This window comes from Saccoglossus kowalevskii, chromosome 20, assembly GCF_978046115.1.
Source record: "Saccoglossus kowalevskii chromosome 20, keSacKowa6.1, whole genome shotgun sequence".
Taxonomy (NCBI): Eukaryota; Metazoa; Hemichordata; class Enteropneusta; family Harrimaniidae; genus Saccoglossus; species Saccoglossus kowalevskii.
Window position 1 is genome coordinate 5,062,925 of NC_140660.1, and position 137,988 is coordinate 5,200,912.

A 137,988-nucleotide genomic window follows, 5' to 3' on the forward strand; every position below is an offset into this window, starting at 1 on the left:
ACTGCATGATGGTTTTCGAAATAGGTGATAAGCAATTTTTAAAAGGTAAAAGAAGTCTTTCCATAAACAGTAAAATTGCAACTAACATTTTTGCAAACTCCACATTGTTTCAAACCGTTATTTTGTTTTTGAAACGGTTGATTGAAATGAACACACGTTATTTACGCAATATCGGACAATGCTGTGTACGCTGCTGGGGAATCCGTTGTGACGTCACAGGAAGCGCTGTCCCAGCTCAGGTGTCGAAGGAACGCCGACGTGCAGCGTCAACGGAAGAAATCCCACACACCAAACATTCGAACGAGGGAAACGAAAGCGAGGGCGCCGCCAGTGTTTGGAGTGTGGGGGAATCCCAATCTCCCAGGCAAAGTTCTATTTCTACGAATATATACTTTTGGTGTTCTAGCCGAAAGGATCTTTGGGGAGAAGAATGGTGGAATTCCTCACCGCATTACGTAATGACAACAACGTGACGTCACATTGATCACGTGCCACCGACCGCGTCCGGTGTGAGAAGGCGACATGACCTTTCAAGAATACTCGGATGAATGGGCTTTATTTCGAATAATTACGTCTCAGTGGTTACTGTGGTGAGTATTTAATAAATAGACAATCTATCGACCTTAGTTGAGAGTCGTGTTTCACAGAACATTGCATGATTTTTAATCGTTTATAAAAATTGCGCATTGGTCTCATTGCTGCGTCAACATGGACGGTCCTCTAAGACTGTCACCATAGCATTATGCTCCAGTCAATGTCAACCCCCACCCTCCCCACCTCGGGGTTTAGTGGGGGATTTGGAAATTATTGTTGTAAAATTTGCGAAATGCCCCACCTTCTGGGGCAAGATGGATAGGCAAATCTCCACCAAAACAAACCCCCACATTTCTCCACCGATCGCCGCTGTCTGCCATGCTTGCTATCAGCAGAGTACTAGCGATGCTAGCGTCGATGACGTAACACGAAACACGGCTATTCCCCCCCCCCCCCCTCCACGGGCACGGTTTGGCGGTAAACCCTGTCTAATGCCCCACATTTGTCCCGCATCGCCCAAAGTGGGAGGGGTTGGGGTTTACATTGACTGGAGCATTACTGTGTTGACAAATATCATGTACGTTTATTATACCATGAGATGAACACAAACACTGCTATGGATCTACAGCTATGTTAAATATATTACAAATATTGAGCTTACAGATACTCCAAGATAGTTAAATGTTTTTGTTAAGCTGACCTCTTTGTTTTCAAAAAATAATAAATGATCATTCAAAAGTCTGTTACTTTTATTAAAGCTAGGGGGAGTCGTCACCTGCATTTTTTTTCTTCTATATTTACAGTTAGTTTGCTTTGTTTTGTGTATTTGTCCAGATTATCTAAAGAGAACTGTAATTTATTTTTAATTTCAGATAGCATGACAATGTCATCTGCATATAACAAACAACTAACTGGTCTTCAAAAAATTCTGGTAAGTCGTTAATAAAAATATTAAATAATGTTGAGACTGGAATTCTTTGGTCAAACACCCGTTAGTTTTAATTGTATAGGTAACATTGCTGTACATATTTTAATAATTTCTTAAATACATCACATGTAGACCATCATGGCAAACATTATCAAAGGCCTTTCTTAGGTCAACAAAACATGCATAAATTCTTTTGTGTTTTTGTTTTGATTTACTTCCTAGTTTGTTTTCAGTTATTTCTAAGTAATCTGTTAGGCCAGACTTTTTTTATTCCTTGTTTCGCGAGTTTTTATAATGCAATTTTTTTGAGGAGGGCAGAAAAAAAATAAAATTAATTTTTTTTTCCATTAGATTCGTGCGATTCTCAAAGAATTGTAAGTGAGATCATCGATTGGAGAGAAGAAATGAAATAAAATGTTATTCCATGTATAACCTTGTTTCTCATCTGGGTGAGACTTCGGTATTTTGATCATGATACTCCCACGAAAATGCAACTTGAATTTGTTATGCGGCGGTGGTAAAAAAATGAAGATAAAAATAATATTTTTTTAGCATTTTTTTGCACTTACAAGTCGGCGGGCGCGAGAAATTACGCTGAAATAAAATTATATTTTTATTTCATTTTCGGCTCCTGTTCATTTGTCAGTTTCGCAAAACAAGGGATAATAAAAGTCTGGCCTTAATCTTTTATTTAGTACACTTGTAAACAACTTGATATAGTAATTTCCCTATAGTTGGAGGGATTGGATTTTAATCTTGATTTATGGATTATTACTATTAAACTTGAACTCCAGGATTTAGGAGAAGTATTTGATAAGTAAACCATATTAATTAAAAAAATTATGTATGGCATCTTTTAAATAGAATTTATCACTTTTGAACTTTTCATTTCACATGAAATGAATTACCAAACAAACAAACTCTAATTGTACACATGTCTACAATAACAAAGTATATTGATATAGTGTTATTTTCTTCTCCATTTTGACATGTTTTTCTGTAAATCCTCAAAGACAGAGCCAAAATACATATACTAAAAATTTACATTTCCTGTGGAAATGGTTACAACATACAGACTCTTTTTTAGCTCCGCTGTCGACTTTGTCGAGCGGAGCTTATCATATGAGTGATTGTCCGTCGTCGTCCGTGTCAATGTTTTACTTTTTCGACTTCTTCTTGAAAACTACAAGCCTGAATGCTTTGATACTTGGTGTATATGTACCTTGGGTAGACCTCTCTCAGATTTGTTCATTTCATGTTGATATCTTCAATTCTCTAATTTTGGTGAATACTTTTGTCATTTTTGGTAAAAAAGTGATATTTTCGACTTCTTGTAAAAAATCACAAGTCCAATTGCTTTGATATTACATATATAGGTACTACATGTGGACCTCTCTCAGATTTGTTCATTTTGTAATGATATCTTTAGTTCTCTAATTTTGGTGAATATTTTTGTCATTTTTGGTAAAAAGTGATATTTTCGACTTCTTGTTAAAAACCGCAAGTCCAATTGCTTTGATATTACATATATAGGTACTACATGTGGACCTTTCTCAGATTTGTTCATTTTGTAATGATATCTTTAATTCTCTAATTTTGGTGAATATTTTTGTCATTTTTGGTAAAAAGTGATATTTTCTTCTTGTTAAAAACCACAATCATTTATGGTGAAAAATGATATTTTTGAATTTTTGTTGAAAACAGCAAGTCCCATTGCATTGATACTATTCATATTATTCATTTTCTAATGATATCTTCTGTTCTATAATTCAAATGTGCATTGCAAACAGCGGAGCTATCTCAGCCGAGAGGCTGCTTGTTTACATTTGGTTTAGATGTATTCATAGCAAGAATTGCTCCATTTAATCATTCACACTGCAAGACTTTTTTGTTGTTGCCATAACAACATTTTTTATGGCTAGAAATTATTGTGACTTTGATGACAAAATATAAGTCATTGACCTCAAAAATGTTCACTGTCTTAGAAGAATTTGGCTTTTCTCAAAATTAAACTGGTATTATATGCAGTGAAAAGGAGTACTGTAGAATACTTTATTTTCAATCAGAATTAATTTTTGCTGAAAATAAAACCAGCAAATACACTGTTCCTATATTTTACATTCAACGCGTCAAAAATCAGTGAAAATAAACTTAATACAAAATATCCAAAAAATCTTTTCAGCTAAAATAAAATATTTGCAATACAATAGAAACTGGTATCACTAGTTACCGTAAAGTATAGGATATCATGCACTGTTGGATGAAATCAAAATTCGTGATGTTTTTTTTATATGATTGCGATATTCTCATGATAATGTCATTTTTGTTGCTTTGAGTTATAGAGATATTATGAGTATATATAATGAACCACCTCCTGGTATGTGTGTGGTACCAGATAAAGACAACATCACTAAGGTATGTACTAATGAACCACCTCCTGGTATGTGTGTGGTGCCGGATAAAGACAACATCACTAAGGTATGTACTAATGAACCACCGCCTGGTATGTGTGTGGTACCGGATAAAGACAACATCACTAAGGTATGTACTTATGAACCACCTCCTGGTATGTGTGTGGTATCAGATAAAGACAACATCACTAAGGTATGTACTAATGAACCACCTCCTGGTATGTGTGTGGTACCGGATAAAGACAACATCACTAAGGTATGTACTAATGAACCACCTCCTGGTATGTATGTGGTACCAGATAAAGACAACATCACTAAGGTATGTACTAATGAACCACCTCCTGCTGTGTGTGTGGTACCAGATAAAGACGACATCACTAAGGTATGTACTAGTGAACCACCTCCTGCTGTGTGTGTGGTACCAGATAAAGACGACATCACTAAGGTATGTACTAGTGAACCACCTCCTGGTATGTGTGTGTGGTACCAGATAATGACGACATCACTAAGGTATGTACAACTAAACCACCTCCTGGTATGTGTGTGGTACCAGATAAAGACAACATTACTAAGGTATGTACTAATGAACCACCTCCTGCTGTGTGTGTGGTACCAGATAAAGACGACATCACTAAGGTATGTACTAGTGAACCACCTCCTGCTGTGTGTGTGGTACCAGATAAAGACGACATCACTAAGGTATGTACTAATGAACCACCTCCTGCTGTGTGTATGGTACCAGATAAAGACGACATCACTAAGGTATGTACTAATGAACCACCTACTGGTATGTGTGTGGTACCAGATAAAGACGACATCACTAAGGTATGTACTAATGAACCACCTCCTGGTATGTGTGTGGTACCAGATAAAGATGACATAACTAAGGTATGTACTAATGAACCACCTCCTGGTATGTGTGTGGTACCGGATAAAGACAACATCACTAAAGTATGCACAACTAAACCACCTCCTGGTATGTGTGTGGTACCAGATAAAGATAACATCACTAAGGTATGTACTACTAAACCACCTCCTGGTATGTGTGTGGTACCGGATAAAGACAACATCACTAAGATATGTACTAATGAACCACCTTCTGGTATGTGTGTGGTACCGGATAAAGACAACATCACTAAAGTATGCACAACTAAACTATCTCCTGGTATGTTAGTGGTACCAGATAAAGATGACATAACTAAGGTATGTACTAATGAACCACCTCCTGGTATGTGTGTGGTACCGGATAAAGACAACATCACTAAAGTATGCACAACTAAACTACCTCCTGGTATGTGAGTGGTACCAGATAAAGATGACATAACTAAGGTATGTACTAATGAACCACCTCCTGGTACGTGTGTGGTACCGGATAAAGATGACATCACTAAAGTATGCACAACTAAACCACCTCCTAGTATGTGTGTGGTACCGGATAAAGATGACATAACTAAGGTATGCACTTCTGATGAACCACCTCCTGGTATGTGTGTGGTACCGGATAAAGATGACATCACTACAGTATGTACTAATAAACCACCTCCTAGTATGTGTGTGGTACCGGATAAAGATGACATAACTAAGGTATGCACTTCTGATGAACCACCTCCTGGTATGTGTGTGGTACCGGATAAAGACAACATCACTAAAGTATGCACAACTAAACCACCTCCTGGTATGTGTGTGGTACCAGATAAAGATAACATCACTAAGGTATGTACTACTAAACCACCTCCTGGTATGTGTGTGGTACCGGATAAAGACAACATCACTAAGATATGTACTAATGAACCACCTTCTGGTATGTGTGTGGTACCGGATAAAGACAACATCACTAAAGTATGCACAACTAAACTATCTCCTGGTATGTTAGTGGTACCAGATAAAGATGACATAACTAAGGTATGTACTAATGAACCACCTCCTGGTATGTGTGTGGTACCGGATAAAGACAACATCACTAAAGTATGCACAAGTAAACTACCTCCTGGTATGTGAGTGGTACCAGATAAAGATGACATAACTAAGGTATGTACTAATGAACCACCTCCTGGTACGTGTGTGGTACCGGATAAAGATGACATCACTAAAGTATGCACAACTAAACCACCTCCTAGTATGTGTGTGGTACCGGATAAAGATGACATAACTAAGGTATGCACTTCTGATGAACCACCTCCTGGTATGTGTGTGGTACCGGATAAAGATGACATCACTACAGTATGTACTAATAAACCACCTCCTGGTATGTGTGTGGTACCGGATAAAGACGAAATCACTAAGGTATGTACTAATGAACCACCTCCTGGTATATGTGTGGTACTGGAAAAAGATCAACTGCGCTCTTTAACTTTCTGTTAATCTGGAGTCTGGGACAAAGAATTGAAAGTCTGTGCCTCTTAGGCTAATGTTAATTTTGAGTCCTAGTACACTTGAAATCAGAATTGATATGTCTATGCCCCTTAGGCTGCTGATATTTCAATGTTTTGTCTTTTTGTCTTGTAGGTTCATGCGTTAATAACTGAACCATTTGAATCTCTATATGAAGGCAGCTTCTTCCATTTTTTAATTCAATTTCTGCAAGACTATTCAATCAGACCAACTCGAGTTATATTAATAACGACAGGAGATGGTTAAGTTTGATTTAATGCAAATCTATATCGTAATGGTAAAGTGTGTCTATATTTGGGTGAGTAATGCTCGTTTATATCTTTATAGTTAACTTTTCACCACCATGTCCCTCATTTCATCACAAATTCACAAAATAGTCCTGTTTATAGTCTGCACTTTACCTCAGAAGATCGGGACAAAAATAGCCAAATTTTTTGATTAAAAACTGAAAATTGACTGAAATTGTGTCTGTTGACTCCAAAATTAAAAATTTTGGTTCATTTCCAGAAATATTTAAGAATATTAAATAAATAGTGCAGAACAATTTTGGTGAGAAAGTCTGGTGGTGAAAAGGTTAAACACAATTTTATAAAGAGTGTAAAAAGTATATCATTACATTTAATTTGCTTACTGGTAACTTAGCTTATTTTTTGAAAATTTAAATTGTGCCCTGGAATGTAAACTAATAGTCTGTGCCTTTTAGGTCACTCTTAATTTGGAGTCTTAGTTGCCCTGGGACAAGAATTGATAGTCTGTGCCCCTTAGGCTAATGTTAATTTTAAGCTTTAGGACACCTGGGACAAGAATTGATAGTCTGTGCCCCTTAGGCTAATGTTAATTTTAAGTTTTAGGACACCTGGGACAACAAGAATTGATAGTCTGTGCCCCTTAGGCTAATGTTAATTTTAAGTTTTAGGACACCTGGGACAAGAATAGATATGTCTATGCCCCTTAGGCTACTGATATTTCATTGTTTTGTATTTTTGTCTTTTAGGTTCATGCGTTGATAACCAGACCATTTGATACTCCATATGAAGGCGGCTTCTTCCATTTTTTTAATGATGACATCACTAAGGTATGTATTACTAAAACACCTCCTGGTAAATGTGTGGTACAGGATAAAGATAACATCACTAAGATATGTACTAAAGAATCGTCTCCTGGTATATGTGTGGTACCGGATAAAGACAACATCACTAAAGTATGCACAACTAAACCTCCTCCTGGTATGTGTGTGGTACCGGATAAAGATAACATCACTAAGATATGTACTAAAGAATCGTCTCCTGGTATATGTGTGGTACCGGATAAAGACAACATCACTAAAGTATGCACAACTAAACCTCCTCCTGGTATGTGTGTGGTACTGGATAAAGACAACATCACTAAGGTATGTACTAATGAACCACCTCCTGGTATGTGTGTGGTACCAGATAAAGATGACATAACTAAGGTATGTACTAATGAACCACCTCCTGGTATGTGTGTGGTACCGGATAAAGACAACATCACTAAAGTATGCACAACTAAACCTCCTCCTGGTATGTGTGTGGTACCAGATAAAGATGACATAACTAAGGTATGCACTACTAAACTACCTCCTGGTATGTGTGTGGTACCGGATAAAGATGACATAACTAAGGTATGTACTACTAAACCACCTCCTGGTATGTGTGTGGTACCAGATAAAGACAACAGCGCTGAAGTATGCACTACTAAACCACCTCCTTGTATGTGTGTGGTACCGGATGAAGATTACATTACTAAGGTATGTACTAATAAACCACCTCCTGGTATGTGTGTGGTACTAGATAAAGATGACATCACTAAGGTGCGCACTACTAAAACACCTCCTGGTATGTGTGTGGTACCGGATAAAGATGACATAACTAACATATGTACTAATAAACCACCTCCTTGTATGTGTGTGGTACCGGGTAAAGATTACATCACTAAGGTATGTACTAATAAACCACCTCCTGCTTTGTGTGTGGTACCAGATAAAGACAACATCACTAAGGTATGTACTAATGAACCACCTCCTGGTATGTGTGTGGTGCCGGATAAAGACAACATCACTAAGGTATGTACTAATGAACCACCGCCTGGTATGTGTGTGGTACCGGATAAAGACAACATCACTAAGGTATGTACTAATGAACCACCTCCTGGTATGTGTGTGGTATCAGATAAAGACAACATCACTAAGGTATGTACTAATGAACCCACCTCCTGGTATGTGTGTGGTACCGGATAAAGACAACATCACTAAGGTATGTACTAATGAACCACCTCCTGGTATGTATGTGGTACCAGATAAAGACAACATCACTAAGGTATGTACTAATGAACCACCTCCTGCTGTGTGTGTGGTACCAGATAAAGACGACATAACTAAGGTATGTACTAGTGAACCACCTCCTGCTGTGTGTGTGGTACCAGATAAAGACGACATCACTAAGGTATGTACTAGTGAACCACCTCCTGCTGTGTGTGTGGTACCAGATAAAGACGACATCACTAAGGTATGTACTAATGAACCACCTCCTGCTGTGTGTATGGTACCAGATAAAGACGACATCACTAAGGTATGTACTAATGAACCACCTACTGGTATGTGTGTGGTACCAGATAAAGACGACATCACTAAGGTATGTACTAATGAACCACCTCCTGGTATGTGTGTGGTATCAGATAAAGACAACATCACTAAGGTATGTACTAATGAACCACCTCCTGGTATGTGTGTGGTACCGGATAAAGACAACATCACTAAGGTATGTACTAATGAACCACCTCCTGGTATGTATGTGGTACCAGATAAAGACAACATCACTAAGGTATGTACTAATGAACCACTTCCTGCTGTGTGTGTGGTACCAGATAAAGACGACATCACTAAGGTATGTACTAGTGAACCACCTCCTGCTGTGTGTGTGGTACCAGATAAAGACGACATCACTAAGGTATGTACTAGTGAACCACCTCCTGGTATGTGTGTGTGGTACCAGATAATGACGACATCACTAAGGTATGTACAACTAAACCACCTCCTGGTATGTGTGTGGTACCAGATAAAGACAACATTACTAAGGTATGTACTAATGAACCACCTCCTGCTGTGTGTGTGGTACCAGATAAAGACGACATCACTAAGGTATGTACTAGTGAACCACCTCCTGCTGTGTGTGTGGTACCAGATAAAGACGACATCACTAAGGTATGTACTAATGAACCACCTCCTGCTTTGTGTATGGTACCAGATAAAGACGACATAACTAAGGTATGCACTACTGATGAACCACCTCCTGGTATGTGTGTGGTACTGGATAAAGACGATATCACTAAGGCATGCACTACTAAACCGCCTCCTGGTATGTTTGTGGTACCGGATAAAGATGACATCACTAAGGTATGTACTAATAAACCACCTCCTAGTATGTGTGTGGTACCGGATAAAGACAACATCACTAAAGTATGCACAACTAAACTACCTCCTGGTATGTGAGTGGTACCAGATAAAGATGACATAACTAAGGTATGTACTAATAAACGGCCTCCTGGTATGTTTCTGGTACCGGATAAATATGACATCACTAAGGTATGTAGTAATGAACCACCTCCTGGTATGTTTGTGGTACCGGATAAAGATGACATCACTAAGGTATGCACTAATGAAGCTGCTCCTGGTATGTTTGTGGTACTAGATAAAGACTGCATCACTAAGGTATGTACTAATAAACCACCTCCTGGTATGTGTGCGGTACCAGATAAAGACGATATCACTAAGGTATGTACTAATAAACCGCCTCCTGGTATGTTTGTGGTACCAGATAAAGATGACATAACTAAGGTATGTACCAATGAATCACCTCCTGGTATGTTTGTGGTACCAGATAAAGATGACATAACTAAGGTATGCACTACTAAACCACCTCCTGGTACGTGTGTGGTACCGGATAAAGATGACATAACTATAGTATGTACTAATAAACCACCTCCTGGTATGTGTGTGGTACCGAATAAAGACGATATCACTAAAGTATGTACTAATAAACCGCCTCCTGGTATGTTTGTGGTACCGGATAAAGATGACATCACTAAGGTATGTAGTAATGAACCACCTCCTGGTATGTGTGTGGTACTAGATAAAGACTGCATCACTAAGGTATGTACTAATGAACCACCTTCTGGTATATGTGTGGTACTGGAAAAATATCAACTGCACTCTTTAGCTTTCTGTTAATCTGGAGTCTTAGTTGCCCTGGGACAAAGAATTGAAAGTCTGTGCCCCTTAGGCTAATGTTAATTTTGAGTCTTAATACACTTGAGATCAGAATTGATATGTCTATGCCCCTTAGGCTGCTGATATTTTAATGTTTTGTCTTTTTGTCTTGTAGGTTCATGCGTTGATAACCGGACCATTTGATACTCCATATGAAGGCGGCTTCTTCCATTTTTTAATCCGATTCTCACCAGACTATTCAATCAGACCAACTCGAGTTATATTAATAACGACAGGAGATGGTTAAGTTCGATTTAATCCAAATCTATATCGTAATGGTAAAGTGTGTGTATATTGGGGTGAGTAATGCTCGTTTATATCTTTATAGTTAACTTATCACCACCATGTCCCTCATTTCATCACAAATTCACAAAATAGTCCTGTTTATAGTCTGCACTTTACCTCAGAAGATTGGGACAAAAATAGCCAAATTTTTTGATTAAAAACTGAAAATTGACTGAAATTGTGTCTGTTGACTCCAAAATTAAAAATTTTGGTTCATTTCCAGAAATATTTAAGAATATTAAATAAATAGTGCAGAACAATTTTGGTGAGAAAGTCTGGTGGTGAAAAGGTTAAACACAATTTTATAAAGAGTGTAAAAAGTATATCATTACATTTAATTTGCTTACTGGTAACTTAGCTTATTTTTTTTAACTTTAAATTGTGCCCTGGAATGTAAACTAATAGTCTGTGCCCCTTAGGTCACTCTTAATTTGGAGTCTTAGTTGCCCTGGGACAAGAATTGATAGTCTGTGCCCCTTAGGCTAATGTTAATTTTAAGCTTTAGGACACCTGGGACAAGAATAGATCAACTGCGCCCTTTAGCTTGCTGTTAATTTTGAGTCCTAGTACACTTGAAATCAGAATTGATATGTCTATGCCCCTTAGGCTGATGTTAATTTTAAGTTTTAGGACACCTGGGACAAGAATAGATCAACTGCGCCCCTTAGCTTGCTGTTAATTTTGAGTCCCAGTACACTTGAGACCAGAATTGATATGTCTATGCCCCTTAGGCTAATGTTAATTTTAAGTTTTAGAACACCTGGGACATAAATTGATAGTATGTGCCCCTTAGGCTAATGTTAATTTTAAGTTTTAGGACACCTGGCACAAGAATAGATCAACTGCGCCCTTTAGCTTGCTGTTAATTTTGAGTCCCAGTACACTTGAGACCAGAATTGATATGTCTATGTCCCTTAGGCTACTGATATTTCATTGTTTTGTATTTTTGTCTTTTAGGTTCATGCGTTGATAACCAGACCATTTGATACTTCATATGAAGGCGGCTTCTTCCATTTTTTAATCCGATTTTCACCAGACTATCCAATCAAACCATCTCGAGTTAATTTATTAACGACGGGAGATGGTAAAGTTCGATTTAATCGAAATCTATATCGTAATGGTAAAATGTGTCTCAGTATATTGGGGTGAGTAATGCTCGTTTGTACCTTTTCAGTAACCTTTTTACCACCAGGTCCCTTTTCTCATCACATATTCACAAAATAGTCCTCTTTATAGTCTTTATTTTCTTCAAATATTGGAACAAAAATAGTCAAATTTTTTGAGTAAAAACTGAAATTTTGTCTATTTTCTCCAAAATTAGGGTTCATTTCCCGAAATATTGGATAATGTAAAAAAAGGTACAGAAAAATTTGGGTGAAAAAGTCTGGTGGTGAAGAGGTTAATGGTCTCATTGCTTGTTTTTATACTTCACGTTATTAGTACTTTATTCCACATTGTTTTTGCTGGGAAAGGATTGACCAGCTTTGTTATTAGTCCAAGAAAAGTGTTCCGCTTGGAATGTGTCTCAACCCCTCATTTAATATGCAAGAATGTAGAAATGTACCAAGAAAATTGTTTTTCTGGAGTAAATTGTAGTGTATTTTACTTATGAATGGTCGAAAAGTGCATGGAGATTTTATGAAAATGTGTGGATATTAACAGAATGATGTCGTTTGGTCACAGTTGCGCAATAAATAATGGACTATTTTGGGCGTAGCTATAAAATGTATCACCGAAGTACTCACATGTGTGCATGATTCCAAGATTTTGTGCTGTGAAGAGACGCCATTGAAAAATAAGTATTGTGTTATTTGTAGTGAGAATGTATTCAAATAGATTGATGTTTATTTTCAAAGTGTAATTATATAATAAAAATTGTTTATGAAAAAATGATGAGTTATTTTGTTAAACCATCACTCGAATTATGTGTTACGAATTTCTGATAGGTTAGGCTTTGTGTTTATGGGCTGTTCTTGCAGTTATCGATAAAAGCGAACGTATTTCGAAAGTTGTGAAATCATGGTACTGTTTTGGCATTATACGACTTGCAGTTCCCTTTTTGATAGATTTTGTGTGACTGGCCGTGGTGTTGGTAAACTTATTGAACTGTAGTATTATGTAAATCTATCCCAGGAAATCTGCAAGCAAATTTTTAAATTGCAATTTTCACGCTGCGTCATAACATGGAATTGTCATCTAAGTATGCACAATTGTTCGTCTCGTTTTCCCCAGCGCATTTAAAAATCCCTTTTGAAGTTGGATGACTTTGTGTGACTGACCATGGTGTTTGTAAACTTTAGTCGAACTGTAGTAGTGTGTAAATCTGCCACAACGTGGAGTTGCCATCGTCTCTTGTTTACCAACTCTTTTAAATTCGTATGTGCATCAATGAGGACTGAAAAGTGATTTCCATTTACTTCATCTGTTATAAATCAACTGTATTAGCTTCCTTCGAACTTCCTATTGCCATCGGAAGTATGTCTACTGCACTCAGCGGTGTAGTGCGTATGGATCTTCTTGTATATATATATTATATGAAACGCACGTTGTTAGTTTACTTGACTTTATTCCAACAATTCAGCTCTACTGAGATGATAAGTTTGTACAGTAAGTTGTAAGGACATGTCACTTATATTTAATACTTTGTATTCCTGTAGTACATTGTCTGTTCCAGCCTGGAGTCCGGCACAAAGTTTATCCAGTGTGTTAATATCTATACAATCATTATTAAATTAGAAACCATATCACAATGAACCAGGGTTTGAACAGGTAAGTAACAATGTACCAGTCATATCACAATGAACCAAGGTTTGAACAGGTAAGTAACAATGTACCAGTCATATCACAATGAACCAAGGTTTGAACAGGTAAGTAACAATGTACCAGTCATATCACAATGAACCAGGGTTTGAACAGGTAAGTAACAATGTACCAGTCATATCACAATGAACCAAGGTTTGAACAGGTAAGTAACAATGTACCAGTCATATCACAATGAACCAGGGTTTGAACAGGTAAGTAACAATGTACCAGTCATATCACAATGAACCAAGGTTTGAACAGGTAAGTAACAATGTACCAGTCATATCACAATGAACCAGGGTTTGAACAGGTAAGTAACAATGTACCAGTCATATCACAATGAACCAGGGTTTGAACAGGTAAGTAACAATGTACCAGTCATAACACAATGAACCAAGGTTTGAACAGGTAAGTAACAATGTACCAGTCATATCACAATGAACCAGGGTTTGAACAGGTAAGTAACAATGTACCAGTCATATCACAATGAACCAAGGTTTGAACAGGTAAGTAACAATGTACCAGTCATATCACAATGAACCTGAGTTTGAACAGGTAAGTATCAATGTACCAGTCATATCACAATGAACCAGGGTTTGAACAGGTAAGTAACAATGTACCAGTCATATCACAATGAACCAAGGTTTGAACAGGTAAGTAACAATGTACCAGTCATATCACAATGAACCAAGGTTTGAACAGATAGGTAACAATGTACCAGTCATAACACAATGAACCAGGGTTTGAACAGGTAAGTAACAATGTACCAGTCATATCACAATGAACCAAGGTTTGAACAGGTAAGTAACAATGTACCAGTCATATCACAATGAACCAGCGTTTGAACAGGTAAGTAACAATGTACCAGTCATATCACAATGAACCAGGGTTTGAACAGGTAAGTAACAATGTACCAGTCATATCACAATGAACCAGGGTTTGAACAGGTAAGTAACAATGTACCAGTCATAACACAATGAACCAAGGTTTGAACAGGTAAGTAACAATGTACCAGTCATATCACAATGAACCAGGGTTTGAACAGGTAAGTAACAATGTACCAGTCATATCACAATGAACCAGAGTTTGAACAGGTAAGTAACAATGTACCAGTCATATCACAATGAACCAGGGTTTGAACAGGTAAGTAACAATGTACCAGTCATACATGTATCACAATGAACCAAGGTTTGAACAGGTAAGTAACAATGTACCAGTCATATCACAATGAACCAGGGTTTGAACAGATAGGTAGCAATGTACCACTCATAACACAATGAACCAGGGTTTGAACAGGTAAGTAACTATGTACCAGTCATATCACAATGAACCAAGGTTTGAACAGGTAAGTAACAATGTACCAGTCATATCACAATGAACCAAGGTTTGAACAGGTAAGTAACAATGTACCAGTCATATCACAATGAACCAGGGTTTGAACAGGTAAGTAACAATGTACCAGTCATATCACAATGAACCAAGGTTTGAACAGGTAAGTAACAATGTACCAGTCATATCACAATGAACCAGGGTTTGAACAGGTAAGTAACAATGTACCAGTCATATCACAATGAACCAAGGTTTGAACAGGTAAGTAACAATGTACCAGTCATATCACAATGAACCAGGGTTTGAACAGGTAAGTAACAATGTACCAGTCATATCACAATGAACCAGGGTTTGAACAGGTAAGTAACAATGTACCAGTCATAACACAATGAACCAAGGTTTGAACAGGTAAGTAACAATGTACCAGTCATATCACAATGAACCAGGGTTTGAACAGGTAAGTAACAATGTACCAGTCATATCACAATGAACCAAGGTTTGAACAGGTAAGTAACAATGTACCAGTCATATCACAATGAACCTGAGTTTGAACAGGTAAGTATCAATGTACCAGTCATATCACAATGAACCAGGGTTTGAACAGGTAAGTAACAATGTACCAGTCATATCACAATGAACCAAGGTTTGAACAGGTAAGTAACAATGTACCAGTCATATCACAATGAACCAAGGTTTGAACAGATAGGTAACAATGTACCAGTCATAACACAATGAACCAGGGTTTGAACAGGTAAGTAACAATGTACCAGTCATATCACAATGAACCAAGGTTTGAACAGGTAAGTAACAATGTACCAGTCATATCACAATGAACCAGGGTTTGAACAGGTAAGTAACAATGTACCAGTCATATCACAATGAACCAGGGTTTGAACAGGTAAGTAACAATGTACCAGTCATATCACAATGAACCAGGGTTTGAACAGGTAAGTAACAATGTACCAGTCATAACACAATGAACCAAGGTTTGAACAGGTAAGTAACAATGTACCAGTCATATCACAATGAACCAGGGTTTGAACAGGTAAGTAACAATGTACCAGTCATATCACAATGAACCAGAGTTTGAACAGGTAAGTAACAATGTACCAGTCATATCACAATGAACCAGGGTTTGAACAGGTAAGTAACAATGTACCAGTCATACATGTATCACAATGAACCAAGGTTTGAACAGGTAAGTAACAATGTACCAGTCATATCACAATGAACCAGGGTTTGAACAGATAGGTAGCAATGTACCACTCATAACACAATGAACCAGGGTTTGAACAGGTAAGTAACTATGTACCAGTCATATCACAATGAACCAAGGTTTGAACAGGTAAGTAACAATGTACCAGTCATATCACAATGAACCAAGGTTTGAACAGGTAAGTAACAATGTACCAGTCATATCACAATGAACCAGGGTTTGAACAGGTAAGTAACAATGTACCAGTCATATCACAATGAACCAGGGTTTGAACAGGTAAGTAACAATGTACCAGTCATAACACAATGAACCAAGGTTTGAACAAGTAAGTAACAATGTACCAGTCATATCACAATGAACCAGGGTTTGAACAGGTAAGTAACAATGTACCAGTCATATCACAATGAACCAAGGTTTGAACAGGTAAGTAACGATGTACCAGTCATATCACAATGAACCAGGGTTTGAACAGGTAAGTAACGATGTACCAGTCATATCACAATGAACCAAGGTTTGAACAGGTAAGTAACAATGTACCAGTCATATCACAATGAACCAAGGTTTGAACAGGTAAGTAACAATGTACCAGTCATATCACAATGAACCAGAGTTTGAACAGGTAAGTAACAATGTACCAGTCATATCACAATGAACCAGGGTTTGAACAGGTAAGTAACAATGTACCAGTCATATCACAATGAACCAAGGTTTGAACAGGTAAGTAACAATGTACCAGTCATATCACAATGAACCAAGGTTTGAACAGATAGGTAACAATGTACCAGTCATAACACAATGAACCAGGGTTTGAACAGGTAAGTAACAATGTACCAGTCATATCACAATGAACCAAGGTTTGAACAGGTAAGTAACAATGTACCAGTCATATCACAATGAACCAAGGTTTGAACAGGTAAGTAACAATGTACCAGTCATATCACAATGAACCAGGGTTTGAACAGGTAAGTAACAATGTACCAGTCATATCACAATGAACCAAGGTTTGAACAGGTAAGTAACAATGTACCAGTCATATCACAATGAACCAGGGTTTGAACAGGTAAGTAACAATGTACCAGTCATATCACAATGAACCAGGGTTTGAACAGGTAAGTAACAATGTACCAGTCATAACACAATGAACCAAGGTTTGAACAGGTAAGTAACAATGTACCAGTCATATCACAATGAACCAGGGTTTGAACAGGTAAGTAACAATGTACCAGTCATATCACAATGAACCAGGGTTTGAACAGGTAAGTAACAATGTACCAGTCATAACACAATGAACCAAGGTTTGAACAGGTAAGTAACAATGTACCAGTCATATTACAATGAACCAGGGTTTGAACAGGTAAGTAACAATGTACCAGTCATAACACAATGAACCAAGGTTTGAACAGGTAAGTAACAATGTACCAGTCATATCACAATGAACCAGGGTTTGAACAGGTAAGTAACAATGTACCAGTCATAACACAATGAACCAAGGTTTGAACAGGTAAGTAACAATGTACCAGTCATATCACAATGAACCAAGGTTTGAACAGGTAAGTAACAATGTACCAGTCATAACACAATGAACCAGAGTTTGAACAGGTAAGTAACAATGTAGCATTTCAATCAAACCTGTTATGTCTATTGATATACATATGTACTTAATGTACATCTTATTTTTTTCCAGGTCAGATTGAAAATGGCTGACTAGTGGCCATTGTGTTCTAAAAAATTTTGTTTCAAAGCTATAACTTTAGCTGTCAATTATATTCAAACTTCACACATACATCATGTGACACATAATAACATTGGTTTCCAGTTTTGATTCAAAATGGCCGACTCGTTTCAGTTTTGTTTACAAGTAAACACATCTAATCATGGTTACCAAGGGATGCTGCACACGGTTGCCAAGGGAAGCTGCACACGGTTGCCAAGGGATGTTTTGTTCCCGGTTGCCAAGGCACAGTCAATGTTTTTTATTACAATTTGCATTTTATTGACAGGAAAGACAAAATGGTGATGCACAATGATATAATGACTGTATACGACATGAGACAATCAGAGTAGTGGTTTGTGATATGTTAGAAAGCACCAGTGATCTTATTCCAGAAGAACTCAGGTAAACAACTCCACAACAATCCATCAATTTAATTGTTTCACTTTCACCAAATTTTATAGGTTTGCAGATAAAGTTTATTTGCATGACACTGAACCGATGATGTAATCCTGGCTTATACCACAGCTGTACTGTATGTCACCTTTTTTGTACCAGGTGTCAGTTCTGGTCATTTAATGCCACTGTTGTCACTGTTTGGTTTCGACAAATTCGCATTCATTAGTGAATGAAATCATGAGTCTAATGTGACAACCACTATGCTACCAGTGATTGGTCTACTATATGTCACTTTGTTGTTATCATGAGTCTGATGTGACAACCACTATGCTATCAGTGATTGGTCTACTATATGTCACTTTGTTGTTATCATGAGTCTGATGTGACAACCACTATGCTATCAGTGATTGGTCTACTGTATGTCACTTTGTTGTTATCATGAGTCTGATGTGACAACCACTATGCTATCAGTGATTGATCTACTGTATGTCACTTTGTTGTTATCATGAGTCTGATGTGACAACCACTATGCTATCAGTGATTGGTCTACTGTATGTCACTTTGTTGTTATCATGAGTCTGATGTGACAACCACTATGCTATCAGTGATTGGTCTACTATATGTCACTTTGTTGTTATTTGTTTCAGAGATGTAATGGAAAAATCATTTCCTGAATTTTATGATTATTATATAGCCACAGTGAATGATAGTGCACATCTCTCATCTCAAGCCATGCAGGTAGGTGATCAGTATGGTACAGAATATACACAACTTTGTACGCTATTTCTTAACATTATTAGTCCCTGTTCAGACAAAGTCTGAAAATGAGGACTTATAATTCGGTCTCCGTTCGTCCGTACGTCTGTCCAGAGTCGTATCTCAGAATCCTTTGGACCGATTTCATTCATTCTTTGCATGTGCCTAGTACTTTATGTGTTACATATGCACATGCAGTGGTTTAGCGATTCGATTCAAAATGGCCGACTGGCAGCCATCTTGTTTTTTTGAAAATGTTGTATTTTGGACATGCTTTGTCAGTTTTCATTCAAATTTGGTACATAGATTATACATGTTAGGATACATGTCCATGACAATTTCTTTCGCAATTGGATCAAAGATGGCCGACTGGTAGGCATCTTGTTTTGTTTTTTATATAAAGTATCTTGGACATGCTTTGTCAGTTTTCATTCAAATTTGGCACATACTTTATACATGTTAGGATACATGTTAGAACAATTTGTTTCACAATTTGATCAAATATGGCCGACTGGCGGCCAACTTGTTTGTTTAAAATTTGATAACTTGGAAATGCTTTCACTTGTGATCTATGTTTTTCTTTGCTATGTCTTAAACCGGAGGGGTCATCACGCAACACATGTTTGAATTTGATGTAAATAAACAATCCGTTGTATACGCCACTTGGGACGCAAGTTTCAAGGACACGCTCGCGACAACCCCTCTGCTTTAATATAACGAGCACACAGAGACTGTGTCATTTTCAATGACTTGTATGTTTAGTCTGTGCTGTCTGTTTATATTTTTAACTCCGCTGTCGACTTTGTCGAGCGGAGCTTATCATATGAGTCGTCCGCCGTTCGTGTCAATGTTTTTCTTTTTCGACTTCTTCTTGAAAACTACAAGCCTGAATGTTTTGATACTTGGTGTATATGTACCTTGGGTAGACCTCTCTCAGATTTGTTCATTTCATGATGATATCTTCAATTCTCTAATTTTGGTGAATATTTTTGTCATTTTTGGTAAAAAGTGATATCTTAGACTTCTTGTTAAAAACCGCAAGTCCAATTGCTTTGATATTACATATATAGGTACTACATGTGGACCTCTCTCAGATTTGTTCATTTTGTAATGATATCTTCAATTCTCTAATTTTGGCGAATATTTTTGTCATTTTTGGTAAAAAGTGATATTTTCAATTTCTTGTTAAAAACCACAATCATTTATTGTGAAAAATGATAGTTTTGAATTCTTGTTGAAAACAGCAAGTCCTATTGCTTTGATACTATACATATTGTTCATTTTCTAATGATATCTTCTGTTCTTTAATTGAAATGTTTAGTGCTAACAGCGGAGCTATCTCAGCCGAGAGGCTGCTTGTTTGGACTTGCTTTTACTTATTATTTATTCGGTAGGCCAACCACTTAGGTCAAATTTGCAAACAAATCTACCAATTTTCCAATCACTTTTCAACTTGGCATGATTTTTTCAACAGATTAGAGCCACCATTTCCGATTACAATATTTTAATAAAATTATGTGAAAATCTACGTCAAAAATTTGGTTTGCTTTCACAAAATGTCATTATTTATCCCCTAACTTTTTGTATGCAATGTTGTCTTTGCATTACGCATTACCTATTTAAGCTGGTCTAAATATTTAATTTCAAGTTAATATACAAAATTTACTCAAGTTTAAAATTTGGGTAAATCTAAGGCCTGCCTTATTTTTCAATGTAAAATTATCTACTGTGACTAGTGATCTATAGTGTCTATTCTCGGGGATGAACATCTGGTTATTTTCATCGCCTGGCAACCATAATGGTGAAAACGAAGACTGAAATCTATGTGAAAACTGTACTTTGGGATTCTCCTGAATAGTGTAAACCCCCCCCCCCCCCCTACATGTGTAACATATTCAACACTACTTCAAAGTTGAGTTTGTGCTGTTTTGTTGACTTTAGCTTTTTTCACTGGCTTTAATTAATCTAATCTAATCCACATTGATGACCAATTCATCTTCCATAATTTTAAAGTTATTTCCTTATTCATATTGATGAGTAATTCATCTTCCATATGTTACCTTATTCATATTGATGAGTAATTCATCTTCCATGATGTTAAAGTTATTTCCTTATTCATTTCAGGATCCTTTTGGTGAGAAGCGAGGACAATTTGAGTATGCTGCATTAAAGCTGAGATTAGATAAAATCAAGAGGCGACTAGATGAAAAATTAGGCGATAAATTATCCGACTTAGACATCGATATATGAGTACATCAGATACAGATACAAATAACGAACAATCAAACAGCTGATTTGCATATTCATGAGTTATATTTTCATTTGCCTTTGGCCAAAAAAGGGTTTTGCTTCTCGTCCTTCGAAAATTGAAATTGAAAAAAACGATGGGGTGATGTAGTTCAGTTTTTTGTATTTTTTTGGTATTTAGATTATTTAATACTATGACAACAGGATTATATGTTCCAACATTTGATATTTAATAAATAATGCTTTCAAAGACTTTTTATTAAAGTTTGACAACACATCCACTGAAACAAAAACAAAAACATTTCCCCATTCTACCATAGGTGGTGCACTTTACTAGTATGCAAATTGACAACAGAAACGTGAGGCTAACCTTTTCATCACAAATTCACAAAATAGTCCTGTTTATAATTTGAACTTTCCTTCAGAGGATTTTTTTGAGTAAAAACTAAAAATTGACTCATGTCTGTGTAACCTCATTTGCATACTCATTATAATAATGTTAATGAGTTCTTTTTATTGTGTTTACTGAGAGGTCTTGTCTTACCTTATATGTACATGAATTTGCATACTCATAATAATGTTAATGAGTTTCTTTTATGGTATTTACTGAGAGGTCTTGTCTTACCTTATATGTACATGAATTTGCATACTCATAGTAATGTTAATGAGTTCCTTTTATGGTATTTACTGAGAGGTCTTGTCTTACCTTATATGTACAGAATTTGCATACTCATTATAATAATGTTAATGAGTTTCTTTTATGGTATTTACTGAGAGGTCTTGTCTTACCTTATATGTACATGAATTTGCATACTCATAATGTTAATGCATTTTGCTCCTTATATGGAAACTTTATTTGCATTAAAGTTATACTTATGGTAATGAGCTACCATATATAGTCTTAGCTTTAGAAAGGAATATCACATGATCGTAGAGCTGGCTGACATGAGTGACCTCGTAGGTTAGTATTTTCCATAAATCGAAGGTGATTGGTTAATACAACCGATGATGTCATGATTATCAACCAGCTCTATGATTAAGTGATATCAGGTGACAACCTTTCAATCACATGACCAAATTCAAGTGAACTATGATTATGAATTATATGTTAATTATGTGCGACATCCGTGCAATTGCAGTTATGGTTGCACTGGTTTTCAAAATCGACAGAAATGTTACTTTTCTTTGCAATATTTTTTTCAAAATAAACTTTCATTATTATGAGTTATTTCACCACCCAAGAGATTGTTGTCATCTAGTGTGAAATTCTCTCAGTGATAAAAACTGACACACAATTTGGTTTTCTCCCTGTACAGTTCAAACACACACTTTCACCACCCAAGAGATCGTTGTCATCTAGTGTGAAATTCTCTCAGTGATAAAGACTGTCACACAATTTGGTTTTCTCTCTGTACAGTTCAATCACACACTTTCACCACCCAAGAGATTGTTGTAATCTAGTGTGAAATTCTCACAGTGATAAAGACTGCCACGCAATTTGGTTTTCTCCCTGTACAGTTCAAATACACAGACTGGTCACGTCTATCATGCATATCTCCATGTTTAGTGTGAACTATCAGCTAGTGATATTTTACGCTAGACGTGAGTATTGTGAATGTTAAGCACGATGGTCATGTGATAAGCATGCGTGTAGATAAGTTTTTGGAGCCATTCTCTGTACCATGCTGTTGCCAGAAATGAATGCTGGGTAATTGATTTGCTACCCAACCTAACACCCAATCAGCAAGAAGCTTGTTTGTTGACAGACTCTTTCAACCAATCAAATCATATCTTATATGAATGCTTCAACTCTTGTTCAGTTCTTGTCAGCCAGTCACTGTATGTACACACACACAACACATAGATGGCCTATAGAAATGAATAGGGTCCATTTGCCTGCCAGTCACTGCGTATGTACATGCATAAAACGTATAGATGGCCTATAGAAATGAATAGGGTCCATTTGCCTGCCAGTCACTGCGTATGTACATGCATAAAACGTATAGATGGCCTGTAGAAATAAATAGGGTGCATTTGCCAGCCAGTCACTGCCTATGTACATGCATAAAACATATAGATAGCCTGTAGAAATGAATAGGGTCCATTTGCCTGCCAGTCACTGCCTATGTACATGCACACAACACATAGATGGCCTATAGAAATGAATAGGGTCCATTTGCCAGCCAGTCACTGCCTATGTACATGCATAAAACATATAGATAGCCTGTAGAAATGAATAGGGTCCATTTGCCTGCCAGTCACTGCCTATGTACATGCACACAACACATAGATGGCCTATAGAAATGAATAGGGTCCATTTGCCTGCCAGTCACTGCGTATGTACATGCATAAAACGTATAGATGGCCTATAGAAATGAATAGGGTCCATTTGCCTGCCAGTCACTGCCTATGTACATGCATAAAACATATAGATAGCCTGTAGAAATGAATAGGGTCCATTTGCCTGCCAGTCACTGCCTATGTACATGCACACAACACATAGATGGCCTATAGAAATGAATAGGGTCCATTTGCCAGCCAGTCACTGCCTATGTACATGCATAAAACATATAGATAGCCTGTAGAAATGAATAGGGTCCATTTGCCTGCCAGTCACTGCCTATGTACATGCACACAACACATAGATGGCCTATAGAAATGAATAGGGTCCATTTGCCTGCCAGTCACTGCGTATGTACATGCATAAAACGTATAGATGGCCTATAGAAATGAATAGGGTCCATTTGCCTGCCAGTCACTGCATATGTACACACACAAAACGTATAGATGGCCTATAGAAATGAATAGGGTCCATTTGCCAGCCAGTCACTGTGTATGTACATGCATAAAACGTATAGATGGCCTATAGAAATGAATAGGGTCCATTTGCCTGCCAGTCACTGCGTATGTACACGTCGCAAAACATATAGATGGCCTGTAGAAATGAATAGGGTCCATTTGCCAGACAGTCACTGTGTATGTACATGCATAAAACATATAGATAGCCTGTAGAAATGAATAGGGTCCATTTGCCTGCCAGTCACTGCCTATGTACATGCACACAACACATAGATGGCCTATAGAAATGAATAGGGTCCATTTGCCTGCCAGTCACTGCGTATGTACATGCATAAAACGTATAGATGGCCTATAGAAATGAATAGGGTCCATTTGCCTGCCAGTCACTGCGTATGTACATGCATAAAACGTATAGATGGCCTGTAGAAATAAATAGGGTGCATTTGCCAGCCAGTCACTGCGTATGTACATGCATAAAACGTATAGATGGCCTATAGAAATGAATAGGGTCCATTTGCCTGCCAGTCACTGCGTATGTACATGCATAAAACGTATAGATGGCCTATAGAAATGAATAGGGTCCATTTGCCTGCCAGTCACTGCGTATGTACATGCATAAAACGTATAGATGGCCTGTAGAAATGAATAGGGTGCATTTGCCAGCCAGTCACTGCGTATGTACATGCATAAAACGTATAGATGGCCTATAGAAATGAATAGGGTCCATTTGCCAGACAGTCACTGTGTATGTACATGCATAAAACGTATAGATAGCCTATAGAAATGAATAGGGTGCATAGTCCAGTTCAGTCAAATCATACTCTTATACACAAATTTTGATCTGTCAACAAACTAGCTGTTCTCTGATTGGTCTGTCTGTTAGATGTTAGGGTTGGGTGACCAATCGGGTACAGTGTATAAGAGCAGGTAACTTTTACCAGCCTTGCAAAAAAGATTATTTCCAAACACCTTCCACTCTGTGTGTGTGTGTGTATAGGGGGGTTTCTGTAGGGCCTTCAACTCTACCCAGGGGGTTGGTAGTACCTGCAACTCTACCCAGGGGGTCGGTAGTACCTGCAACTCTACCCAGGGGGTCGGTAGTACCTGCAACTCTACCCAGGGGGTTGGTAGTACCTACAACTCTACCGCGGGGGTCCGCAGTATCTGCAACTCTGTACTGGGAGGTTTATTACCTGCAACTCTGCATTCAGGGGTCTTCAGAATCTTCAGCTCTGGGAGTGGGATGGCATCCGTCGGCTCTGTAGGGGGGGGCAGCACCTGCAGCTCTGTATGGACGGGATAGTACTTGTAACCACCCGGGTGGGGTGGGGGAGGGTGGGGTTAGTACTTGCAACTCTTTACCTAGGGAGGATCGTTAGTAACTGCAACTCAATACCCAGGGGGATCAGTAATTCCTGAAACTCTGCATTCTGAATAAATTGCAATACGACCTAGATAGTTTGTTCCTTTATTTACTACGAAATCATGCATACAAATTATATAATTTACATATCATTTGCATATTCTTTTTCATTACCAATCAAGACATGCGAACAGTCTGTAATTACTGCACAAAATATCAAATAAAATGTTAGAAAGTGATTTATTGGTGTGACAGAGAACATTATTTGACTGAATGTGGTATACTATTTGTCGTGTTAGTGAGAATGTGTTAGTGACACAATAACTTCACTAATTCTATTCCTGCGTGAAAATATCATGCACAAATTGAGCAAGTCAAAATGAGATAAAAATATTGACTGTTTCTACTTGACTGATTACTGGTGATACACATTGAAAGGGAATAAGCATTGGTGTATGTGTTCAATAAAGTAAATCATTTATCTTGTAATCAATATCATTGGAAATGTATCTCCCAAATCCCATGGCAATACTAGTCTTATTTAATTAAGAGATTAATACAGTACATTTTTACTCATAATTGTGTACGTTGTACCAGTTGTTCCTCAGATTGATTGCATGGTTTTGATGAAAATAACTTGTACATTGTAAGTCGTACGGTGAAGTACTGGTTGTCGAAGAATTGACCTCTGATTGACTGCATGCATGATTTTGACAAAAAAATAACTTGTAAATTGTCAGTCGTAATGGTGTAGTAGCATTTACCTCAGCCATAATAGATTTAATTTCAGTGGACACAAAACAGACCTGAAATTGAACAAATATTTTTTTTCAGGTATTGTCGAAATCACAATATGCGAGAAAACTACTCGTCAATGCATTCCTCAATTAATACTACATGTACTTTATTAATCTCATTGTCCCTCTTAGAATATGATAACATGAATTGTATAAAAGTTCTCAAAAATAATAGTACAGCAACACATCTAAGCAAAATTTGGCAAGAAAACTACTAGCCAATGTGTTCCTCAATTAATACTACATGTACTTTATTAATCTCATTGTCCCTTATAAAATACGATAACATGAATTGTATAAAAGTTCTCCAAAAATAATAGTACAGCAAGAAAACTATTAGCCAATGTGTTCCAAAATAATACTACATGTACTTTATTAGTCTCATTGTCCCTTATAGAATAAAATAACATGAATTTTATAAAAGTTCCCCCCAAATAATAGTACAGTAACATATCGAACGAAATTTGACAAGAAAACTACTAGCCAATGTGCTACTCAATTATTACTGCATGTACTGTATTAATCTCATTGTCCCTTATAGAATACGATAACATGAATTGTATAAAAGCTCTCAAAAAATAATAGCACATATTTCAGAAATAACAAGGTGATTATTAAACACGCCAGATTAATTTGTGTTCATAGCAGGCTGTGAAAATATAATAAACCTAAAATGTAATAAATACACAGAATATTTATGACATTTTTTGTTCACATTGTATCGTGCTCAATAAGCTCAAAACATTATAGGGAACTTGTGTGTTATTATATAAATATGTTCACAGTAAACTTTAGAAAACTTAAATTAAGTGTGAATAACTCCATGTATATATGGTAATGATCTTGTCTGTTCAGTAAAACAACATCACTGTAGATGAGCAGGAAACTGGCTGGATGTAATTATCAACCCACTGGAACGAAAATTATGAAGTGATGAAGTGTGTGCTCTAGGTCTCAATGATCCAAGAATATTTTCAGTCCTGGTACAACCATATAAATCAACAAGAGATAATTTGGCTTCAGTCACATCTTTCACAATGAGTTGATTCAATTCCATAAATCTGAAAACTGGAAATAAATATAAATCAGTGATCAATGGGGTAATTGATTCAATCAGATAAAAATAAAACCTAATGTTCTAATTTAAGACACTATTTACCTTTAATATTTCTTTGATAAATATGGCTTTACAAATTTCTCCACCAGATCTTTCCTACTTATCTTCTTTAATAATGTTTCCAACCATTCTGTGTTGTGATAGCTGATTTTGGTTTCTTCACGCAAACATTGAAACACTGCATATACAGTTTCCTTTTTCTCTAAATCCCCCTTCCGTATCAGCTGATAAACATCACATAGATCTTTCAATGTTTTCAATTCATCTGTAAAAAGTGCAACAAGCCAATATAAGTATGGCAAACTTTGTGTTGATTTTCTCAATCTTGTGATATATGAAATGACTAAATTAAATATACCTTATATAAAATATGAATGATATTTTATTTTTGGCAGACATACTCACTACTGTGGTATTATGATGTAATTTAAAGTTGAAACATGAAAAAGATCTGGAAAGAATGTTTATAACCAAATGTGATTATTAATTTACCTTTTGCTATTTCTTTAGCAATATCAAAGAGTATTTCATTGAATTCCACTTCTTTGGAAACTGCTGGGCTCGTTGACGAAGAGGCGCCTTCAGGTAAACAATCTTCTATAGTGACAATAATAAACAATTCAAGTGAATAGACACATAGACAATGCTAAGCAGTGTTTATTGATATGAAAACATAATAATACTATTGCATTATGAAATAATTTACAAGTGGAGAACAAGTTGTATATATTTAATATACACAATCATTATCGCATAATTCATATTCATATCTTTAACTTCATACTGAACTTAACAAACACACCCTCAATATGATACCAACTACAATCATCAAAGCTAGTGATTAACACGCCTGAAAGGAAAGGAAGACCCATTCGCCACTTGATGCCCTCTCCCAAGAAATAAGTGACCAAATAATAACCAGACCTATAATATTGAATATGTATAGACCATCTACACTTCTCATTTTTCTACCTTATACATACCAAGCCTTGAACACACTATACCATTCACATGTATATCTACTCTATACTATACTGAAGACTGTACCTACCTATCACTGATCACAACATATACTATCAATATACCAGCTGTCAGTTACAATCCATCCACACTGATATATCTATACGATATACTGAAGACACCACACCACACTTTGCATCGAACACATCATACCAACAATGTATTGGTTCAAACAAAACAACTCAATGAGTATGGTGTTGGTGAAAAACATCAGTAGAACAATCAATCATTCTTTGAATTATAAACTATACTAACCGTTTTCAGTATCTGTGAGTTTAGCGGGAGTACAATGATTCGGTGATTCACTTCTGACAGCAGCTGTAACTATTACAAACAATAAACATTTTTAGATGTTAGGATATTGACATATGAGAAAAACAATCATCATCATGATGATTTACTGAACAATGTTCACTACATATATTCATTATTCACATATTCTCTGTATGTGTAAAGCTGACTGATGTTTAACTAATGTATTTAAATATTGAGGTTTTTCTAATTTGAAATACCAGAAATAATGTATTGTGAATTTATTTGGAAAAACTTAAACCAATATATCATAATGTCCAATGTGTGTACCAAGTTTGAATGAAATTCACGCATACATGACCTGGATATAGTATGTGAATATTAGTGAATAATGATTTTGATGAATTTGTTGCATTATTATGGCCATTCACTAAATTGATGCATGTGCATATGCATTCCTGATTAAAACAAAATGGCCACCAGTTGAGCATTTTAAATCAGATCTGAAAAACAAAATGATGCGCATCAAGGTCATAAAATGTTCAATGCATGTACCAAAACCATGAACACTGCAGCCACACAAAGGTATGAATCAAATGACAAATGTGTTTGATTTTGATGAATTCTTCATACAAACATAGTCAGCATTAAATGTCAAATAGTAAAACAAAATGACTGCCATTTGGTATTCTAATCAAGCACCAACTATATGATACCAGCTGTTTGTACAATCCATTCACACTCCTGGTATATCTCAAGTGGTATATTAGGTCTATACTGAAAACTGCACTGTACCTACCTATCACTGATCACACCAACATATGATACCAGCTGTTGGTACAATCCATTCACACTCCTGGTATATCTCAGATGGTATATTAGGTCTATACTGAAAACTGTACTGTACCAACCTATCACTGATCACACCAACTATATGATACCAGCTGTTGATACAATCCATTCACACTCCTGGTATATCTCAGGTGGTATATTAGGTCTATACTGAAAACTGCACTGTACCTACCTATCACTAATCACACCAACATATGATACCAGCTGTTGGTACAATCCATTCACACTCCTGGTATATCTCAGATGGTATATTAGGTCTATACTGAAAACTGCACTGTACCTACCTATCACTAATCACACCAACATATGATACCAGCTGTTGGTACAATCCATTCACACTCCTGGTATATCTCAGATGGTATATTAGGTCTATACTGAAAACTGTACTGTACCTACCTATCACTGATCACACCAACTATATGATACCAGCTGTTGGTACAATAAATTCACACTCCTGGTATATCTCAGGTGGTATATTAGGTCTATACTGAAAACTGCACTGTACCTACCTATCACTGATCACACCAACATATGATACCAGCTGTTGGTACAATCCGTTTACACTCCTGGTATATCTCAGATGGTATATTAGGTCTATACTGAAAACTGTACTGTACCTACCTATCACTGATCACACCAACATATGATACCAGCTGTTGGTACAATCCATTCACACTCCTGGTATATCTCAGGTGGTATATTAGGTCTATACTGAAAACTGTACTGTACCTACCTATCACTGATCACACCAACATATGATACCAGCTCTTGGTACAATCCATTCACACTCCTGGTACATCTCAGGTGGTATATTAGGTCTATATTGAAAACTGTACTGTACCTACCTATCACTGATCACACCAACATATGATACCAGCTGTTGGTACAATCCATTCACACTCCTGGTATATCTCAGATGGTATATTAGGTCTATACTGAAAACTGTACTGTACCTACCTAGCACTGATCACACCAACATATGATATCAGCTCTTGGTACAATCCATTCACACTCCAGGTATATCTCAGGTGGTATATTAGGTCTATACTGAAAACTGTACTGTACCTACCTATCACTGATCACACCAACATATGATACCAGCTCTTGGTACAATCCATTCACACTCCTGGTATATCTCAGGTGGTATATTAGGTCTATACTGAAAACTGTACTGTACCTACCTAGCACTGATCACACCAACATATGATACCAGCTCTTGGTACAATCCATTCACACTCCTGGTATATCTCAGGTGGTATATTAGGTCTATACTGAAAACTGTACTGTACCTACCTATCACTGATCACACCAACATGATATGATACCAGCAGTTGGTACAATCCATTCACACTCCTGGTATATCTCAGGTGATATATTCGGTCTATACTTATCACATCAAATTGTCAGTATACTAAATCTACTATTAAGATATAGCTATACTGTTAAGAAATATGGGCAATGATAAAACAGAGGGTATAGTGGTGTACATGTATATATGTTATACCTATTTCACATTCTGGGAAATGATAAAACAGAGGGTATAGTGGTGTACACGTATATATGTTATACCTATTTCACACTCTGGGCAATGATAAAACAGAGGGTATAGTGGTGTATATACATGTAGTTCAGCTGTGCTTATTAATATACTTGACAGTGGATCTTTAATGCATACCTCCTAATGTTACTCCTGAAACAGCATAACTTGTCTTTCCACTAGCTTGTATTCTGTAATAATATCTCGTATTTGGTTTGAGATGTTTATCCTTAACACTATTGTCTCCAGTATGTGGAACGTCATCCCATTTAGTCTCCTTTGCCATCCAGCGCTGAAGTTTGACTTTTGATGGATGTTGCTTCCTTTGGATAGTCAATTGTGTTGCAGACACTGTCTTGATGGCACAGATAGCAGGTGTATTGTGTGAGTGATCTGCAATATGAATGGTTTATCAAATGTGTGGTTATTACATTTCACAAAACATTTTAAATTTATTCATTTATTTATTTGTTTGGTTATTCACTTATATATTTATTTATTTATATCAGGTCAAGATGCATAGAAAACATGGTAATTTACACTCAATTCTTTACATGGTACTCCACTTGTTACAAAAGATATTGTGTCATCTAATACAGGAATGAATGTCAAAGTCAACTTTCTCCCTTCATAGGTTGGGAAAAATACACATTACTGATTTTTGGATTGTAATCATGTGCATGTTGTACACCAGAAATTCAATTATGTATATAAAATACAAAATAATTATCATCCTTACTCACTAATTGTATTGAATTATGAAATTGTTTGGTGAAAATATTGAATAATATTGGGTGTTTTGGTTTAACATAAACACTATTGAACATTTAATTGCTAACATTTGTTGATTGACAGAACAAACCAGTGTCCAATGTTATAAAATGTTTCAATTACATCACTGTAACTTGTAATGTTAGAAGTTCAATTTACATTCCCACTCTGTGTGAAACATCAATCCCAGAACAAGTTAAACACTTTTAGATAAAACAATAAGAACAAACAAAGCTTCCTAAGTCAGTGAGTGTCTATTGTTTACATGTATAGCCTAATTTAGTAGGCTCACTTGATTGCAGCTAATTTCTCATTATTCATTCATAATATTTGTATGAATTGATTAAGAGATGATTTCACAAATTGGGAATGCACTTTGTCAAGAGTTATGGATATCCCAAGATTTTGGTGTTAATAAAAGAAACATACTTACTAGGATAAGTTGTGTCAAACCAGAATGACAAGTCATGAGGTTTAAATAGATTCCCTTTAGGGCATCGGCGTGGTTCTCTACAACAACACTGATCTTCTTTCGAGGAGCCAAAGACAACACATCCATCATCTTCTCTAGTATTTGACGGATCATGTTTACCACAGTGACACTTTAAACTGTGCTTATATGATAAACCAGGCCTGTATTTCTTGATGATTACGTCTAGGTTATCATCTACAGCTTTTCTGATTGTTGGACCACAGTGTGCCAGATTGGAAACCTCATCATCATCATCGTCATGATCAAATGTCACAGTCAAGACTATGTCAGAACCTTCCTTCTTTATAGTAATGATAGTCGTGGCGTTCCAATAATACTGTGCTGCATGTTTGTATAACACCGGATGATCTGTCCAAACAGATGCACACCTCACCACTAACTGATGGAAAACTGCATTCGGAAGAAAATTATCTGGAAAATGATAATGCAGAGCAGGACTTGTTGTTGTGTTAGGTTTATCTTGAAGAATAGATGTGTTGCTGGTCAGCATACATGGCATTATAAATTTTCGCTTGCCTGGTTGTACTGGTGATGATTCCTTTACTTCACAAATAATATCAAACTCCTTGAATAATTCAATCAAGATACTCTTATCTTCTCGCCTCTCCTTTGTTTCCAACGCTTCATTCAAAAGCTCTTCGCTCAATTTACCATCTTCTTGTAAGACTTTAAGGAAGCATTTTTGTTTTGGGGGAAGATGTTTATCCAATGCGCAGGTGATAACAATCCTGAACAACTCTTCAAACCACTCCGGCTTAATACCAACTTCCTCTTCCAGATGGACCATCTCCCCAATACTGTAGTAAAACTCCAGTGCCTTGTTAAAGTCCTCTTCATTCATGTCAATATCATTTGCTAGCTCAAGGGCCTCTTTGATTGTTTTAATAGGTCTCTTTGTATCAGCAACTGTGGTTTTCAGTTGAAGTTCGAACTCCAACCACTTGCAGTTAACTTTATACTTGAACCAATCCGACTTTAAAATCTTCTGGAGTTTATCTTTAAGCAATGAAATACTGCCACTCTTCCCATCGCCGCCATCTATGGAATAAACCACTTCTGGGACCTTATTGTTGATAGCATAAAGGGCCTCGATTTTCACAGCTATTTTGTGGGTAATTATGTTTGACAAAAAATCATTAATTTCATCCAGACGTGTTACAGCCTCATCCTGTATAAATATAAATGAACATTGAGCAGCAATGAGCCATGGCTACATTCCATTATACACTTTGATACACCCTTGACCCTATACTGCACGAGAGGTGACAGGGAGAATAGGTGATGTGACAACTACAAACACCACTAGCACATCAGGGGGACACAATAGTTGACAGATTATCACAAATTTAGAACTTTTGGGGTATTGAGGCGCAGATAGATCTCCTAACAAATTGCCACAAAAGTCTTTTATATTTGACCCAGAATCATTCATCTTTTTGCCACATCGCTGAACGTCCAAAAAACTTGTCATGACAGATGGCACTAGCATTGAAAGCACTGTCCATCACCTGGGACAACATTGATATGCATTCCCGTTGTTTACTGATATATTAGTGACACTAAAGAAGTTGGCCCTGTCAAACAATACAAATGGCACTGATAGCTCCTCCGGTCACAAATAATAGACCAGCCAATACTACTCAACAACTCAGCAAAAAAATAAAATGACCAAATTTGAGTGTGTCACTTTAATTGAAAATTACAATTCTTAGCATTCTCCTTAGTTAGTTAGTCTCCTTAGTTATTCTCCTAAGAAATATAGTATATGTTGATTTCCCTGTTTTATATATAGTAGATATTCTTGCAGCTAAATCTTTGTATTGTCGCCACTGTGATGGTGCTGATTTTCCTGCAAACCTTTGGTTAATGCTAAGAAACGACACTTGAGACCAATTCTTGGCTGAGAGCAGAAGGGGTGTGAGCCACGGTCAAGCGTCGTCGCCGAAACCTGTTCCGTGATGTGAGTCGCAGATTTGATTCACATCACGGAGAGATTAGCATGGTACTTGATCGAGGCCAGTAAACGCAGGGGTCACCACCCGACCGTCGTTGCGGATACCATTTCCGTGCACAGAGTCGCATGTTTGACTCTATTCACGAAGAATGGCAGCGTGTTAATCGAGTGGTGCCCGCATGCACTGCGATGACAACCCCTAAATTATGAGATGGCCGGGAATGGCGCAGCGACAAGCAAGCCGAGGAATAAGTATAAATATATGTTGTGGCATTAAAGTACATACTGTGATGTTGCTCGTGATATATAAAATGCAAGAGGTGGTCGACACGACTGAAAGTGAAATAGATGATATGAACGCGTCAAGGTAAATGTCTAAAGCGAAATATAGTTCATGTAAATAAATGTAACGAGGTAATAATGAGCGAGTACAAAGTTGGATGGTTGAAGGTAGCACCACGGCATAACACAAGTATGTGGATGTGGCAAACAAGATGCCAGTGTGAGAGTCACGTGAGGTTGAGAATCCACAGGTAGTAGGAGGTGGCGTCTAAGATGAATGTCCGCAGAGGAATCGAGGCACATCTTGTAGCATTGACGAAGGTGTGTCAATATACACTTAATATGCGTCGCTTCGCCATCTTCCTAGAATCTTGATTAACCAATCTGGCATGTTTGCTTCTGCTGCGGTTGTCGCTGCCCCTCGTCTGAAGCTGTGGGTTGTGTACAGGCGTGGATTTTTGATCCCAGCTCTAGTCAACAGGTCACGCAAGTGGGTAGTTAGGTATTGACGTGTAAGCCAACTCCCTGAGTGGAACTGGAAGGCAGGCATTTGGGGTGATGGGGCACAGATACTGCGATACTCGGTGTACGCATGAACGGCACAGACTGAGGTGAATGTAGGCGCAATTTTGATGATGCAGCCATGACGAAAAAGATCTGTTTAGGAGGCACGTAACTGGACGTGTAGCTCGATTGCACATGTTATGTCTTCGATCAATAAAGTACCGGTTTTGTTGAAATGCTGGGGCGACGTTGCAGTAAATTCGCTGACTCTTAGGAATCCAAAGAAGGCAACCGTAAATGCTGACCATAGCATGAGTTTGTCATTTGTGTGGATGAACTGGTGCGTTCGGAGTGATTCTTTCAGGCGTCTTAGAATGTTCATAGTGATAGGGAGTTGTGGTTTCTTGATGTCCCCTAATGACCTTTTGATGCCAAGTTGTGTACGTTGTAACTGTACGTTGTCCAAGATGTTGTCTGGTTGACCTGAGTCAGTGTGTAGATGGATAATGGCCACCAGATAGACCTTAATGGTTTTGTACGTTATGCCAGTCTGAGCTAGGTAGGTGGCGAATCGTATGGTTGTTTGTGGTGTGACTGGGTATGCTAGTAGCCAGTATAGGTCACAGAAGTTGTGGTAGCGGTTTTGGCCAACTTGGTATGTTTGACGGGTTGAGTCTGCGATGCTGCATTGCATGTACAAATGTGCTTGTGCTGCTAGGGCTTGTGTACTTCAATGTGTGGCTGGTAGTTCTGAGATATGATGCGCTCTGGGAGTAGATCGGGTGGAATTGGAGTAGCGGTGTGGTCGGCTGTTGGAACCAGTTGCTTGAAGCGTTGCATCTGTGAACGAGTAAGTGAATCGGCAATAGAATTATTGACGCCATTAATATGGTGATCATAACATGAAAGTTCCCTTTTGCAGCAACGAAGAAGATTACCGGGACAAGGCGCATGATATTTGAACATCGTGTTGATCCTTTCTTCCAGATGTTAACAACGGCTTCATTGTCACAGTGGAACAGTATGCGTTGACCGTGCCAGGAATGCCCCCAAATTGAACAAGCAATGAGAATATGATACATTTCCTTCCATTCAATGGATGTTGGAAAATATGCTGGCCATGGTATGGTAAACCAATGGCCAATGTAGAAGCCACCGCAACCAATAGAAGCTGATGCATCTGTGAAGAATTTGAGCTTTGGAGCGAGTGACCAGTTGGACTCTAAGAATGATGCGGAACCATTCCAGGATGGTAAGAAGTCACACCACCACTGAACATCAAGTCTGAAGTTTTCAGTCAGTGCAACGATGCTGTTGATATTGGTGACAGAGGGACTGCACTCAGACTTTCAAGAAATCACCATATATTTGAATGGTATGGCCATATATTTAGATGGTATGTTCCTATGTTTGACTTCATTCTATTTGCTTGGCTTTGTCTGGCATATTTTGTGCTAGCGTGTAAAAGGTGTAAACGTAAGAGATGGCAGATGGACATCAGCAGGATCAGATTCACACAGATGGACTTGAAAACGCTCTGATATCACTTTGCAATATATAAGTGATAAAAACATCTCGTAACCATAGTGAATATGATTCCATGTCATTTTTTATGACTTTCTCTTTGTCGATGAGAACTGACAGTTAAATATTAGGATTGATATTAAAACGTTGCTGAAATACATCTCCGGAGGTAGTTTGTTACTTGTTAAGGAATAGGGCGTGGAATGACTCTGCCAGAGTAAATGGTGTACAGCTGAAAAAATTCAAGAACCAATTTGAATATGCCATTAGCAATCCAGTTGTTTTTGGGTTGATTGTCACACTGTAGGATAACATCAGTGCTATGCTGAAATAAAGAAATTAAACATGTTATCATTCCTTTCTTGTAGCTCTAAAATGTGCATGAATAAAAATTAAATTATCACAATAGATGAGATATGCATACCAATTATATATTTTAGTGCAAGACATGTAATTTTAAATAGATAACATAATATACCTTATATGCTTCCGTACGTCCAATTCTGCAAGGTTTTCCGGTTTGTTTGTATCGTACATCAGTGAATATGTCAAAACGGAGGAAGATGTGCAACAGGGCCTTCAGATATAAACTGTACAGCTTGTGTGATGATTTGTTTCAGGGGCCTTTCTCTTCAATTTTTGTAGCACTTGAAAAACATTGGCCGAATGGGTATGCTCATTTACGGTACCAATGACTTTGTCTCCACATACCTTAATCGCCTTGCAATTGTAACATGGCCGTTTGACACATTTGTAAGATACATGTATGACCTCGTTAGCAAGAGTCTTTAGCTAGACATAGATACAGTCAAACCTGTGTTAAGGGCCACTTGTATATCACAGCCACCTGTCTCTAGCAGTTGCAGAGGAACAGTCCCTGCATAATTTAAGTATTAAGTACACTGTATATAGCAAACACCTGTTTAATGTTGCCAACAGAATTTAGCAAATTTGAGGGTCAAAATGGCTGCCAGTCAGCCATATTTCATCGAATCATAACGAAAATTGGCATGCATATCATACAAAAAAACACATATTATACATTGTCTGTATGCCAAGTTTGAACGAGATCGGTCAAAGGGTGTCCAAGAAATGGCTCCAGACGGAAACACGGCTGGACGGAATCAAAATTAACAGTCCCCAAATGGTGTCAATAAAACCTTCACTAATGATTGCCATGTCAGTGTCAGTTTTATCTATTGTTTCATCTACTGTTAAGGTATAGATGCAGGTTCTTGGACACTTCTTGGAGTGCAAATGGGGGGTTCCAACCAAGGTAACTAAGACAGCATCGCAGAGATGTCCTTTTAATTTACAGGAATTTTACTAAGATGTTATGTTTGTGTATTTTGATACAGAAAAGATAGGTACTAATGACAACAATAGCAGTGGTGTTTGCCCAATGCATTGCACTTTAGCTGGCAATGATACAGTATAGAGATTTTTGATCTGACTATGATACAAGCTGACATATAGATGTATTCCAACATGTGTGATGTATGTGCCAAATATGAATGAAATCCATAAGCTTTTAGCTCCCTACGACACCCAATATGCTGTGTTACATGATGATTGGTCTGGATGCCTTGGCCTAAACAAGTCATAACATGCAGCGAGTCACAATCTCTATCTTTCAGCGATAGTCTTTCACACTGACTCAGTCACCTGATGGACTAATTAAAACCAAAGACCTGTCAAATTGGCCTCCCTTATTTTAATTCCATGGTTGAACCTGGCCTTTTGTACAACAAAGTGGGCAGCAGACCCTGTGCCGAGTGTGCACACAAAAGTGAACAATGTATACTAAGCATCAATGTTCGCATGCCAAGCAGATAAAAAACAGCTGTTGCCAGCAAGTTGTGGCTCACTTTCCAGATGGGTTCTGGAAAAGAACAGCTTTGAATACTCAAATGTGGACGCAATATGTTTACAGCCAAGATGCATGAAATGAGAATTCTAGCTAACTCGCGTACGTGTTGTGATATACAGCATTATACCATGTTTCTGGCATCAAGGTACCGGAAGTCACACATTTCACATTATACCTCTGAGACCTAGCGTTTAACACCACTGCTTATCATAGCCTGGTCTAATTGTTGTAGCTCACAGGGTCATTCACACACACATTGACTTGCTACTGAACTTTCTGTTGGGCTTGGGTTGAGACAGCATTGCTAAAGGAGCTGCTTCAGGTAGACCCCAATTCACTCCAATTACTTACAATACTGGCGAATCACTCTTTGGAAGCTGCTGTGCTTTAGCACAGAATGGAATGAACCTGAATATTCCACATTTATTACCCATAATCCCTGGAGGGACCAGGTGGAAGCTAGCATTAATTATAATTTTAGGGTAAATAGGCTGGCAGTAATAAGACCAACATTGTCTAACTTTAGATAGACAAATATCTAACTTATAGTATGGAAATTGCAGTGACAAAATATAGCTGCAAGCAGCGATTACCGGCTTTCGATGCTATGCCTGAGTTAGCGCTGAATTGCATTCAAGCAACAGAGTTATGACATTGCACTTCTGTGATATCTAGGGTAATGGAGACATGTACTGTGATCTGTTTACTATATACTGTAGGCAAATTGATCGCAATGTATGTTGATCTAGTCACAGTATGGTGAACTGATTACACTATTTGAATTATATGACCATATATGGTCATTGAACATGTTAACAATTTATCTTGTTCAATGCCTTCAATATAGCATTGTCTCAATGTTTGTACTTGCAATAGTGCCTGAGATATTAGTAATATGCACATTTAATGAGTTCTATGACCATATGTGGTCATTGAACATTTTAGCCATTTCTTTTGTACAATGCCTTCAATACGGCGTTATTTTCATATCTCTAACTTCAACAGTGATCGAGATATTATAGATATGCATATTTAATTAGTTCTATGACCATATATAGTCATTGAACATTTTACCCATTTCTTATTTCCAATGCCTTCAATATAGCATTGGTTCCATGTTTGTACTTGCAATAGTGCCTCAGATATTAGGGATATGCATATTTAATGAGTTTTATGACCATATATATTCAACAAATATTTTGGTCAATTCTCTTGTCCATTGTCTTCAATATAACATTAGTTCCATGTTTCTACATGGAATAGTACTTGAGATATTTGAGACTTGCATATTTAATGAGGTCACATGACCATATATGGTCATTTAATGTGTTAGTTACATCTCTTATCCCATAGCTTCAATATTGCACTGGTTGCATGAATGTACAGGGCCTCCCCCCTTTCTCATGATGCTTTGTATAGTACAATAAAAAAAAATTGAAAAAACATTCTAAAATCATTTTCTAAAAAACGGCTCGTCGCCTGGAGACACCGTTTGGAAAAATAAATACTATGGCACTTGATCTTTCAAAATATATGCAGGGTTAGTGAATTAGTAAAAAAATATGCAAATGAGTTGCAAAACAAAATTTCTGAAAATTCTAGTAAAAAAAGTCACGTGACCGCTAAAGATTTTTTTGATGATATTTGTAGCCCTTTTTCCACTGCTGCTACCATAAAAAACTGGGAGCACTCAGACCCTCAGAAAGGTGTGCAATTCGGCATTGAAAATTTCGCCTTTAATCCAAGATGGCGGCCGAATGACGTCACATATCGAAAATCGGAAACTTTGACGTTTTAGAGAATTGCATATAGATTATGTCTACAAAGTCTTGAGTCAAGTGGGCAACCCGTCTTCGAGAAGAAGAGTTTTAAAAAACGGCAGAATAAGAATAAGAATAATAACAAAAATAAATATAGCTGCAAGCAGCGATTACCGGCTTTCGATGCTATGCCTGAGTTAGCGCTGAATTGCATTCATGCAAGAGAATTATGACATTACACTTCTGTAATATCTAGGGTAATGGAGACATGTACAGTGATTATTTTACTATATACTGTAGGCATATTGATCACAATGTATGTTGATTTAGTCACAGCATGGTGAACTGATTACACTATATGAATTATATGACCATATATGGTCATTGAACATGTTAGCAATTTATCTTGCTCAATGCCTTCAATATAGCATTGTCTCCATGTTTGTACTTTCAATATTGCATGAGATATTAGTAATATGCATATTTAATGAGTTCTATGACCATATATGGTCATTGAACATTTTAGCCATTTCTTGTGTACAATGCCTTCAATGTGGCGTTATTTTCATATCTCTAACTTCAATAGTGATCGAGATATTATAGATATGCATATTTAATGAGTTCTATGACCATACATAGTCATTGAACATTTTAGCCATTTCTTATTTCCAATGCCTTCAATATAGCATTGGTTCCATGTTTGTACTTGCAACAGTGCCTAAGATATTAGGGATATGCATATGTAATGAGTTCTATGACCATATATGGTCATTGAACATTTTAGCTATTTCTATTGTCCAATGCCATTAATATACTGTAAAATGACTAATTTTCACTGGGTTTAAATTTCACTGATTTACCATTTCGGGCATATTCAGTGGGTTTTAAATTCACGGTTTTGTCATTTAGATAATGTGTTCTATGCTAAATTTTACATATTCACTGGGTTTTAATTTAGCGCATTTTTCCAGTCAGCGAAATAAGCTAAATTATAACCCAGTGAATAATTACCCCCTTTACAGTAGCATTGGTTCCATGTTTGTACTTGCAATAGTGCCTAAGATATTAGGGATATGCATATTTAATGAGTTATATGACCATATATGGTCATTGAACATTTTAGCTATTTCTCTTGTCCAATGCCTTCAATATAGCAATGGTTCTATGTTTGTACTTGCAATAGCGCCTAACATATTATGGATATGCATATTTAATGAGTTATATGACCATATATGGTCAACGAATATTTTAATCAATTCTCTTGTCCATTGCCTTCAATATAACGTTAGTTCCATGTTTGTACATGGAATAGTACTTGAGATATTAGAGATTTGCATATTTAATGAGGTCACATGACCATATATGGTCATTTAATGTGTTAGTCACATCACTTATTCCATAGCTTCAATATTGCACTGGTTGCATGTACCTATCTGTGATAGTGCTTGAGATATTTCAAACAGAATGTAGAGGGCCCTCCCCCCTTTCCCATGATGCTTTGCATGGTACAATAAAAAAAATGTGAAAAAACATTCTAAAATCATTTTCTAAAAAACGGCTCATCGCCTGGAGAAGCCGTTTGGAAAAATAAATACTATGGCACTTGATCTTTCAAAATATATGCAGGGTTAGTGAATTAGTCAAAAAATATGCAAATGAGATGCAAAACAAAATTTCTGAAAATTCTAGTAAAAAAAGTCACGTGACCGCTAAAGTTTTTTTTGATGATATTTTTAGCCCTTGTTCCACTGCTGCTACCATAAAAAACTGGGAGCACTCAGACCCTCAGAAAGGTGTGCAATTCGGCATTGAAAATTTCGTCTTTAATCCAAGATGACGGCCGAATGACGTCACATATCGAAAATCGGAAACTTTGACGTTTTAGAGAATTGCCTATAGATTATTTCTGTAAAGTAACAGGTCAAGTGGGTAACCCGTCTTCGAGAAGAAGAGTTTTAAAAAAACGGCAGAATAAGAATAATAATAAATATAGCTGCAAGCAGCGATTACCGGCTTTCGATGCTATGCCTGAGTTAGCGCTGAATTGCATTCATGCAAGAGAATTATGACATTACACGTCTGTAATATCTAGGGTAATGGAGACATGTACGGTGATTATTTTACTATATACTGTAGGCATATTGATCACAATGTATGTTGATCTAGTCACAGCATGGTGAATTGATTACACTATATGAATCATATGACCATATATGGTCATTGAACATGTTAGCAATTTATCTTGTTCAATGCCTTCAATATAGGATTGATTCCATGTTTGTACTTGCAATAGTGCCTGAGATATTAGTGATATGCACATTTAATGAGTTCTATGACCATATATGGTCATTGAACATTTTAGCCATTTCTTATTTCCAATGCCTTCAATATAGCATTGGTTCCGTGTTTATACTTGCAATAATGCCTAAGATATTCGGGATATGCATATTTAATGAGTTCTATGACCATATATGGTCAGTGAACATTTTACCCATTTCTCTTGTCCATTGCCTTCAATATAACGCTATTCCCATGTTTGTATATGCAAGTGCTTGAGAATTTAGAGACATGCATATTTAATGAGTTCTATGACCATATATAGTCAACAAATATTTTAGTCAATTCTCTTGTCCATTGCCTTCAATATAACATTAGTTCCATGTTTCTACATGGAATAGTACTTGAGATATTTGAGACTTGCATATTTAATGAGGTCATATGACCATATATGGTCATTTAATGTGTTAGTCACATCTCTTATCACATAGCTTCAATATTGCACTGGTTGCATGTACCTATCTGCAATAGTGCTTGAGATATTTCAAACAGAATGTACATGGCCCTCCCCCCTTTCCCATGATGCTTTGCATGGTACAATAAAAAAATGTGAAAAAACATTCTAAAATCATTTTCTAAAAAACGGCTTGTCGCCTGGAGAAACCGTTTGGAAAATTAAATACTATGGCACTTGATCTTTCACAATATATGCAGGGTTAGTGAATTAGTCAAAAAATATGCAAATGAGATGCAAAACAAAATTTCTGAAAATTCTAGTAAAAAAAGTCACGTGACCGCTAAAGTTTTTTTTGATGATATTTTTAGCCCTTGTTCCACTGCTGCTACCATAAAAAACTGGGAGCACTCAGACCCTCAGAAAGGTGTGCAATTCGGCATTGAAAATTTCGCCTTTAATCCAAGATGGCGGCCGAATGACGTCACATATCGAAAATCGGAAACTTTGACGTTTCAGAGAATTGCCTATAGATTATCTCTGTAAAGTAACAGGTCAAGTGGGTAACCCGTCTTCGAGAAGAAGAGTTTTAAAAAAACGGCAGAATAAGAATAATAATAATAATAATAAACATTACAATAACAAAAGGCTTTCGATGCTGAAATGCATCGAAAGCCTAATAAACAAAAGGCTTGCTGAAGCAGCCCTTTTATTTTGGATTATTTGGTCAGGGAATAATAATATACCTTTGATATTTTATCTGCTTTAGTTGCAACAATTACTATCTTCGGGTACTTATTATCTTTACTTTGAATAGCATATGTCAATATTGTATTTACCCAGTAGAGAATAAAGTCTAAAATAAGAAATAAGAAAAAAAAAGGGTTAGTTCTTTTTGTAGTTATGCACGTCAGGTTTATAAACATTAATGGCAACAGTAAATATATATTGATGTATATGCATTTATCAACAATTTTGGACTCATAACATACTTGTTCGATGTTATATTAATTAATTTTAACTAATGTATTGAAAACAAATTTGTTTCAAATTATGTAAATTATAAATGACATCTCAGCATCAAAACCACAATTTGACATTTTTATACAAACCATTCTGTTTTGCCATAGTATCAAACAAATCTGCCATGGGAATAAGAAAGCACATTAACATTAAGGTCACTAGTTTTTCATTAACAGGAAATCACACAATTTTCAATCTGTAATTACTCTGTGTGGTGTTAAATTTTGTGTATTTATTATGTCTTGAGTGTAAAAATAAAATTCACATAGTGATCATTGCCATCTAGTCACAGTCTTTTGACCAACAATATCAGTAAAAGTGTGTCAGAGAAATAAGTAAGACACTTAAAAACAAAGTAGATTGAAACTGTGAAAAAAATGATTCATTGCCAAGTTTGAAACCCTGTCAACACTCAAATATGGTCAGCCACATATCAATTTTTGTTTTTTGCTTTTTTGAACAAAAATGATGCACATTTGTTAAGGATTATCAAAAAAACTAATTAATATGTGAATGTCCACCATTATGTACCAATTTTGTAAATTGGGCCAGGCCAAAATCACGTGAAATGAAGAGCAATAACAAATATTGGTATAGTATTTATGAACTACTCACCCCTTGCTGTTTCCAGTTCATGACGAATCTCTAATTGCCCTTCTTGGTCAGTAACGGGTTCATCCAGTTTCTTGGAAATATCTGTCACAATTATGTACAAGAATTTACCCTGTGTAAAAACCTGCAAAAATAAGTTACTGGTAAATTTCGCCATTGTATTCCACTGCAACACCAAAATAGTGTCAATAACAATTCCTAATATATCGTTTTTGTTACTGTCTATAAGTGACATATGAGAAAAACAGATGCAAGCCTATTACACTGTTGTAAATGGGTTCATAATGGTTTATCTAATAACACTTATGCTGGAATAAGAGAAGTAAACAAGGTTTAGTGTATAAAAGCACTTCGGTGAATTTAAGATAATGAGATCCTATGTTTGCCAAATGCATCTATGCAACATTTTTTTATTTAGAGATCACTGTTTAGCCCAAAGACTTCACAATATTGATCAAAAATTTATGTTGGAAGAGCCAGTTTTTGATATAAGGGTCTAGAAAAATGACAAAGGCATTGAATTGAATTAACACAAATGGCGTCAAACAGATATATCAGCTCTTCGATCGCAATTCTCAGTGAAGGTTCTTGTCCTGATGCATTGCAATGCGTAAGTAAGTATCACTTAGATCTAGCACCTCAAGTAATACATCTTTTTATATGACCTGTGGTGAAATAATCCTAAATAAGTTTATCTAAATACATGCGTTCAAAAAGTTCGTTACTGGTCCAAGGTTACCTGATACATTTGAGAAAAGGAACATACAAGCATAGAAATAAGGATTGGATGATCACTCCCTTGCCTAACAAGGTTGCATTTTCTGCTAGATTAACATATGCCTACTTCAAATTCCTTGGTAATTAACCACATGGGAAACACATTGTCAATGAAGTAAGAGGAGCATTGAGTTGTATTTTTTGTTTGCACTCTACTTTCCAAAGATTGAATGTTCACAGTGGTACTTGCAATCGCAGAGGTTAGAGGAAAAATCTTGAACTTGTGTGTGTGTGTAACAATGTATTCCTTAGCAAAGTTGAAAAAATCCCAAGGAGTGTTCTATACTGCTGTTAATGTACTGTTCATGGATAATTGATAAGTGCTGATAGACACATACTGCTGTACTGATCAATAGTTCAACTGAATGTAAAACAAACAATGCTGCTAACATGGCTTACAGCTTGATTACCCAGCATCGAATAAAGTACTTCAGAAGAGTTTTACTTTGTTTATTTGTTGTACAAACTTGTTTTTGCTAAATTGCAGGAGCTTCCCTAACAGGAGTGCAGGCTTTAATTGTCACACTCAACATTAGCCACAATAAAATGCCTGTAATTCATTAAATGCAACTAACCTGATGTGAAATATAATAAATTTCTTGCCCGCCAAAATCAAACAATGTAAAGCAAAAGTCTTCCTTTTCTGGATCTTTAACATCTTTCAATCTTTCCTCGAGATTTTTATATACTTCTTCATTCTTTCCAACCCGCTCAATTCTAGCTGTACTTCCTTTTACTTCAACTTCACCTTGAGGCACAGCTTAATGTAGAAGAAATTATAACATTACTTACAAAAATGTACACAGCTATAAAGGGAGCATGTTTAGTCAAACCTTTAGATAGTGACCACCCAACATGCTGGCACATGTTCCAAATGAATTTATCTCAGAACAGGGAATAAAGAAATACAGTTCACAAAGGGTAATGACAAACAAGTCTCAAACACTAATGTCAAATACATCAGTCCAAGCTTACTACAACTTACAAAACTGGGATTTCTCTCTAAAAAACCAGGCAAATCTCAATAGGATATACCACACTTAGAACTACTCCTAACATGTGCTTCCAGATTTGAACATATACATGTACCAGAATACAGGAAATTATTATAGAAAATTGAGGGTTAAAAGCCAAACTGGAAACAATGAAAACCAACTGAAGATCAACCATTACACCAACTACACGACCTACAACAATATACAAGATAACAATCTGGAGATACATGCCATTCTACACCAACTAAATGATGAAACATAAAAGTTGTGAAAGTTACAGCTACCACCATCAAAAACTCAATATGATGAATAGTTAATAACACATCTCTATGGACATTGAAATATTTTCTTCAGTAGTCTTGCAAAAGAATCCTGAATAAAACTACCAATATTGTTTGTCTCAAATATGGGATCTAAACTCGTATAACATTACTGCCCCAGACAATTTATTATCATGATTTTTTTAGAGCCAATAATAAAATATGTTTAGCTACTAAAGTCATAAAATACTGTTCAATATCCATTCTAACTATCTTGAGCAAAATTAATTTTTTGGGAAAGTTTATTACACACTGTAATGTACTAAAGCACATTTGTGCCAATTTTTGACAAAATATGATAGTTGTTCTTCAGATATTGGTCTTAGAGACATGTACATACACATCCACTAAGTCAGGCTAGGCTCAAACGTTCTCAGTATGTGTTTATTGCACACAGGGGACTAAACACATTGAAATCATTATGAAGTTCACTTTTCACACTTACATTTTGCACTGCCTGGCCTCTCACTGCTTACATTAGAATATGTATGTTTTTGTTTGTTATGACCTGTGAATAAGAAAGATATAATTAATAAAATCAGTGCCTTAGATGCTGGAAAATCAGTTGGAGATATTGGTGTCTCCCTAACATAGTCAAGTGTGTATGCCATATCATCTCCCCCCTGCCCATAATATCATTTTTTTACTTTGCCAAGTATATTTCTTAATGGCCTTAAATTAGCTAAAGTCATACCAATTCATAAAAAAGGTTTAGCTACTGATATCAACAACTACTGTCCAATATCTATACTACCTATCTTGAGCAACATTCAAATTCCTTGAAAATTAATTATGCATTACCAAAGTACATTTGTGTCAATTTTTAGCAAAATCTGATAGAGACATGTATATATACATCCACTGAGCCAGGCTAGGCTCAAATGTTCCCAGTATGTGCTTATTGCATACATTGAAATCATTAAGTTCCCATTTTGCACTTACGTTTTGCACTGCCTGGCCTCTCACTGCTTACATTAGAATATGTATGTTTTTGTTTGTTATGACCTGTGAATAAGAAAGATATAATTAATAAAATCAGTGCTTAGATGCTGGAAAATCAGTTGGAGATATTGGTGTCTCCCTAACATAGTCAAGTGTGTATGCCATATCATCTCCCCCCTGCCCATAATATCATTTTTTTACTTTGCCAAGTATATTTCCTAATGGCCTTAAATTAACTAAAGTCATACCAATTCATAAAAAAAGGTTTAGCTACTGATATCAACAACTACTGTCCAATATCTATACTACCTATCTTGAGCAACATTCAAATTCCTTGAAAATTAATTATGCATTACCAAAGTACATTTGTGCCAATTTTTAGCAAAATCTGATAGAGACATGTATATATACATCCACTGAGCCAGGCTAGGCTCAAATGTTCCCAGTATGTGCTTATTGCATACATTGAAATCATTAAGTTCCCATTTTGCACTTACGTTTTGCACTGCCTGGCCTCTCACTGCTTACATTAGAATATGTATGTTTTTGTTTGTTATGACCTGTGAGTAAGAAAAATATAATTAATAAAATCAATGCCTTAGATGCTGGGAAATCAGTTGGAGATATTGGTGTCTCCCTAACATAGTCAAGTGTGTATGCCATATCATCTCCCCCCTGCCCATAATATCATTTTTTTACTTTGCCAAGTATATTTCCTAATGGCCTTAAATTAGCTAAAGTCATACCAATTCATAAAAAAAGGTTTAGCTACTGATATCAACAACTACTGTCCAATATCTATACTACCTATCTTGAGCAACATTCAAATTCCTTGAAAATTAATTATGCATTACCAAAGTACATTTGTGTCAATTTTTAGCAAAATCTGATAGAGACATGTATATATACATCCACTGAGCCAGGCTAGGCTCAAATGTTCCCAGTATGTGCTTATTGCATACATTGAAATCATTAAGTTCCCATTTTGCACTTACGTTTTGCACTGCCTGGCCTCTCACTGCTTACATTAGAATATGTATGTTTTTGTTTTTTATGACCTGTGAGTAAGAAAAATATAATTAATAAAATCAATGCCTTAGATGCTGGGAAATCAGTTGGAGATATTGGTGTCCCCCTAACATAGTCAAGTGTGTTTGCCATACCCCCCCTGCCCATAATATATTTTTTATAATGGCCTTAAATTAGCTAAAGTCATACCCATTTATAAAAAAAAGGTTTAGCTACTGGTATCAACAACTACTGTTCAATATTTATACTACCTATCTTGAGCAACATTCAAATTCCTTAAAAATTAATTATACATTGTACTAATACCAAAGTACATTTGTGTCAATTTTTAGCAAAATCTGATAGAGACATGTATATATACATCCACTGAGCCAGGCTAGGCTCAAATTTTCCCAGTATGTGCTTATTGCATACATTGAAATCATTAAGTTCCCTTTTCGCACTTACATTTTGCACTGCCAGGCCTCTCACTGCTTACATTAGGATATGTATGTTCTGCTTCTGTAAATTAAAATTAATAACAAAAATTATATAACAGACGTTATCTAATCAAGTGCCAATTACTACCTGTTCAACATATACATAACATATACATATATATCAACCCATTTTTTATTAGAAAGATATGGCTATATTATTTAGACATATCCTGTTAACAAACATTTGTAAATGCACATCACAACCAAGATAAGAGATAAAAAACAAGCAATTTATTGAGATGAATTAAATGAAAAAACAAATAATAAATACAAATACCACTCTGTAAAATCAATCTACTATACAACTACAAAATTGAAAACAAGACAAAATAAGGCTTGTGAATATAAACAATAAGTACCTAAAATAAAATTGAGCAAGGGGCCCCTTCGATCAGGTCACTGTCAAGGTTGGGGTCAAGGACACACTGCCATGACCGAAATGTGGGGAGGTGGCCATGCAGATGGCCGGCAAACCCTGTAATGGGGGGCAGGATGGAGTCCTTTTCCAAAGCGGAGGGCATGAGAAGACAGAACATGACCAAAGTGAACTTACTTTGTGGTTGTTGTTTCAACTTTATTGTACTTGCAATAGCATCTATATGAGCTGATTTAATTGCCTCAGTTGAGTCACCTGCAGATTAAAAGAGTTCATTAATAACAAGACATATGAGAAATGATAATAACTTTAACAAAATGTTCATAAAAGTATTATCAAGTGCAACATTGGTAAATGAAATCTTAATTATTTGTACAAATGACTAACATGTTTTCAATAATGAAATACAATATAAAAAGAGTTATTTTTTACATATGTGAATTAAAAACAGATTTTCTATACAACAGATCTTATACAAATTTGGCCATTTATTGAATATGACATGAATTTCCAATAGAAGCTATGAACCCAAATTAGCATTTGTTGCATACTGTTACATTACAATTATTCTTATTTTCATCATAGATTGTAAATTACCATGCACTACTAATAGAACAAATACGGTATGTAAGCTAATGTACACCTGTGCTACTGGAATAGTTTTAGCCATATCTGATGGAACTACTGCAATAAAGTTTTTTTATTTTAATAGTAGATTTGCCTTGAACCCCGTCAGTGGACCTGATGGTGTTTATGGGCTTTCAGGCAGTACATTTAAACACACAATTTTATGGCAGCCATGGTCTCAGAAACACAAACCAATTTATTCAGTTGAGGTTTGTGATAGAAGGAATGGTATACCAGTTTTATGTATTTCCATTTGGCCTCTGTGCAGCACCACTGGTGCTAACAATGATGTGCAATGCAGTGCACCAGATCAAAACAGCTAGACACTCAGCTCCCACTCATGCACAGATACTCCAAGAGCCTGGTACCTAGACCTCCCAGGTCAGCTGAAGGGTAGCGCTAGTTGGGTGATCCATCACTATAATCATGTGGTGGTAAGAATTCCAACAGTGTACATTTTGACTGACACTTCAAACTCAAATGTAGAAGCCTCACAAAGAGAATTTATAGCCAAGATGCATGATATTAGAGCTCCAGGTATAACTAACTATGCATTTGTGATGAATGCTGTGTTCGACCATGTGCTGGCATCCGGGCACTGAAAGTCATGCATCACATTTATTTCTCATTGCCTCCAAGGATTCTATTCTGACAGCACTGCAGGTTATCACATACTGCAGGCCAGATGGTGACAAACTTATACGCACACAGACTTGCTACTGGCTACTGTTGTGCAAGGCTCATACCACTAATTGAAAAACTCCATAGACGACAATGTTAACATATAACAAGATTGCTATATGAAAATGATGAACAAAGTTGAAAACATGGCTCAAAAATGGGAAATCAACATGCCAGTAATCAACCACTTAAAAAAACTAACATGTTGGCCAGCTCAAACTCTTGCAAATCTCAGGTAAACAAGACTGTATTTGGATTGCACCTAGAGAAATCACTGAAAAAAACACCAAGATTAGAACATCCATTAACACACAGAATAAACCCACAGGTACACAGCCGCTAAGTAGTAAACAAAAGACCACATGTTGGTCTCACCTTCGACCCAGGTGAAGCACCTGAGAAGAAAAACAAGCAGCCTATCGGCTGAGATAGCTCCGCTGTTAGCAATGCACATTTCAATTAAAGAACTGAAGACATCATTAGAAAATGAACAATATGAATAGTATCAAAGCAATCAGACTAACAGTTTTTAACAAGAAGTCGAAAATATCACTTTTTACCAAAAATTACAAAAATATTCACCAAAATAAATTAATTAGAGAATTGAAGATATCATCACAAAACGAACAAATCTGAGAGAGGTCCACATGTAGTACCTATATATGTAATATCAAAGCAATCGGACTTACAGTTTTCAACAAGAAGTCGAAAATATCACTTTTCACCAAAAAATGACAAAAATATTCACCAAAATTAGAGAATTAAAGATATCATTACAAAATGAACAAATCTGAGAGAGGTCCACATGTAGTACCTATATATGTAATATCAAAGCATTTGCACTTGCGGTTTTTAACAAGAAGTCGAAAATATCAGTTTTTACCAAAAATGACAAAAATATTCACCAAAATTAGAGAATTAAAGATATCATTACAAAATGAACAAATCTGAGAGAGGTCCACATGTAGTACCTATATATGTAATATCAAAGCAATTGCACTTGCAGTTTTTAACAAGAAGTCGAAAATATCAGTTTTTACCAAAAATGACAAAAATATTCACCAAAATTAGAGAATTAAAGATATCATTACAAAATGAACAAATCTGAGAGAGGTCCACATGTAGTACCTATATATGTAATATCAAAGCAATTGCACTTGCGGTTTTTAAAAAGAAGTCGAAAATATCAGTTTTTACCAAAAATTACAAAAATATTCACCAAAATTAGAGAATTGAAGATATCATCACGAAACGAACAAATCTGAGAGAGGTCCACATGTAGTACCTATATATGTAGTATCAAAGCAATTGGACTTGCGGTTTTTAACAAGAAGTCGAAAATATCAGTTTTTACCAAAAATGACAAAAAATATTCACCAAAATTAAAGAATTAAAGATATCATTACAAAATGAACAAATCTGAGAAAGGTCTACATGTAGTACCTATAGATGTAATATCAAAGCAATTGCACTTGCGGTTTTTAACAGGAAGTCGAAAATATCAGTTTTTACCAAAAATGACAAAAATATTCACCAAAATTAGAGAATTAAAGATATCAACATGAAATGAACAAACCTAAGAGAGGTCTACCCAAGGTACATATACACCAAGTATCAAAGCATTTAGGCTTGTAGTTTTCAAGAAGAAGTCGAAAAAGTAAAACATTGACACGGACGACGACGACGACGACGGACAATCATTCATATGATAAGCTCCGCTCGACAAAGTCGACAGCGGAGCTAAAAATATTTAAAAAATGTCATTGGTTCTTGCAAGGCATTTAAATTGAGCAATGGCTACTTGGGACCCTTAACGTGGATAGATTGAAAAGTGGTGTAATCAAAGTGACGCCATAAACTAGATGGGTTGCTTCTAGCTATAGGCCACTTGTTTTTTACCCGATCATTCCAATAACTTACACTATTAGCCTGTTTCCCCAGGCACTCGTACATCTCCTTTGAAAAGTGTTGTGCTTCAATGTGGAAAAATGGAGGGAAACTACTCTAAAATATACTACTGATATTACCGAGAATTCCTGGAGATGCCATGCACTATTTCGAATACAAAGGCCAACTGACTGGAAGTAATAAGACATACTTTGTCTCAATTAAACAATGAGCAATCACTTTTATGAACAGCTCTGCTCTGTCATCTAAGATGACACCAGAGCTAAAAAAATGAGAATTTTTTGAATGTTAGATGAAAAAGGTGAAAAGTTTGCTGATTAAATTTCAAATAATTTCATGGATTTCAATAAAAAAATTAATAAAGACTGTGCAAGGTATTAGTGATATTAGTTGAACACATACACACACAGACACAGACAAACACACTTATGCTTTTCATTGGTTGATTATAATCACACTGACTAAATCATTGGTTTTTTTTTTCTCTGACTGCTGCTATATTTATTTTCAGTTACCAATATTAGTGCATAATTGTGTACATGGAAAACCCATCCCAGGAATGTATACTGTACTTCCCAACTATCGGTACACAATTTTCCCTGTTTAGTCATAATCTATCTTCTTCAATGACAGAACACTTAAATATATCAGAGCAGATTTATTGCAGTTTTACCTTCATTTTTACACCAATCAGAATCAAATCTATATATTTTAATTCCATCTGTGCTATCAAGCTCCTCTTCAAATGGTTCACCAAATACACTTTTCACTGTGGAAGTTTTTCCAGCACCACTTGCTCCTAACACCATAGCACGCCCTCGATACATTATTTTCATTCCACTTGATGGATCAACTTATACAGTAGAAACAGAAATGTATGTTATGAGGATGTGAATTTATGTTCAACTATTTGCCTGACATAGCACACAACAATAGCTTGCAGTGAAGCATGATATTTATGAATAAGAATATTAGTACATGAAGGGCTTCTGTGTTAACCATGGCTTGATGCTATGAATTCTAGCAGGACAACATAATTAAATTATTATAATACAAGCAAAAATGAAGATATGGTATTCATGAATTCAATTAAATCATTACAGCATGGCAAGTTTATCATTATCAAACTTATTCAAACTTAATTAAAAATTCATAATTGTCAGCTCTATATTCTGTTATTTTAGAGGAATGCCTAATGTTAGTTAATTTAGACAAGCACATACTATAAAATTAAATAATATTATAACATAAACAAGCTTTATGTTAAAAATCTCTAGCCGCCAGAGAAGGAGTTCTTCAATCTCTTAGACCAAATTATGCTGAAGTATATTTATACTTACATGTGATTGTTATTCCCATGGATTCCAGATATTCACTTCTACCAAATGCATACTCTGCACAAACTCTGAAGTAGTATTCAGTAGATAGTTTAAGATTATCAACATTATATGACGTAACATCAGGTGGAATCTTATCACTGACTGTGGTCCATTCTGTCTTTGTACTATCACGTTGCTCAATAATATATCCGATTATTGTATTTTCATCATCACACGGGAGGTCCCATTTAAGATTACATGATTTTGCATTGATGACAGTCACATTCAGGGTACCCTTAGGTTCTAAAAATAAGTAGCATGCTTTTAAATTTATGGATATGATTAAATAATGGTATACAAAAGAGATGGAATGTATTGGGATGCCATAGTGTATATACAATAGTATTAAATAATGGTATACAAATGAGATGGAATGTATTGGGATGCCATAGTGTATGTTCAATAGTATTAAATAATGGTATACAAATGAGATGGAATGTATTGGGATGCCATAGTGTATGTTCAATAGTATTAAATAATGGTATACAAATGAGATGGAATGTATTGGGATGCCATAGTGTATGTACAATAGTATTAAATAATGGTATACAAATGAGGTGGAATGTATTGGGATGTCATAGAGTATGTACAATAATATTAAATAATGGTATACAAATGAGATGGAATGTATTGGGATGCCATAGTGTATGTTCAATAGTATTAAATAATGGTATACAAATGAGGTGGAATGTATAGGGATGTCATAGTGTATGTACAATAATATTAAATAATGGTATACAAATGAGATGGAATGTACTGGGATGCCATAGTGTATGTACAATAGGATTAAATAATGGTATACAAATGAGATGGAATGTATTGGGATGTCATAGAGTATGTACAATAATATTAAATAATGGTATACAAATGAGATGGAATGTATTGGGATGTCATAGTGTATGTACAATAGTATTAAATAATGGTATACAAATGAGATGGAATGTATTGGGATGCCATAGAGTACACATGTATGTACAATAGTATTAAATAATGGTATACAAATGAGATGGAATGTATTGGGATGCCATAGTGTGTGTACAATAGTATTAAATAATGGTATACAAATGAGATGGAATGTATTGGGATGTCATAGAGTATGTACAATAATATTAAATAATGGTATACAAATGAGATGGAATGTATTGGGATGTCATAGTGTATGTACAATAGTATTAAATAATGGTATACAAATGAGATGGAATGTATTGGGATGTCATAGTGTATGTACAATAGTATTAAATAATGGTATACAAATGAGATGGAATGTATTGGGATGCCATAGTGTATGTACAATAGTATTAAATAATGGTATACAAATGAGATGGAATGTATTGGGATGTCATAGAGTATGTACAATAGTATTAAATAATGGTATACAAATGAGATGGAATGTATTGGGATGCCATAGTGTATGTTCAATAGTATTAAATAATGGTATACAAATGAGGTGGAATGTATTGGGATGTCATAGAGTATGTACAATAATATTAAATAATGGTATACAAATGAGATGGAATGTACTGGGATGCCATAGTGTATGTACAATAGGATTAAATAATGGTATACAAATGAGATGGAATGTATTGGGATGTCATAGAGTATGTACAATAATATTAAATAATGGTATACAAATGAGATGGAATGTATTGGGATGTCATAGTGTATGTACAATAGTATTAAATAATGGTATACAAATGAGATGGAATGTATTGGGATGCCATAGAGTACACATGTATGTACAATAGTATTAAATAATGGTATACAAATGAGATGGAATGTATTGGGATGCCATAGTGTGTGTACAATAGTATTAAATAATGGTATACAAATGAGATGGAATGTATTGGGATGTCATAGAGTATGTACAATAATATTAAATAATGGTATACAAATGAGATGGAATGTATTGGGATGTCATAGTGTATGTACAATAGTATTAAATAATGGTATACAAATGAGATGGAATGTATTGGGATGCCATAGTGTATGTACAATAGTATTAAATAATGGTATACAAATGAGATGGAATGTATTGGGATGTCATAGAGTATGTACAATAATATTAAATAATGGTATACAAATGAGATGGAATGTATTGGGATGTCATAGTGTATGTACAATAGTATTAAATAATGGTATACAAATGAGATGGAATGTATTGGGATGCCATAGAGTACACATGTATGTACAATAGTATTAAATAATGGTATACAAATGAGATGGAATGTATTGGGATGCCATAGTGTGTGTACAATAGGATTGAATAATGGTATACAAATGAGATGGAATGTATTGGGATGCCATAGAGTATGTACAATAGTATTAAATAATGGTATACAAATGAGATGGAATGTACTGGGATGCCATAGTGTATGTACAATGGGAATAAAGGATGGTATACAAATGAGATGGAATGTATTGGGATGTCATAGTGTATGTACAATAGTATTAAATAATGGTATACAAATGAGATGGAATGTATTGGGATGCCATAGTGTATGTTCAATAGTATTAAATAATGGTATACAAATGAGATGGAATGTATTGGGATGTCATAGAGTATGTACAATAATATTAAATAATGGTATACAAATGAGATGGAATGTATTGGGATGCCATAGTGTATGTACAATAGTATTAAATAATGGTATACAAATGAGATGGAATGTACTGGGATGTCATAGAGTATGCACAATATGATTAAATAATGGTATACAAATGAGATGGAATGTATTGGGATGCCATAGTGTATGTACAATAGTATTAAATAATGGTATACAAATGAGATGGAATGTACTGGGATGCCATAGTGTATATACAATAGTATTAAATAATGGTATACAAATGAGATGGAATGTATTGGGATGCCATAGTGTATGTTCAATAGTATTAAATAATGGTATACAAATGAGATGGAATGTATTGGGATGTCATAGAGTATGTACAATAGTATTAAATAATGGTATACAAAAGAGGTGGAATGTATTGGGATGTCATAGTGTATATACAATAGTATTAAATAATGGTATACAAATGAGATGGAATGTATTGGGATGCCATAGTGTATGTACAATAGTATTAAATGATGGTATACAAATGAGATGGAATGTATTGGGATGTCATAGAGTATGTACAATAGTATTAAATAATGGTATACAAAAGAGGTGGAATGTATTGGGATGTCATAGTGTATGTTCAATAGTATTAAATAATGGTATACAAATGAGATGGACTGTATTGGGATGTCATAGTGTATGTTCAATAGTATTAAATAATGGTATACAAAAGAGGTGGAATGTAGTGGGATGTCATAGTGTATATACAATAGTATTAAATAATGGTATACAAATGAGATGGAATGTATTGGGATGCCATAGTGTATATACAATAGTATTAAATAATGGTATACAAATGAGATGGAATGTATTGGGATGTCATAGTGTATATACAATAGTATTAAATAATGGTATACAAATGAGATGGAATGTATTGGGATGTCATAGTGTATGTACAATAGTATTAAATAATGGTATACAAATGAGATGGAATGTATTGGGATGCCATAGTGTATATACAATAGTATTAAATAATGGTATACAAATGAGATGGTATGTATTGGGATGCCATAGTGTATATACAATAGTATTAAATAATGGTATACAAATGAGGTGGAATGTATTGGGATGTCATAGTGTATATACAATAGTATTAAATAATGGTATACAAATGAGATGGAATGTATTGGGATGCCATAGTGTATGTACAATAGTATTAAATAATGGTATACAAATGAGATGGAATGTATTGGGATGCCATAGTGTATATACAATAGTATTAAATAATGGTATACAAATGAGATGGAATGTATTAGGATGCCATAGTGTATATACAATAATATTAAATAATGATATACAAATGAGATGGAATGTATTGGGATGTCATAGTGTATATACAATAGGATTAAAATAATGGTATACAAATGAGGTGGAATGTATTGGGATGTCATAGTGTGTGTACAATAGGATTGAATAATGGTATACAAATGAGGTGGAATGTATTGGGATGCCATAGTGTATATACAATAGTATTAAATAATGGTATACAAATGAGATGGGATGTATTGGGATGCCATAGTATATGTACAATACTATTAAATAATGGTATACAAATGAGGTGGAATGTATTGGGATGTCATAGTGTATGTACAATAGTATTAAATAAAGGTATACAAACGTGATGGAATGTATTGGGATGCCGTAGTGTATATACAATAGTATTAAATAATGGTATACAAATGAGATGGAATGTATTGGGATGCCATAGTGTATATACAATAGTATTAAATAATGGTATACAAATGAGGTGGAATGTATTGGGATGCCATAGTATATGTACAATAGTATTAAATAATGGTATACAAATGAGATGGAATGTATTGGGATGCCATAGTGTATGTACAATAGGATTAAATAATGGTATACAAATGAGATGGAATGTATTGGGATGTCATAGTGTGTGTACAATAGTATTAAATAATGGTATACAAATGAGATGGAATGTATTGGGATGTCATAGTGTATGTACAATAGTATTAAATAATGGTATACAAATGAGATGGAATGTATTGGGATGCCATAGTGTATGTACAATAGGATTAAATAATGGTATACAAATGAGATGGAATGTATTGGGATGTCATAGTGTGTGTACAATAGTATTAAATAATGGTATACAAATGAGATGGAATGTATTGGGATGCCATAGTGTATGTACAATAGTATTAAATAATGGTATACAAATGAGATGGAATGTATTGGGATGCCATAGTGTATGTACAATAGTATTAAATAATGGTATACAAATGAGATGGAATGTATTGGGATGCCATAGAGTATGTACAATAGTATTAAATAATGGTATACAAATGAGATGGAATGTATTGGGATGTCATAGTGTATGTACAATAGTATTAAATAATGGTATACAAATGAGATGGAATGTATTGGGATGCCATAGTGTATGTACAATAGGATTAAATAATGGTATACAAATGAGATGGAATGTATTGGGATGTCATAGTGTGTGTACAATAGTATTAAATAATGGTATACAAATGAGATGGAATGTATTGGGATGCCATAGTGTATGTACAATAGTATTAAATAATGGTATACAAATGAGATGGAATGTATTGGGATGCCATAGTGTATGTACAATAGTATTAAATAATGGTATACAAATGAGATGGAATGTATTGGGATGCCATAGAGTATGTACAATAGTATTAAATAATGGTATACAAATGAGATGGAATGTATTGGGATGCCATAGTGTATATACAATAGTATTAAATAAAGGTATACAAACGTGATGGAATGTATTGGGATGTCATAGTGTATGTACAATAGTATTAAATAAAGGTATACAAATGAGATGGAATGTATTGGGATGCCATAGTGTATGTACAATAGTATTAAATAATGGTATACAAATGAGATGGAATGTATTGGGATGCCATAGAGTATGTACAATAGTATTAAATAATGGTATACAAATGAGATGGAATGTATTGGGATGCCATAGTGTATATACAATAGTATTAAATAAAGGTATACAAACGTGATGGAATGTATTGGGATGCCGTAGTGTATATACAATAGTATTAAATAATGGTATACAAATGAGATGGAATGTATTGGGATGCCATAGTGTATGTACAATAGTATTAAATAATGGTATACAAATGAGATGGAATGTATTGGGATGCCATAGTGTATGTACAATAGTATTAAATAGTGGTATACAAATGAGATAGAATGTATTGGGATGCCATAGTGTATGTACAATAGTATTAAATAATGGTATACAAATGAGATGGAATGTATTGGGATGTCATAGTGTATGTACAATAGTATTAAATAATGGTATACAAATGAGGTGGAATGTACGGGGATGCCATAGTGTATGTACAATAATATTAAATAATGGTCTACAAATGAGATGGAATGTACTGGGATGCCATAGAGTATGTACAATAGTATTAAATAATGGTATACAAATGAGATGGAATGTACTGGGATGCCATTGAGTATATACAATAGTATTAAATAATGGTATACAAATGAGATGGAATGTACTAGGATGCCATAGAGTATATACAATAGTATTTAATAATGGTATACAAATGAGATGGAATGTACTGGGATGCCATAGAGTATGTACAATAGTATTAAATAATGGTATACAAATGAGATGGAATGTTCTGGGATGCCATAGAGTATGTACAATAGTATTAAATAATGGTATGCAAATGAGATGGAATGTACTGGGATGCCATAGAGTATATACAATAGTATTAAATAATGGTATACAAATGAGATGGAATGTATTGGGATGCCATAGTGTATATACAATAGTATTAAATAATGGTATACAAATGAGATGGAATGTATTGGGATGCCATAGAGTATGTACAATAAAATTAAATAATGGTATACAAATGAGATGGAATGTACTGGGATGCCATAGTGTATGTACAATAGGATTAAATAATGATATACAAATGAGATGGAATGTACTGGGATGCCATAGTGTATGTACAATAGGATTAAATAATGGTATACAAATGAGATGGAATGTACTGGGATGCCATAGTGTATGTACAATAGGATTAAATAATGGTATACAAATGAGATGGAATGTATTGGGATGCCATAGAGTACACATGTATGTACAATAGTATTAAATAATGGTATACAAATGAGATGGAATGTATTGGGATGCCATAGTGTGTGTACAATAGGATTGAATAATGGTATACAAATGAGATGGAATGTATTGGGATGCCATAGAGTATGTACAATAGTATTAAATAATGGTATACAAATGAGATGGAATGTATTGAGATGCCATAGTGTATGTACAATAGTATTAAATAATGGTATACAAATGAGATGGAATGTATTGGGATGCCATAGTGTGTGTACAATAGGATTGAATAATGGTATACAAATGAGATGGAATGTACTGGGATGCCATAGTGTATGTACAATAGGATTAAATAATGGTATACAAATGAGATGGAATGTATTGGGATGCCATAGAGTACACATGTATGTACAATAGTATTAAATAATGGTATACAAATGAGATGGAATGTATTGGGATGCCATAGTGTGTGTACAATAGGATTGAATAATGGTATACAAATGAGATGGAATGTATTGGGATGCCATAGAGTATGTACAATAGTATTAAATAATGGTATACAAATGAGATGGAATGTACTGGGATGCCATAGTGTATGTACAATAGGATTAAATAATGGTATACAAATGAGATGGAATGTATTGGGATGCCATAGTGTCTGTACAATAGTATTAAATAATGGTATACAAATGAGATGGAATGTATTGGGATGCCATAGTGTGTGTACAATAGGATTGAATAATGGTATACAAATGAGATGGAATGTATTGGGATGCCATAGAGTATGTACAATAGTATTGAATAATGGTATACAAATGAGATGGAATGTACTGGGATGCCATAGTGTATGTACAATAGGATTAAATAATGGTATACAAATGAGATGGAATATATTGGGATGCCATAGTGTCTGTACAATAGTATTAAATAATGGTATACAAATGAGATGGAATGTATTGGGATGTCATAGTGTATGTACAATAGTATTAAATAATGGTATACAAATGAGATGGAATGTATTGAGATGTCATAGTGTTTGTACAATAGTATTGAATAATGGTATACAAATGAGATGGAATGTATTGGGATGCCATGGTGTATATACAATAGGATTAAATAATGGTATACAAATGAGGTGGAATGTATTGGGATGCCATAGTGTCTGTACAATAGTATTAAATAGTGGTATACAAATGAGATGGAATGTACTGGGATGCCATAGTGTATGTACAATAGTATTAAATAGTGGTATACAAATGAGATGGAATGTACTGGGATGTCATAGTGCATGTACAATAGTATTAAATAGTGGTATACAAATGAGATGGAATGTACTGGGATGCCATAGTGTATGTACAATAGTATTAAATAATGGTATACAAATGAGGTGGAATGTATTGGGATGCCATAGTATATGTACAATAGTATTAAATAGTGGTATACAAATGAGATAGAATGTATTGGGATGTCATAGTGTATGTACAATAGTATTAAATAGTGGTATACAAATGAGATAGAATGTATTGGGATGTCATAGTGTATGTACAATAGGATTAAATAATGGTATACAAATGAGATGGAATGTATTGGGATGTCATAGTGTATGTACAATAGGATTAAATAATGGTATACAAATGAGATGGAATGTATTGAGATGTCATAGTGTATGTACAATAGTATTAAATAATGGTATACAAATGAGATGGAATGTATTGGGATGCCATAGAGTACACATGTATGTACAATAGTATTAAATAATGGTATACAAATGAGATGGAATGTATTGGGATGCCATAGTGTGTGTACAATAGGATTGAATAATGGTATACAAATGAGATGGAATGTATTGGGATGCCATAGAGTATGTACAATAGTATTAAATAATGGTATACAAATGAGATGGAATGTACTGGGATGCCATAGTGTATGTACAATAGGATTAAATAATGGTATACAAATGAGATGGAATGTACTGGGATGCCATAGTGTATGTACAATAGTATTAAATAATGGTATACAAATGAGATAGAATGTATTGGGATGTCATAGTGTATGTACAATAGTATTAAATAATGGTATACAAATGAGATGGAATGTATTGAGATGCCATAGTGTATATACAATAGTATTAAATAATGGTATACAAATGAGATGGAATGTATTGGGATGTCATAGTGTATGTACAATAGTATTAAATAATGGTATACAAATGAGATGGAATGTATTGGGATGTCATAGTGTATGTACAATAGTATTAAATAATGGTATACAAATGAGATGGAATGTATTGGGATGTCATAGTGTATGTACAATAGTATTAAATAATGGTATACAAATGAGATGGAATGTATTGAGATGTCATAGTGTATATACAATAGTATTAAATAATGGTATACAAATGAGATGGAATGTATTGGGATGTCATAGTGTATGTACAATAGTATTAAATAATGGTATACAAATGAGATGGAATGTATTGGGATGCCATAGTGTATATACAATAGTATTAAATAATGGTATACAAATGAGATGGAATGTATTGGGATGCCATAGTGTATGTTCAATAGTATTGAATAATGGTATACAAATGAAATGGAATGTATTGGGATGCCATAGTGTATGTACAATAGTATTAAATAATGGTATACAAAAGAGGTGGAATGTACTGGGATGCCATAGTGTATGTACAATAGTATTAAATAATGGTATACAAATGAGGTGGAATGTATTGGGATGCCATAGTGTCTGTACAATAGTATTAAATAGTGGTATACAAATGAGATAGAATGTATTGGGATGTCATAGTGTATGTACAATAGTATTAAATAATGGTATACAAATGAGATGGAATGTATTGGGATGTCATAGTGTATGTACAATAGTATTAAATAATGGTATACAAATGAGATGGAATGTATTGGGATGCCATAGTGTGTGTACAATAGGATTGAATAATGGTATACAAATGAGATAGAATGTATTGGGATGTCATAGTGTATGTACAATAGTATTAAATAATGGTATACAAATGAGATGGAATGTATTGGGATGCCATAGAGTACACATGTATGTACAATAGTATTAAATAATGGTATACAAATGAGATGGAATGTATTGGGATGCCATAGTGTGTGTACAATAGGATTGAATAATGGTATACAAATGAGATAGAATGTATTGGGATGTCATAGTGTATGTACAATAGTATTAAATAATGGTATACAAATGAGATGGAATGTATTGGGATGCCATAGAGTACACATGTATGTACAATAGTATTAAATAATGGTATACAAATGAGATGGAATGTATTGGGATGCCATAGTGTGTGTACAATAGGATTGAATAATGGTATACAAATGAGATGGAATGTATTGGGATGCCATAGAGTATGTACAATAGTATTAAATAATGGTATACAAATGAGATGGAATGTACTGGGATGCCATAGTGTATGTACAATAGGATTAAATAATGGTATACAAATGAGATGGAATGTACTGGGATGCCATAGTGTATGTACAATAGTATTAAATAATGGTATACAAATGAGATAGAATGTATTGGGATGTCATAGTGTATGTACAATAGTATTAAATAATGGTATACAAATGAGATGGAATGTATTGAGATGCCATAGTGTATATACAATAGTATTAAATAATGGTATACAAATGAGATGGAATGTATTGGGATGTCATAGTGTATGTACAATAGTATTAAATAATGGTATACAAATGAGATGGAATGTATTGGGATGTCATAGTGTATGTACAATAGTATTAAATAATGGTCTACAAATGAGATGGAATGTATTGGGATGCCATAGTGTATGTACAATAGTATTAAATAATGGTATACAAATGAGATGGAATGTATTGGGATGTCATAGTGTATGTACAATAGTATTAAATAATGGTCTACAAATGAGATGGAATGTATTGGGATGCCATAGTGTATGTACAATAGTATTAAATAGTGGTATACAAATGAGATGGAATGTATTGGGATGTCATAGTGTATGTACAATAGTATTAAATAATGGTATACAAATGAGATGGAATGTATTGAGATGTCATAGTGTATATACAATAGTATTAAATAATGGTATACAAATGAGATGGAATGTATTGGGATGTCATAGTGTATGTACAATAGTATTAAATAATGGTATACAAATGAGATGGAATGTATTGGGATGTCATAGTGTATGTACAATAGTATTAAATAATGGTATACAAATGAGATGGAATGTATTGGGATGCCATAGTGTATATACAATAGTATTAAATAATGGTATACAAATGAGATGGAATGTATTGGGATGCCATAGTGTATGTTCAATAGTATTGAATAATGGTATACAAATGAAATGGAATGTATTGGGATGCCATAGTGTATGTACAATAGTATTAAATAATGGTATACAAAAGAGGTGGAATGTACTGGGATGCCATAGTGTATGTACAATAGTATTAAATAATGGTATACAAATGAGGTGGAATGTATTGGGATGCCATAGTGTCTGTACAATAGTATTAAATAGTGGTATACAAATGAGATAGAATGTATTGGGATGTCATAGTGTATGTACAATAGTATTAAATAATGGTATACAAATGAGATGGAATGTATTGGGATGTCATAGTGTATGTACAATAGTATTAAATAATGGTATACAAATGAGATGGAATGTATTGGGATGTCATAGTGTATGTACAATAGTATTAAATAATGGTATACAAATGAGATGGAATGTACTGGGATGCCATAGTGTATGTACAATAGGATTAAATAATGGTATACAAATGAGATGGAATGTATTGGGATGCCATAGTGTCTGTACAATAGTATTAAATAATGGTATACAAATGAGATGGAATGTACTGGGATGCCATAGTGTATGTACAATAGGATTAAATAATGGTATACAAATGAGATGGAATGTACTGGGATGCCATAGTGTATGTATGACCCCAACACGTAGGCGCCAGTTATATAGCATCAACGTCCACGTGTGGGAATAACAGTGATATGCCACTGATTCAATCCACTTTTAAAATGCATAAACACCCGTTTTATACCACACCGCGGCCAGATTCCAACTTCTAAACAACTTGGACATGAACCAGGGCAAACACTTTAATGTGATAGGTCCGGGATGGATCAAGGCAGTTTCACAGTGACTCATACAAATTCACTCACCATCAACAACAATAATTGCACAATTCTACACGTGTTGCAAGTATCAACAATAAACATGGCAAATCTGTATTCTCCACTCAAACAAACATTTCACAATAGCATAGAAATACAGGTAGTCATTAAACACAATTAAAATACATCAAATGATAACCACTTTCAGCCCAACCCACTTTTATAGAGCTCTGAAAACAACAATCACTATCGATTCAGTCCCTCGTCACGTGTTACGTGTGTACTCACGGCAAAGTGCTCAACGCGCACGTAGTTCCCAGCACCAGGCTAGTCAACGACAAAAATCGGCGAATTCCAAGTTACCATCAAGTCCCGTCGGTTACTCAGCATACCATCGATGGAGGGGCCCCTTAGCGAGTCTTCTGTCGGATCCAGGTCGGCCTCCTTCCTCAATTTCCGCCACTTCACTTGATTTTAGCCGCAACTATGAAAACGCCACTACCACTTTCAAAATGTCGTTCGCGCGAAGAGAGAGTTTCTTGACAACCTCGTTCACAGGTCACACTTTCTAGCCTCTCTCCTTCACGTTCCACACGCCATAAACAGCCCACATTTTAGTCGGTCTTTCAAATACATTACATTCATGACATTCGAACAGAATTCAAATTATCAAAGTAAAATAAAGATACATAATCAACTAAGTTCAAACAAAGACTTCTCGTCTCAGTGGAGGAAATAATTAACAAAACACAACCCCTATACTTAACACACACAGTGCAATTGTAATGCTAAACACAGTTATCGGCTGACTAACTGATGAATAACCATTCGAAACAAAACATATACGATCGCCACCAGACGTCGTGTGGCCATAGGTAATTATAATCCCATGAAAACACAAACTCTACACTACAAAATCCTTCATCGCAAAATCAATGCAACGACCAAGGCGGAAATGAAAGCATTACCGTAAAACGCACAATGCCGTTTCAGTAACCCAAACACTAGAACACTCTTTTAACATATTTACAGTAATTTCATATTATTTAAATAAGTAAACAATAACATGGACCATGTCCGGGTTATACTCTCCCCCCACAAATATGAGCGTCCCCGCTCACTGCAGTCGCGAATTCTTGTCTTCGTGATCCTGTGTCTTGCCTAGTGGTCCTCTTCGGCTCACCAGGATTTGGTGCCATTGGCCCCCAAATCTCCATCGAGTGCTCTTGAATCTTAGCCCCTCGATACCCTCATCTCCATCGGGCACCTTTGAATCTTGGTCTCCCGTTTACCCCGTCGCTCCATTGAGTGCCCTTGAATCTTGGCCCCTCAATCACCCTGTGTCTTCAGATCACTCCTCTTCTACCAGCTAAATTACACACTTGAATCTACTATTTAATACTAACATGAATGCAACATATGTATAAAGTATAAAGGTAATTCGTAAAAGTAACAAAGTGTACTTGCACACTAAATAAAGCCTTATTACCATATTACACAATGTCATAACCCACATCTCTAGGGCCTAATTCCTTCCCTTCAAACCATCCTTTAGTCAAGGAAATCAGATCATGCAACATCTCTCCTGCAAATCTTTTCTGCTGTGACCATCCATAGCGCTCAGGTGCTTTTCGTGGTCGGCTTATCTCCTCACAGCTTGTACTTCATCTCCAGTAATCGCAGTCTCCGTTACAGTTACTACTTCAGCCTCAGGAATTGTCACATCCTCATGGCAGGGGATTCTCTCTGGCATAGTCTTGGCCATGGTATCTCTAGAATTATCATCGGATGCCATTGGTCTGCTCTTGCCCGATGATGACATCACATTTTCACCACCTGAAGAACATGGCGCAGGATTTTCAATACCTCTAGACATGTCATTGGGGCTACTAACGTTATTCATTTCTTCCCTCTGTATCAAATCATCACTCACTGTAACAGGCACAGCTATCCTCTCTGACTCTACATCTTCCATATGCTCTGGTGTCTTAGTTTGCCACCAGTAAACAAGTTCCTCTTCACTAGAGGTGTCACTACTTGAACTTGTACTGACTGGTCTCTGTCTAGTCTTCATACGGGGGTTCCTGGTAGTCTTTGTGTACGTCTTCCTCATGGGACGCTCAGGGTATAGTATCGGTAACGCATTGCATGGTAAAAGTAAGTTACGATGCAGCGTTCGGGTAGCTCCCTCTCCTCTCTCTGGCTTGACCTTGTACACAGGTAAATCAGGATTAACTCTCTCCATCACTAAATATGCCTCTTTCTCCCACTTATCTGCTATTTTATGTTTACCCCGTAGGCCAACATTTCTCACAAGCACTCTATCTCCCTCCACTAGTATAGCCTCTTTAGCTTTCCTGTCATACCTCTTCTTATTGACATCTTCATGCTTAGCAGCTTCCTTGGTAGCCACTTCATATGCCTCCTTCAGCCGAGCTTGCCACTTACTCACATAGTCATCAGATCCCTCATCCTCACTCCCTCTGGGTTCTAGTCCAAGATATACATCTACAGGTAGACGCGGATGGTGCCCATACATCAAATAATATGGGGAATAGCCGGTGGCATCATTCCTTGTGCAGTTATATGCATGCACCATAGAACTCACATGTTGCTTCCAATTTTCCTTCTCCTTATTCTCCAGTGTGCCGATCATATCCATTAGTGTACGGTTAAATCGTTCACACTGAGAATTCGATTGCGGATGATACGGGGTAGTCCTAGTCTTTCTTACTCTCAACTTCTTGCATAATTCAGCAATAACACGCGACCCAAAGTTCCTGCCCTGATCAGAATGAATTCGTGCCGGGAACCCGTAATGAAGTAAGAAATACTCCATCAGAGCATCAGCTGTTGTTCTTGCTGTCTGATCCTTGGTAGGTATAGCGATAGCATACCGCGTAAAGTGGTCGGTTATTATCAGGATATCCTTAACACCACCCCTGGAGGGTTCAAGTGTCAGATAATCCATACATACAAGGTCGAGTGGTTGGGTAGACGTCAGATGTCCTAGAGGTGCTCTAACCCTGCCCTCTACAGTTACCTTTCGTCTCGTACATCGTTCACAGCTTTTCACCTTCTGTTGGATGTCAGCCAGCATTTTAGGCCAATAAAACCGTGTGCGTAATAAGTCAGTTGTCCTCTCAATCCCAGGATGACCCATGTCGTCATGCAACGCTTCCATGGCCGTGCCACGATAAACAGCAGGCAATACCAGTTGGAAGTATTCATCACCATGAGGGTCAACTCGTCGTCGATGTAGAACACCGTTCCGATAACACAAGTTGTCCCATTCTCGCAGGGCAAGCTGAGTCATCCTGTCCTCATTACCACGTTCTCGCGGAGTTGGTTTTCTTTCTCTGTCCAGATACCAACAGACTCTCCCTATCACAGGGTCTCCTTGTTGCGCAGTCCTCCAGTCCTCTGCTACCGTAGTAGGTAGGGATGCTTGATCAGCCCACCTGTTTATGTCTTCACGAGCCTGTGCCATGGGGCTCGGTGACATTCCCAACACTTCAGCTGCAGGCAAAGCAGTCACCAGCTGACTATGGCTGATAGCACTGACAGTCTGCGGATTCATCTTTTCCCTCTCACTGGGTGGCAACCAATCCAACCAGTGGGGTTGTCCTTCATCGTCCGTGGAATATCCTTGACTTGGTCTTCGTGATAATCCATCGGCGTCGCCGTTAAATCTCCCCGGTCTGTACTGAAGCTCAAAATCAAACAGTGCCAGGGCTGACAACCACCTGTGCCCCGTTGCATCTAGCTTTGCTGTGGTCAGGACATACGTCAGGGGATTATTGTCAGTCACCACAGTAAACTTCCGACCATATAAGTAATCCTTAAATTTGTCCACAACAGCCCACTTCAACGCCAGAAATTCCAGCTTGTGTGCTGGGTAATTGCGCTCACTTTTCGATATTCTGCGACTGGCATAAGCTATCACCCTGTTTGCTGTACCATCATGCTGGTAAAGTGCCGCACCCAATCCCAATAGGCTAGCATCGGTGTGTAGCTCAAAGCTTTTGTTGTAATCTGGATAAGCCAAGATAGGTGGGTTGGTTAACCGATCAATCAGTGTATCGAAGGCTGTCTGGCACTCATCATTCCAGATAAAGGGGGGTTTCTCACATTCTCTCACACGTCTCATTTTTCCAGTTCTGTTTACTCGCTTATACAATCCATGAGTTAATTCATTCAACGGCTTAGCTATTTTGGCGTACCCTTGAACATATCGACGGTAGTAACCAGTCACTCCCAATAGCGTCTTGACCTCCTGAGCATTCTTCGGTATTGGCCATGTTCTAAGCGCCTCTGTCTTTGCGGGATCAGTCTGCACACCTGCTGCAGATACCACATGGCCTAGGAATTTAACTTCATCTCGGAAGAACTTACATTTTCGGGCCTTAAGTTTCAGTCCTCCCCTCACAAGTCGTCTAAATACTTCACGCAACCGACTCAGATGCTCATCAAAATTATCTGCGTAGACTATGATGTCATCAAGATAAACGATACAACCATTATACAACATATCACCAAGGCATCTCTCCATAATACGCTGAAAACTAGCCGGACTAGTTGCTAACCCCATGGGCAGCTTTAGACACTCGTAATGACCCACCGGGCTTATAAAGGCAGTCTTTTCCACATCATTTGGGTCCATTAAGATTTGCCAATATCCCTGAGTCAAGTCACAAACCGAAAAAACTGTAGCACCCTTCAAAGCATCAAACGTTTCCTCTATCCTTGGTAGAGCATATGCATCTTTTATGATCTTGGCATTCAGACGCCTGTAGTCAATGCATAGGCGGGTACTCCCATCTTTCTTTCCAACCATCACAATAGGAGCTGCATATGGGCTGTGCGAGTCTTGAATTACCCCACTGTCCAGCATACCCCTCAATATACACTTGAGTTCATCATATTGGGCAGGTGGCAATCGTCTATGTCTCTCTGCCACTGGTATATCATCTGTTAACCTGATACGGTGCGCTTCAATCTCACAGGTACCCAAGTCATTCTCCGACTTCGAAAAAACAGTCTGTTCTTCAGTGAAACACTTCTGTACCTCTTGAATCTGACTGTGTGACAATTCTGACTTAGTAAGGTCAAACCTCACACCATCTATTTCAAATGTAGCTTCACCATCAGACACTCCATCCTCTGGCTGGCTCTGCATAATCGCTGACTGCTGACTAGGGCTACCAATCCAACTTACTGCTCTCGCTTCTCCAATAACCTGACCCGGCCTTACAATTATGTTTTTATCTGTAGTATTACTTATGCGAACCGGTACCTGAGACTTCTTTCTAAGACATTTAAGAACTCCAGTTGTTGCACTAGTAGCAATGTTACTGGGAGTGTTTCTACTTGGCTCTACAGCAACAATGTATTCGTCATGTGCTGTGCCTCCTCGTACACTTCCTAAAACCACTCTGTCACTGTCTGGTCTGATGATTAATGGCTTCGGCACAGCAGCCTTCACATCACCCAGATACCCATCTTCTCCTATAAAACGCTCACGGGCTGCCAATATGCTGCATGTCTTCCGTCCAACTTCCGACATTCTCATAGATCGCACAGTCTTCTCTCTGTAAGACAGTGTACTATTATTCATAAAACAATTCAAAAGATTGGTGCCCGCAGTGACTGGTACATTTCTATTGTATTCATTATTGACGGCTACCAACACCAACGTCTCATGCTCCTCAAGGGAATCAAACAAAGCACGAGGAAACGCCATAGTCACTTCAACATATCCCAAATAGGGCAAAGTCTCTCCTCCGGCTCCAGTGACCCGGAAAGACTCATCTAGTAACATCAAAGAAATCGAAGACAACTTTTTCTTATAGTAGTCGTAAGATATAGTGGTAACCTGGGATCCAGTATCAATTAAGCAGGGTACCAAGTCACCATTAACATACACCGACTCCTCTGGGGCTCTGCCCACCAGTCTCTTCCAAACGTCTTCTTTCATCATAAAAGGTTTCCTTCCCTGCTTTGCCGCAATCACTTGTTTCACCTTATGTTTTCTGTGCCATGCCTTTAATCCTTGATTCACTGAAGGGGGTGGTCCCTGTTGTTCCTGTCCCAGTATTGCCTTTCTTTTTGGATGAGGGCAATCAGGGGAAATGTGGTCTTTCTCTCCACAATTATAACAGGTTACTGGTCCCTTCCTTCTGACTCCGCCCCTAGAGCGACATTGTCTACGTAGGTGTCCCAACAATCCACACTCATAACAGGGCCCAACCCTTGCTGGTGCAGTCATGTTCACGGCTGGCCCTGCCGAATACACGGGAGTAGGCTGAACCAATGGGTTTGCTACACTCAATGGCGGTGCCATAACAGGTGGTGCCTCCCTCCGACCTACCATTTCCTCTTCCAATTGCGACTGTTTAACCATCATTTTATCTATCTGCTCTTTTATGAGGGAAACAGCAAGTGTAGTAGCCTGAAGATGTTTCATTATGTTATCAGATTTATGATCACCTACTGTCTGTTGGTGACTGTTAGAAGGCTCCTCCTCATCACCTGCCACTGTCTGATGTGCTCTAGCAAGAGGTGGTTTACTTCTGATCTTTCCTCCACCCCATTCAAAATTCTCCTGTTCAGCTCTCCTAGCTTCACTCCACAACTGCCTAAATGTTGATATGCCATCATATTTATGCCTTAGAGCCTGCTTGATGTCTTTGTCTCTCATATGAAACCAAAAAGCAGTGCATAACGTTCTATCAACATCTTCAGCTCGTATGCCCCCTCTCTCTTTCACATTATTCAAAGCCAGTTGCAACCGCAGTCCATAAGACTTCATATCCTCCATCTCACGTTGAGCACTCTCTCTGTGGAATCTTTCCATTAACATAGGACCCGATTCAACCTCACCATACGGAACCTCCAATTCCTCAAATATTTCCTCAAGGGTGGCATCTTCCCCCAAGTTCATAACAAAATCACCTGCATCTCCTTTTAACGACCTCTTAACTGCTGCAGTCAACGTGCTGAGTGATAGATGCTTGTCCTTTTGTAAACATCTAATATGGTATTTCCAACTACGAAAAGAAACCTCCCCTTTCTTATCAGAACTACCTGAAAAAGTAGGTACAGGGGGCTTAGCATACGTTCCACTATTTGCAGCAGCAGCAGGTAGAACTGTATTCTCATCAACAACAACACCCCTTGCTCCCAGGTGGCCAACACTTGTCCCCTGTCCAGAGCAATCATATTCAGCTCTAATATCATCCTGGCGTCTTCTCTCAATCCTACGCCTCTCTCTTTCCTGTTCTAACAATTCTTGATATCGCTGTTCAGCTTCCTGTTTCCGTTTCTCTTTCTCCTCAGCTATCAAAGTCAACTCTACCTGTTTCATAAGTTCCTGATCTCTCTCTGCCTGTTCCTCTTCATCCAACCTACGATTTGCTTCAGCCAACATTCTCTTTTTCTCTTCCTTCTCTCTACTCAGTTGCGCTGTATTCCACATGCCTGGATTGGCTGGCGTATCATAAATATTCCCTTCAGTACTTCTCTCCTCATCTATCATTTCCTGTTCCCTGTCAGCCATCATGGAACAACTAAACAAACAATCCTCCTATCACAAAGACTTAATAGAAAAAATAATGACAGGAAAGTTTAAACAACAGTATCCTATATCAATATATATCAACAACAAAGCTCAGTGCCTATTACTAGCGGTCATACAATTTGTCAACACTAGATGGCGCACTATACACATCTGTCACTAACTAACACATCACCACAAAGCACCACCAATAAAAACAGTACATCACTCGCTGCATCCACAAAATATCAGTTGCAATACTAATCACTACTAACAAAATCGTACCAAAATTTCTAAGTATTTGGAGTAAAAAATAGAAAATTGGGCATAGCTTACGCACTAGGCCTACCATGTTAAATATATATCAACACAGCAATAATCAATGTAAACAACAACAACAATCCAATATGGCTGCCCCCAGGTATTTACACACTGAATGCAGGACACTTGAATTTCCGTAAGCAACTCTGCATGAATCTACTGCCAAAAACAATTTTTTTAAATCCACCACAGGCCCCACGTTGGGCGCCAGTTATATGACCCCAACACGTAGGCGCCAGTTATATAGCATCAACGTCCACGTGTGGGAATAACAGTGATATGCCACTGATTCAATCCACTTTTAAAATGCATAAACACCCGTTTTATACCACACCGCGGCCAGATTCCAACTTCTAAACAACTTGGACATGAACCAGGGCAAACACTTTAATGTGATAGGTCCGGGATGGATCAAGGCAGTTTCACAGTGACTCATACAAATTCACTCACCATCAACAACAATAATTGCACAATTCTACACGTGTTGCAAGTATCAACAATAAACATGGCAAATCTGTATTCTCCACTCAAACAAACATTTCACAATAGCATAGAAATACAGGTAGTCATAAGACACAATTAAAATACATCAAATGATAACCACTTTCAGCCCAACCCACTTTTATAGAGCTCTGAAAACAACAATCACTATCGATTCAGTCCCTCGTCACGTGTTACGTGTGTACTCACGGCAAAGTGCTCAACGCGCACGTAGTTCCCAGCACCAGGCTAGTCAACGACAAAAATCGGCGAATTCCAAGTTACCATCAAGTCCCGTCGGTTACTCAGCATACCATCGATGGAGGGGCCCCTTAGCGAGTCTTCTGTCGGATCCAGGTCGGCCTCCTTCCTCAATTTCCGCCACTTCACTTGATTTTAGCCGCAACTATGAAAACGCCACTACCACTTTCAAAATGTCGTTCGCGCGAAGAGAGAGTTTCTTGACAACCTCGTTCACAGGTCACACTTTCTAGCCTCTCTCCTTCACGTTCCACACGCCATAAACAGCCCACATTTTAGTCGGTCTTTCAAATACATTACATTCATGACATTCGAACAGAATTCAAATTATCAAAGTAAAATAAAGATACATAATCAACTAAGTTCAAACAAAGACTTCTCGTCTCAGTGGAGGAAATAATTAACAAAACACAACCCCTATACTTAACACACACAGTGCAATTGTAATGCTAAACACAGTTATCGGCTGACTAACTGATGAATAACCATTCGAAACAAAACATATACGATCGCCACCAGACGTCGTGTGGCCATAGGTAATTATAATCCCATGAAAACACAAACTCTACACTACAAAATCCTTCATCGCAAAATCAATGCAACGACCAAGGCGGAAATGAAAGCATTACCGTAAAACGCACAATGCCGTTTCAGTAACCCAAACACTAGAACACTCTTTTAACATATTTACAGTAATTTCATATTATTTAAATAAGTAAACAATAACATGGACCATGTCCGGGTTATATATGTACAATAGGATTAAATAATGGTATACAAATGAGATGGAATGTACTGGGATGCCATAGTGTATGTACAATAGGATTAAATAATGGTATACAAATGAGATGGAATGTACTGGGATGCCATAGTGTATGTACAATAGGATTAAATAATGGTATACAAATGAGATGGAATGTATTGGGATGCCATAGAGTATATACAATAGTATTAAATAATGGTATACAAATGAGATGGAATGTATTGGGATGTCATAGTGTATGTACAATAGGATTAAATAATGGTATACAAATGAGATGGAATGTACTAGGATGCCATAGAGTATATACAATAGTATTAAATAATGGTATACAATATAGTACTGATATTACCCTGAAAACTATCAGGTCAGCGCAGTGTCATATGACATCTGTGTATCAAGTTTTATTGAAATGTTATGATTAATACTTGAGATATCAATGGAAAAGCCGAAAATTGATTAATCATTATGCAAATTAGGTAATTAATATAAACAGATTTTTACCCAAAACTAATCAAATCTGGGCATTAGTTCAGAGCATCCATGTGCCAAGTTTCATCAAAATCCAATGAGTGGTTCTTCATATATCAGTGGAACAGACATGGAACAGCTAAAAATCAGCTAATTATCATGCAAATTAGGTGATTAATATACTTGGGTATGTTATTTATTCCAGAGCATTCATGTACCTAGTTTCATAAAAGTTTTATAATATTTGTCGAACACCAAAAAGTAGCAAAATTATGTAAATTTAATAATTACTATAAAATTAGTATAAACAGTCACATCTGTAAGGGAAGCCATACCAATTCTTTCTAAACATTTTAGAACCAAAAATCCACCATTCTACAGTGGCCTACAACTACAAACAGTCTGCTATACTAAATGGGTCTACTACTTGAAAAAAACAGTTGGCAATTTGAAAATTGACATGACAAAAAATGGTCAGCTATATAAACCATGTACATGCAGTGGGTTGAGGTGACTGGTGATGCAAAGCTACTAAAATGAAGATAACCAACCTGTCTACTTGAAACACAGTGTGCCGGGGCATTGAACCAAGACAGTATTTTGTACATGTATGAGTGTTGTATGTATTGACATGACGGCTGTGAACTTTGTAAGTAAACAGTTACAAGTGCCCCATCCTAACTCTATACCACGACAAATTTCATAGTACATACATCTACAAAGTACTGCTAATATTAAACAGTCATATATTTACTAGTAGCACTATCATCACCAAAATCTACTGTACCCTCGGTACCTCACTGAAAAATAGGACAATGGACCTGACACTCATCGGTAATTATAACATTAGCCTAGCAACAAATTTGATGTATAATATACAATACTTGCACAAGAGTTTCAATGCCATGATTAATCTGTAGGTGTTAAATTTTGTAAATGAAATTAGAAAATTTCACAAGAAATTGGTATTGCTTTAAGTATGTAATGTATAGTTAAGCAATGCTGTATGTGGGTGATCACTGTATGAATTGTCAATGTATAGTTAAGCAATGCTGTATGTGGGTGATCACTGTATGAATTGTCAATGTATAGTTAAGCAATGCTGTATGTGGGTGATCACTGTATGAATTGTCAATGTATAGTTAAGCAATGCTGTATGTGGGTGATCACTGTATGAATTGTCAATGTATAGTTAAGCAATGCTGTATGTGGGTGATCACTGTATGAATTGTCAATGTATAGTTAAGCAATGCTGTATGTGGGTGATCACTGTATGAATTGTCAATGTATAGTTAAGCAATGCTGTATGTGGGTGATCACTGTATGAATTGTCAATGTATAGTTAAGCAATGCTGTATGTGGGTGATCACTGTATGAATTGTCAATGTATAGTTAAGCAATGCTGTATGTGGGTGATCACTGTATGAATTGTCAATGTATAGTTAAGTAATGCTGTATGTGGGTGATCACTGTATGAATTGTCAATGTATAGTTAAGCAATGCTGTATGTGGGTGATCACTGTATGAATTGTCAATGTATACCGGTAGTTAAGCAATGCTGTATGTGGGTGATCACTGTATGAATTGTCAATGTATAGTTAAGCAATGTTGTATGTGGGTGATCACTGTATGAATTGTCAATGTATAGTTAAGCAATGCTGTATGTGGGTGATCACTGTATGAATTGTCAATGTATAGTTAAGCAATGCTGTATGTGGGTGATCACTGTATGAATTGTCAATGTATACCGGTAGTTAAGCAATGCTGTATGTGGGTGATCACTGTATGAATTGTCAATGTATAGTTAAGCAATGCTGTATGTGGGTGATCACTGTATGAATTGTCAATGTATAGTTAAGCAATGCTGTATGTGGGTGATCACTGTATGAATTGTCAATGTATAGTTAAGCAATGCTGTATGTGGGTGATCACTGTATGAATTGTCAATGTATAGTTAAGTAATGCTGTATGTTGGTGATCACTGTATGAATTGTCAATGTATAGTTAAGCAATGCTGTATGTGGGTGATCACTGCATGAATTGTCAATGTATAGTTAAGCAATACTGTATGTGGGTGATCACTGTATGAATTGTCAATGTATAGTTAAGCAATGCTGTATGTGGGTGATCACTGTATGAATTGTCAATGTATAGTTAAGCAATACTGTATGTGGGTGATCACTGTATGAATTGTCAATGTATAGTTAAGTAATGCTGTATGTTGGTGATCACTGTATGAATTGTCAATGTATAGTTAAGCAATGCTGTATGTGGGTGATCACTGCATGAATTGTCAATGTATAGTTAAGCAATACTGTATGTGGGTGATCACTGTATGAATTGTCAATGTATAGTTAAGCAATGCTGTATGTGGGTGATCACTGTATGAATTGTCAATGTATAGTTAAGCAATACTGTATGTGGGTGATCACTGTATGAATTGTCAATGTATAGTTAAGCAATGCTGTATGTGGGTGATCACTGTATGAATTGTCAATGTATAGTTAAGCAATGCTGTATGTGGGTGATCACTGTATGAATTGTCAATGTATAGTTAAGCAATGCTGTATGTGGGTGATCACTGTATGAATTGTCAATGTATAGTTAAGCAATACTGTATGTGGGTGATCACTGTATGAATTGTCAATGTATAGTTAAGCAATGCTGTATGTGGGTGATCACTGTATGAATTGTCAATGTATAGTTAAGCAATGCTGTATGTGGGTGATCACTGTATGAATTGTCAATGTATAGTTAAGCAATGCTGTATGTGGGTGATCACTGTATGAATTGTCAATGTATACCGGTAGTTAAGCAATGCTGTATGTGGGTGATTACTGTATGAATTGTCAATGTATAGTTAAGCAATGCTGTATGTGGATGATCACTGTATGAATTGTCAATGTATAGTTAAGCAATGCTGTATGTGGGTGATCACTGTATGAATTGTCAATGTATAGTTAAGCAATGCTGTATGTGGGTGATCACTGTATGAATTGTCAATGTATAGTTAAGCAATGTTGTATGTGGGTGATCACTGTATGAATTGTCAATGTATAGTTAAGCAATGCTGTATGTGGGTGATCACTGTATGAATTGTCAATGTATAGTTAAGCAATGCTGTATGTGGGTGATCACTGTATGAATTGTCAATGTATAGTTAAGCAATGCTGTATGTGGGTGATCACTATGAATTGTCAATGTATAGTTAAGCAATGCTGTATGTGGGTGATCACTGTATGAATTGTCAATGTATAGTTAAGCAATGGTGTATGTGGGTGATCACTGTATGAATTGTCTACTCCTTGGCACGATGCATTGCCAAATGCTATCTGTTGAAAATAAGACAGGGATATTGTCCAGTTTTTAAAAAAGCAGCTTCATGAGAGGGCACTTCAGATCCTAGAGATTGTCTATAATAGTAATTGTTGAAAAGAAAAATTGAGATGTTTTCGCATTTCTGATCCAATTTGCAGATTTATTATTCAATCTACATTTCTTAAACAAATCACCATCTTCACCAATAAGGAACCTTTACACCGAAAATAAAAAAATAATCAAAGAAAGCTTAGAAAGAACTCACATGTGCTGAGAGTATTGGAAACACATTAAATATAATTCGAAATTACTTAGCTGAAAACTAATTATGCAAATCAGAAAATTAATATGAACAGATTTGAGTGTAAAACTAATGAGGTCTGCGCAATGTAACAGAAAATCTATGTTTCCAAGTTTAATTGAAATGTGATTAGAACCAACAAATTATGAATTATTATGCTAATTAGGGAATTAATATGACCAGATTTTTACTCCAAACTAATTAGGTTTGTACATTGTCCTAGAGCATCTTTGTACTAAGTTTCATTGAAATGGCATAATTAGTACTTTAGATATCAGTGTGAAAGCTTAAAATTGGTTAATTATGCAAATTAGGTAATTAATATGTACAGATTTTAACCCACAATTATCCAGGTCTGTCTATTGTCCTACAGCATCCATGTACAAACATTCATTGATATGTGATGATTAGGTCCTGAGATATCAGTGTGAAAGTTGGTTAATTATGCAAATTAGGTGATTAATATGCACAATTATTTACCCTAAAACTAATCAGGTCTATGCATAGTCCTAAAGAATCTATGTACCAAGTGTCATTGAAATGCGATGATTAGTACTTGAGATACCCGCGGAAAAGCTGAAAATTAACTAATTATGCAAATTAGGTGATTAATATGCACAAATATTTATCGGAAACAATCAATCTCTGCATAGTCCTTGAGTATGTAAGTACCAAGTTTCATTGAAATGTAATGCTCACTACTTATATCAAATGCTGAAAAATAATTAATTATGCAAATTAGGTAATTAATAGGTACTGATATTACCATAAAAACTATTAGGTCTGTGCAGTGTCATATGATATCTATGTACCATGTTTCATTGAAATGTGATGATTAGTACTTGAGATATCAGTGGGAAAACCGAAAAATGACTAATCATTATGCAAATTAGGTAATTAGTATCCACGGATTATTACAAAAAACTAATCAAAACCTAGCATTAGTTCAAAGCATGTATGTACCAAGTTTCATAAAAATCCAATGAGTGGTTGTTTAGATATCAGTGGAACAATCATGGAACAGCTAAAAATCAGCTAATTATCATGCAAATTAGGTAATTAATATGCACGGATTTTTACCAAAACCTAATCAAATCTGTGCATTGGCCCAGAGCATCTATGCACCAAGTTTCATCAAAAACCGATGAATGGTTCTTGAGATATCAGTGGAACAGTCGGACACACATACACACAGACACACACACAGACACACTAACTGCAAAGACTCCCATTATGTGCTTCGCATATGGGAGTCAAAAATCTAGCAGTTTGAAAAAAAATAGTGTAAATAAAATTTTCTGCCAAAAAAAATTCAACAAAATAAAGCTCTAAAATATTCACTAAAAATACAAGATTAAAAGAAAACTCCATCACATGACAAAATGGACAAAACTTTATGGTTGACATGAAAGCAATTTGTATGATGGTTGGAGAGAATTTTAAAAAAAAATATGATTTGAACAAAACAAGTTAAAAATAATGATAAAAAAATCACTAAAAATAGAAAATTGAAGAAAATGGTACCACATCAACAAGCTACACAGATGACCGGCGTACGTACTTATATCAGACTGAAGGTTTTTGAGAAATTGACAAAAATGTAAATTTTTAGCTTTTTTTGACCCAATTTGCAGAATTATAGACAGATCCATGAACAAATTTCAATTTCTATCCGACAGGGTACCTTCATACCAAAAATCAGACCAGTGGTTTTGGACGTAATGCTTAATGCATTAAAAGGAAATTCATGATGACTCCAGACCAAATGCTCACTCAAAAAATAAACTTAGAACAATAGAATATTTAAAACAGAGTTTAAATTAGAAAGCTACCTAACTGAACTCCAAAATATTGAACTGTGACTAATTATGACAAAATTCAGATGGGGAACCATTGCCTCAAAATAGAAACAGGCAGACATACTCACACTGCAGTGGAAAAGAGAAGTTGTAATTTCTGTACCAATAACCAGATTGAAAATGAATATCATTTCATAATGACATGTTCAAGATACCAGACACAAAAGAATAGCTTATTTATTTGACAGCAGAGAAGAAAGTGCCACACTTTAAAAAAATTGAAAATGAAAACAAATTCATAATGTTATTAAATAACAAATAAATGCCTATCCCTTTGGCACAATATATTAAATTATGTATGGAAATAAGGCAGCAACACCTCCCCTAAATTTATCGCAACAACATTATTATCATTATCTCATTTTTTTTATATTCTTGTTTTCACCATTTAATGTAGATTAATATACACATTTTTATTTGGCTTTTGTTGCAGTCTTTGTTATTATTTTAGTTCTAAACCATTTTATAGTTGTAATTTTGTTATCGTTGATATTTTGAATTAATCCATGACGTTTAATTTTGACATTACGGTAACTCTTTTACATACACGTACTAGCCCCATGGTTATTCTGAGAACTGCAACTTGTAAGCTTTGACTATTATAGCTAATCAAGTTTCTATATATGTGCCACTGTAACAATCATCATATGTGTAGATGCTATAATACAAGCCACATCCACAGTTGTAGCCTGACATGTAAGTATGGGTGGCGCCCTCACCGGCCGAGTAGCGTCAGACCCCACTTATGCCTGACAGAATAGTGTACGTCTCGTCAATCAATCAAGATCAATACTGCGAATTTGCAAATTTTAAGCCTTCTTGCAATGAGTTTCAATGAATATTCATATTGGTAGCCATGGTAACACTGTACAGAGGGCGCAACTCACACGACCTTGTCAGGGTACAACTACAGACTGTGTCTTTCCTGTGAAGACACTCACTTTTAATCAGGGAGACAAATTGTGTTTACATTGTCGAAAAAAATCACAAATTTGCCAGCACCTTATCACGCATTATGTTAACAAACAAAGAAACTTACTCACTGTCACTATCTGACATTCCTGCAATTTGACCGGTACTGACAACAAATCGAAGGGGGAAGTGAAAAACTACATCATTCTGTCAGGCATATGTTGGCTTTGGAGCAATGTGGTTGTTGCATTGTATCATTTGTATCATTGTATCTAATACAGATTTTACAGTAATATGCACAACATTAAATCAACACAAACCAGGTCTGTGTCAGAGCACAAACAATTGTGTGTGTATGAAAACAGTTTTGAACGGTTTTATCAGACTATCTATTAAAAATACGTTTAAAATCGGCTTACTGTATGCAGATTACCCATGAAAAATGAGCTTAAAATTGGTTATTTGATGCAGATTAGATATTTATGTAAGGATTTCAACTAAGAACTACAATTAGGTTCCATAAGACTCCAAAATGTAGCCATTCTAAAACTACAATTTCATATTAATTATTTGATGAATTTTCATAATTTATACCGGTTTAAAAAATTTGATTGCTAGCATCATTCTTTGGTTCTCCAAAATTACATTCATCACAGATTTCTTTTCTTGGACCAATGGTTCAGGACTTATTTAAGCTAATTTTTGTGTTTTATTTAAGTTTGATCAGTTAAGATTTCACCATCATATGGTATTCTAATTTTAAAACTAATTATTTTAATTCTGTGTTTTATAGCTAATAAAACATTGTGAAAACCTGAGGGATTGTGTTTCAATAGGAATTTTGGTTTTCTATCAACAAATGATTTGTGATTTAATCAAGAATCCACTGTAATTTGGGATTCTATTTTTTTTTTAATTTAAGGTATGTGGTTATGAAACACCTATGTACCAAGCTATTTCTTATTTTCATTTATTTTTTATTTATTTGTTGTAACTCCCATTTGAAATTAAAAAAAATTATTCATAGCAAAAAATTATAAGCATAGGTTAGTTGGTGAGTTACATCACCATTTTATGAATGATTGGTAAGATATTAAAAAAAAATAAAATTGTAAATATGATGTAAATTTGATAATTAATGGCTATTCTGAACCATGTATACTCCCAGTGAAAATATGTCATAAGTTTCATTGCAATCAGAGAGTGGTTCTATATCAGCGAGTGGAACAGATAATAAAACAAATGTGATATCCTGGTACCAGTAGATTTTTGTTAGCTTATTCTTTCCGATAAACTAATTTCTTCGGATATTACAAGAACATAACAAAAAAGTTCTCAATCTCAATAAATACCATTCACTAAACAGAGGAAAATACAAAAAGTGACCATGGCTAATTTGCAAGGAAAGAAAAGTGGAAATAACCTACCAATCTGTTGACCTTTGTTGAAACATCACTTCATTCATGTTCAAGTTCAAGAACACAAATCAAACATGATGACAATCAAAAAAAAACATTCCACAGGAACATTATACTAGAGTCAAATCATTAAGAGAAACTATGATATACAAGAACACAACTGTTTAGGGATGTGACATGAAGAATAATTTTTGATTTAAATACAATTTTTGATTTCACTTACAAATATTGGTAGGTATAAAAGGTTGCTGAAAACACAGGATATGTTTTACTTGGCCCTAATTCTAAATCAGAGTTAGACTTTCAACTACAAAAACACTATGCATGTATCAAGTTTTGAGCAAACTGTTGTTATAAAAACATAAAATTCCCTAAGAATTATGTATCAAAATCTAATCAATACTGTAAAATGATTTAACAAGTTTCTAACAAGACTTTGATCGGTAAAGGCACTAACAATTGTTATATTTTATCTTGTGTGACTGGGGTCATGAGAGCTGACCTGAATTGTGTAAATTATAAACATGTCAAATTATTAGAATTAAATTAAAAATATATATTTTTCTCATTTTTAGATAACTGTTACATCCTAAATAAATAATAATACTTTACTAAAAAGGGCATAATTAATCTTTTGTCATTTTTGTTTTTAATATACAGTATGTGCATATGTGAACAGCACCGAGATAGTTGTAACATGAATTGTGGGTCATCCATGTGTTTACATTACTTGGTATTTAAAATAATAGAATATGATTTAATTCATAAATTAATATTATCTAATATTCTTTTTTCAAATTTGTTCCCATTCAGATACAATTCACATAAACTAAGCATGCTTACAAGATTAGCAGATTTCAAAAATACTGTCATTTTATCTCAACATTGACTGTGGATCATTTGATGTGGGAGTTATTTTTGAGTTTTGAGAGGACTGAAAGAAAAACGGAATTATATTTGATTCTATTGTCAATTTCGTTCCCTGTTTTGAAAATAAATTATTACACAATATCTGTTTCAGTGTTATAAATTACTTGATGTCTGTAACAACATTTCCCCTGTACTGTGCTGGAATTCTCTAAACTCCGATTACAAACTGTAACGTGTCATGATCAGTTGGCACTGATACATGCATATAGTGTTTTTGAACTGGCACATGTCAATATTGTCATCATCAGTTGTTTGACCGAGTTCAAGCCACATTGTGAGCACAGAACTTCTGATCAATGAAATAAAGGTTTGACACTGACCTCATAGTCTCTGTTTTAGGATAATGGTTGCAATTCTTGGATTTAAATTGATAAATCTCAGCAACTCTAATCCACTCGCCAACGAACGAGTCTAACGCAAACACGTTGATTACACATGCTATATTTTTAGCCCAACATTCGATTCACAATTTTATAAAAAACACATTGTAAAATTCAAAATAACTTTCACTGATATTCAGACTGCCTGTGCATTTCATTTTTGACAATGGCAATAGCTAAAACCAATCCTTGATTAAAATAAAAATTCGGGTTTTCGGTTGGTCACGTGACCATTCGGGTCCCCCCCCCAACGGGTCTTAAATTTTTAAATTTCACTTTTAATTTTTTTTTCGCATTTTGAAAAAAAATATTCAAATTTGGTCACGTGCTAAAATTTTATTTATTTGTTTACCAGGATTTGTTTACCAGGATTTGTTTATTCATGATTTGTTTATCTATTGATGTTTACCTTTTCTTTTAAACACTTTATCAAATAATTTTCTGATTTCCGTCTTGTTCTCAATCCACACATCTTCTTCTAAAATACCGTCTATGACGTCACAGGTGAACATACTCAGATTCTTTAGTCTTCTCAAAGACACGGGTAGATCTATCAATGGGTTGCCTTCCAGGTACAGTACTTCTAGTTGTGAAAGGTTTCCAATGTTATCTGGAATTGTTCTCAGATTGTTGTCATCCAGGGACAGTCCTTGTAGTTGTGAAAGGTTTCCAATGTTATCTGGAATTGTTCTCAGATTGTTGTCAGATAACCCCAGTATTTTCAGGTGACGTAAACAAGAAATATTTTCTGGAATTTCTGAAATATTGTTTCCACCCAGCCATATCCGCACAACATTTCTACGACTTTCATCAAAGACTTCACTCGGAAATTTACTTAATCCACAGTTATAAGCAGAGTAACCCAAACCACCACCTAGCCCCTCCACCCACCGTGGTGTGCTTGAAGTCATGATATATCAGTGTTGCTATAACAACGACCACAACAACACTAATCACCAATTTCACACATTCCACCTAAAAATAGAACATAATGACGTCATTACTTGCACGTGATCATTACACTGTAGTCTGCCGTTTTGAAGATAACACAACCTGTCGGCTCCGTTCGCAAATACTCTCAAAATCCCGTGTATAAGTTGATATCTGACGTCATACATACATTATTAGGTAAAGTAGAGTTTTCTGATATTTATTAAGCACTCACAATTTATGAATAAAACATATTTTATAAAAAAATTGGAAATTCGTGTCTCAATATGTCCTGTTCAAAATTTCATTTTTTTGCGCATGCGCAGTAGGGTGGTAGGTACGCTGTTTTGAGAGAACTTCGCCGAATTTCACGAAATTCTCACTATTATTAGATTCAATTTTGTATTTCATAAATACAGAAGCATCTCTGCTAACACTACTTGTAAAGTTTGTTTTCATTTTCACTGAATTCGTTTTCTATTCTGCGATGTTTGAGTTTTATATTACCGTGAGTGCGAACAAGATTTCGCGATGTAAATCTGACAGTGAATTTCATTCCAAAAACGTGGAATATTGTAGTTTGACTGACTTCTTGTTACAATGTATTTACAACAACATAACCTTCGAAACAGCTGTGTCATGACCTAGTCAGTGAAATTTACAAAATAAACGTATTTTCGTTGAAAACATCACTGACAGTTTGACAAGCATTCCAAATATGGTGTCAATAAACACTCACTGATTTATGTACATAATAGTATCAACTCTGACACGTTTGTGAATATAGTGGTTGTATTTAGAGTAGATCTCTGAGTTTGAAATGTGAATAGGTAATATTGTGAGAGTCAGAATATGTTTACAATATTTTCACACAGATCTATTCATGGGGACACGTCAAATGAACGGCGTTCCAAAACATAGCAATGGAATCTAGAACTTACAACCAAAACTAAGATTGGATAACGTCCTTCATCGGGAATGCCCGGTGGGGTTATATTTCATCTGTTGTGGTGGTGATTACTGTCAATAAAAGTGGACTACAGTGTACAGTCCTGAGTGGAAACTGTACACATATGTACATATTTAATATTAGTAAATGTGATAGTATTTACCAAAAAGTTAACATTGAATAATCACACGACGCAATTTGTTGTTTATTTGTATCCCAGTCCCTGTGTACAATCACAGAGCCCCATGTTTTATTATACGAATGGTTTGCCGTAGCAAGTAAAGAAAAGTATATTCTGATATTTTAACAATAAAAACATACGACACTGGTTTGAGAGTACGAGTGTTGAGTACACGTCAAAAACTCAACACACCAAACGAGTCGGAGTAACTCGTTTCAAATTGTTGTATTTTTACGATCTTTGCACGATACAACCACCAGAGGCAAACAGCGTTCAACTTGTTATTAGGAAAATCATGAAAACATGTTACCAGGCAACATGTTGATACATTTTATCTTTTCGAAAATGATTGGCAGGCCACCTTTCGAGGTCAAATGTCGCCAGGTCACGAGTTGACCTAGAAATGTTCTTTACGTATGGTGAGTTTTAGAACACGCAAATAATTTGACTGGTACTATTTTCAAATTTTGAAATAAAATTGAATAGCATAATACATATGCGTAAAACAATCACCATTCATATATTTACAAAAATTACGTTTCCTGCAACCAACCTCAGTTAATAATGTACATATCCAATTCAGATCTTGAGATGAGTGTTGTCATCAAATTCTATTTTAGTGGTTAGTTCTTTTTTTGTTGTAAAAACAAATAAACGAAAACTGAATACATTTAAACTCAGACAACCAAACAGACTGGTAACGTGGCGTTTTTGTATTGTAGTAATGCGTACCACGTTTGTTTAGGCATGGGGGTAAAATACATGGTTTAGGATATCTTTTCTTTTCATATCTAGTAAACGAGATTATCGTTAGATCTCACAAAATAATGTAAGATCTGTTCATGTTCCGACCAACTATCGCGACATACCGCAATACATCGCAAGACATAAACCGGATTACGCTGATAGGCTGAGAGATATCATGTTTATGCTCACACTAGTATACTAGTCTGAGATTTATGTAATTACTGAGTTGATGATGTAAGTGATATCATGGAGCTAATAAGAAATGATATGCTGTGAGCTATTTTTCCGGTCACTTCAGGGCGTCGCGTCGGCGCTCCACAAAGTGGTCTGGCCCGAGGGAGTACGGATGGCACCGTGACGAGCTGGGTGTGCACAAGAGGGGAGGATTGTGCGTAAACATTATAATAACTTCTTTAGTGTTTGCGACAGGGCATGTAAACATGCTCTATCCTTATTTTTTCCTGCGGCAAACGAGAAGGAAAAAAAATAGTGTTCACCCCTTTTTTGATGAAAATAAGAACCAAGCTGTGTGTACTGGCCTATATTTGTTGTGGATGTGATGGACCTGGTTAGTCATGATTAGATGATAATAGGGGGGGGGGGGGGGTTCGTTCGAGGGGTCGTCAACAATTACATCCCCGAAAATAAATTTGAAGGGCGGTAGTCCTCGCGCCACGCATGCATGACATATATGGATTGCATATAAACAAAGATTGTGACTTTGGCTGTTGTGCAGATCAACGAGTACAAACTGAAACGTTACCAAGCTTTAAATAGGTATTTTTAGGTGATTGTGAAGTATCGAAGTAGTGCAAGTCGTGCCAAAATCAAACCTCATATTTGTGACTTTATTAGAATAGCGTATTTGCAAGTGTGTTTCAGCGCCGACTTTTTTTACGTCACTGAGGTTTGTCAATCAAACCTCTTTGATGATGCTGAACGTCGATTCGAAGCCCACACATAAGTGACAATACAAGCCACACCAACACAGCGACTACTCAGATGGCAAAATATTTGTACACAGTCCCACTATGTCATACGCTGTAATATGCAATTACAATTCTGGTTCCCTCATAGCCTACAACCTCAATTGTACACGATACGGTTGTCGGGTGGTTGATCTGATTTCCACGGTGACTAAGCAACGTACTTTCCATCTTCCATTCGCAGATGGGGTTCGAAGGTCCATTTTTAATGCACAATATTGTTTAAAAGGCGGACTAATTGTTATTCCTAGCGGGGCTGAAAGTCCTAGGAAAAATGCTCTCTTTGTCGTAGAATATAGACGAATCCTACGGTTTACAGTTAGATAATTCATGAGTCCGCATTATACCAGTAAAGGCTCGGGCGCGGCGCGGCACGAGTTAAAAAACAACTTTCACGGTAAAAGCGGTAGACGGCTGTGAGCCGCTCCTCGGCACGCTACAGTGTGGGTGGTCGGGCGTCGCCCCCGCTAAAATCGAGCTGAAACTTTTTGGGTCTGCAACATTTGACTCTCAAAATGCAGGAAATAGAGTTTCAGAGGGTCTAGATATCAATATTTTTAAGGGGGCATGCCCCTAGACCCCCGAGTAAAGTTGCGCCTTCGGCAAGGAGGGGGTATTTTTGTTTTCATGATGCCTGAATCTTATTATTATGTAATTTTTTACCCACTGTGCTCGTTTTTTATTTTTTATTGTTCTCGGCCTTGCAATTTTCCCAATGTATGTGAAACTTCTGAACGTCATTCCCCAGTCTCACCGATGAGAAAAAACTTATATAAACAACACGCAGCAAGACGAGTCACTTTGCCGTTTCTGAGACATTGAGTCCATAGGCATACGAGATGACCCAGTGTGTTATGATAAAACTACTAACAATCACGAACAAAATAAACAATATTGTGCTACTCATCTACGCAGAGAAGGTAACAAATTTATTGCCAAGTTGCCTTGGAAACGTTATCATGTTCCACTATATACTAATTATACAGTGTCTTGCAACAGAACACGTATTATGTAAAGTCGGACTGTTTTTGAAGATTTAGTGTGAGCGCCGCCTAGAGTTCAGAGTTGTTAATCGTTTGTTTAAGTTCGAAGCCATTTGAACCGCGGAGGGAACTGTCTCATTGTATACGTTGCTATAAGTCCCGTATCGAACACGACGCGTCTCAAATTGATGAATGTCCTTCACATCAAAAAACTGTGGGTGTGTTTCTGTTTACGCCTACCGGTATCTGTGGGCCGCGAATAAACACGGTGGTGTTGACATCAGCAGACGCGTCGATGTTGACGTAAGAACGTAGATCGGGGGAATCCCCGGTACATAGTTCGTTGACCTCGTGCGTGACGTCATCGGTGTGCGGATTTGTGTCCCGTTCAACGTCACCGAAGAGAGAAGACTCGAATAGCGTGCAGATTGACAATTTTCTTGCACAGGAAGCCATCGTTGACCAATCTACCAAAAATTTGAATTGTTCAATTCATTTACGGTAATTCCTCGAGTCAGGAGGTCGGCTAGATTGTCAGCCGTGTGACAATATTTATACATGTATTTAAAGCCGTTAATTTCCTTCACTCTGTTTGCAATGAATAAAGACACTTTCCTATCACTAGTGATTCAATGTAATGTTATTTGACTTTCACATCACAATACGCGTTCAGTAATGTTCAGTTTCGGAGATAACGCATTGTCAAAATAAACAGTAATGTGCTACTCATCCACGCAGATAAGGTAACAAATTTATTGCCAAGTTGCCTTGGAAAAGTTATCATGTTCCACTATATACTAATTATACAGTGTCTTGCAACAGAACACGTACCATGTAAAGTCGGACTGTTTTTTGAAGATTTAGTGTGAGCGCCACCTATAGTTCAGAGTTGTTAATCGTTTGTTTAAGTTCGACGCCATTTGAACCGCGGAGGGAACTGTCTCATTGTATACGTTACTATAAGTCCCATATCGAACACGACGCGTCTCAAATTGATGAATGTCCTTCACATCAAAAAACTGTGGGTGTGTTTCTGTTTACGCCTACCGGTATCTGTGGGCCGCGAATAAACACGATGATGTTGACATCGGCGGACGCGTCGATGTTGACGTAAGAACGTAGATCGAGGGAATCCCCGGGACATAGTTCGTTGACCTAGTGCGTGACGTCATCGGTGCGCGGATTCGTGTCATGTTCAACGTCACCAAGAGAGACGAATCGAATAGCGTGCAGATCGACAGTTATCTTGCACAAGAATACATGTTCAATTCATTTACAGTAATTCCTCATATGAAAATTTGTGCTTACAACTGGTTTTTAATCCGTGTCGAAAACGTGCACAGAATGGTCGTTTTGTGCACGTTTTCGACACGGCTTATCAGCTACCTCAAGTGCCAAATCCATGAAATAAACAACCAATGTCAATAGAGTAGCCTAGGTGTTAAAAATGGATTAAGTACTGGCAAACCAACTTCTGCATATGTATGTTACTAAACGCTTGCTTTTTAGCTGATTTAGTCATCATTTTTGAACTCAGAAGCCCGCAAAACCTAATATTACATGTGAGTACGAAACAAATCCGTCGAGATTTCACGTTTTCCCGTAAAAGGGATGCTGGCTGTTCCCTCTCTGGACTCCCTCCCCGCGTATACTAGTACTGGTACTACCATGGATTAGTACCTTTCATGGTACTACCAACTCTAACCATGTCCCCATTTGGTGACACATGTAAAGCTATAAATTGGCATCAATACTCATTTCGCCCAATATTTCGCTTTTATAACATTTTATAACATATCACTTAATTTCCGACCGGAAACACGACCATGTTTTTATCCCTTTTTTTCTCACTCGCTTATTAAAAACACTGACCGCTTGTTCAAACACTGAACACTGGCACATGAGTTGTCGAAATGGTTGTTTTAGTGCTAAAGTTTGAGGATTCAACGAGTATTAACCATTATTTAATTTCGAACGACATTTCCAAACCATCATACTTTGTTTCGTTCGCGAACGTACAGCGGGACTGTGTTCCGTTTGAATCCAGGGCTGCTATATCGTTTCAACAACATGATTATCGAGACAATTACGTGATACAGGCAAGGCAACTCCTTAGGGCAGAGAGCAGATACACCAGGAACATATTGATGCCACGGCCATGTATTTACAATGCGAGCATGCAGACGGGCGATATTTCTGGGTTCGCGCGCTCGAAAAAATAAGCGAAAATTATTCAACAGGCGGTTGCAAAAGCGATTAAAAATGATAATCGAAAAGCAGAAGCGAGCAGGAGGTTGGGTGAAATTAGTGCTGTACATTCAGGTCCTTTGTAAAATACGATCGACCAAGATCTATATCATTCTGAGGCACGCTAGAGACAGACAAAATGCAGTTTTACATATTGACACCGTTCGTATTTTTTAAATGAGTCAAAAAATAAATAAATTGTATGCTGCTTAAGCGATGATGGATCGAAACAGACTCGTTTTGCAAGTTTTAACGGCTACGTTCTGCTGAAGATATAAGACTTCACTTTCGGAGTTATTACCGAAGATAATGTACAACAGCAAAAAACAACAACATTTGGTTATGTGAAATTGAGTAGCATTCATGTAGGTCCAATCAGTACTGTTGTATCGTCTATTTCGTCAACCGAACGTTACTACCCGGACCTGCTCGTCGATTATTATTGCAAATGTCATTTTTTTCCAGAATCAATTGGGTATAAGTACGTTATTTTAGAATGATTTTCATTTGGTTTCACCAAAGACAATTGTCTTTGGTTTCACGTGATAGTTAATCTGATTTATCATATAGCATTACAAACAGGAAGTCCTCGGCATGGGTCAGAGTACTAGCATACCCCAGACCACTCGTTTTGATGAATGGTCTGGGTGTGGCTTGTGGGTAAGAATAGAAAATGAATTTCGGTGAAGTTGTGATTATTCAGATTTTTGAGAATGGATTTTTACTATTGAAATGAAATTATCACGTCTAGGGGTGAATTGTTAATAGGTGAAGTGATGTTAAAAACATAAGTAGTTCATCTTCTTGCGTACACCGCAACAACAAAGGTTTATTTTCTAACACAGATCTCCAGTCAAGAGGGTGGCGTTTGGACGTAACCCCGGAGTTAAACCATAGACAATATAGTAGGAAGGACAAGCAACTCCAGCGATTCTATTGTAAGCAGGGTAGGCTGGAAAAAAGTTAAGATGATTTAAACTAACCGTTAACATAAACTAAATATTTATTTCGATTTATCGTTAAGGTAGAGATGCCTGACAGGTATTTTAATTAGTTAATTAGGCAACCAAGATGACCTCCCTTGTCCGCAAAACTATATACAGCCAAAACAAAGTCAGCTTGGACATTCAGTTGTGAGACATGACAAAATAAACGGTGCCAGTGATAGATTTCGCGAATGAAAGAACAAAATAAACGCAATCAAAGGCGCCGACCACGCGCGTTCGAAATAAATAGAACTGACGAGAAATTTCGCCAGCATCTTTCACTCACGCAAACGCACACACATGCTATTTCCGTATATTGAATACGTTGGTAACGGAAGGGACAAGTTTAAATCATCTTTGTATTAACACAACTTGAAAGCAACAGTCTCACACTGAATATATGTTTATAAATTATCAAACCAAACAATCAATGAAGCGGACTGCGTAATTTCGTTGATGAGAGTCGCCTACGGTATTCCATGGGTATTCTAAATGGCCGTTGCTGATCACGAGTTCCCGTGTGTAGATGATTTGCTCGATGTTTTTTTTTTTTTTTTCGGATTTTGATGACGGTGGAAATGATAGTGAAGAAGATCCAAACGCAATAGACACAGTAATTCATGTTAACAACTCTGTGTGTGTGATTCAGAGCCCGGGCATCAACATCGAAAATAGCGAAGATTTGCGTTTTCTTGATCGTCACGTAAAAGAAACCCAAAAAACAAGTGTAGTCAGTGAAAATAACAAAATTTGACGATTCATGCATCATGAAAACAATAATATGCGTGTATTTTGTCGAATACGGGGTACACACTTACACATGCATTCCGTTTGAAAGAGTGTGAATAAGTAGTCAAGATGACGACAGACATGAAAACGGACGGATTGAAAGTTAATTTCAAAATAAGTGCAAGACAGAGAACAACAAAAAATGAGCACAGTCGGTGGAAAATAACATAATAAGAAGATTCATGCATCATGAAAACTAAAATATTCGAGTATTTTGTCGAAAACGGGGTACAACCTTAGACATGAATTCCGGTTGAAAGAGTGTGAGCTATTGTCAAGATGGTGACAGACGAGAGAACATACGGATTCAAAGTCTGTTTGAAAAGAAAATGCGTGGCAGAGAAAAATAAAAAACGAGCACAGTCGGTAAATAATAACATAATAAGATTCATGCACCATGAAAACAAAAACATTCAAATATTTTGTTGAAAACGGGGTACAGACTGAATATAACATGTACGGAAACATTACTGCCGTCTGAAACTAACTTTTAATTTTATTCAATTAAACAGGAACATATATATTAAAAGTCATATTTGTTACTAGTGAACCACGTTCACGAGAACATCTGATAACTATTGTGTGTTCGGAAGATGCGCATTGCGGAAAGATACTTGTAAATGGAAGTAAATATGACGTTATTGTTTACTTGCTCATCATAATATTCCAGCCCTGCTTACGTTGGGCATACGGCGTTTGACATTGGTGTTATTATATTACTATACTGTCTATGGTTAAACAGGGCCCAAATTGATAGGGAGTAAAACACGGAAGTGGAAGAGCTGTCCATGCATTGACCAATCACACAAGAGCTCACAAACACCAATGAAATATTTGATGTTGTACTTAACAAAGGGGTTTGGCACTAAAAACAATGGAACGTTTATAGGTTTAACGTTGGATTTAGATCGTGTTATAATCCAAATCCCCCACTAAGACTTGTAAGCACCAATTTTCATATGCTCGAGTCAGTAGGTCGGCTAGATTATCAGCTGTGGGACAATATTTACACATGTATTTAAAGCGTTAATTTCCTTCACTCTGTTAGCAATGAATAAAGACACTTTTCTATCACTATTAATCCAATGTAATGTTATTTGACTTTCACATCACAATACGCGTTCATTAATGTTCAGTTTCGGAGATAACGCATTGTCAACAAACTTGCTCAATCACGTGACAACTAAGGCTTCCATCAACTCTACTGAGACGAGGGAAAGTCAGTGTTTTGCAGTTGATCGGCGCGACTCGGTTTTTTGCCATAAAATGGCCGTTTTGTTGGTTTTCCTGAAGAAAACAACGGCACTATATGCTTTCATGGAAGTATCAGAAAAAAACGTTCAGTTCACAGTCGTTTGTGTTGTTGTGTGAGTCATCTGTTGTTTCAAATATTGACGATTTAATGTACTATTTGTGATCTCATTTAGATCGTAAGTTAAAGATTCCCAATTGTTAGACATAGTCGGGCGCGGTCTTCAGTTTAATCTCATTAATGTTCGAGGATCACGAGCGAAGTGTCATGAATTAGTTTTCGCGTATCTGTTAATCGACTTAATCAGCTGATTACGAGTGAATTGCTGTGTTATGTCTGTCACCGTTTAGGCCATGTGATGTTTTGGACGGAACTCGACTCAGTGATTTGGAACTAATTACGAGATAACCGTCGCTATTCTGACTACTATTTCTGACAGTTTGCATTCGTAGTTATTAATATAGTGAACGATTAATCAAAGATATGACGTATTCAGTACTTAGTGTGATTGGCTTTATGATTGAAGGTTACGCCCTAGAGTCTTTTTACTGCTTTGTAATTGGTTAGAGTTTTGAAGATGAATAAAGTTGTTTTTTAGTTAGTCTTGGCGAGCACACAAGAACAGACGCAGTCCTGGAGAGTCTTGGAGAGTCTTGGGCGAGTCTTGCGATAGTCTTGGGGACTTTTCCCCAGGGCGCTGTGTCTTATAGAGTGCTCGAATGATCGACTTGAAACGTATTTCGTTGTGTGTGTCTTATTTGACTGTAAAGCTAAAGTGACTTTCCCGGTCCCGTACCTCAAGGGGACGAGATATAGAGACGAGACGAGATTCCCCCATGACACGTGTGGAGAACCCCGTGGAGAAGAATTTACCCCCTGATAGAAGGTTGAAACCACAAGAACTCATTAGTTGATTGGATTACTTGTAATATTGTATAGCGTCAGATTCAGACATACAACCGGCTATGACGTCATTCACATATACGTTCTATTTCAAATCGAAGAAGGTCGGAATGTCAGAATTTGCTTCCATCTGCGTTTTTACTACGGCATTCAAAATGAAAGGTGAACACACAGCGCCGAATTAAATCGATTTGAATTGATACCTGACGAATTCGCTCTCATATCTCTTGGATCAGAAAGCCACAATAACTTTGCAAGCTATCGTTCACAACGTTCAAGACGTATTTGAAAAAAAAAACTTTCTGAATTCACTCTTCAATGCGATAGGATTTTCGCGAAATCCTAGTAACAGCGAAGTGAGATCGTTGAGTACTGGTGGTCCAGCCAGTAGGCAGTCACCAAGTGGGTGGGGGTGGGGGATTACTCCAAGTCAGACCTGGTACTTATGCTGAACTATAACTTTTTTAAAAAAGCCTTTAAAGACGCATTTTTTTTGGTGAGCTTATATCGCTTTTCAAGTCCAGAAACTTAAAATAGATACCCTATATACATCATACTAAAATCATACTGTTTCCAAAGTTGAGATAACATGAATTCATGAGTTTCCTTTTTTCACACTTTATTACCCTAACACGGTACACGCGTATACGCGTCATATAACTAAATAACACCCCTTTTACGCGTTTTTTTTATTTTACCTTGCGTACCATATTTTATTCAGAGAACCCCCCCCCCCCTTGGGACAGTCATTTAAGCTGTGAGTATCAGTGTTGTTACAACTGTAATCGTATACAATGAGAATTGACGTGGTCTCGGAATCTTTTTTTACTGATCGATGTGGCAGGTAATGATCACATGCAATGTTATCGTTCTTGACGACTTCAATAAAGCCTTGTTTTTCTTGATCAGTAATTATTCTATCGTAAATGACAACAATGTCGTCGGTAGAGGGCGAATTATGGATCGCGTTCGCGATTTCGAAACGTTGTAGTTCGTAGGTAGTGGAACGTCGTCTGGATGCCATGGTAACTTAGCAACAAAGTGATTGTCCTCTCGGCGCAAGTTGGTATCGCGATATGACTCGAATTTCCTTTGTATGCGTACTATCAGAGCGTGTATCATCTTTGATGCCATATTTGGCACTGCTATTATTTCCCGGGTTACTACGGTATATCCATGAATGTGAAGCGATGAGTGATGCTTACGTTGACAGTGTCTGTAGGTGTGTTTCGATGCACAGTTTCCCAAGAGATGATTAGCTAAACAATTATAACACAGTTTGCATATCTAACAACCATACATTCAGAAGGAGAATGTGACCCCTTGTAGTAGGCGCGAAGGCGTTGCGGACGAGTTGTTCTCTGTCCTCGTGTCGTAGTGTGAAAAGTAGCAGTAATCATGGGTTGATTTGTTGAAATGTTATTGTTACCAACCTCACAATTACCTACCGAATATTCTAACAGTCAACGGAATGTTGGCACAGTTAGAGGCGTGGTCTATTTAGAATGTGCCAAGACTCGGTTAGCCACGCTCAACTGGTTCATAACCAGTCTTGTGATTGGTTCTTGACAAATTCTGAACAGACCACGCCTCCAACTGTACCGTGTTTTCTGTGTAACCGTTAATTGTCTGTAAATACAGTCACTTGCGTAGTTTCCTTGATTTATTCTAGTGATATCGGTAAAATAAAGGCAAGTCTTTGGATAAATTCGAACTAATATTTTTCAAGCTGCTATTTTTATAAGTTTTATATTTCATTTCGTGTCAATAGATTTTCGTGTCAATAGGTTTTAGTGTTGAAAGTCGTCTTTGATACCAATCGATTCCAAATCCCAGTTGATTTGAAGTTGATTTTCTTCTTCACATGGGCTAATGGCGGCGTGTAACATAGTGGCATTAATGTCAGACATATACTGACTATAATGTGTGTATCTAAAACATTGAGTACCTGGTATTCTATGTCATCGTCTACCACACTGACTATAATGTGTGTATCTAAAACATTGAGTACCTGGTATTCTATGTCATCGTCTACCACACTGACTATAATGTGTGTATCTAAAACATTGAGTACCTGGTATTCTATGTCATCGTCTACCACACTGACTATAATGTGTGTATCTAAAACATTGAGTACGTGGTATTCTATGTCATCGTCTATCACACTGACTATAATGTGTGTATCTAAAACATTGAGTACCTGGTATTCTATGTCATCGTCTATCACACTGACTATAATGTGTGTATCTAAAACATTGAGTACCTGGTATTCTATGTCATCGTCTACCATATTGACTATAATGTGTGAATCTAAAACATTGAGTACCTGATATTCTATGTCATCGTCTACCACACTGACTATAATGTGTGTATCTAAAACATTGAGTACCTGGTATTCTATGTCATCGTCTACCCCACTGACTATAATGTGTGTATCTAAAACATTGAGTACCTGGTATTCTATGTCATCGTCTACCACACTGACTATAATGTGTGTATCTAAAACATTGAATACCTGGTATTCTATGTCATCGTCTACCACACTGACTATAATGTGTGTATCTAAAACATTGAGTACCTGGTATTCTATGTCATCGTCTACCACACTGACTATAATGTGTGTATCTAAAACATTGAGTACGTCGTATTCTATGTCATCGTCTACCACACTGACTATAATGTGTGTATCTAAAACATTGAATACCTGGTATTCTATGTCATCGTCTACCACACTGACTATAATGTGTGTATCTAAAACATTGAGTACCTGGTATTCTATGTCATCGTCTACCACACTGACTATAATGTGTGTATCTAAAACATTGAGTACGTCGTATTCTATGTCATCGTCTACCACACTGACTATAATGTGTGTATCTAAAACATTGAGTACCTGGTATTCTATGTCATCGTCTACCACACTGACTATAATGTGTGTATCTAAAACATTGAGTACCTGGTATTCTGTGTCATCGTCTACCACACTGACTATAATGTGTGAATCTAAAACATTGAGTACGTCGTATTTTTAGGTTATCCCCTCTCTATAAATAATGAGAATCTTAAACTTGTCGGTTTTTTCGACATTAAATGATGAGATGATTGCGAGTAATACTGTCCTCTTTCCACGATGTACGGCCTGCGTTCCCTTCCAATTAGAACTTAAGGCGGTGTCTGTATTTGCGACCTGGTATTGACACTCAGCACAGAGAGGGTGGTCGCCCCTCTAAAATCAAGCTGAAACCCTTTGTGTCAGCAAAATTTGCCCCTCAAAATGCAGAAAATATCCTTTCAGATGGTCTAGATTTCAAAATTGTTAAGGGGGAGCATGCCCGGACCCCCTAATAAGGTCGCGCCTTCCAGTAAAAAAAGATCTACATTAACGCTATTAAACTTGTGTCTACTGGTAACGTCAACCTACGTTCTTGGTCGACAAATTGGATGATGTTGTGCAGAACGACAACAACATACACGCTACAAAAACAACCGGTTTACTTGGTATGTTATGGGACACTGAAACTGGCACGTTAACATACAGATCTATTTTTGATCAGGAACACTCGCAAAAAAAGCTACTATAAATAGTATATCACGTGGCCCCGTTACTAAGCGACGAGTAGTCCACGACACTCAGTTGTATAATATATTAGGGTTCCCTCGCCCATAACTGTTAAAGCGAAATTGTTTGTGCAAGAACTGTGGAAACAAAAACTTGAATGACATTATGTCCACCGAAATAACAAATAGGTGGTACGAAACCCGTGATGATCTACAATCCACAACTGGGAAGATTTACTTGAATAAATATTGTGAATTACATATTTTCACAGACACCAACTTACGTCCGTACGGTGCCAACTGTCTATATCAAAATAGACAATGTCACTTCTCTCGTCATGGCGAAAAACAGAATTGCACCCACCAACCAAACTACTATGACTAAAACCAAGATTAGAAGTGATGGTTTTAATTAATGCTACTCGACTAAGTTAAATTCGTGAAAGCCGCATTCCGTGATAAGTATATTATTGACATTATCATATCCTCGGGGCGGACATATGGGCATTTTCTACCGCCTAGCAACCCTCGCGGTGAAAACAAAGACCAAAAACTCGCAGAAAACAAACGGTACTTTGCGATGGTTGTTGAGAGTCCCCTGAACAGTGTAACAAGATTAGCCCTACGTGTGTAACATATATTAATTTGGTTGTTCAGGATTACTTCAAAGTTGAGTTTGTGTTGTTTTCTCGATTTTTCACCGGCTCCACCGGCGTTCCACAGCAGCGCGCACAAAGCCCATAAAAATACGTGGTACAGTGGTGCGCGTCTTAGCAACGTTGAACGTCCGTGACGTAGCTCCGCCCCCGAGGATACCTCTTATTGCCCGGCCTCGTAACGCTATGGAAATCCCGATGCCGTGCAATAATTTTCCATATAACGCCCGGGCCCCGTTTACCATATTTGGTAAACGCGTCTATTTCCTGGAACTTTCTGTTTACAAACAACGCGCGTAATTTGAGTCTGCGCTTCGATAACGGCTGACAATATTATTCAGTGGATGGGAATTATACCAAACGACCAGTTGGACTCATTATTGCTTCTTGTCAAGCAATTGTTTCTCGTTCACCGACTACAGTTTTTAACAACTGTGAAATCAACGTGTCTATACCTGCGACTACAACATCAGCTCCAAGAAAACGCCCGTTGTCGGACAGTCAGTAAATGACCAACTTAGCTGGACTGTAGTGTTCACTCTTAAGAAAGAAAGTTTATAATGAGTTCGTATTTACTACCGTTAAACTATTGTTATAAATTTACGTTCATTTGCTGTCTCAATAAAACGTAATTTGTGGATATATTTGGTGACATTCGTTTGTCTATTGCGTGAGAGTTGTTCACGCGTTTGCATCGTTTAGAATCCCCCGTATAAATCCGCGCAAGTAAAACGGCCCGTATCGAAACCCGGATTAAATCGAATAGGTTTTCTTTTGGGCAAGACGAGCGAAAAATAACATAACTAAAGACTTGTTTTCATATAAGATATATGATAAAACCTTTAAGGACTGGATGCGGCTTTTGCGGCCCGAGGTTGTGCGGCGGAAGCGTACCTGTACCTGTAAGCCGTACCTGTATCCAGTCCATAAAGAATATTATATCATTTTGATCTGATTTTCACGTGTTTTCAGATTGTGCTGTATTGGTTAAAGCGCGGTGGTCGTCGCGTAGCGCGTGCTCAAATTTCATGTAAACAAACAATGTATTTTACACGCGTTGTATACGTTGCTATGAGTCCCACATCGAACACGACGCGCCGCGACGACCACCGCCTTTTAAAGTTTGACAAGAAATTACAAACATTTATTTCTCATCAATGAATGATGACGTCAGCTTCAACATACTACATTCAGCCAATCGATGACTAGATGAACTGATTCCTCCGTGGTCAATCAATGCGACTTGTGACACGTGACCGCGCAAGGATTTGTTGATAAATAATGCAGGTGACGAACTAAATGATACAAACATTAATCTTGAGAATATAGTCGACTTAACTCGCTTCAGCACACTACAACGATCACTACGATTTACCGTGTTTATTCGTCGTTTTGTCGATAAACATGGCCGACGTATTTCTACCGCTAATACGCCGATTTCCGTTGAAGAAATCACCAAAGCTGAAGCTGACCTTCATCACCGACACTTCGACGATTCATTCACCGCCATCCGCCATAACAACACAGTTTTGGTGTGCTCGTTAGACAAGTGCGTTTATTCATGGACGATAGTGGAATTTTGCGGTGTGGCAGCAGACTACACAGCGCAGAGAAGAACTTTACTACTAAATTAATAAATTATTAATGAATCTCCTGCATTGTTACCAAGCAAACACTATTCCACTACGCTACGTGTCCGTCGAGAAGATGAACGCCTACACCGCCGTGAGACACAGGCTGAATGCTTTTGGTCAACACTATTGGATTACAAACATCAGACAGACTGTTAATTACATTATTCGGCGCGTTGGTACCTGTAGGCGAGTCGACGGTAAATCCTACAATGGGCCACTTACTGCACCGTTTCCGAAGTACCGCGTGACTGCCAAAGCCCCGTTTACAGACACCGTGGTTGATTTTACCGGTGCATTGTACGTACGTACAGCCGATTAGCCAAAGCATGTGTACATTTGTTCACGTGTGCTGTAACCCGCGGTGGACACTTAGAACTTGTACCCGATCTGTCGACGCATTCCTTCATGTTAGCTTTTTTACGATTTGCAGCGAGGCGATCGCTACCATTAACATTTCTATCCGATAACGCAACGGCTTATTTGGTGGCGTCTAAAGTAAAATAAAGTAACGTGGACATTCACCGCAAACGAGCTCCCTGACAAGGACGGAGGTTTTTTGGAACGCCTGACCGGCATGTCAAAAACTGCGCTCCAGAAAACTCTTGGTAAAACCCAAGCCACCTTCTATCATCTCCGTACAGTTCTAAACAAGATTGAAGCACTGGTCGACGGAACATCTCTCGGCATTGCAAGGACAAGCTTTCACAGCTGATGGAATAAACACAACGCCATTAAGGTTGGTGACGTAGTAATCGTACATGATGACACCAAGCGCCGATTCATATATAACGCGACGGATCTACCAAACGCCCGATACATAAACTGTACATAAATTGTTTACAAGGATTTAACATACAATCAGATGTCGGAATTAATTCCTGTACAGATGTCAGATTATCCGCCGACACATCGCTAACTACAGATGCTGGATTAAACACACAACGCGAATGCGATAAGACACAACGCGAACAGACGGATCTCACCACCCAGAAAGCGGATGACACCACCCAGAAATGATTTGCTTATTTATATTCTGCGATAATCTACTGGGATATCACCCCAGGGAGTTAAGTTCCACATACTACATACCCCATATAGTGTGTTTGTGCACGACTTAGTACGGGTGGTGTTATCACCTCTAAAATGAACGGAACTGACCTCATTTCTAGACCTACCTCAAACAATTTCTTGAGTTCAAACGCAATGCAATCGCGCAACTTATAGTTGTAATCTAAGACTCGCCGAATGTATGTACACTGTGCTGTGTTCGAACTCTGGTGTTACATGGCTGGTAAAATTATCTACCCCTAATTAGTTAATTAAACTAAAAAAACTCACCGTTTGTGTGTTTGGTGTGTTTGGATTCAGTGGCTGGCAAACGAGGAGATGACAGGTGTTATACGGATCTACGATGACACAACGTTGACGAGGAAGCGGTAAAGCGTTGAGATGTGGCTTAGTAAGCTGGCTGTGGTCTCTAAGTAAACTTATTTCAATGTATGTAGTATTTATAGCAACACTGTAAGAATTGGTTAATGATTGACGAATATAATCTTGTCTTATCAGACAGGTATTCAGGACATTATAAATACACCACAACGTTCTGTATCCCAGAGTGGTTCACAAACAACATTATTTTAATAAAAATGACGTCGATATTACGGCGTTTAGATTGGTGGCATTGCACTTGGTAGTTTTATTGGGTTATATCGCCCTCTATGGTAGGAATAGATATACTAATCAACAGGTGTCTAGAATTAGGGATAGGAAAATCTCACTACTGGAAGTAAAACCTACTCTCAAACAATAATCAAAATAGAAGAAACAGAAATGTCGCTTATTTTTCTATTTCTTATCAGACTTTATACAACTTACTCAATGTACGTGTCACGTGACATCAATCAATCATGTCATATTTGTCATATATTGTCTCCGTCCTCTCAGTGACCTCTCAGTGACCTTTCTCTTTGTGGGATTCGTGTCAAGAGGTACCAGTAGTTATGGTCACAGGGACTTGTAAACTTACTTGCTAATAATCTCATCATAACAAACTTCTCCACGGCGGCTACACAATTTTCATTTCTTCCTATGTTGAACGCCTTTCAACCAATCAACGTTGACATACTACAAACAGAGCAAGGCATGGAATGTTAGCGTCTCTGTGGCTAAGATACCCCCTAGGCATGGAATATTAGCGTCTCTGTGGCTGAGATACCCCTAGGCATGGAATGTTAGCGTCTCTGTGGCTAAGATACCCCCTAGGCATGAATGTTAGCGTCTCTGTGGCTAAGATACCCCCTAGGCATGTAATGTTAGCGTCTCTGTGGCTAAGATACCCACTAAGCATGGAATGTTAGCGTCTCTGTGGCTAAGATACCCCTTAGGCATGGAATGTTAGCGTCTCTGTGGCTAAGATACCCCCTAGGCATGGAATGTTAGCGTCTCTGTGGCTAAGATACCCACTAGGCATGGAATGTTAGCGCCTCTGTGGCTAAGATACACACCGCTTGGACTGGCCGTAATGTGTGTCACTCTGTAAGCCAGTCACATATATTTATGTGCAGGCCGCAATGACGTCACTTCCGCTACCGTGTTTTTGTTTATGGTGTGCTAATTGCAAACAGTCTCCCAAACCCAATATATACAATACCACGTGTACACTAGTAGACGATAGGATAATAAAATACTATTTTTAGCATTTTTGTTTTTTTAAATTTGTGTTGAATTATTTATTTATAATAATCAATTAACTTAATTTATACTTCGTTTTATTCTATTTATATGAAGTTCCGGCAGTCGAGACATTTGTGGGGGATAGAGTAGTACGTTTTGGTAGTGACTGATGACAGAATAAACAACGGTCAAATGTAGATGCAAAAAAACACGGTATGGTTTATTGCTTAACAAACTGGCACAGACACATGTAACACATGAACAAGGAACCCCGAAACTCCAAAACTAGCCCTTTATATAGGTGCGTATCGAACGTGAGAGAAAACACGTAAGCGGGAAATACAAATGTAAATTACGCAGGAGAAAAAAGATACAATACTGGGTCTCATAAAACAAAGATGGCGACTTTGACTGTTGCGTAGTTGCTTAGAGTACAAACTGAGATATTACCAAAATTTAATTAGGTATTTTCCTGTGATTGGAAGGTATCGAAATCACCGGCGGTAATTAGTGCAAGGCGCGCCCAGGTCAAACCTCATACTTGTGATTGTATTAGAGGAGCGCATCGTATTGTGGTTTAAATCAAATGTTGAACACGCGCAGCGCGACGACTTCCGCCCTTCAAGAAATATTAAAATATAATTAAGTTTTCTGCTCCCTGTCCAATAGTTAAACTAATACGAACTAAGATGGGTGTAATAATAATCACAAAATAGAGTACACGAATTTAGGATATATCAAGTTAAAAATTGCATGCATACATCAGAATTAAATCAGATTGAACCTGACCTCTGAACTATACGGCTAAGTAAACAGTCGGTTTTGTAACCACTGTACCGCCACTCAGATACTCTAGTGAGACATATTCTGTAGTCGCATTTATTATTGGCTGGTTTTCAATTTCGCTACTTTTGTTGAGAAGTAAAATCCGCTGAGTTAAATTCACGTGAACGCGTTAACTCATTTCCTCCAAGTTCATGAACCTAAAAACAGTGAAATTGCGTTGATTTTCGGATTGTCTAAATAGATTATTTGGCAAATCTTTACCACATCCGTCACCACACAAACATGTACGTATAATTTCAGTTTATGGACAGTTTACAGAGGGACTATGATCTGAAAACTTTCATCACACTGAACATTTCATTATTTCGTATTTTTAAAGGCTATTTATTTTAAAAGAACACTAAGACTTGAAATCAAGTCTAGTTGATAATGAACTGTTCATTCATTTCTATTAATTTCATGAACGTATGAATTTCTTATATAAAACATATTTAAAATATTTTACTAATTTCAAATAACGGTTGAAAACAACCAGACCAATCACAAGGCGTTTAGGGATGGAGGTAATGTTTTAACAATATTTTATAAATTTCCATAAAAGCCGTTATTGCCTCTAGATGAAATTTACATCATTTACAATTTTGTCGTTTTTTTTTTTAATTTTTAATATATTTCGACAAAACAAAAAACTAACAATGCACACTGCATTTTTCACATTTTCGTCAACTTGCCGTTATCATTGGATTATATCTTGTTGCTTGGCAACAGCGAATACGCCATCTACGACGACAACACCTCCCAGCTTTACTTCCGGTTGAAATGTAAACGAACCAGCGTGTTGTAAGAATATTGAAACCGATAATATACTGCATGTTAGTCTTAGATAACTACCAATATCTTGAAATGACATATATATGAAGCTGTATTGCGATCGAGGAAATCAACATTACTTGAAAGTGGCGTGGCAGCTGAACACATCGGTGAGTTCTCATGTCATTTACCTCGTCCAGATCTGACAATTGTTTTACTGTAAGGCACAGGCGCTCGGAACGTTTCTTGGCTAATAAAAAAATGACCTAAAGTGGGATCGGCATAGTTCCGTGCGCCTGTGCTGTAAGGCCAAAAAACAACTTATGTTGCCCTCAAGTCGGAAAATTGAAATTAGGTAGGTCGGTCAGATGTTTTTTTTTTAAATTCGTGAAAACTAAGGGTATCGTAAATAGCCGAGATATATGGGTAAAAAAAACGCGATCCGATATTTCATATTTTTCGGTCGGTCGTGAGGGCAACAAAACATTTTTGTTTGGCCTAATTATGGTGGAGCTTTGATCGAATGTATTAAACTTCAACTGTATTACATGTGTAATTAATGAAAGCCCTGAACACACTGCCATTTTACTAGCCCTACGTATATCACTGTGTTAATCAGGGCGAACTAATGTACACCGTCACATTCACAGAACATTCCAGATACACTTTTAGAACATGCTGTGAACATTTTAAGAACACGTTTTCAGATCATGTAAAAAACATTCTAGGAACAAGTTCTCAGATCATGTTGAGAACATTCTAAGAACACACTCACAGAACATTCCAGATACAATTTTAGAACATGCTGTGTACATTTTAATAACATGTTTTCTGATCATATTGAGAACATTCTAAAAACACATTCACAGAACATTCCAGATACACTTTTAGAACATGTTGAGAACATTTTAAGAACACGTTTTCAAATCATGTTGAGAACATTCTAAAAACACATTCACAGAACATTCCAGATACACTTTGAGAACATATTGAGAACATTTTAAGAACATGTTTTCAGATCATGTTGAGAACATTTTAAGAACACATTCTCAGATCATGTGGAGAACATTTTAAGAACATGTTCTCAGATCATGTTGAGAACATTTTAAGAACACGTTCTCAGATCATGTTGAGAACATTTTAAGAACACATTCACAGAACAATCCAGATACACTTTTAGAACATGTTGAGAACATTTCAGAAACATGTACATAATGTTCCATAAACACATTCAAAACACTGGTGGTATAATTGAAAATTGTTATTACTTTCAGCCTTAACCACTCTTTGATAAAATAGAGCCTTCATGAATGGCAGAACTAAGGAAGCAGTTTGCTGGCAGTGGTAAATCCTAGAAATCATCTACCATAAATCCAATCAAATGTGGAGATTCACAGCAAACTGCTATGAATGATGGGAAAATAGTGGAAGAACTGACAGCTCAAGTCACTGAACATATAAGTCATATGAGAATGGAAGAACCAATCACATTGATTGACATGGATCACATGTTAAATCATGTGACACAGGAACATAGTAGGAACCAATCACAATTATTTGAATTGATCACATGATATTATCCAGTCACATGATGTGTCACATTTAGTAATCCTTGATTGGAAGATACCTACTTAGACCAAGACATGTTTTCTATCCCACGGACACAATGCTTACTCCTAACTAAGCACAAAATCTTATTTTAAGTCATCTACTGAAGCATTTTGCAATGTTTTGTTTAATTTGCTTATTTTTTTATTTCCATGTCAACAGCCTTTATCGTTGCATCCGGCTACATAGAATACTTTCACAACAGATTCAGTTCCTCCTCCAGGTTTTAATAGTGTGATAGGTTTTTGCTTGAATTCTGACATGTTTTTTGTATATATATTTGCACAGTTCTGATGACAGTCACTTTTAAGTGGAATTCATTATGCAATAAGTAAACATTTGCTATTTCAGCCTTCCCAGCATGCACTGTTCTGATGACAGTCACTTTTAGTGGAATTCATTATGAAATAAGTAAACATTTGTTGTTATGTAAGCCTTCCCAGCATGCACTGTTCTGATGACAGTCACTTTTAAGTGGAATTCTTTATGAAATAAGTAAACATTTGTTGTTATGTCAGCCTTCCCAGCATGCACAGTTCTGATGACAGTCACTTTTAAGTGGAATTCATTATGAAATAAGTAAATATTTGTTGTTATGTGAGCCTTCCCAGCATGCACAGTTCTGATGACAGTCACTTTTAAGTGGAATTCTTTATGAAATAAGTAAACATTTGTTGTTATGTCAGCCTTCCCAGCATGCACAGTTCTGATGACAATCACTTTTAAGTGGAATTCATTATGAAATAAGTAAACATTTGTTGTTATGTGAGCCTTCCCAGCATGCACTGTTCTGATGACAGTCACTTTTAAGTGGAATTCTTCAAAGCTTACTATTTACACCAGATGTATTTTTGTGAGAAACTTTTCAAGCCTTGCTTAAATACGATATGAAAAAAAAGACAATAATATCTTTGTGAAGGTTGACACTTTTTCTGAAAAGGGAACTAGAAATTCCTGTTTTTCCAACAGTCCAATTTTTTTGCATTTTTTCTTAATTAAACTTGACTAAATCGCATTTTAATTCAAACATAATACACTTATATTAATTGAACTGTATTTAAACAATAATAAATGACCTACCAAACCATTATGGGTTCTCAGGGAGTTCATTATTGTTATTATTTTGTACCGTTGTAAATGCTAGTCGATTTGTTGCCACTAAAAATCGGAAAATTTGGAGAAAAATCCACATTGAATAACTGGCCTGTGAATCTGAATAATTTGAAATGTCTTTCTGGATTTGTTTTTCACAATCTTATATGGCAAATAAGAAACTAAGAAAGAAACTAGTTTTAATTCATCAAATATTATTGTATATTCATTTACATAGCGAGTGAACGAGTGACTTACGTGTAGTGTGGAATTATCATTGTAGTGATTGCCTGAGCGAACAGCACACCGTGACCGATATGCCGTATCAGTCTTCGTCGCAGTCTTGCATTTCTGGCTTGCACAACGCTATGCTAAATCGCCACCGTTGACCGACTTGATCGACTGTGCGTAGGGGTGCGCACACAGGGTTCATGTACATAGTCTAATCATTGCCCCATCCCATGAGTGTTTTCCAACCATCAATGTAGATGTTATTGACAACTGTACAAGAGGCGGGGGATTTGACAAATACTTTGAAGGCAAACGAAATTTACAGGCGTAGAGCGCGAATGAACATGACCGGGAAGCACAGTCACTTGGGGGCTGAAAATCAATAAATACTAATTTTCAAAAAAAAATCATCCGCTATACGTATATAAATAAACAAGTTGTGAAACACGGCACCTAGTAAATCGACACCCTGTCGGTTTCAAATGTCGATTTCTTACCTTAAAATGCGAAATAAAAAGTGCAGAGGGGGTCAGGTGTTATGTTAATAACCATTGTTCATAATCGCCAACTTGGTTTTATTCAAAACTGCACAAATCGCGCGTTTTCTGGTGATATCCGACAATTTCATGATCGAAAATGGCCAGCAGCCAGAATCAAGGGGGATTCGCACAGAGTTCTGGGTAAATCAAGTGCGCTTACTCATTTTCAGCCAATCAGGCGTGCCGTAACAGCGAGTATTTCCTTGATTTTAATCTCACTGTATAAATAAACAGATACACACCTGAGAACACGGATACTTCCATTTATTTATGCAAACTGTGCCCGGACCGTTACATTTACTGTGAGTCAACACCGAGAAAATACAATTCACGTTGGTCTTTTGTCGATCTTGTTTCGCAAATTGTGTAGTACTACTCACTACAAAAGAGAACAAATTCATCTCTCTGTACTCGTAGACATGCCCTAACTTCGTTTATCGCATTTGCTAGAATAAATCACCCTTGCTTAAGCTCACTTCATCAACACGATAGGGCGAACTAGTTGGGAGGCCACCAGGACAGCATATGTTATAAATGGTATGTCCGTTTCTTGTACAGCACGAAACTATACAAACTTTAGGAACGCATGAATATACATTTGGGTTTCATCCTTTACGAAATTATTGGCTTGATTCAGTTTATAGTGAAATATGAAAAGGGCAGGGAGCTGTAAACAGGTATGCTACGTTTGGTATAGCCGTAGTTCTATAACGCTTTGTTCTGGGTAGGGCTTCTTCTGACTCGGTAGCGTCGGTGTACAGACTGGACTCTAACACCACGGTGCCACCCTGTTGCACAGCGGTAGAAGTGTAGGAAGTGTATAATTATCTACAACCACCCGTGGAACTGACTGGAAGTACAAAATTAATTCTTTTATTTCAGGAAAACAAAATACTATCAAGGAACGATTGCTCGACAGCAAGTTGGACGTGTTAGATCTTCCACTCAATGACATGACACAATTCCGGGGTTTCCCAAATTCGCCTCGTGATAGTGGACTGTTCCATTTCTACAGGGAGCACAAGTTTATGAATCTCGCGATTTGTATTTTAACTACAACTTGACATACAAATCCTTTTTATTTAATTAAATAAATAGTTTATTAAGTGAACTACTACGTTGATTGCGTGCATTAATACGTCACAATATGCAGTTATTATGTTTTACGCGTGTGTACTCACCCCTCTCAGATAATGATACGGTCTAAATCGCACGCACACTCAAATCATTCGTCCCAAGCGTATATGCTAAGATTTTTGTAATTTAGTTAGCTAGTTTGCTAACTAGACAGTCTTGTAAACCGGTAACAGGTTTGAGTTTTCAAAAGTAACAGAACGTTTATTTTAGTGTTTGTTCACCTTCTAATCGTGACGATCACTAATAACAGCTGAGGAGATGAAACTGACAGAACGTCATGCTCGCTAAGCAGCGAGTTTGGTGATTATTTTGTGTAGTCTAATCTAATTTATGATTCTGACTGGACAGTCGTTTAGGTGACCAAACTAACAGCCTCTCGTATGGTAACATGCCTACCTCTGTTCCATGTTCGTGTACATTTTACCTAAGATATGAAAAATTAGTGTATTTTGTAAATTGTAAATTATTAAAACCATAATGACGATGTGTTTTCTTTATCTGTATAAAGGTTAATTGACAACATTGAAACTTGCGTTTCTGTGCGGTGTATTCAGAGTCGACAGAGCCGTGTCGTAAACAGTGATTTTAGTTATCTAATCAAGTTATCAGTTAAGCTAACGCGTAGAGTAAGGTAAAGGTGAGTTAACTAATAAACAGAGAAGCAAGCATGGGGACAAAATAGTGTGTAAATAGTTGTACTGACCTTTGTGACACTGGGAAAAATAAAATGAAAGACTAAGGAATAATTGTCTTCAGTGAAAATACCAGGTGGCGAAACGCTATCAAAAACAATTTTATTTTAAGGTTGTATTTTGAAGGACATTCGTAACCTAATTTTCCGTGAATTAAATTAAATTAAAGCCGTGTTCTTGTACATCAAAGTAAATAAATGACGAAACATGGCAAAAAGGAAATTATTTCACATCATTCTTGTAAAGTTAGAGTGACTGGCTGACTGAATGTATGTATGTACAGGGTACAAACAAGACCGTAGGAAGGAAACATTAGTTGGTCCGACCATCCATCGAGGGCCGTAGGCCAGAGACGTATGATGACGTGGGCCGAAGGACCATGTCTGCTGGGGGGGGGGGGGCGTGCAGAAGCGGTCCGGACATAGTCGGCACGGCCGGTACGGTTCCTACGGCCTTGACAAATTAGGAAACTCGGTCAAAAGATTTGTCACAGCATGTTCAGTTCTGTACAAACACTAAAGACATCGCTGACGTGATTAGTTGCATGCCAAATACCATGCTGCCAATTCTTATTGATTATCTAACAAGTTATCAGTTAAATTAAACAAGTACCGCCTGTCATTCGTTTTTTTTTATCTTCCCCGACAAAAATATCTAATCTAAATGACACTTGACGGACATTGTGGTATACAGTAACCCATTGATTGGTGTATACTATCACGCGACATGCTGGGCTTTGCCCGAGATATGTGTTTTGTATTATCTAACAGTAGCGGCAATCAAATTACCTGCAATATGTCCGCTCTCCCAAATGACCTTCGAATAACCTTCATATGCCTTCAAAGTCACTTTTGCAACTGCACATAATTGTGAAAATTCTGAAAAATAATATAACAAAATTATAGCCTAGTTCATCCCAGATTTAACGTAATTAGGTTTTCTAATCCGTATATTAAAAAAAATAGCAAAACTCAATCACATTGTGAAGCGTGCCTGGTATTTCCCTACATTTTTATTTCTGTGTTGGTTTTATTGATATGGTTATCCTCATCGTTGATATGGCTTCAATACTGCAACCATCGTTAATATAAAACATAAAACAAATCAACGAAGGGGGGGGGAGGTATTAAAACCTGATCATTTATAAAAGCCATATCCACAATAGGTGGGGGGGGGGCATATCAACTTCATATCAACGATGAGGAGGGGGTACTAAAGCCATATCAACGACGGGAAAACATATCAATAAAACCTACATAGAAATTATGATGTTGGGAGATACCAGACATGCTTCAGAAAAAAAATGATCAGAAAGCCGATGTAACATGACCCTGCATTACGCCAAATGATAATCTTCATGATTGGGATATAGTTGGAGACCACATAATACGCGGACCAGGCCCCACTGCTGTCTCGTCAAAACTCGGGTATATACTTTCTGGACCGACTGATTCCCGACAAACAAACGATCACGCCATTGCCGCCACAATTCTACACATGGCTACGAACTCCATTGAAGAAGAAAACATTCCACAACGTTTCTGGGACGTAGAAATCGTTGGCGTTAAAGACGCGTTCAAACCTATTTTCAAGAAAACCGATTCTGAACGTTATCGCGACACTCATCTCATGAAAGAAGACGGACGCTATACTTGCTCGCCTCCCCTGGAAACTAGAACACCCACCGCCACCGACCAACTATCGTATTGCAGAAAAAAGAACACGTGCTATGGTACGCCGTCTACCACCCGATCTGCTACGAACATATAGTAAATTAATCGAAAATCAGAAAATGCGTTATTTCATAGAAGTGATTGACGATGACAATTCTTACGGACATTACTTGCCCCATCGCAAAGCCCGAAAATATGTTTACCGACGACACTCAAGAAACAGCAGCCGCTATCGCTCGACTGCAAATCCAGGACATTAATTGACATGTTAACTATTATGAACGGTACTGACTCTCATGACATTACTCTAAATCGTTTATAAAGTGTGTGTGATCTATGTCTCAATGTATTTCTAACTGCATGTTTGAATCTATATTTCATTTATCGATATTAATATCAGTAGTTGTTTGCCTTCGAATTTTATTATGTACGTTTATTATCGATATCCATTTATTGTTTAGTTTTTACCTGAATTTTATTTTGCGGCCCGGAGAAATGTCGGAAAATTGAGCTTGAGTACAATTTAGGATTCTGAGTGAGATTTAGCCAGCCAATGAGATTGTTTTAATTTCAACCAATGTGCTTCTTTATCTGTTCACCAATCATGTACAAGGCCATATTCATTGTAACCATTCATGAACAAGGCCAATATTTACTTTGAGAATATAAATAGGAGGCGAAACGTCTCTTCTTTAGTTCATTTTTGGTTCGTTTTGTTCGTTCATAGTTTATTCATAGTTCGTTCAATAAAGTCATCTACGCGGTTTATTCTTCCATTCCTGAATTTGAACCTACTCTTCTTAACAATTCCCACAGACTGTGCATATATCATCTAGAACGCGCATGAGAATGAACATACAGAGTGATAATGTAAAAGCTTCGAGTGCCATCGGACCTTCATCTATATCTTAATCTTAGCGATTAATTTGTTTTTTGTAGTTTAAATAAAACAAAACAAATCGCGAAATGAAGGTGTTAGCGCGAAATCACTCCGACTGGTTTATTCTGCAGGAAATTCATTGCTATTAAATATTCATAAATGCCCACAGGTGGGCGCAGAAACACGTGCAAAATGAGGTGAACATGGTAAAGGTCACACTGCAGACATAACATGGCACGTTGAAATTCGAGTTTGTCGTAGTCGTCGTTTCCAATTCATCACAATTTGTAAAAAAAGTAACTCGTACTAGTCGTAGAATTAAAAAAAAAATCGGCTGCTACAACCAGCCGACGTCTTCTCGGTCAGAGATCAGTTAAAGAGACGTTGTGATTGGCTTAGATGATTGTCAATTAGAACATCATTAACATAATTACCCGTTGAAAAATCCTGCAGTGTCGATAGAGGGCCATGCGGAATAAACCAGTCGGGGTGATTTCACAGTTACAGAGGATTTCGCGCTAACACCTCCATTTCGAGATATTTTGTATTTTATTTGAACTACAAAAACAAATTAATCGCCCCGACTGCGCCAGTCTAGGTCATCACCTAGTTCCATGCACGCTAAAAACGCAACAGCTCATGGTCAGGCCACAGGGAGTTGGACAAACTTATGTATTTTAATAAATTATTAAATAATAAATTGTTATATAACTTTTCTTTTACTCCCCTCCCTTCCTGGTATCGATTTCAAGTAATCACTGATCCTTGTTTATACCACTCTTTCCTTTATCACAACTTTGTTACGCGCTAATGTTATATGCAAATTTTAACGCGCGAAGTAGACACACCCTATTATAGTAAAATATGAACACAAATACAGATACAGACAATAGGACAATGAACCGATTGCATATAATAAACATCGCAATTAGCTGAAATTAAAAACGTGACAAAATTTCGGTCTATTACAAACAATATTCGATACATTAATGTAATATATTACGATGTGAACACGAATACAGATAGAGACAATAGACCAATGGAGTGATTGCATATAATAAAAATCGCAATTAGCTGGAATGAAAAACGTGACAAAGGTTTCATTGCTGCAAAGTTTATGTTTACACTGTCACTCATAAGTCTCTTTGGGTAGTGACAATATTACAAATGTTCACCCAACACAGAAGGATATACAGTTTGAACAATTTTAACATGTTCAGTTCAGAAGAGCTGCTTTTACAAACACCACCAATCGCCTGGTTGCTTCCCAGGGGTGTTGTAATATGGCAAACGTACCTCGGGTTTGAATTAAAACACTGAACTGAGGCTACATATGGCTGGCTTATTTAAACACCATTGTCTTTCAACACATACACTACAGTAATTATTACATATCTTGAGTTACTGTCAAAATATTCAAAATATAATCTCAAACACAAAGGTACCATGCAGTGGCAATGTCTTTCCGAGAAATGAACGATGCGTTGACATTATATAAATACGAAATATGCAAGTGCAGATCGAATGTTCAAAAGCACTCATCACACACACTGGACACACATCCACTTGACAGTACAGATAAAAAAGGCGAAATTTCTACAAACTCTTAGTTTTCTTTTTAATAAGATAGTCAACAAGTAAAATCAAGCGTTGGAAGCCAGTTGTTATAACAATATTTTAGATAATTGTGTCTTCAGATTCAGGTACACATTGAAACACTGTCTAAATATGGATGAAAATGCAAAATCACATACAGAATAAAAGTTTACAGTCCAAATGTACATGCATCTGTATTTTGAAATGCCATTCGTTACATACAAATCACGCATGTGTATATATTTTCCCGTGATGCACTGCGCGATAGAGAATGAAAGCTTTTAAAAGTCTAACCTGTTTATATTCGAGACACTGACAATTTCTTTTCTATTTGTCATCATTAAATTCCCAAACTAAAAGCATACAATATTTAGTCATGCAGGAATTTTCAGTCGATTACAAACAATAATCAATACTCTCATTAATGTAATGTATTGCGTCATAAACATGAATACCGATAGAAACTATACAGTCAGTGGACCGGGTGACATGTGATGAAAAAAACAAAATTAGCTGTCATTAATGTAATGTATTACGTCATAAACACGAATACCGATAGAAACTATACAGTCAGTGGACCGAGTGACATGTGATGAAAAAAACAAAATTAGCTGTCATTAATGTAATGTATTACGTCATAAACACGAATACCGATAGAAACTATACAGTCAGTGGACCGAGTGACATGTGATGAAAAAAACAAAATTAGCTGTCATTAATGTAATGTATTACGTCATAAACACGAATACCGATAGAAACTATACAGTCAGTGGACCGAGTGACATGTGATGAAAAAAACAAAATTAGCTGTCATTAATGTAATGTATTACGTCATAAACACGAATACCGATAGAAACTATACAGTCAGTGGACCGAGTGACATGTGATGAAAAAACAAAATTAGCTGTCATTAATGTAATGTAACACGTCATAAACACGAATACCGATAGAAACTATACAGTCAGTGGACCGAGTGACATGTGATGAAAAACAAACAAAATTAGCTGTCATTAATGTAATATATTATGGTATGAGCACGAATACACATAGAGACAATAGGACAATGAACCGATTACATATAATAAAAATTGCAATTAGCTGAAATTAAAAAAAAACGTGACAAAGGTTTCATCGCTGCAAAGTTAATGTTTACACTGTCACTAAGTCTCTTTGGGTAGTGTTATTTTGGCGTGACAATATTACAAATGATCACCTAAGATAGGAGGACATACAGTTTGAACAATTTCAACATGTATCAGTTAAGAAGAGCTGATTTTACAAACACCACCAATCGTCTGTGTGCTTCCCTGTGTCACTGTTATATGGCAAACGAAGCTCAAGTTTGAATTAAAATACTGAACTGAACTTGCGTATAGATAGCTTATTTAAATACCACTGTTTTCAACACATACACTGGAGACTGTATTAAATGTCTTGAGTTACTGTCAAAATATTCAAAAAATAAACTCAACACACAATGGTGCCATGCAGTGAAGAATCTTTTCCGAGAAATGCATTATTCACTGATAATCTATCAAGTCGAAATGTGCAAGCGATGATCGAATGTTCCAAAAGCACACAGACCGGACACATACCCGAAACTCCTGTCCAGCGCATCCAGCGAAATTGATACAAAATCCAAATCCTAGTTTTCCCTTCGATAAGATAATTAACTAGTAAAACCAAGTGCTGGAAGCCAATTAGCTGTGATGAAAAACATGTCAATGGAATGATTTAGTTTTCATCATCGCCACTTCTATCCTGGCTGATATATTTGTACTGCAGTAGTTCTGGAAGATAATAAGATACATCTTATATCGTGAGTTTTTCTATTTGTAGACATCGGCAACTGAAAACATACGACGATATTGAATGGTGTGAACGTATTGCACATATTTAATGAATTGTTTCATTTTTTAGAAGAAATCAGTACACTATGTACTTACTGTGAAGTCATTATTACGACATGTAAAGCCACGACTACTTACTGTGAAGTCATTATTACGACATGTAAAGCCACGACTACTTTCTGTGAAGTCATTATTACGACATGTAAAGTCACGACTACTTTCTGTGAAGTCATTATTACGACATGTAAAGTAACGACTACTTTCTGTGAAGTCATTATTACGACATGTAAAGCCACGACTACTTTCTGTGAAGTCATTATTACGACATGTAAAGCCACGACTACTTTCTGTGAAGTCATTATTACGACATGTAAAGTAACGACTACTTTCTGTGAAGTCATTATTACGACATGTAAAGTAACGACTACTTACTGTGAAGTCATTATTACGACATTTAAAGCCACGACTACTTATGTGAAGTCATTATTACGACATGTAAAGCCACGACTACTTTCTGTGAAGTCATTATTACGACATGTGAAGCCCCGACTACTTTCTGTGAAGTCATTATTACGACATATAAAGTAACGACTACTTACTGTGAAGTCATTATTACGACATGTAAATCCCCGACTACTTTCTGTGAAGTCATTATTACGACATATAAAGCCACGACTACTTTCTGTGAAGTCATTATTACGACATTAAAGTAACGACTACTTTCTGTGAAGTCATTATTACGACATGTAAAGCCACGACTACTTTCTGTGAAGTCATTATTACGACATGTAAAGTAACGACTACTTTCTGTGAAGTCATTATTACGACATGTAAAGCCATGACTACTTTCTGTGAAGTCATTATTACGACATGTAAAGTCACGACTACTTTCTGTGAAGTCATTATTACGACATGTAAAGTAACGACTACTTACTGTGAAGTCATTATTACGACATTTAAAGCCACGACTACTTATGTGAAGTCATTATTACGACATGTAAAGCCACGACTACTTTCTGTGAAGTCATTATTACGACATGTGAAGCCCCGACTACTTTCTGTGAAGTCATTATTACGACATATAAAGTAACGACTACTTACTGTGAAGTCATTATTACGACATGTAAATCCCCGACTACTTTCTGTGAAGTCATTATTACGACATTAAAGTAACGACTACTTTCTGTGAAGTCATTATTACGACATGTAAAGCCAAGACTACTTTCTGTGAAGTCATTATTACGACATGTAAAGTCACGACTACTTTCTGTGAAGTCATTATTACGACATGTAAAGTAACGACTACTTACTGTGAAGTCATTATTACGACATTTAAAGCCACGACTACTTTCTGTGAAGTCATTATTACGACATGTAAAGCCACGACTACTTTCTGTGAAGTCATTATTACGACATGTGAAGCCCCGACTACTTTCTGTGAAGTCATTATTACGACATATAAAGTAACGACTACTTACTGTGAAGTCATTATTATGACATGTAAATCCCCGACTACTTTCTGTGAAGTCATCATTACGACATGTAAAGCCACGACTACTTTCTGTGAAGTCATTATTACGACATGTAAGGCCACTAGTACTTTCTGTGAAGTCATTATTACGACACGTAAAGCCACGACTACTTTCTGTGAAGTCACTATTACGACATGTGAAGCCCCGACTACTTTCTGTGAAGTCATTATTACGACATATAAAGTAACGACTACTTACTGTGAAGTCATTATTACGACATGTAAATCCCCGACTACTTTCTGTGAAGTCATCATTACGACATGTAAAGCCACGACTACTTTCTGTGAAGTCATTAATACGACATGTAAAGCCATGACTACTTTCTGTGAAGTCATTATTACGACATGTAACGCCACGACTACTTTCTGTGAAGTCATTATTACGACATGTAAAGCCACGACTACTTTCTGTGAAGTCATTCTTATGACATGTAAAGCCATGACTACTTTCTGTGAAGTCATCATTACGACATGTAAAGCCACGACTACTTTCTGTGAAGTCATTATAACGACATGAAAAGTCACGACTACTTTCTGTGAAGTCATTATTACGACATGAAAAGTCACGACTACTTTCTGTGAAGTCATTATAACGACATGAAAAGTCACGACTACTTTCTGTGAAGTCTATATTACTATATTTACATTTAATTACTGCAGAGTCCACCAATGGAATTTTCTCGCTAGCACTAGATTTCTGACCAATATATTGGAGTAGATTCCATATAATTTCAAAATGAATACTTCAATTAAACCCTTCAATTGAGTTTATAAATTATGATTACATTAAAACTTTAATGACCCGAGCTTAAGTGGTGAAACTATTTGCTCACTGGAGTGTGGTGACCAATAGTGCACAAAACGTGATCATTTCAATAACAATGTGCATAAGTTAATATATTCAGCTTAATAACTATACTATTCTCCTAGTATCGAAGATACTGCTTCACTCGGCTCCAGTACATGTACATGGCAACATGTTGGTTTCTGTGCCGACGTTGGTATTGTTGTTAGTATTACATCAGTGCAAGTACACCATAGCATTTTCAGTCTATACTGGTTCACCACCACAAATTCGCTACCATACTGCACAGGATGGAATAATGGATAAAGTTATTGAGATCTACAGTCCACTGATGTGATTTGGCGAGTGTCGTAATCTAGGGGATACATGTGAAGCGTTCAGTTATGATACATTTGAAAGATTGTGCTACATTCACAAGACGTTCAAGAAAGACCAACTCACCTCAAGGAAAGGATGGTTATTTGTATCCAAAAATGATATGCCGCAAATCACAGAAGAACAGGTACGGGCATTTAGTCAGCTGTACACATAGTCATCTAAATACACGTTTTATATGAATGCGAGTGGTTGTCTTTGAAAGCAACACTCGACTGAATATATAACTTCGAGAAATTATTCGTGACCCAATCGGGAATATATTTTCACCCAAGCATCAACGACAGTTCAAGATAATGAATTTGGTTTTCATTCTTTATTTTTCAGATTGCCATGGAATTCTCTGCGTGTTCGACGACCAATTGTATGGCGTTTTCGTGGTGTGTATCCAGTGATGTAGACTCTCAATGCATCTGCCGTGCAAAGGAACCGTACTTCGGCGACACCTGCAGTGTTCCCAGTAAGTGATCTAAACTATTTTAAGTACAAGCATAAAGACACAATGAATATGACTAGAATTCGATGGTGCCAGACCGGGTGTGTCACTCGTTTAGGTTGTCTTTACTCCACTTTTATTGTCATGGTTTGTCATTTGTATAATTTATTTTGAGCAGTGAGTCTATTTTATCGTCACGACAGTCGCGCCGCCAGACCCGTGTCCTACCAATTTGCTGAACAGGTTGTCTTCCTTTTCGTCTATATGGCATTTTAGTAAGGATATATTTTAAAATTTTGGAAGGTATAGTTTCACTTCTCCCTCTCTCTTTCTCATTCAATACTCGGAAAAAACACAATTAATTTCGTCAACAAGTATTCTGATGAAGGAACTTTCCACATGTTTTAATTTTAACATCCTCTCTTATTGTCTCGACAATAGCTAACCGCATTTCTGTTACATTTGAATGGTTTGTCGGGATTCCAGTATCTTTAGAATTACATTCCTGGCAACCGTTTTCACACGTGCAAAAACAGCTTTCCGTGTTATGTCACACAAATGTGAATATGTTCAACTTCTGGCAACAAGATTGCGTTTCTTTACAGTGCAGTAGCTTAGGTAGGAATTCGATAGAAGTTGATTCCTTTTCTAATGTGGTATAGACCCCCACAGACACACCATCATCTATGTCTGTGTCATTTTGTTGACGTTTCCTTGTTGTCCTTACCATGAGACGTATCACTTACCAACCCACGGATATGACTACGGGAAACACTGTGAAAGTGACCCTTGGTTTCAGGTAGGAGGTGCTGACTCTCACTTGTTAAGGATTTAACAGTAATCACTTTCAGGACCAATTACTTTATGTAGGACTAGAACCAGAAGCCGGATTAGCTGGCTTCTCATCATATACCAAAGTTTTATTCTACTTGCCATGACAAATAGGGGAATGAACATGCGCACTGCTTTTATTCTCGAGGACGGACATCCGGGAATTTTCACCGCCATTCAACCATCACCGTGAAAACAAAGACCGATTACCCCTACATAACATATATAAATTTGGTTGCTCAGAATTACTTCAATGCTGAGTTTGTGCTGTCTCCCGGGCATTAGCTGTTTTCACCGGCTCTTTGACAGGCATTCCACAGCAGCTCGCACAGAGCCTAGATAAATGCATGGTACAATGGTGGACGTCTTAGCAACATAGAACGTGTTGTGACGTAGCTCCGCCCGAAATTGTGGACGAATCCATGAGATCATGGAAGTCTGACTTAAGTGTCCATTTGTCACAATAGAGGGCGATAACTTATGCGTAACTGAGTGTAACCATGGAGAACTCACCTGCAAAGATGCATGACCAATGATCTCTGAGTAGCTCGATATCTTTCATAATGAAGTGCATAATGATCACGTGTTCTCACCCAGGTATTGGAAGTCACCCAATTCATTTCTATTGCCTGACGTACTTGTTCCTGAATACCTGGACCCCATAGTCACAGGGCACATAGAAGTAGCGCTACTTGATCATGTTGAGTTTTCGGCTTTTGAGCTGTGGGGGACATGAGACCACCCCTAGGCTAACCTAGTCGATATTCACTATAGTGAACACTTTGTGATCAGTTATAATTGATATTTTTAGTTACTACTATTTACTTTATATCATTGATCTTTAAACTTGTATCCGGCTGACACCCACGAGATATATCATTTACTTCCAAACTGTATCTTCATGCATACAGGCTGTTCGCCATCTCAGTTCAGACTGAGAGAGTTTCAGACGAGCTAACATCATAGCGCGATCCTCCAGAGACAGTGCCATTCGGTTGTTACTGGGATTATTTTCGGACATTTCTCAGAATATTGTAATATTACCATTTTACATCTCTTGAAGATGACACATGTTAGAGTATGGATTAGCAATATGAAAACAGCAATTATTAGCTGGTGAAAAGCTGATTTTATTATCAACATAGAACCGCCATACTGGCTGATTCCAGAACGAGGCTAATACAAAGTTAACTACGAGGGCGGTATCACTACAACACACAAACGAGGTCTTTGTGCGTCGCCGCTAAATCGTGTCAAATTCACCTTGTTTGTTTTGTTTTTAAGTGGTACTGCCACATTGGGGTGCATGGGACTCATGGTCAGTCTGTACAGTCTCATGTGGAACTGGATATCAATATCGATCACGATCATGTGACAAATCAACTGCTGTTCCTGATAATATGGTTTGTGAAGGCTATAGTGTTGATTACAGACGTTGTAATCAAATAGCGTGTCCAGGTATTGTTATTTAAATACATATGTATGATATACATGATAAAGGTTCGGCAACACAAATATACTGTGAAGTGAAGATACTGAAATATTCCATAGTATTGACTCTATGACATGGACGTTGATGTCAACTACGAAAATTATTCGAATGACATTGATACTGCATTTTCACAGCTTTTCAAAGCAATGTGAACATTCGGGTGTAATCTTATAATAACCGCATATAATAAATGCATCGACTTTCTGAAACCCAATTAAAAAAACACACTACGATAAAGTCATTACCTTCTCGACATTGAAATTGTTTGCAGAGAAATATATTATTTTCACCCTAAAAAAGAATTAGAATATATTTTGTTTTGAATTTCTGATATTTTGAAAATAACTATTATTTTATTCATGCGAAAAACCAGTAAAAAAATATTTTAGATAATTTCTTTTTTATCGTTATGATGCTTAACTGACACAATATTTTTGATTGTTTTTGTAGCTTGGTCGATGTGTAGTGAATTATGGCCTCCGTCATCTGAGGGCACTGTTGCCCGGAGTAGAGTGTGCTTGAACGGAGGTACAGTGAATGTTGACAATGGCTGTATGGGTGAGTCAATGGAATCAAGAAATGTTGACATAAAATCATGTAAGTAAAAAAAGTGTGCACCATTTCAATCATACTATACATATTAAGACAATTATTATACTATTTATTGCTAAATCTTTAAACAGTCCATAACAAAAGTAGAAATGAAATATCGAGTACAATATAATATCGAGTACAATATAATTCAGAGGGGTTGTATTTGTCTTCATGTAGTAGGTAATTTACACGGGGCCACTAAACAACTCCCGCAGTTCACTTGGACGCTTTTGGGTATGTTTTGTCAATGTATACGTTCGGAACACCGCGCAGGGTAAGGCCCCCCGGCGAGTAGAACATCCGTTCTCTTTAATCGACGAAATGTTGTCACTTTCACTATGAGCACTCGAATCTGTTCGATAGTAGGAAGGGTTTATACACCATATGCAGTGGGAAAAGGTGTAGGAAAGGGCAGATTTTTAATTTGATATTGAATGGACACTGTCTGAAGGTAGAGTAGAGGAAAGGCACAACCGAACAGCTTTAGGTAATATTCGTTAATAACATTTGAAATTGATATGAACAACTACATGAGCATAATCTAATGATTTGAATGGAAATGTGTAAAATGACTAGCTGGCTGCTTTGGTATTCTGAAACACGTATTTGCACTTGCATCCAAAATGTTATACCAACTACATGCTACTTTATTATATGTTTGGACACCACAGATTCGTTCCCAAGCAGAATAACTGTTTCTGGAGATGGTAGTAAGAGCAATGTCGAAGTATTTATTCCCCAACTTGGCCAGTGGGCAGCGTTGCAGAGTAATAGCTGGGACATGGACAGCGCCAACGTGGCATGCAGACAAATTGGATTTCCTGGTACTATAGGTACTATAGGTAACTGTTGTGAGCTTCATGTAATGTATAACCCCCGCTCCGATATACGTCAACAGATACGAGTGATTACAGACAGAGTTTCTGGTTGGAGTTTACACACTTCTTACACTGACTAATGTGATGCAGGTGTGAAAACGTCGAGCCAACTTCCAATGATGCAAGCTGTAATAAGTGGTCTAAGTTGTGTCGGGAATGAAGGGTATATATTCCAGTGTCCACGGCAAGAACTGAGATTTGAATTCGGCTCGCCGCATGATGATACAAGTGTGACTTGTGAAGAAGGTAAGAATCATTGTTCCCCCCTCTCTCGAAGGCAATGCAGGTTTTACAGACGATTTAAATAAATCAATACTGGTTGTATATAGTAGGTAATATTTGTTAATTGTTGTCCTTGGTAACTATTCAAAACAGCTGGATTATTCGAGCAATAACTTATTTTGGTGGCTTATATAAACGTCCAAAACAAATGAACGTAAGAGGGCGCACAATGATGCAAAGCGAGTTTCCAAAATAAACATACATAAGCGTACTTGGGCGCAAACACAGGGAATGGGGTAAACAGTTTTGTAATTCCCTGCGGTTCTAATGTTCCTAGCTCGGTGCTCACTGGACACAAATAAGTTTAAGTCAGAGTCCAGAGCTAGTTTTGTACCGAATAAACCAACTAACGCGGTTTATTGATCCAGTGGGAACAGCTAATCGAACTCTATTTGAATCCAATTCCCAGAGACTTCGAGGATGGAGTGGGAGTGCTTGCTAATTGTGCGACAATTTCCCCGTTATTATTAGGTGTCGAAGAATGTAGTCGACAACCACGTATGACGAAGTACGTTGTTTGCTTCGATGCCAAACAGTGAATAGTTTTACTATATCATGATAGACAAGGTTTTGACATGGTCTATAGGAAATACCCATACTTTTTAATTGAGTCGTGGTCCAATGAAAGCGTGTAGACTGAACTGAGACAACGCAAAACGCCGGTGTATACATTTAGATTATCGAACGACTGAATTAGTATTCGGATATGAAACCAAAACTCAAAAATTATACACAAGAATAATAATTAATAATTTTAATTAATTTTAATAATCACCATAAAATAGACAAACAAATCAGCCTTGTTTATTACAGTTTACAATTCGCGAAACTTTGAGTTCCGATTTCTTTCTCGCTTGATTTTATGTACTTAAATTTGAATCAAAAATGAAAAATGTGATATTACTCCTAGTTTTTGATCCAAAAAAAGTAAAATTTTCGTTTTCCACATTCATAGCATGACAATTGGTTTAATTATGTAGATGATAGTTTGGGTCAATGGAGCGGTTGGAGTTCTTGTTCTGTGACGTGTGGATGGGAATTACAAACGAGAACACGATCATGTATTTTTCCTCCAACCCAACAAGTTTTGATTCAAATGTCTGCGCTCCAGAAAACTTACATGAACAAAGAAGTTGTGTGCGCATCAAGGCATGCGGTAAGCAGTTTATGAATAGTTACTTTGGTTTCACCTCAATGTGAAACGTGATGTGATAAATATGCTTGGACCAAAAGTGTAAGAATTTACCAAGTTAGATACGAGATAGAAAACGTTGGAAAATACATTCAGAAAATTCAAATAATAATGCCACTCTTAATTTCTCTTATTTTCAGGATGTGCAATCATTGACATTTATTTTGTTGAGAATAATAACTCAGTTGATCATGACGTCGAGGTGCAGGTAACGTGCAAATCCGAATTTTCCTTAGTAGGAAATAATGTGATCAGAAGTATAAATGGCAAATGGACTTCATTACCGACATGTCAAGGTGAGAGTGCCAGATTTATACATTGTCATGCTAGAAAAATTATATTCACGTCCACTGTTGTTAGTGAAACTAGAATTCGCAGCGTGTTGCTTAGTGAGTCGTTTGAATTTATAGTATTTTTTGATGTTACTTCTAAGATTACGTACATGTTTATTGTAGTTCCAGACTAATTTAATAAAGATTGGCACATTCCATTAAATGCAGGGATATATTTGTTTTAACGGGGCTCATGGCATTTTTAAACCTAAATTTTGATCAATTCACACTTTTTTTAAAATAAAAAAAAGTTCACATCTTATACGGGCTACGCTAATTTAACAATTTGTTCCACTGCCACCTTCGTAAAACGCATCATACCGAGCCAACCAGAATTCGTAGGGTGTTGCTTGGGGGTCTTTTTAATTTACAGAATGTTGGTGGTATGGTAGGGCACCAACGACATACTCTTCTTTGCATGCAATGGAAACAAATGGCGCGTAAAATACATTTTTAAAGATTTAGTCGTGTATTCAGATTATATATCATACATGGGTAACAAATGAAATTGATATCTGAGTGTTTGTCACATATGTTAACATGTACTATATATTTTCAGACATTGATGAGTGTCAGATTGATAATGGTAATTGTATTCATGTGTGCACCAATGGCATTGGGAATTTCACATGTAGCTGTCCTGGGGCTGGGACTGTTGAAAAAACAGGTGGATGTTTTAGTAAGTACTGAAAACAGTAAAAAAATTAGCTATTATTTGACAGCACTGAATAATTTCGTCGGAAATGAGACAGTACTTACATAGTTGTCGGCATTTTACATTTCCAAATTGTGTTCATAACACCATCCAGTTGTTTGAAACAAGATCAGAACTGTGGTTCCAACAATGACTGTAGCGTTCGACATTGTCATGACCAGTGTTATCATATTGTTCAGTGGTTGATTAAGACATATTTCGTTGAATTTGAGAGAATTATGTGTCTACCTGTCAGTGTACCATTATTGATAAAATTGTGTTAATTTCTCACAGATGCGGGACCTACATTCAATTGTTCCCGTTATTTTGAGTCATTTGAAACGACAACTAGGGAAGCTGCTATAGAAAGGTGTGCTGAATTTGGTGGAACACTGGCAATACTTAATTCTGAAAAAAAGCTTTTTTCACTGGAAATCGTCAACACAGATGAGTGGTTTTGGATCGGTATGAAAAAAGTGTCAGGCCAGTATCAATGGCTAGACAACACAATATATAACATTAATGGAAATTGGGCTCCCAGCGAGCCGTCAATTTATCCCTGTGCCGAACTGTAAGCAAACCATTATATATATCATAATTTATTATACATGTTTATTATAATAATCCAAGCATACACGAATTCTACGCATCCGGGATGTAAATATATGCAAATATAGTTAAACCATGGCATGACGTCATCGTGCTCATCATGTTTGTTCGTAAAATGTAGATTGGAGTCACTTAAAGGCAATATCTAAAGAGTTGAGGGGAGTAGAGGACTATCAATTTGGCATCGTAACAAATTGGTTGCGGCCAACTATACATACAATTATGAAATAACCCCACCTCAGCAGAGTTGTCGCCAATCAACTCGTATGTCGAAGAAATATGAACAAATGTTGTTTTTGGCTAAAATAGCCTTAAACAATTTATGTTGACAAGTGAATTCAGAAATGAGTTAAGAATATTTCATTAAAAACGTATTCCATATGCATACAACACATAATTTAGTATTATATCTTCGATATTTTTGTTTTTTCATTTCTTTTAATCATGACTAAAACAGCTGAATGGAAATATAAAATATGTAACAACTCTTGAATAACTTTATAACTATTACTTTATTATTTTACTTGGTAAAAATATTGTTTTTACCCATAAAAACGAAAAAAATAACAATGTCGAAAACAAAAGGTCGTAGTGTTTATTGCAGATTTCAACCAGTCAGAGAATCTGGTACATTAATTCATATATGACAACATAATCACGTGTTTTCAATGGTACGAACAACTGAAATTAACATAATACGAATTTACATACTGCACTCGAAAATATTAATGTTTAAATGTTTCTGATTTCTACATTGTAGAAGGCAGAGTGTCATGCAATATTTAACACAGAGATGCGAAAGAGATTTGTATTATCTCTGTGAAGAGAAAGGTAAAACCACTTATTGCAAATTAGCACTCACTGCACGAAGTTATTACTGAATATGTGCATTCGATTATTACGATGTAAAACAATATTATTCAATATCAACAACTCTCAATCAAACATGGGAAATTTTGGTTATATATGTTAATTCTTATTTCACCCAGTAAATTGTCATGGTTTTGATTTTCATGCCAACATTATGTCTATAAAATAACATATAACAATTTACACAACTTATTTACAATATATATTTTGAAGCTGACCTAGTATTCGTCTTGGTTTGCAACATTTGCAACAATTGTATGTTGAGCAAGAGCAAACAAATAATATAAGGTTATTACAAAGATTAATTTAAATTAAAATTAAACAACCTAATTTTTCAGATGAATAATCGCATTTATTTTGACGTATATTACTAACGCAATTACAATGTTTAAGTGTTTATAACATTTCAAAAACATTTTTAGAGTAGCATTAATACACCTGGCGTGGTTAGCAATTTTTTCGATTTTATCTTTGACAGTATGTTAATGCAATAAGAAGTAGACATGGTATGTGATGGAGACGAATACCGCCAAACCCGGATATGTGTGACAAATGGAAAATATTATCTAGTGTTTGATTCAAGTAATGCATAAAATACTGAATTATATCAGACAAATATATATGACTAAACACTTTTATATAATGTGAGAGTTACATTATTGTAAGTCTAATATTATATAAATTGAGATTACTGACGCATCTCTCTAGCAATATACAAAATATATAAAACATGACAATATGTAATATGTACAATACATTACTTTATCATATGAGCAACTGTGTGTGAGCAAAGGGTTATATCACGTGATATTCACACTAAGTCACATGACTGGTTGTTTTTGACTCCCGTGTGCGAAGCACACAATGGGAGTCTTTGCAGTTACCCTGTCTTTATGTGTGTGTGTATGTGTATGTGTATGTGTGTGTGTGTTTGTGTGTCTGTCTGTTCCACTCATATATCAAAAACCATACCATCGGTTTTTGATGAAACTTGGTGCATAGATGGTCTGGGTCAATGTGCAGATTTGATAAGGTTTTGGTAGAAATCCATGCATAGTAATTATCTAATTTGCATGATAATTAGCTCATTTTTAGCTGTTCCATGACTGTTCCACTGATATCGAAAGAACCACTCATTGGATTTTGTTGAAACTTGGTTCATAGATGCTCTGAACTAATGTTTTGAGTGAAAATCTGTGCATATTAATTACCTAATTTGCATAATGATTAGTAAATGTTCGGCTTTTCCACTGATATCTCAACTACTAATCATCACATTTCAATGTCACTTGGTACATAGATGTCATAGGACACTGCACAGACCTAGTAGTTTTTAGGGTAATATTTTAATTTTTAGCTTTTGATATTTCAAGTAGTAAGCATTACATTTCAATGAAACATGGTACATAGATACTCAAGGACTATGCAGAGATAGATTTTTTTGGGATGAATATTTGTGCATATTAATCACCTAATTTTCAAAATTAGTTAATTTTCGGATTTTCACGCATATCTCAAGTACTAATCATGACATTTCAATGAAACTTGGTACATAATTATTTAATTTTCAGCTTTTGCACTGATATCTCGAGTACTAATCATCACCTTTAAATGAATCTAAACTATACAGAGAGCCAATTAGTTGTTGGTATATATTTATGCATATTAATCACATAATTTGCATAATTAATACATTTTCAACTTTCACACTGATATTTCAGGTGCTAATCATCACATTTCAATGAAACTTTGTACATAGATGACTCTAGGACAATGTACAAATATGATCAGTTTTGGGTTAAAATATGTTCATATAAATTACTTAATTAGCATAATAATTCTTCATTGTTTGGTTCTGATCACATTTCAATTAAACTTGGTACATAGATGGTCTGCTACATTGCACAGACCTTATTAGTTTTACACTCTGTTCATTTTAATTTTCTGATTTGCATAATTAGTTTTCAGCTTTTCCATCAATATCTCAAGTACAAGTAAATGTTAATTAATTTTTACTGTGTCTCTAATTCTCTCAGCACACGGGAGTTCTTTCTAAGTTTTCTTTGATTTCTGATAATCAATAACACTGACACACAGAAGAAAATCCCGAGATAGCATTCTATTATCGTAACCTAGCAAATGCCGACAACTCCGTAAAAAATTTAATTCCTAACATGCGATAATTCTGTCTCTTTTCGGCAAAAAACTATTGCTAAAACTGCGGCTGTCAATGCACTTGGACGACTCCATTTTCAAATGTGTGTATTCTATTTGGGTGCGTTATTAAAATTACATGGCAATCTTTCAGACATAATTAAAGGGCGGCAGTCGTCGTGCAGCGTCCTGTTCCATATGGGACTCATAGCGGCGTATACAACGCGTGTATAATACATTGTTTATTTACATGAAATTCGAACACGCGCTGTGCGACGACCACCGCGCTTAAAGTTTTTTTAGAATAGTATAAGATTGTTTAACATTTTCTAGATGAACTCATATTAAGTCAGTAATTCAGCCAATCAAATTGTTATGATTGATATTAATCCCCATACCAATTATTAGTGTATTCCACAACAAACGAGTACACAATGCTCTCTACCACTGTTTTGTCTGTTTTATATTTACGTGCTGGCGCTGTTGTACATATGATAATGAGGTTGTTCTGTTGGACACAGGAAATAATATCCCTGCTTCCGGAAATGCCATATGTTATCTCCCCGGTATTTGAGGCTAATAACCTCAAAATATATATCATGTAAAATATGCAAAATATACGTGATTTTTTGCATTGAGAAATTAGGTTTATTATGAAGTTTGCACTAAAATTTTTAGATTATGTTTAATTATATTTCACATCTTCAGATTATGAATTTACCATTATATGTCAACTACATGTAAGGACCTTGTTGACGTGAACTGAGTTTTGAGCACTGTGTTTGCTTTCCACTCATAATATATAAGGTTATTACGAAGAAAGTACAGCGGCAGTATCGACCGACGCGAAGCGGAGGTCGATGCGACAGCGTACTGAGTGCATACTTTGATGTATCTTCGTAATAACCTTATTATTATAAATCTTTTCCTACCAAGGATACATCATGGGAATGCCGAAATCTAAAAAGTTTAGAACAGAATCAGCGAACTTCTTTGTATGGAGTCCGGTCAAACTCTGGTGGCAGCCATGTTTGTTTTTTATTATTAGAGGACGCTTACGCGCGTAATCCATATTTGGAATTCGCATTTTCTAATATGGTAGGATGAAAATACCCCGTAAAATACCGCAAAATTACGGCACGTTGTAACTTATGGTGTTACGGTGACAGATGTATAATAATATACAATATGAAATGTTGCCTACATAATAGTCTATAATGAGACAATTTTTAATATACATTCGAGGGGTAAAAATATGTGGTAGATTATATTTTTTATCAAATGTATCCTTGAATGGGACTCAATTTTACGTATCTATGTTCTGTGGAGGGAGTAACTTTTCTCAGTTTGAAAATTGTAACCTTTCTTACTCGACAAGGGGTATTTTGAGAGTATATCGTAACCAATTCCTAGATGTAGAAAATATTGGTTGTTCTGCCATCTAGAATGTACAATCATTTAATTAGAAATAAATGACACACAAAGTATATTTGGGTTTATTCTTAAGTTGGCAGAGTGTTAAAAAGTGTTGTATGAATGAATTTGCTGCCTCTTTAAATTTACAAAATCGTTAGAAAAGTAAATAGTAAACAGAACATTTTTTTCAGGATCTGTGTAGCTATAAACGACGCACTCGAAATACAATCACGTCGCTATACAGACATACAAGTTGTCACGTAATTGTATTTTATCAATATTATATCATTCGTATCACATTTGTATTATTTACAATATTTTATGTTGTAGTTTGTGTTGGAACATCACTTATGCGACCTTTTAGTTTATTTCTTAAGTTTAAGTTTCTAACGCTTATGGTTGGTTTGTACTCAAAACGTGTATGCTCTAAGTAGCTGGTAGTGTAATGTTGTCTTCATGGTTTGAATGTATGATTTATAGTCGGCGACACTTGCGTGTTTCTCAGATATGTGTACAATTATTTAACATAATTTGCGTCTTCAATCATATTTCTTATATAACGTAATTGTTGTTATTCACAATTGTAATTTATTGTTAATCAGAGCGAAGCTTTTGATTGTTTCGTCGTATTACATACAGCATTGTATGTATTGACTCAACTGGAATATTGCGAAGGGAAAGATAAGAGAAAATGTAATTTAAATGTTTTTGATACATAGATAAAAATAAGATAAAAAACGTGTACGTGGAATTAATAAATACATATATATAGATATATATCATTTCTGGTAGTCAAGAAAAATACTGGCCAATGCAGTTCACTCTGTATATTGCAAAAGGACTTTTAGATTCAAAGTATTAGTTTTTCCATTGATTAATCATTCTGATTAACCCACGATGCTCGTCGATGTCTCCATAATAGACGAAGTTTTCTAAAATCACTTAAAATTATTTAATAAACAAGAACTTTAGCATATTTAACAGATCTTACCGAAATGCTTTTGTTGTGAATTTCATCTGGCATGACGTGGAACTATTTATGTCATGCATGAACAGAAACTATTTACGAATTCAAGACCAGGAGCAGGTAACAATTATATTTGTGCACGAATCAGTACACAAATCATCCTGTCAAAAATATCAAAATTTGAACCACTCAGTTGGCTTTTAATACAAGTCCTAGAACTATATCGATTCTGGACATCAGACAGCTGTTAATATAATATATCAAAATATATGTTAATATATTGGTCACGGAACAGACCAATCAGTGACCACGATTTTATAATAGCGGCATCCGGAAACTGATTGTAACTAGAGAGATAAAAATCACGATAGGAGAAATAATTATTTGTTAGGAAATTTAACTGATATATATGTATGTATTTTTGACATTTTGTCGCTAATTAGACATTCAAGTTTTTATCATTATGTGGATTATAACTGTCTATAAATAGTAATTTAAAATCGAGATATCGAATTTGTGATCAAAATATTTTAAATCATCACCTTCTGGTACCACACCTTAATAATATGAACCGTGATATTTGAGAATCCAATGTTTATTTCTTATGCTCATTAATGCGTGTGATTCAAGCCTGATATTTTAATCAATGAATGTTCTGTATTTTCTATGTAATGTATATTTCACTGATTTTCTTGATTAAGAGAGCAATGTAATTTCCATCAAATAAGCTCTGTGAAAAATATAAAAAATGCCCAAAATGCCTGTCTAAAGTACTGTGGTCATGTTTGCGTGTTCCACAATCCCTTAAAGATGTACATTACATAAAGCGATGTATCATATCAGAGAAAGTGTAGAAGTGTATATGCAAAGAATGTTGTATACCGAAAGTATGATGCACTTATCTTAAGCTTGTTGTGTTGCTCTATTCGTTACAGCAGTGAAGTGGAAACCGCCTTCTATAACTTAGGTTGCATTATAGTAAATCTCACCCAAGGAAAATATTCTGGGTGTGCATTTCGATGTGAACAACTTGCCTAAGAACAGATGTTATTCAGACTGAACTACCTCACATTGTCTTTATTGTAACTAAGCCACTACAGTTGTACGGGTTAATGCACTCAGACAGTACGCCGTCGCATCGACATCGGCTGTGCGTTGGTCGATATTCCCGCTGTACTGTCTTCATCCATACTTTTCGGTATCCTCCTAACAACCTCATATTACTCTGACAAGGAAAAGTATCCTTCACAAACTACTGGCAGTGCCATAAATTTTATTGCCCCTGGCTTCGGGAAAAAAGTCCCAACTTCTCGTTCATATTTCATCACTGTTTTCAAACAGTATCATATGATACCAAATCACTTGTGATCTACAAATAACGATGGGACATTTAACGTCAATATTTGTTCAAAAAAGAGAAAAAAAATCCTTATGTTATTTATGACAGATTCAAATTAAACACCGATCATTTGCATTTGCGTTTCATGGTCTAATTCATAAATGAAATTAACAAGCAATGGCTTGTTTTCATTCATAAAATATTATATTTACATCAAATTATTCAAATTCATATATATCACTGTAAAATATTAAATATTCTGATTTTGAATCACATCAAATGGAATCACTTTTGCCCAGTACAGCAGAAAACGCTGTGTGATTTACAAACACTATCACCTGACTTTAGGTCTTGTTTTCTGCGGTCTTGATTAAAATAGTGCCGCAATTATAAATATTCGGAATATATAACAGTGATTTATTCCTAAGGTCACGTTTTTGGCGCAATTATAGACGCCTTCTTCATAAATAATATTATTTCTGTTGTAATTTCTCTATGACCTTTGAGTCTGAATAAAGTATAATAATAATAATAATAACTACAAGTTCAAATATTCAATAACAACAATTAATAGTTTGAAGCGCATGGCTCGAAAACACCCTATTACCACGTACACATTTTAAATGCTATTCAATTGCAATCTCAACAATGACCGTGTCACCACCGTGTTAGTCAGTAGACCATGTACTTTCACATTCAAGCAAGAGAAGAGCCGTGTTGGTGAACTAGCCTTGAATTGCCTCGAATTGCTACTTTCTAAGCAGAGGTTTGCCTCCGGCTGATTTTTGACGTATTCTTGGGATATTTGTTGGGCTTTGTATTTTGTACGTTTCTTAAAGTCCAAAGACAAGAAAGAAAGCATAAAAAAAGAGTGAGCTCGAATAAATCAAAAAACAGCCGCAGCCGAACCTTTGCATGGATAGTACCTGTTCTCTCGCTTTCGGCCTATGCTCTCATGCAGAACTGTTTCGGCCTCATCGTTTTTTTAAATGGAAAATCATTGCTATTAACCATACTTTGTTTGTTAAATTACTGTTAAGTTAGATTTCATAATAAATGTCAGTTTTCTGTCTTGTCTATCTTTTTTGGCGCGCTCGTGACAATTTTGGACATCCCGGATGATGTCATCAGTATAATCAAATAAGTACGGCCTAAACAATACTAATTGAATGTAATACGTATTTTTTTACAGTTAAAGTCCGATTTAAAATACAGTCTTATATGGTTTCCTTACGCCTTATGCGTATGTATTACGCTATCTTGTCAATTATTTATCTATAGAGGGACTGTGCATTTATTAATTACTGGACAACAATCCGAAACAGCTGTTGTTGCGTGGGATTCTCGGATAAACATGCAACAGGGGGTATGAGGTAGATATCTATTGAGGAAGCGGCACTGGTTATATTTGGGGAAATATGAGGGATGCTGCGGAATCATGTCATTTCTTGTTCCAAATGTTGATTACAATACTTTGGACATCTAATATTTGATTTTACGACGAACTTCGACTGGAATATTGTTCCTTTTGTATTTATCGTCTTTTAGCCTGATTGATTGAACACGCCAAATACCTTATTTCGTTTATAGTCATTAGTTAGTTCTCTGGAAACCTGGAATGCTTTAATTTTTAATAACAACAGCCATATAATAGTATACTGCACTTTTTGCTGATAATAAACCCTGTAACCTCGGATTACGGGACATAGGGCGGTCACCACGAAAATACCCCTTGCCGATCCTCATGAACGATGGCACTGTTACTTGGGTAATCGGGACAATTTAACGATATTTAAACGGAATTCAGGCGGGGATTTAAGTTTGGCATATAGATCATTATAAATCAAAATATTGTAGATATTTATACGCTGATTTTATACTTATTTGGACGGAAAATAGAACCCATATTTATACCCACAATTTTGAAAAACATAACAAATTTCAATGACACGCCCTCAATAGGTAATTTCTACATAGTATCCAGGAGTCTGGATACGAGCTTGCGGGGAGGGGTGTTCGTTAGCCGTACAAAGGAATAATGTAAATGTTTTGATACTGAAATATTGTCACGTGATATTGAATTATTGTCACGTGACACTGATTATTGGTAGAGTAGCAAGTCGTGATCTCCCTCGTACTTTCAAGTTGAATATGATGGCAAACCAATGACATTGAGTTGACAGAGGTCAGAGTTCGAATCCAACTTCTGCAAATCTTTGTATACGCTCAGTGCTGACACGCGGTCTATTTACTAGTGTTCATATTGGAGTAACTTTTGACAACACACACATGATATCCACATAAATACTACATACAAAGCCATTCACTACTACCTTCGTCGCATCAAAAAAAATACCTCCGCAATGAATCTTGTCACACGATGATTCGTGCAATACACTCAGTCAAACTTGACTATGGGAATTCACTTTTATTTGGACTTCCAGAAAATAGCAGTAAAGTGGGGGAGTCGTCACCTGCGCATGCGTCAGATGGCCATAGCGTGTCGTTGTTTACAAACAAGCGTCTACCCAGCGTGTGTTGTCATCGTCGCTTGGGACTCTATTCTCGCGCGTGCGCAGGTGACGACCCTCCCTCATTAATCTATTTCAAAGAACCCCAAATACGCCTGCTAGAAACATCACCAGGAGTAGACAATCAGAGCATATAATCCCAGTTTTACAAAAACAGCATTGGCTTCCTGCTTATCTCAGAATTGAGTACAAAATTATTCAGTTAACAAGCTTTGTGATCTTCTTCATTTATATACACCCATTCGTACGCTTCGTTCTTACAGTAAGAGCTTTTTTGCACCACAAAATATAAATTGAAAACATATGGGGGACGTGCCTCCTCACATGCTGCTCCTCAACTTTAATACACCCTTCGATCTGACATGCATCAAGTCACTGAGTCAACTTATTTACAAAAAGATTGAAAACATATTTATTCAACAAAGCCTACAGCGTGAAATAATGCTATCAGTGCCTTTGAACAGGACTTAGTTTTGGATCCAGGCGCTTTAGAAATCTTTCTGATTGATTGGTTGATAAAAGTCCGTATTGGAGCCGTAGAGAAAACATGTACTAAGGTGACCATAAGTGTTGATGTGAATCTCCGCTGCGTTCTGACTGATTGAGTAGTTTTAAATACAGGAAAGCTCTACATTCCCCCTCTCTCAGAGTCGATAAATTACACGAAGCGTCCCGAAAACACCCGAATAAGATGCATTATGGGCCAACCATTTGAAATTACTGGGAGAACTAGAACCGGGGCTTTTTTCACGATGTCTTGACTGCACATCATTTGTCTTGAATACGTCAGCATTTTATTTCCGTAATACCTTGCATGATTGTTCTCTTTCTATGTCGAGCCTTTCAATTTTGTTCAATAAATCCCCCCCATGATTTCAAATGGTATACCCCTTATTAGAATGCTCGTAACATGCTGCACACCATTATTGACACAACCCATTGCATTGACGTGTAATAACCACAAACAAACAGAGATTCCCCAGATGACGTCACTATTATAAGGTCGATTTTACAAGTAAAGTTCGTCGACCACCGTGGATGCGATGCTTCGCAATAGAACTCTATACCGCCTCGGTCACCATTCTCGACCGTCCACTCATACTCTGTGGACACCGTGTCGTCGTCGGTGATCTTAGTGTGGAATGCGTCTACCGCCTCGGTTTCATTCATGAACCATCGATGTGAAACCTGAGGAAACCCAGTCGATTCACTAAGACATAGGAGAGTCACGGTTTCACCGACATTAACATTACTGGCATTAGTAGTTCTCTCGTTCAGTTGGCAAGTCGGTTGGTATTCCGTTGGGGTGACGTAGATATGCAAATAGGCCTGTCTGGATGTGAAATACGCATCACCGTTTGCGCCGTACAACACGTACTGATAGACACCGCCA

At 36.5% G+C, this 137,988-nt stretch overlaps 2 protein-coding genes, 1 long non-coding RNA gene and 1 pseudogene across 3 annotated transcripts; 3 read left to right on the forward strand and 1 right to left on the reverse strand.

The window, feature by feature from the left end:
• Window positions 1-3,811: 3,811 nt before the first annotated feature.
• On the forward strand, window positions 3,812-22,535 carry LOC146729945 (ubiquitin-conjugating enzyme E2 Z-like). Its single transcript, XM_085494498.1, is given in 6 exon segments — window positions 3,812-3,877; window positions 11,792-11,979; window positions 13,492-13,603; window positions 18,182-18,297; window positions 18,939-19,029; window positions 21,172-22,535. Coding segments are annotated over 6 exon segments (699 nt in total). The 3' UTR covers window positions 21,298-22,535.
• Window positions 6,503-10,856, forward strand: LOC146729946 (uncharacterized; annotated as a pseudogene).
• A 3,010-nt stretch (window positions 22,536-25,545) lies between the features above and the next one.
• On the reverse strand, window positions 25,546-67,150 carry LOC144347881 (uncharacterized). The gene is made up of 16 exons (XM_085494715.1): window positions 67,117-67,150; window positions 54,030-54,311; window positions 53,363-53,542; window positions 49,651-49,728; window positions 49,066-49,119; window positions 48,585-48,647; window positions 47,093-47,155; window positions 45,908-46,092; window positions 44,559-44,679; window positions 43,667-43,776; window positions 32,236-33,463; window positions 31,170-31,424; window positions 28,646-28,714; window positions 27,863-27,967; window positions 27,413-27,635; window positions 25,546-27,321 (listed from the first exon to the last, which is right to left on the reverse strand). Exons 1-15 carry the CDS (start codon window positions 67,148-67,150, stop codon window positions 27,415-27,417), a joined length of 3,048 nt encoding a protein of 1,015 aa, XP_085350841.1. The 3' UTR covers window positions 25,546-27,321; window positions 27,413-27,414.
• A 38,810-nt stretch (window positions 67,151-105,960) lies between these two features.
• On the forward strand, window positions 105,961-108,882 carry LOC144359565 (uncharacterized). The gene is made up of 2 exons (XR_013422036.2): window positions 105,961-106,139; window positions 107,244-108,882. It is a non-coding gene; the product is annotated as an uncharacterized LOC144359565 (long non-coding RNA).
• The last annotated feature ends 29,106 nt before the right edge of the window (window positions 108,883-137,988 follow it).

Coding starts and splice junctions, on each gene's coding strand:
- LOC144347881 (XM_085494715.1), bottom strand. CDS start 67,150: ATGGAGATTTGGGGGCCAATGGCACCAAATCCTG. Junction 46,093..47,092: donor GAGGCCAGGCAGTGCAAAAT/GTAAGTGTGAAA, acceptor TTCTACATTAAG/CTGTGCCTCAAGGTGAAGTT. Junction 31,425..32,235: donor GTTTGACACAACTTATCCTA/GTAAGTATGTTT, acceptor TTCATATTGCAG/ATCACTCACACAATACACCT.